This window comes from Nelumbo nucifera, chromosome 5 (genome assembly GCF_055504915.1).
Source record: "Nelumbo nucifera cultivar China Antique chromosome 5, China Antique-T2T, whole genome shotgun sequence".
Classification (NCBI taxonomy): Eukaryota; Viridiplantae; Streptophyta; class Magnoliopsida; order Proteales; family Nelumbonaceae; genus Nelumbo; species Nelumbo nucifera.
In genome coordinates this window covers 19,486,325-19,620,635 of record NC_142653.1, presented here as the reverse complement: position 1 = coordinate 19,620,635, position 134,311 = coordinate 19,486,325, and the positions used below count along the sequence as shown (strand labels likewise).

Genomic DNA, 134,311 nt, shown 5'->3' with positions numbered 1-134,311 from the left:
GGGTGGTTGCTCCTTAGACAATGCAAAAGCCAACTTTCTTTCTTGGGTGGGGCTGGGGGCGGGAGGGAGTGGTGAGTGGTCAATCTGGAAGGGAGGGAAGAAAAGACAAGCTAAAAGGTTCGTCACAGGGGAGATAGGTTGATTGGAAGGAGGTGTTTAGAATTTACATAATATCTAGTAAGTGTTGATAGTTGTTCTTGTCAGCTACATCAAATCCACTCGACATATGACATAGTGGAATGTTGACAAGTAATTGCTTTGTATTCACTCATATCTCATCCATAAAACAGATTCTTTGGGTGTCACCCAGATTCTTTGGAGGGGATATAGAAGCACTGTACATGCATCAACCTAATTAAATTTGAATCATGCATGTACATGCTCCTAAAGACTCCTCCAAAGAATCCGATTGACATCCAAACTTTGTATGAATGCTTCTTTCTAAGGGTGTCAATGGATCGGTTTCGGATTGAATCCATCCAAACCAAAATTAATTTGGATGAGTTGGACGGACCAACAAGACATTGAATTGGACCATTCCAGGTTTAATGGTCCAAAGCATTTATTGAATTAGATTGGACCTAGTCCATCCATAATAAATTTATATTGGACTGGGTTGGATTTAGATAATAACTAACATTGATAAAAGATAAGAATATAGGTGTCCATGGACGAGGTTTGGGTTTGAATTAATCTAAATTAAAACAAATTTAAAGTTTGAACAGTCCAAACATTGTATTAGACCGGTCCAAAATATTCATTGGATTGGATTGGACCCGGTCCATTTGTAATGGACTCACATTGGACTGGACTGGATTGGACCAAATCCAGTCCAATTGACACCCCTACTTCTAAGAGCACTTACGGCTTATGACAAGTATTTGTGCAGGATTTCTCTGAAGAAGATATCTCAATGTGCCCATGATTTCTATTTGGAAACCCCATTATTTTCAATTCTGATAACACCAAACCCTAATTTCAAGTGGATCAGATTGTTGAGAACTTTTTTTTCCAAAAATCCTTGGTTTGTTCAAGTGCCCCAAGGAACATTGAGCAATAATTTTTTGAAAAGAACAACCAAGGATTCATGATGCATAATTCACAAATTAGGCTTTTACAAGACCTAAATAAAATTATAGACTCAAATTCTATCACCATCATAATAAGATAATAACCCAAAAGAGATGGGCATTAGCGTTAAGACAAAACAAGCTCGGAAACTTCTTACTTCAACACTTCAAGCAATAATTAAAGTGGTGGCCCAAAATGAGCTAGCAACTTATTATATTTCATGGTAGCAAGTTTTTCTTGAGGTTCAGTTTGGAAAGAGTACAAATAAAAATATGTACAATGTAAATACATACAAAATATAAGGCTCCATTTGGAAGGAGTACAAATACAAATATATACTGTGCAAATACATACAAAATATAAGGTTTTGCGCTCTACATATTTGTATTTGTACTCCTTCCAAACTGAGCCTAAAGTTTTGCACTCTACAAATTTGTATTTGTAGGTTCATAGTCTCTGTTAGCTTGCAATGCAAATTTCATTTACATCGGTATGAATGGTTGAGTGTAAATGGGCCAAGTGAAAATTCTGGTTTACTATTGTTCCATCTTTCATTTGTTTATTTGACTCAATTTGGAAAGAATACAAATACAAATATGTACAGTAAAAATATATATAAAATAATACAAAATACAAGGTTTTACACTCTACATATTTGTATTTATACTCCTTCCAAACTGAGCCTTTAAGAGGAAAATTGGAAGCAAATTATGTGGTCCAAACTTCACTTTACATGAGAAAATAAAAGCAGAAAGGTGTTTGTTTGGAAGGGAAAAACGGTTCAATTTCTAGGTTGGATTTTAAAACACTGTTTCAAGTTATAATATAACCTATTAGCGTCGAGACCTCCTTGATTTGCTTTGAGAGAGAGTTTCAATCAGTGTAAAGAGAAGGCTTCCTGACTGTTCTCCTAGCTGTCAATAAGTATGTTTTATGCGGAATCAGGATTCAGGATGAATGATTTACCGTGTACACACGGGTCACCTGGTTGGTCTAACAAACGACATATTTTTGAATCTCCCAATTCCATCCTGGCTGGATACAGCAGGACTTAGGGCCTGTATGATTCATGGGAATAGAGGTCTGGAATCTGAATGGAATGACTCTTTGGTTGGGCAGAATTGGAATCCCATTCCCAATCCTGGTGGAATGGCATTCCCCATTTTAGGGAATGGCCATTCCCTCCCCCTCCCTTGGAAATGAAATCCCATTCCAGTTGATTCTAATTTCCATTTCTATTCCTGTCTGAACCAAACAGATTATGGGAATAAAGCATTCCGATTTCAATTACAAAGGATTTTGATTCCGATTCTGACTACGAACCAAATGGACCCTTATTTTATATCCACAGATATCAGATCTGAGACATAATGCTGCATTGGACAACATAAATGGTTGCAAAGAAAAGGATAAGGACCAAACATGTGATGCTATCATAATAAAAATAAAACAAAACATCTCTAGATCAATGCTGCCACTATTTCCAAATGATAACAGTTTTACCTGTAAGGTGTCTCTCCAACTTTTTTTGACCATATCCACCACCACAACCATGCTGCTGCTTCTGCTTGACAGGAAATTGGAAAACCAAGACCCTGTCCTTGTTTCTGAACTCAGAAAATTGTGCAAAGAGGATAGAAATCTATAATCAAGATCAATCTGGATACCTACATCCAAGAACCTGAGCTAAGTAATTTGATGAAACAAACAGCACGTTGGTACTGTTATATTAAATATATTGCTAAAAATAATGAGCAAGAGAGTGAGATACTAATATCAACCTTGAGGACTGCCAAGCATGAGAATGAGGGTTCAAGTCTCAGAGAGGCCACTCTGTGGAAAAAATGCCAAAGGTTAGGCCTGTATCCAGATCACCCTTCCCAAAACCCCTCATAGCTGGGACCAACATTGGGTAATGGCCTTTAAAACTAATCGGCACAGAGATGCCAAATTGGTAAACCACAAAAAGTATGGCAATCTGACATAAGATAAGATCATTGACATATAAATTCGGGTACATAGTTTTGTGACTTAAAAAGCATTGGATGAGACAAATTAGAGTGCAAAATAAAAATAAGATTAATTCATATTTTGAAAAAAGAAGAAAAATAATATAATAAAATGATAAGAACACATATCAACAGAGAAACCAACAACAAAATCCCAGGTAAAACGTATGAAATGATGGTCCTATTTCTCTTCAGTTTATTATTGGATTGCTGGGCAAAAGATTCCAGTTAAATACCATGCCATGCATTTGCTGTTTGTTGTTTTAAACTCTGCCCGTCTGCCATGAACCTAGATGGTCTGGCAGAAAAATGGACAATAACCACCTTTACTAAATTAGTTTTCAAAAAAAAAAAAGAAAAAGAAAAAGAAAAAGGTATATTTTTCACTTGAGTTATTGTTATACTTTCTTCCAACAATATTTCACACAGTGATCCTCCCAGTCTTTTTCAGTGATAATGCAAACTAGTTAGTAACCACAGAACAAGATAAACACGAAAACATTGTTGGAGAAGAAAAAAAATAAAATATGCAGCAGGTCATATAAAAGAAAAGAAAAATTATAGATTAGTAATGTTGAAACTTTCTCTTTCTGCTTTTGGCTATGACATCGTATATGTTTGTTGTATATCACAATTCACAAACTGTTTTATAGATGAAAGTTAATATTAAAGTATATCAAAATACACTAAAATGTTCACATTGAAAATAAAACTGTTGGTTGGACCAGCACTCACCCTTACAAACTCAATTTTCTTAAAATAAACCGAATGAAATTAAATAATTATTGATAATCGGGATGCTCAACGGAACCAATTAGAGGAGGTTCAGGCCCCCAGTCTGGAATCAGCTCGATTGTGACTACCTCGTGTGGTTTGGGTTTAGTGCAATGCTAAATGCATACATATCCCAGGAAGTGACCTGGAAAATTGGAAATAAAAAGGTGTTTTGGCACATCCTAAGGGAAGCATCAAAATCACCAAATTGAAAAAAAAAGACAAAAATGAAAATAAAATCCAGGTTTAGATCAAAATGATAATTAACAACTATGAAGAAGTTAAAGTTAGTATCTGAAGCACTTAAGCATTGCAATCATGCAGCAGAATGTTATTGACAAAGGTTGCAACGTTAAAGAACTAAAGTAAATGCACTTATCTTGACATCTTTTGTTTTGTAAGTAACGAGCTCAACTGTGCTCCAAATGACTAGAATGCAGAAGCAGGTGAAAGTAAACCAACACAGGAATGTAATAATAAACAGAAAACAATGCAACAAACTTATGTTATTTCTTCCTTGCAAGAATCAATAGATTTTTCTCTTTCTTTTGGCCATAATTGTTCAAGTGTTTTCTTCAGATCAAGTTCTTTCTCAATACAGAAAGTGCAGTACTACCCTATTCTTACCCAGTTAATTTGTCATGGCCAATCTACTATTGGAAATGCAATCAATAAACTCTGAATGTTGTTAAAAAAGTAAAGGGCCTTTATGTCGATGAAGCTCTCGTAACCTAATTTATAGAAGCTGGCATTACATTCTCAATGAGAGCTCGGACAGACAACACATAATAACTGAAGAATCTGAGATGAAAATACCAATATTAGTTCTCATTGTATTCTAGAGGATGCACTCATGAACTTCTTTATTTACTGTATCAATCAAATAGGAACAGCCAAACAGGGAGAGGCGCTTCAAGTATCAAATATACACCCAGAGTTCAAAAAACAACAAATGCGAAGATAAAACATCATCATATACATATCTTAATCGTTACCAACGCTAAACCCCAAAAGCTTTGCAATCTGGAATGCACACGGTCAGAAGAAATCCAAGGACATAGCACGGTAACATTGGACCATCAAGATCAACTAAACAAACATGATATTAAAATTTACATCAATCAAACCGCGAATCCATTCACAAGAAAATATCAATCAAACAGGGCGAGTTTATGTTTCGACCAATAAGATCAACTAAACAAACATGATACTAAAATTTACATCAATCAAACTACGAATCCGTTCACAAGAAACTATCGCTCAAACAGAGCGAGTTTAAGTTTCAATGGCGAGAAAGGGATCACAAGGAATGGAATTTTGACGAAATAAGAATTTTACAAACAGAGATCGCGGAAACAAACCTGACGAGATTAGATTGCTAAACCTCGAAGCGTCATTCGAAGAAGACTTCCGCCAACAGGATGACGAGATAGAAAACTAGGGCAAAAGCGGATGGAATCGTAACGCCTCGAATCGCCATATTTGGCGCCCTTGTCACTGGTAGTGATAGTGAATAGTGATACAGGTGATAACAATGCCGGCTAACAGTTTACATAGGCCGAGGCACGGTGGCAAGCAAAAGGAATGCCGAGTGCGATGGAGTCATGGAGATGCTAAACCGCACGTGAGTAATATATGCCATCCCAGGATCCAGACAGCCAGTTTGAGGCTTGTCAGTGGCTCGGGCCAACCTGACACCTCCATTCGAACCGACTCTTTATACCAGGGGCCGGAACTGCATCTTGAGGTCCGATATAAGGCCAACTAATAACTGGAAACTGGGTTACTTCCGCCTCAAACGATAGGGCCGCGTTCACTTTTGGGTAAGTCATTTGTTCGGAAGTGTTTTTTCGTAAAGATTTAGGTAAATGCATTTATTTATATATTTTTATTTTTTTATACAAATAAGGTAATGATCATTTTAATCATAAAAATTTGTTATTAAAATGATTATTTTTATTTCATTTAAGTATTACTAATTTTTTTTGTATGAGAAATTCATTTATCCACTTAGTAGATGAGAACTTTTCTCTCCCACGAAAATAAATTTTCCTTGATTCCCACATAAATATGAAAAAAGAACATAAGTTTTTTGGTAAATAAGAATCAAAATTTCCCTCTCAAAATCCGAAAAAAGAATGTGCCTAATTCTATATGGTATAGATTGGGACTTGAGTCCAACGTGTGTGTTAAATAATAAAAGTGTAAATTGCATATTAGTGCCTGTGATTTAGGGTTAATCTCATTTTAGTACCCAAAATTTAAAGTATATCATTGCTTTACTTGAATTCCCCAAAACTGTAAATTTAGTATTCACCATTATTTGGATCACATGAATGTACGACCCAAATTTTTTAAAAAATATCAAAGCAACCATTTTTAAGATTTTTTAGACCATTTTATTTTGATTGTCTTCCCTGACGACATCAAGAATTATTGTCTTCTCCAACAATAGCAGCGCTCTATACCCCCCTTTGTTATGGATTGAATAACCAAAAAGAGAATTACAACAATGGCAATCTAAATCCCTCTTCTATGGCAACAAAGTTGTCTTCTCCGAAGACATTTTTCCGTGTAGCTTCTCTAGCCGAAAGCATTGGTTCTTTCGATATAAGGGTTATGGCATAAAGTGAACAATTGTGCCAAATCACAATGAAAAGGGATTTAAGTATGTCTACTTTGGCCATTTCAAAATTATGCTTCTCCTACCTATTAAAAATCAAAGGGTATTGGTGTCTTTTCATAATCATCTAATGTCGATTAACGATTTTGAACTAAAATGGCAAATTCCAATAGTTCAAGTACTTTAGTGGCATGTTTTAAAGTTTAAGTACTAAAGAGAGACTAGCCCTAAGTACAAGATACTATCCCTCACCCAACCCGATTCTATATTGGGTTAGCATTTTCCTTCATTAACCCATTCTATTTGGGAAACCTAAGGTCATGTTTGGTTTAACTTTCATTCTTATTAATTCTTTCCAACAATAAAATTCTAGAACGAACAAAAATATGTAGAAATAAGTGATTTTTTTGTGGCACTAATGAGAATAAATTTTGACTCATTTAGTTGCAAATTTCATTTCTATGAAGGGCCCATTTGGTTCATGGGAATAGGTGTGGTCATTTCAATTTCAACTATTTGGTTGGGTAGAATCGGAATCCCATTGCCATTCTTGCTGGTATGACATTCACTAAAAAAACTTTTACATTTGGTTGCATAGAGAAAAAAATTTAAAGGAAGCAATTAGCATCTATTTGAAACTAATTAAAAGGGAACTAGTTTGTTGAATTGAATAGACAATTGTGAAAATAAAGAAAATAGCTTTGAACTTCAAAATAGAAATGGAATTTAAAATTTGTAAAATTAAAAATAAAATATAGACATCTTTTAGAGAAAAGATTGGTGCTTAGTCACATTTACAGAGAAGCTAATATGGTGGCGAAGCTTGGTCACTCAAGCAATAGAGTTGATTCAGTTAATCAAATTAGACATCTCTTAGAGAAGATTAATCTTGAGGATTTGTCGGGGTGCACCACCCCAAGGTGTTGTTACTTGTTAGTACTCAGACTATGTTTACAAAAAAATAAAAAATATAAAATATAAAATAATAGCATGAAAAAAATATAAAATATTTAACAATTTCATTAAATTGCCAATAGTATATTGATTACTGATAATATATTAAGAAAGTCATAAAATATAATAAAACATCATAAAATCATGTATCATATTGCCCATTTAAAATTTTCAAAGAAGCTTTGTGTCAGTGGCCATAAACTGTTAGCCTAGGTCTCAAAAACCGTAGGCGTAGATTTTTACCGATGGATGGCCGATGGATGATTAATATTCGTTGGTTTAAGTAGTTTTTGTAGACTTAGGCTAGTGGTTTAAGACTGCTAACTTAGAGCTTTTTAAAAGAATGGGAATGAGCAATATGAGACTATTATTTTTCATGCAACAAATTAGCTAAATTTTTATGCCATGGATTCATTTTTTTTTTTAAATGAATGAATCCATCACAAGAATTTTATAACCAAACATTTTCATGTAGTTCGTTCTTGTCCATAAGAAGTAAGAATTGAAAGAATAAAGCCCCAAACCAAACATGGTCTAATTTGCACTCCTAATCCAAGCACCAGTATAGAGTGTCAAAAAGTGATCCAAGTTTATTTATATACAAACTGAGATCATACTATATACTATCAAGTAGACCTGTTCATGGGCCGGGCCGGGCTTTTACTCTTCATGAATAGAAATTTGTTAGGTCCGAGCCCGAGCCCGGCCCGACCAACGGGCCTACAACTTGGGCCCGAGTCCGAAGCCCGACGATGACTGTGTTCGCTGGAGCTGAGTTTGTGGTGATTGTGAGCTGCGATTTTAATAGTGAAAAGTGTGTTAGTTCGCGTTTGAGAGAGAGAGAACTCATCACCACCGCTGGTGCCTATATTTGTCATCTTGCCGGTGTCTGAGATTTGAAAGATAAGTGAGAAGAAAAACGAGAGAGATCGAGAGAGAGAGAAGGAGAGAACTCACCGTCGGAGTTGTTGCGCCGATGAATGTTTGCCGCCTCGCCGATTGTGTGGCTGCCTGAGAGTGTGAGGGCTGAGGAGGATGTAAAGACTGAAGAGAAGAGAGGTTCTGCTTAGGGAGTTAGGGTTTTTTAAGTTCAATCTATAGGTCGGGCCGTCTATTTTGGCAAATCCTGAGCCCAGTTCGAATTTATTGCGGACCAAGCTTTTTGGCCTGGGGTTAAGCCCGTAGGCTCTTTTGCGTGTTCAAACCCATCCGGGGGCCAAGCCGGCCCATCGGACCACCCGACCCATGAACAGGTCTACTATCATGTAGGGTGGTCCTTTGGTGGGTTGGATTTGGGTTGAGCTTTAATCCATACATCAAATCAATAAATCCTTGAGAATCCTAGCCCACTCATTTCAACCCATTAAATTTGTTCTTTGCCAAGATTCACAGAGTTATAGCAGTCCAGATCAGATAGACATACACGGTAAGCATGCCAGCATGCCGAGTAAACACTCATGATTTATTTTTGTACCTGTCCCATAAAATACCCTAAGCCTATACTTGGAAGATTAAAAAAGGACAAATTTTTAAACACTTCAAAGGTTAAATTAATTGCTGAAACATCCCTTGAAGTTTTTGACCATTGCTTAAATCTTCTCTAAAGTTTGCTAATTGCAATCATCTTCCCTGAACTTTTTGACACAGTTGCAAATAGACCCCTTTGTTAGAATCCTTTAACATGAGGCATGAAAAGTGTTCAGAATACCCATGTGGTTACCATTAAGGTTGATTTCTACATAAAAAAAAAATTTTTTTGACCAACAAAACAAAGAGAGTTTAAAATTGCGACTTTACATTAAAGCGATTAGTATGAAGGGAAAATTTGGAAAAGAGATTGAAAGGGTTTGAGGTAACCATTGATATCAAAAAAAAAAATGAAAGATAAACATTTTAATAAAAAATTACAGTATGAGTATTTTAGTCAAGTTCATGCCTCTTATTAGAGAATTCCTACAAAAGAGTCTAATTGCAAATATGTCAAAAAGTTCAGAGGAAATAATTATAGTTACCAACCTTCAAGAAAAAATTCAGCAAGAAACTTCACCGTAAGATTCAACAATTTACCCAAATAATCATTAAGGTTATGTTTGATTTGAAGAAAAATGTAGGGATCCCTTGCTTTTCATACCTGTTACTTCAAGCCAAACATAGCCTAAATGTTCACCGAGTGTGCCTACTAGATCCGAACTCGGGCTATATATAGTAGACTGTTACGTGGGATCCACAACAAATTGTCTTAGGATATTATTTTATAAAATGAGTATTAATTGGCAAATGGGACCTATAAGAGGTTTAGGCACTTTGTTACGTCCCCACAAAATTTAGATTATAATTTTAGGATAAATTACTGATATATATATATATATATATATATATATATATATATATATATATATGGAAACTTCTAACTTTAGATTTACATTTGTGAATTTAAGGTAGCACCATTTTTCTTTTCATCTTTACAAATAATAGGAATTGAAATTGAAATGCAACGTTTTAAAAAAATGATCGGGAAATGGAATTGTTTTGATCACCGGTTTTTGGGTTAATTGTTCGATCATCTGGTTCGAACGAACGGTCTGTTCTAACAGTAAAATAAAAAAAAAATTAAAAAATTAAAAAATAGTAAAAAACTGTTGAACGGGTCGATGGTTTAATCGCCTGGGTCAACTGTTTGTTGACTTTTTCAACATTTTTTTACCAGATTCCGGGTTTGGGGCAAAACGGAACCGGTTGCCTAGACGGTTCCCGGGCCGAATGGTCCGACCGTCCGGGTCAACAGCAGTTCGAAAAACATTGTTGAAATGAAGCACTATCATCATACAAAGCCCAATTAACACTAAAGGTGTCAATGGACAGGTTTTGGGTTGGACCCCATCCAATTCAAAATCAACTTGGACAGATCAACAAGACATGTTGGGTCGGATCAACTCGTCTGTAACAAATTTATATTTGGATTGGGTTGGATTAAGCCAATATCTGATCAATTGATATAGGTTTGGATTGAAACCAATCTAAATCAAAATAAATTTGAACAAATTAAATGGTCCAGACATTGAATTGGACCGGTTCAAATTGGTCCAAAATAGTCATTAGATTGGATTGGACCTAGTCCATTTATAATGGACTCACATTGGACTGGATCATATTGGACCAAATCCAGTCCAATTGACACCCCTAATTTAACACAAATTAACTGATAGTCCCGATGCTCTGATTATTTGTAATGCAAATCTAAATTAGATATAAAATTTGCACCTTCTCTGCTTTGCATCCATTTGTTTGTATTTATTGACAATGCAAATTTTGTATTTTAAAAATTGATGTAAAATTTACACTTTCACCTACCTCAATTCTCTCTGATTTAAAGCGGGGATTATTTCATATAGCTTCTTGCCTCTCTCCCAAACAAATAATCTTTACATAAATATTTTTTCTTGAAACATTAATATTCTAGGATTTCTATGAATAACTTTTCCTTGAATATACGAATTACTAGATACAATAGTAAGAATTTTAGATTTATAAATAATTAAATGGCTTAAATATTGATTATTGAAATTATTTTGGGTTTCTAATTGGTTAAAGTTTCCATAAAAATTACCCTTTTACTTATTTTATGAAATTTTGTTGAAAAAATGTTTACAACTTTTCCTTTCCCACTTAATTTATGAGGAACCAAATACATCATTAACTACATTTTTCATTTCCTCAATATTATGGAATCCAGTTAACCAGAATTAATGTTAACCACTCGATCACGATAAATTTGAGTAGATATTACATTTCCTTTTCTTACCAGTAGTTCGATGAGCCATTGGTGCAATAAAAATATTATATTATAACATTACAAAAAATGAATATTTCATATATTTTCATGAAATGGAAACCAAATTTGAAACTCTTGGTCAAATAATAGGTCCTTTCAGTAAATAATCATCATGACATAAATAAATCATAATATTATTTATTGGAGGCTGATATTGCTACTAAGAAGAAGACTTTAAGCAAATCCACTAATTATTTTGTGTGAAGATTATACACAACTTCCTGTCCTTGCATAAGTTAGATTTATTTAATTTGTATTGTTATGACGAGGTTATTTATTGTATTTTTTTCTCCTTGGGTTGGTTTGAGATGGTGGGGTTGTGTACTATTTTGTAGAGTTTTAGGGTACATGATAGAATTCGGTGCTCACAATACCGTGATTAATATCTAATATTGTATTTATGGCCACTTGTAATTGCGCATTAGGAATATCTTTCTATAAATATAAAAATATGAGTTCACATCTCTGCCCCACAACACCCCACGGCACATCCCCGCCATGTCTTGGGAACATCTCCCGATGATAATATCAGAACTTATGATATCATCATCGGGAGATGTTCTCAATACATGTGCTGTGGTGCATTGTGGGGCGGAGATGTGAACTCTAAAAATATTACTTAGAATTAAAATATGGTAGCAGCAATTTTGACAAAATTCGGCAACCATTCCCATAGGTAGTTTGTAAAATTGTAGCTACCATCTTTTGATTCTAAGTAATATTTTTATATTTTAATTCACAAACAGAAATAGGTAGCTAGTTTTTTGGGTTTGGGATAGCGAGGTTTTGCTTCAAGTGCTTATTTTCATTTATCCCAATTTTTTTTTTTATTAGAATTGGAATTTTATGTTTTTGACAAACATAAACAGTTGAATTTTAATCATCATCGGTCGAATATTTGATTATTCACTCGAATTCAAATTCAGTTACTGATTTTAAATATTCAACGGATATTGAATTGAATTCGAATCCTTATTTGTGCAATTGAATTCAAATTCGGATATATCTTGATTCATTTCAAATTCGACCCATTTACACCCCTACTCAATATTTGTGACCTAAAACAGTTTTCAATTTGACCTTTGATATTTGAGTAAGAAGAAGAAAAGGGGACTTCAATAACATTAGCATATATATATGACAATGATAACATATGGTCCCTAATGAACACAAACCATACATATGAATGATTAATGGATCAAACTTGGTCTATCCTAATCTTACAAGATGACCAAGTTTGCTCCATTACAACATGATTGTTTCTTCACAGAGGTTTGACCATCATAGAGTGAGCTAAAGAGATGAAATTCCTAGTGGAACAATGCTAAGACCATGCAACATAAAAAAGTGCCTTATCTCCCTTATTTTGATATATATAAATGAGCTCTAAAAAATAAAATGTAGAAAACACATTTCTTTTCATGTGCCACCACCGAAGTTAGGAGGAGGTGGCCAAACACCACTTCCATCATTGGTAACATAGGAAGTGCACGAAAGGGGAACAAGGCAGAGCCCTCTGCTTCTGAGATCTCGCTTTGGTTCCTCGTTCCTTTCTCCATCACCTGAACCCTGTTGTTGTTAGCCCAAAAAAACAAAAGTGAATCATTAGAATTCAAAACTACTTTCGCAACCCTAATCATTTTTCATTCTCTCTCTGTAGAGTTTTGGGATGCCGATTAGACCAGCATTCAAAAGAAGCTAGCGTATATGGACCTTGAGTGGCATGGTCATCCACAAGCAACCTAAGAAACATCAATGGACAGTGGTTAATGGGTCATATTCATAATGGGCAAATATCATTATTGAATATTGACCCATTTAACTTGATTACCATATATAACTAAATTCGTTCTATTAATCTCCTAGCTATCTACTACTATCTATGATACTTACATTGCTCTAATCATGGTCATATGCTGGGGGATGGACATTTCCCCTACATGCTAAGGGTTTCTTGGCAAGAAGTATGTCAGCTCTGTTATACTTTAAGGTTGTGTTTGGATAAGTTTCAGAATAGTGCTTTTAAAACCCAAAATCACTATCTAATTCTATGTTTTGTGATTTTGGGTTTAAAAGTCTCTGAGTTAGTGGGTTTCGTGTTATTATGGGGGCGTTTTGCAATGTGAATGGTTTTTCTTATTGCTGATTCTGAAAGCAAGTCAAAACAAATCTTGTTTGAAAATAGATTGTTTCTTAAAACAAAAACACAAGAAACATGTTTTTGGTTGTACATGTGTTTTTTGTTTTCAAAACTAAAACTAAAATCATGTTCTTGGATCTAGTTTCAAAACCATGTTTTCATTTGATTGTTCAACATCATGTCCCATAAATCAAATAATTTCTATACTCGAAAATTTGTTTTTGTTTTAAATAACAATATTTTATTGGCTTATTAAAAACATGTATTGTTTTTTTGAAATAAAATCAACTTGTTTTTCCTTTGAAAACAAAAACAAAACAAATGTTTTTGTTTTTTATCTGATGTGATAGTTCCAAAAACAAATGAAAACAAAAACATTCATACTGCAAAAAAAAAAAGAGATTTGCTCCTCCTAGAGTGCGCCTCACAGGCATATCCCACCATCTATTGGGAACATATCCCATGAATAATAACACGTATGCATGAGAGATGTTCCTGATAAATGATTGAGATGTGTTATGAGGTTGGAATGAGGAGCAGATCTGGACTTAATGCCCCTATATTATCTAAATGAACCATTAGCAAATGGTCGCAAAACGCTTTTTGGTTCATTTTTTCTTTCTAACAGTCAAAGTTAAAAGCAAAAACTAATTCAAACATGGCCTTATTCTACACATAATGTTAAGTGATGTATAGTCCTCTTACCCCTTGCATTGTTCTACAAGTCTTGCTTCGGGATGACTTCATATAAGGCACACTTAGCGTCTGCAAACATTCATGTAAGAGTTAATATTCAAAAAGAATCAACACTTCATGGCATCAAAAGAAATAATTATAATAATAATAATAATAATAATAATAATCACAACTCAAAGCATATTAAGTGCCCGTTTGGGAGGGTTTTCATGCAATGACTTCTACCGTTACATGTACTGACAAACCTGAAACCTCCTGAAATGTATTTAGTTAAAATCCAAAAAGTCGAGAATAGGCTTATAGAGGCTGCAAAATTGACTTTATGTTAAAGCTATCTGAGATAGCTTCTTTGAAGTGGCTCGGTGAATACAGCTCAATCAACGCAAAATACTCCCAAACAGTCTCTTATATAGTGCAGATCCTTCTCTTTGCCACATTAAATGAAAAAAAAAAAACATTTTGCTCATTTCTCTACTTAGCCCTGTAAATGGAGATTCCGGATTAACTGAACACTTAAGCCATGCAGATGGCTGAACTAATAATATTGCTCCACACCAATGATAAAATACATAAAACCCCACATAAGAGGTTGAATGGTTCTGAGCCCCATGTATTTTACAGACTGATGTGGAGTATTAATATTGGTTCCATGCTCAACACTAATCCTATCTCTTAAATGGAAGTATTAACATTCTGATTCCCAGTTATAGAATCTCCATGGGCCATTTGCCAATTTTATTTTCAGACCATTTGTCCAATAAATGGAAAGAGAGCATAACGAATCAGATGGACAGATACTTTGTCAACCCATTGATTTGAAGATTCTCTTTCCTTTTTTTGCAGATCTGTTATGCGTTATAAGGTAGCCCATGGGAATCCAAAGGTTGATGCAAGGTTCATACTCGTGTCCAGCACGATTCAAGGGGACATGCTCAACCGTCCTTGTCTGGATGTGAGCATTTCGAGCTTGTCGATTCTCTGCAATATTGCAGTTATAATACTAATATATAAATATATATTTTTTTTCTTTTCCAAAGCAAGAAAACAAGAAAGAATGTCCCGAGGAAAGTACCTCAACCTGGTCTTGGAGAAATTTAATATACCCAATAGCCTCCATTAGTACCGACGCCGTGTCCGTCTGCAAGTTCCACATTCCCCAGTTTTGTTTTATATTAGCCAATAGCCACCCACCTCTCCAGATAGAAAAAAGAAAAGAAATAAAAAGGATGAAGAAATTTATTTTCAAAATTTTCATATCCTTCTCCTTGTCAACATAATAATAATAATAACAATTTTATAGCATAAAAGTATGTTTGGCTGTATAAATACCCCAAAAATCACTGTATGCTGTGATTGTCACACATTAAGACTGTAAATTTTAGTTTCACTTTCCAGATGGACTAATTAGTACAATAATATTGTAATTTAAATAATACCTTTCTTAAAATAAATTGTAACTTGAATTAAAAACGAATACTAATACACCGATCGATATAACATTATTTAACCAGTAGACGATGAAATATTAGCAGAAAATAGCAACAGTTTGGTAACGAAAGATGTTGTTATTTCTAATGACAGTTTATAAACTAAATGTAATTATCAGCAGCAGCAGCTAGCAGCTTCCATGGCTATGCTCAGCATTTGATCAAAGGATGCTGGGTGGGTACTGAAACATGTTGCTGCTAATAAAAATAGACCTTCTACCAAAAAGAAAAAAAAAGAGTAAAAATATACCTAGTTATCGTTAAAATATATTATTTATACATTTTTATAATTCTGTTATCATCTTTGTTATGTGGATGATTATGAGGAGAAAGAGTAGGAAGAAGAAGAAGAACCTTGCCGAAAGGTGACACCAACTGCTGGAGAGCTGCAATTCTATCCCCTAGTTTCTCCTTTCTAACCTGCAGGTTGAGTATCATATCAACACAAATAAACAACTATCAAACATCACGAAAGGATATTTATGTTTCCCCATTTTCACAACCCATTATCTTATGTGACTAATTTTTACTTAAATATTCGCACCTTGAAGGGGGGAAACGATGAGCGCGACTCAAACCGAGGTTTCTTGGTTGCTGCTTGAGATAGCTTCGCGTCTGCTAAACTGCTTTGCCTCTTTGTGTCTGTAACTCCATTTGAGAAGGATGATACCTTTGAAATGAAAAGAGAAAAGGTGAACTTGTTATGGATAAAGGTATAATGCCCATCGAACTCAATATCTAAAAGAAGATATATATATAGATAGATTTTCCAAAAGGAGTATGATAAATGCATAAATAAAGCTGTAGAAAGATATGTAATCCTTGTGCAGAAGTAGAACGAAAGCAAAATAGGATAAAAGAGGGGAAAAAAAGAAAAAAAGGAAGAAAAGAAAAGAAAAGGGTGCTTGCTTTACGGTGTAATAAGGTTGAAATTGCAATGCAGCAATACGATTTAAAATATCATACGCTGATATGTTTGCGTGTTTATCGCAAAATAAAACTTAACTTCGTTTTAGCATTTAAATAATATTAAGAACAACAACAGAAGAAGAAGAAGAAGAAGATACGCACTTTATTGGGACTATATGGTGACTTATGACTGGATTGCTGCAGCTGGTCAAGACCGAAAGAAAGACTGTCTCTAAGCATGCCGAGATTACCATGCGAGGGCTGGCTAAAACTTCCAGTATATCTTGTAGAAGTCAGGAGATCCAAAGCTTGCAAATTCATTCCAAAGGAACTCGAAAATGGAGAAGAAGATGAGTTCTTGTTCGAGATGTTAGTAGTCGGAAATATCCGGCTGAAGCTCGCTGCACTGGATGTAGGTATACCTCCCAAACTAGCACAACTCTGAGCATCAGAGTACAACTCTTCTTCTGAATGCTGGAGTGCGTTGATTCTACCAGAAGACAAGGTTCTGAGCAAGATCTTCTCACTCAGATCATGAAGATGTTGTTGTTGCTGCTCATTTTTAACGTAGCTCGTAGACGGTAAATGGAACTCGTCCAGATTTGTAACTGTTTCGCTAAATTTAGGAAAAGAATCCGATAATTCCTCCTTGATTTTTGCAAGGTGTAGTTGATTGGCTGAATTGTTGGTGAAACTCCCTGCATTACCAGTCCAGTGGAAACCCATGTCCTGGATCATGGAACTATTGAGAGGAGGAGAAATCAGAATGTCATTGTTTTGCCTTAGATCCCTTGAGTTTGAGAAAACCCCACTAACATTTTGATTGAAACTACCATCGTTCCTGCATATATAACCAAATCATCACATAAAATAATTGAATTCTAGGAAGAAAAATCTTAAAACACCATTAATTATAAAATAAAAAAATAAAACCCATGAAAAGCTTCAAGCCCTAATGAAATAGGAAAACAAGAAGCTTTTAAGTTTTAGCATTAAGTCCCTATATGAAATCGTTTATTTGTAAATCACCAATTAAATTAATAAGTTCTTCATCAGAGGAAAGTTTTGTTAGTGTGAATAATTATCCCGGCCGGACTCTACTCAAAACCCTAGGAAAATAAACCATGCGCAGCTTTTGACAAACTGATTGATGGTTTTGAATATGATCAAGTCAAAGTCCAAAGGGAAAAGAAAAGCAAGTGATTCCAAATTCAAAAGACTATTCCTAATGGCGTAATAAGTATATATAGAATTGATTGTTATTCTTATAACTTAAAGAAACGGAAGTAGAACCCAAATTGTAGGAATAAAGCATACTGTAGGTTGGCAGATATATACAGATAATGGATACAAAAATAATATAAAGCAAAAAAAAATGTATAGAGAGAAAGAGCTAGAAAGACTACTAGAATGACCTATAGAGAAGTTAGGAGGGAATATTGAACTTACAAAATGAGATTTGAGTTCCAAGAATGGTCGCTTCCGACTCCATAGAAGGAAGGTGTTGCTAAAGAAGTAGAACCAACCAGCTGTTCTTGGAGCTGATGCTGGTGATGGAGATTTGCAGACTCCATGATAATTTTTTAAGGGCTTGAAAATCCCAAGATGAGTAATTAAAATTTAACTAGCTAGCTCCAGGAATCTCTCACTCTATTCAAAAACCAGTTCAGTTGACACCCACAAACCTTCTTGCTTTTAGCTACTTTTCTACTCGTTTCCTCTTTACTCATTCATCTCTCAGTCTAAAGTAGTCCTGAAAAGAAAGGAAAAAAAAAATGACTGAATAAATCATCCCAGGAAACCCTCCTCCCCTCACCTCCCACCCACCACCCCCTTCTTCCCTCCCGATTTTCTTCTTTTTCTTTTTAGCCAAACTTTCTGCACCTCTGAAAATTAACGATAGAAAATCATCTTCATCTCTCTCTCTCCCCTCTGATCTTTTTCTTTTTGTTTGTTTTTTCAACCGAGGCTTTTTGCGCGCTCTGCAATTACAGGGAGATGATTATACTTCCTTCACGCCATTATTAAATCCCTGCCTTCGATCCCAAGGCTTTCTACAAAGGTCTGAAGAGAGAATGATAGCAGTCATGCTCTCTCTCTCTCTCTCTCTCCTCGTTCCGCCTCCTCCATGCCCACAAACTCAAAGTACTTATATTGAAAATCTAGGGGGTGACGAGGAGGTTTTGGTCGGGTCGGTTAAAAAGTGTCCAACTCTTGCCATCCGAAACTCAATGCCGCCGGTTTGTTGGGATTAGCCAACCCTAACATAATTAACCCAACTGGTCTTCATATACTTTCGGAAATAATAATAATAATAATAATAAAGAACACCCGACCAGGCGACCGTTTCTCTTCAAAACCCCTGGTAAGTGGTTAGTGGTTACCCGGGAAAGGGGTAGATTATTATTGGGTCCAAAATAGGTTTCCAACGGGTCGGATGCAGATAGATCTGGAACCGATCTGACAATAATTTATTAAAGATTCGGAATCGAATTGGATCCGATAGGTAAAATTTTATATCCAGAATCGAATCAATCAGTTTTCGTGACAATTAGATCTGATCTGATAATAATAAATCTATTGAAAATATTATACATATAATATAAATTATATAATATATATATATATATATATATATATATATATATATATATATATATATAACCGGGACAATATATAGAAACCTAAATCGATTCATCACTTTCAATTCCTATAAACCAAAACCAACCTAATTGGTTCGAATCCAACCTAATTCATAATTCATTGACAGCCCAAATCCAGATTGAACGTTGCAGGTATTGATCAATTATCTATACCATTTCACCCAAGTCCCAACATTCAGGGGGTCCATCTTCTCACCCAAGTCCCAACAATCAGGGGGTCCATCTCCTTGCAGTCAAGCTAATGAATCCACCACAGATGAAAAGTTGCATGGGCTCTACAATCTACACATGTTCAGAAACTCGTTTAATCTCTTTCTGTTTCGTATCCAATAATGTCTCTGTACCCAGAATATATGGATATTCAAAGGGTAATTGTAGTTAGGGTGGGTCCTCCCAGCATTCAAACACCTGGCGCCTCACAGGCACATTTTATCATACATTGAAAACATCTCCTATATTGTTTAGTTATTATTTACGAAAGATGTTCTCAACGCACGGTGAATGTGTCTATGAGACACCCATTTGTGAGGAATAAATCCCGTCACCCAGCTATCCATGTTTGAACGGCTGAGATTGATGGATATTTCCACGGTCGTAGATGGGCATGAAATGAAGCATATTTTATGATCGATGATTTACTATATCATCATATTTCATTGGAATTACTTAAATAGAAGAGACTACTCATTGTTCTTATAATCAAGTAAGTTGCAAGTTAAAACGAAAATAAAATATTTCCATGTTTACGTAGAAATCAAGGAAATGGTCACTCCCACATCATGATAGTAATGCAAACAATATTATCATCCTTTTTCTTTTGTTTCATGCCCTTATAATGAAAAAGTGATAATATTTTTTATGAATGAGTGGTATGGTAAGAGATTTTGTTACTTTACTATGTTCATTCGCCAACCCCTCATTATGATGGTTGGAGAAGGAACAGTTCTTAGCAATTTTCTCAATCACATCCCTTAGTGGCAAGCAAAGCAACCCTATTAACTGTAGCCACCTCTACATACAAATATATACATAACTACGACTCTCTCCCCAACTTTTTATTTCTTATTCAATCTCTATCTCTCTCGGCATCCATGTGTCTATGCATGATTTGTTATGGTGCAAAGTGGCGCAGCCCTTATCCACCCAAAGGCCCGTTTGGTTTAGTCTTGCCAAATACATTGGCTGTGGCTGAGTATTGGCCTGACGTATTGATGAAGTCGAATGGCTAGAAACGTCACTTTTTCATTATTTTTTATATATTTGTATTTATACTTTTCCAAACTGAGCTTATGGAACTTTTCCAAACCTTATATTATTTTTATATATACTTTTATATATTTTGTATTATTATCGAATGGTCAATAATCACCCATCAGGCGACTTCAACTTAAAATTTGCAAATATGCCACGTAAAAGTGCCAAGCTTCTATATATGCTTGACAAGTTTAAATATTATATATATCATGTATAATTAAGTATTACAGTTTTTAATAACTTTAGTTTTATTTTGTTTTCAATTCATTTTAGTTATGGGCCTCACAACATGGATTTTAAATATGGGTTTCTATGGTTCCTTTAGGCTTGGAAAGAGTGTAAATATATATACAAAATATAAGATTTTGTATTTATACTCTTTTTAAACTGAGCCTTATCAAAATATATCACGTAATTAAGATAAGAGGATCAGAGTTAATCATTCTTTTTTTAGTATGGGTACAATGCACCATTAATAACTTCTCTCTCACTCCTTATTCTCTAAAGTGATCAGGATATCTCGCATCAATCAAACCAATTAATACAAATATGTACAATATAAATATATAAAAAATAATATAAAATACAAAATTTTACACTCTACATATTTATATTTATTACGCGTTGGGACTAATGAGGGAAAAAACAGCTTAGGACAACATTGCAGGTGTGCGCCCCAAGGATTTGGAGGATGAGAAGTCCAAACGGTATGTTATCTCGTTGATTCTTTTTGTAGGCTTTCGCTCAGGTTGGATCTGTCAAACGGTGCGTGGCTCAAACCTTTTCTTCAACTTAAGATTTAGCTCTTCTGCTGCTGGAATCACTTGGGAGAATTCCTAATGCGTGGTGGACTAGAGTTGACGTGAATTGTGGAAGTGAATATACTCTCATATTGGAGCCTCCGGATGTCGACTCCATATATATCCCTTAAGTTTTATTTGTTTTTATATGGTTATTTAGTCTTTTTCATCCCAATATAAACAATGATAAACGCACTTCCATTAATAATTAAAAAAAAAAAAAACACCACTCCTTTCTTATCAGTAACCACTCAGGTTGCGTTTGGAATTTGGATTAGGGTGGATTTAGATTTGATGGCAGAAATGCAATTGTCAATTCTGCAAATCACCAGATTTAGTAGTTTGGGTGCATGCATTGGTGTCATGGAATTCCATAAAACAGGCAACTTTTACCTTGCTATAGCATAGTTCTCGAATTTAGGAGAAGCCGAAGTGACATGGGAGCAGAATTCATTTTCATTTTAGCATAATCCAAGGCAAGAGCAGAATTCAAATCTACCTCTGCTCCCACAATCCAAACACAGTCTCATCAATGTACTAATTTAAGGAAGTTTTCAGGGTCTGGTGTTGAACAAAGCCCGGCCTAATTGCAGTCTGGTACCCCACACCTTGTCACGTGTTGCATATTTAAATGATCGAAACTACCTCAGAGACGGTGCCCGTGCCACTTCACCACAGAGTGCGTATACTGAAAACCATCATAACCATATGACTTTTAACAATCTGCACTGTTCATATTTCCATTGTTTTCTGAGTTTTCAACAGTTGCAGCACAACTTTTCTCCTCAGTCCTCACCCAAATTAGATAAGACACTAAAATATACAGAGTTGCAGCATTTTTTCGAGCTGATTTTTGGGCTAAATATCTTCATTCTGGGATCATCAATTCAAATGTAATTCCCGATGATCTTATAAGTATAATTCATTAATGGCTTAGTCTTCAGCTTCAAACCATTAATTTCAGTAGTTCTCTGCAATCCTTCCATAGTCGACGAGCCAGCCAATTGACCTGGGGCTGAGCAAGACATAGCGATTCTGCTGATTGTCCTCTCTCCACTCCCCCAGAAAAACCGAACGCTAGCTAGGCTAGATGTAGGATGGAGCTCCTTCTGGCATCAAACCGTACGTGGGGGAGTACGTGTTCCTGAGTTCTCTACAGTTGGATGGCACTGGGACTTAGACCCCACGACTCCCAAGGATCATTCATTCATTTGTTCAGAGATTGGAGTGGGATCCCTCCGGATTCCGGGTAGCATAATAAAACCACCTCGAAATTCAGTCCCTGAATATGGGAATAATGATGTCAAACAATGAAATGATGGTTCCACTGATCAAAACATTCTCATCACTCACATAATTAGCAACTTAGGATCTCTGACGATCAATGAATATAGAGAAAATGATCGAGGTTGGGCACTTGGGCTTTGAAGAGGCGAGTAGGCAGGCTATGGCGGTTGTGAAGGTTGCCAAACAAATAACAAGGAAGAAAGGAATAATTAAGGGTTAAGCTGGCTTTCCTGAAAAGAAGGTCTATAATAATCTGATCAACCCCACAAAAGTTCACGTCAGAGCAAAAGTTGATGGGAGAATGTGAGAGATAAGAGAGTATGGGCAAGTCTGTCTTTGCCTTGGTCCTTCCCCCCTTTAGGCCTTTACTCTCATCGAGCGTGCCGACCTATCTACATCTGGTTTTATTTTATTCTATTTCACCCATTATTTTTGACAAAGTGTTTGATTTTTTTATTCAAAAGCCTCTCTTTCATCGCCTTCGACCTTTTTCATCCTATTCATTTCTGCTCTCCTTATCTCTCAACATTTATCTATGAAGTGCGGTTTTCTACATTACGATTAATTTTTAACAGAACTATCCCATCTTTCAATCCTTCTGTTTCATTGTTTGTGTTGGTGTTTTGTGCATTTTTATTATCGTTTTTGGGCGGCAACATTTGTTAAATGGAAAAACTGTGCCAACATCTATCTTCTTTTCAAGTTCCAACATTAATTTTAACAGTTTAATACTTTTCTTTAATAATTAATAACAGCAATAGCTTTCACTACCCTTCTAAACTGTCGGTAGAATGAATATGGAAATGTTGTTTTATCGAATTTTCATTTCTGTTTTATTTCTAACTTTTTTAATACATCATGATCCCCATCAGCATGATCATTACTGTTATTGGTAGTAGTGGTGGTGATGGTGTTATTATTATTACTAGCACCACCAAAAGTCCTATTCCCAGCTACTACATCATACGTGGCACGTGTCATTTGCCAAAGAGATTGATCCTTTTTTTTTATTTCTTTAGAAACAGTAAATAACAGACTAGGTTTTAGTGGTGAGAAAAAAACCGAAAAATTGAATCAATCAAAAGCAAATAAAAATATCGGTTAATCGAATCAATTGATTCGGTGTTTTTAAAAAATTGAAAATATTGGTTAACCAATATAAAAGATCAGCAATTAATCGAATCAACTGGTATACATATATTTTTATATATTTTATATATTTATACATATTATATAAATATATACTTATAATATATTATATATTATTTATTTTTTAAAATATCATATTTTATAATATATTTTTATAATATATATTATAAAAATTAAAAAACTGATGAATCGAACCGATCAACCAATTTATTTCGATCTGATTTTAATTATCAATTTTTCAAAAATGGGTAATACCGATTCAATTACGAAAAAAAAGTTCATTCGGTTAACCATACCGTGAGCACCCCTACCAGGTCTTAGAGGAATTACGATGAGAATGGTTACAATCTCCCCTTGATAGATTGAAGCTGTGTAACTCATTCTTTTATGAACATGGGATTATGGGAACGGTGGGTTAATTGGAAAAGACAGCCTTCCCCAAGGCGGAGAGTCATATATGGCAGATGATGCATGAACGAGTTTGGATGCCATGGATATATTAATTTATAAATCTAAGTCCATTCATTAATTTAAACATTTCATTAATGTTTTCAATTCGTCATTAACCCTAACAGTTAAACCCGTGACCTATGACCGAGAGATAAAAATAATTCAGCCTTTGAGTTGGTTTTCAAAATACTGCATCCGATTTTTTGTCAATTGGACCATCAAATGAGCTATTGGTTTTGATGCATGGCTGTCTCCAATATGAAATGCTTCACTAATCCCGTTCTAATGCATCAAAATGTGATAAGCCATGAGGATTTAACTATACAAAAACATTTCTTCCCACTTCACTAATTAATCCCGTTCAAGGAGTGATTATTTTGGCCATTGAGGATGCTCTTTCACAACCAAAATTATTGTTTAGTCCTGCTTTATTTTTTTTTTTCTTGTAGATGTATATATTGGTTGATACTTAATTAGTACCGATAATGTTTGGATAAGCTTTGGGTATTTATACTTTAAAGTCCAAAAGCAGAAAGCCCAAATTTTAGGCCTTGTGCTATGGAGCTTAAAGTGTTTTTGGCTTCATATATAGTGTTTTTAAAAGCAGTTTTTACCAAATGTTTAAAACACTTTTTGCCTCAAATTTGATTTTCACAGTCCAATGCCCAGAAGCCAAAGGCTATCCAAACACCACATAATTGTCCCAGAGTAACTGTTGGTGAAAGGAATTAGTAGACCTGTGGGAGGAAGTTTTCCAAAATAAAATTTTCATAAAGTATGGTGCTCTTATTTTATTATATGGTTAATGGGCACTTGGGAATAATTGGTTAATAATTAAATATGGATAATTGAATTTGGGATTTTTCTGAAGGTATAAGTTATAAAACTTTATATCAAAATTTAATCATCTTCTTATGTATTACATTAAATAGACGTTAAATGTCCAATTATATATAAAGACAAATATGTATATATGGGATTGCTAGGAAAGGGGCTAGAAAGCATAATGACGACATAGTCCCTACCCTAGACCTTGAAATGGTGTCCTTGTTGGATGCAATATTATGCATAAATAAACCTCATATATTAACAATCAATTAATATTCCACATTTAAACACAAACCCTTAAAAGAAATTCGCTATTATTGATGACTTTATAATTTGGGGTCCATCACCACATCGAAATCAAGCTTCCTTTTTGTAAGGCTTAGCCAGTCAACCCTCTTCTAGCTTCAAACACTCATTTGATTGAGTGCATTTACCATACAAAACACACCCTCTTTAAAAGATTAGTTTATTTATTTAGTCTAATTGATTTTATTTAAACCCAGACATAAACCCCATGTTTTCAATTGCAATTGGTTTTCTCTCCCTTTTTAGGAAGAGATTGAGAGGCCTCCGATGACTACCTAATTCCCCATTATTTTATCCAAGTCTTAGCTTATTTCTGTTAATAAAGAAGCTTGATCTCTCGGTTAACAAATCTCTTAACTTTAGTGATGATTATTTTTCCCATATGTTGATGCATAAAAAATAGAGGGAAAAAAAATAAAGTTATAGTCATGAAAGAGCCCTCAAAAGTAGGTCTAAAAGTTAGAGATTTTAAAAGTGTTTGAGAAGAAGACAAAGCATTGAAGCATGAGAATATATGCTTTCTTATGCTTAGGGTTTGAAATCCAACATTAGGGGGCCATATCCATCTTACTTTCTATGCCCACTTGAACCATAAATATTTCCTTTTCTTCTGAAGAATCTACAGGTCTGTACAGCAGCAGGATGTCACTCCAACATGCACATCCATTTCCAAGGTTCGATGGTTCAGAGCTTTCCACGTCTTCATGATAAATATGCATGTGCATTCCATGCTATTCCCTTCATGCATCATGTACATGTTCTAACATCCATGGGCATCTTCTATTCGTCCGTTGTTTAATTATATATATGGCGGAAACTCAAAGCATAAGCTCCATAAATTCTGCACATCAGATTCACAGGGAATTAATCTTGTAATGATATTTCATGAATCATCCTGTTGCTGCATGTAAATAGCATCCACATCCCATCATCTCATTAAGTTATCATGGGATATCATGCATGAACATTAACCCACTATGATGGGTGCTTGAAACTTAAAAGAGGATGATCATATGACAAGCTTGTACTCGTCTAGTACATTGAAATTCTGAACAAGTACCCAATCTTGCAAGAGCCACACAAACCGCGAAAAAGGAGGAGATACATACAATAATTATAAAGCTAAGCCCTCTCTCTCCCTCTCTTTCTCATTCTAACATCCACATAACCAGAATTTCTCTCTCTAGTAAGTATCTCTTTGGAATCAATCGAGTCATTCTGACCCGGCCCAAAATAGCGATGGAAGGTCCATGAGGCGCTACAATACGCTGTGAGAATATAGAGCACCCCACATCAGCTTGCCACGTAGGACTAAAGGATATGACACTTGTCGCATGCGTAGTCGTGTGAGGGGGGGCGGGATGGGGGGGTGGGTTCCACTTCCACTTGCACCCTTCAAAGTTCAAAGTTCATTTGTAACCTCAGGTCATTTCAGCTTTTTAACCATCGCTTTTGGAAAAGGCATTAATGGTCGATAAAAAAGTACTTTTTACGAGCCAAACAAGATGCCCCTTAAAATTTTGAGCACTGAAGAGCCATCGGATTCCCTCCCTCTCCCTCTCCCCGAAGGCAAGAACCAAACCCAAACCCAGATATTTCACGAAAAGCCCTAAATCTCGCTCTCTGTCCCAAAGCCAAAGCCTGTACTACCCCACATTTGACCGGGCCTACTTTGGAAGCACACGTGCAGCCACACGTTATATCCCACTATCAATTGTAGATTGAGTACTATTGGATAAGAACCCGACCCGCCCACAACACTCAACGACGCTGGCTCGTTGAGTGTTGACCAGATTTCGTGTTTTCTTTGGACTTGTGACGGTCTGCATGACATGAACCAGCCATGACCCCACACAATGCCGAATCTAATCTCAGCAAACCCTTTTCCTTTTTCTCTCTCTCCTTTTTTTTTTCTTTCTCTTCTATCTTTCCTTCAAATAAACCAACCAGGAGATGAGTCCAAACTCCAAAGTGAGTGAGTGGTCTTAATCTGTCTGTAAGCTTTTCAGAGATCAAGCTGATTCATGTTTTCTTTCATCACCTTGCTCTCACTCAAATACTTAGTTGCAACTGATCAACAGAATCAGACATGTTGATGTTGTCTGTGAGTTTGAGCTAACAAGATCTCCTCCTCAATGATCCAACAACTAGCTTGAGCCTTGATGGGGGTGAGATCGATCGAACTCCACTCATTGCAAACACAGTTGAAATATGAAAAGAAAGAAAGACGTGTCGCCCAAAACCAATCTCGACTTTGCTTCATGGAGTTTAGATCGCTTCTTCAGTCTTTTCAGTAAAGCCACATTATTAGGAACATTTCTCATCCAAGTTGCCCACCTTTTGTCTCCCTCATATAATTGAATTTTCCTTTTGACGAGTCAATTCAAAATAGAGGAGACAGAGAAGAGACGAGAGTCTCATTTGCATTAACTATCTATGATGTCTATAGAGTCGTATGGAACGTATGTATTACTTGAAAACGTTGGTTGTTCACTTGTTTGGATGGATGGATGATTGATTCCCAAGAAGATAATCCAAGACAAGCAAATTATGTCAAACAGATTCAGTGTTTCTAGAAATGGTTGATGGTGGTCTTTGATGAGTACTAGCTCGCTACAGATGAACTTCAGCTCATCAATCATGAATTTTAATTTTAATAATGCATCGATCAGAAAGAAAAAGTTGTTTTTCTTTGGCTGCAACTGCAAGTGCTCTTTGACTGTTGTTCATCAGTGGGAGTGTGCCTGGAAACTGGATTATAATTTATCAGAATTCAGAAAGCACACTGGCACAGAACCAGAGTACTCCGACACGCTCAAGGTTTTAAATTTGGAAACTTTCTGTCATTTCTGATCTTCGGTTCGTGATGAAGTGATTTTTTGGGGGCTAAATTTTAACTATTTTATTTGCATAAAAATACTATTTATGTAATATTCTTGTAACATTTCAAAATATGTATCTACCCAAATATCATGAAAGTGGTGTCTTCAGAGCAGAAAGCCAGAAACCGAAAATTGAAACCATGGCCCCCTAGGATCAACTACTCATTGGAAATCGCACCATGAAGATTGATTGGACTAAAAGAAAACATATTAAAATACCATACGAAAATCCTTTTCTTTTTTTTCTGCAGATGTTAGGCGCAGTACTGTGGAGAAACTTTCCTTCAGCAGCATTCACTGGAATTTCTGAAAAAAATAATGGTTGAAAATTGTCCCGCTCCATCGGGGAAAAAATTGGATAGTAGAACGGTACATGAAAGAATCCGACCCGAATTTATGTAAAACATATAGAGCTAGCTGTGGCTGCTGCTGGGATTCGAGCCCAGGTCTCCACGGCCACAACGTGGAATTCTAACCACTAAACAACAGCCACCATTTCTGTGGGAGTCACCACGGCCACAATGAGAAATTTATAATTTGTCGTTTTGAAAGCATCGCGAAACAAAGCAAGTAGCAACCCGGTGTAAAGTCACTCGTCCCTAGGGGTGTCCACGGTTCGGTTAATCGAACCATGGTACTTTTTTTTAAATCGAACCGGTACAACTGATTAATCTGTCTGTCGGTTTCGGTTTTCTATATTTATAATATATATTATACAAATATATGTATAATATTATATAATAAATAATAAGTGATATATAATATATTATAAATATTTGAAAAATATATAATATATTTATAAATATAATATAAGTATATACTTATATATATAATGAATATATATTAATATATAATACATAGAAAATATGTGACATATATTAAAAATATATATATACCGGTCGGTTCGGTTAACCGTCGGTTTTTTTGTAGGTTAACCGAAAACCAAACCGGTCCTTCAGTTTTTCAAAAATCCAGAACCGGTCCTTTAGTTTTTCAAAAATCCTAAACCAATCAGTTTGGTTAACCGTATTTTACGGTTCGGTTCGGTTCGCTTTTTTGGTTTTTTATGGACACCCCTACTCGCCCCCCTATGGCTGAAGGGTCAAGTGCCTCCATGTATCTGTACAGAGTTCCACTCCAGGCCTTGAAGTGGACATCTATATTAGGGATGCAAACCGATAGGATCAAATTGGAGTCAAGGTATATTTGAATACGATCCAATATTGTTTATATCGGATTCAATCTGACCCAAAAATCTGATCAGATCTGATAGGACTCGAATTACATTTAAATCATATCAGTAAGTCAGATCTTCGGATCTATTCCGATCTGACTTGTTTTATTTAAAATTAATAAATTATTAAAAAAAATAAAATATACTAATTCAAATTAAGTAAAAACAAAAATACAATTATTTTTTTAATTATTATCATCATATATATACACATGTTTTTTATAAAAAATAATATAACAAATAAATTTACTTAAAATAAATATATTTTTTATATATAATATATAATATATATTTAATATGAATACTATTTAATATATATAATCAGGGTTGGGCTGGATGGGGACCTCATTCTCCATCTTCAACCCCAGTTAAGGATCCCTATTAATCCCCATCCCCACCCCACCAAAGCAATCCCCATCACTGACCCGAAGGGATCAAGGAAGTTAGGTATCCGTTGAGGATGGGGAAAATTGCCATCTGTATGCCAGGCTCGAGTTGGTCAATCAGCCAATATTAAAATTCAACATTAACGTATATGTTTATGTATGTTGAATTTCATATCATGATTTGATCCAATCTGAAAATCTGATCCTATTTTGTTAGATTTGGATATCCCCCCCCCCACCTTCAGATTTTTGGATTGGACAATAGGATCCATTTGAAAATCGGATCAGATTTGGATCACCCCTCATATATAAATATGTTTATATTGAATTTTTGTATATACTTTTGTTTTTCTATATATAAATTGCTATATTTTCTTTTCCTTTTAATGATTTATTATTATTTTTTTAAATTAAATCGGATCATATCAAAATCTGATATACCCTTATTCGAATCCACTCCGATCCATTTGCATCCCTAAGCTTGAGGACCAAAAATTCAAGCCCAACACATGTAAAATTATGGGTTGGCTCAAGTTCAAGTTGAGTTTGCTCAAGTTGCACCCGTAATTTTTATGGAGTAATTAAAATATGATTTTTTTTTTCAACTCTTTTTAAAATTGTTAAAAATAATTGAAATATATTCTTAATCTGCATCTTTGTTTTGAGAAGTAAAAGTAGGTCCGTTTTATTAAAAAAATACAATGGGTAATTTACAAAGACTCCCCTCTACTATGGGGTTAGTGACAGTTGCCCCTTGATCATTCATTTGCGACAAAGACCCCTTAGAACTTTCACTTTGTAACAAATACCCTTAGCCATTAAAAGACAGTTGACAAAAGTAGTTGCACCCGTAATTTTTATGGAGTAATTAGAATATGATTTTTTTTTATTTTCATTTCTTTTTAAAATTGTTAAAAATAATTGAAATATATTCTTAATCTGTATCTTTGTTTTGAGAAGTAAAAGTAGGTCCGTTTTATTAAAAAATACACTGGGTAATTTACAAAGACTCCCCTCTACTATGGGGTTAGTGACAATTGCCCCTCGATCATTCATTTGCGACAAAGACCCCTTAGAACTTTCACTTTGTAACAAATACCCTTAGCCATTAAAAGACAGTTGACAAAAGTGACCTGCATTCTGTGGTTAGCAGATCCACGCTTTTTGGGGGAGGAGAGCCTGGATCTGTTGACACAAAACCGCTTGTACACAAAATCTAAAGCCACACATCTAGAACATCTCTTTACTACTTATGGGAAGATGTTCCCAATGTGGGCTGTGGTGTTATACGCACAAAATCAGGTCTTTGGACCCAGCCTTAGACTATAGCCCTTAGCATAGGTGCAAACCCAGTCAGAGCTTGGCCCATGATCACCCTTACTCAAGGTCAATGTATCAACGTTTCAACTTCAACCATCTATATCAACCGTCAACTCATGACATCATCACGACACTCTAAAACTAAAATACACAAATATTACAAAGCCAATGACCCACTGAAGCGGTCAAATGAATCAATGGTTCAATCATCAAAATTGATGGGTCATTAGATTGGTCATAAGGCTGTATTTGGATGCGGTGTAAATCAAGAACCGATGTAAAATTTACATCGGTTCGCTTTTGTACATATTTGGTAAAGGAGTGTAATTATTATCGACATAAAACTACACTCTGGTTCAATTTTGTGTGCGTTTGGATAGTGTAGTTTTACGTCAATGATAGATGTAAAACCTCATCACCTTTAAAGTTTTACATCGATAATCAATGTAAAAACTAAATCGATTTTATCAATGTAAAACTTAAACATCTTTTTACATCGATTTCAAAATACAATGGTCATATATACTTACGGTTCAGTGTAAAACGTCATCAGTATATTTGATGACATTTTACGCCTCTTCCAAACGCAGCCTAAGTTTTTCATCAATAAATAGATTAGAAGGTGAACCAAAGCGGAATCATGAGCTGATGGCAAATTAATCTGATCCACCTGGGCCAACTATTGGGATCCATCTAACTGAATCATCATCGAAACCCTATCCCAACTATATGGGGTCGGCCACTCGGATACTGTGGATCTGATTTTTAATACATGGGACAGTCAGATAGAGTGCAGTGGATTTTGGGTGAGGTTTGGGGAGAGGCTATCCGGTTGTGATAAATATAAATAAAAATAAATAAAAAAACAAATCACTGATGCTCAGTTTGATGAGATTTGTGCTATTAAATTTGGTCCACGATTGCAAATCACCCCTCAGATTTTAGATTTCTCGATCAATCTAACGCCTCGTTGGTCGTAAATCGTAAGTTTATTCTGAGATTGCTGATAGCAAAATTTCCTTCGTTAATGGTAAAGTGCTTTTGGTTAAAAGTTCTATCAGAAGTTTCGAGAATAATTTAAAATAACCTTAGAAATAGACCATAAATAATTACATTTAACAAAGCCAGGATGGTGGAAAAAGATTCGTCTAAGGATGTTGTAGACATATGCCAAATGCACCCATTGAAAATAAAACTAAATAAATCAAATTCAACTTGAGAAAAAGTGAAATATTATAATCACGTGACTAGCAAACCAGGCATCTGAAAGATCAAGAATTGTGTACGATAAGCTTGAACCTGAACCAAGTTAGCCACCAAATCAAGATAATGTGAGCTTAGGTAGATATTAAAAAATAAATAAAGCCAAGTTCAAAGTAAATGAAATTGGGAATAAGTACCATTTCAATAGCAATCTCAAGATTCAAACCCCTCGCATTTTCTTTGCTTCTCTTTCTTTTTCTTCTACTGGTATATGTTCGTTCTCCATGTGAAAAAAGCTGGTCCAAACCAAGCACGGACCAGGTTTTCTAATTTGACCATCCAGGCTCGTAAAGGAAGCTTGTAGCTTTTAGGTTCATAATTCTACAAACGAACAACGGAATTGAATCAAAATTCAGATTATTTTTCTACAAAACAAGACGTGTTTGTTCCTGATTGGGTTTCGTGGCTCATTATACACGCGCCTTGTTTGCAGCTGATCTCAGTGGCACATCGCGTGGTGACCGAGGGATTGTCTTGGGCAAGGAACCATGAATCCATTACCTACCTACCACGTTAATAGACCTTAGTAGGGGAGAATGGGATAAAGGCCCACCTCAGCCCATACTCTCCAAGCCCAACTCGGGCCAGGTTGCAGGTTGCCACGGATTTGCAGTTTTGTACAAATGAGCAGGGTGCACGCCAGGTCCACTGGCCATGCCACACGCCAGAGAGATTGCAGTTTTGCAGGATTGGTTCGACATCTCTTTCAGAGTGACATGAATTTTGTAATTTGTTTCGCCATTCTGTTCGGTTTAGTGTCAGAAAGAACGATTTTTTCTTTTGGGGGGTGTATATGTTGGTTCGGCAGTACATTCTTACATCAATGAATCTCCTCGTCTTGTATGATGTATTTTCCGAAAAAAAAATGAGAGAAAGAAAGAAAGAAAGAAAAGCTCACTGTTAGGCTTTACGCAGCCAATCTGGCTTTCAAGTCTAGGTTGATATTTTCAACCGGTACCGGACCTAAGGCTCAGTTTGGAAGGAGTACAAATACAAATATGTAGAGTGTAAACCCTTGTATCTTGTATTATTTTGTATGTATTTATACTCTTTCCAAACTGAGCCTAAAGACCAATTCAAGCAGTCTGATACGGACTAACCTAGATTGCACATTTGCACCATCTATTTATTTTATTAGTTTATTTATCTATGGACCATCTGCAAATCACATAGCTGTAACCATCTGAACATTGAATTTTAGGACTCAATTACTGATTCACTGAAATTATTTTGATTTTCAATCGCATCGAATTTCTTGAGAATGATATTGAGTTTTAATTACTATTATAATCGTTCAACTAAACAAAGAAAAAAAATCTGATCATCACAAGTACAGCCAACAATAAATAGCAACATAAAGAGAGCCCAAAGCAGAGGATCAAAGAAAGAGAGCTTACCATTAATTAAATCGAATGATGACCCGAACAATTACAAGAAAAAGTACCCTATCTGTTGGATACATTGAGGACCAAAGGCAAATTACAGAGCATTATAACCAACCTACACATATATAACAATTGAGACTAAATATGCAGTAACACCGATAAATTGCAAAATATAAATATGGTATAAGAGAAAATATAAGTATGAAGGAAAAGAGAAAAGGGAATCAGATATATAACAATTGAGACTAAATATGCAGTAACACCGATAAATTGCAAAATATAAATATGGTATAAGAGAAAATATAAGTATGAAGGAAAAGAGAAAAGGGAATCAGCTCCATTTCTGACCTCGATTATTTTATGAATCCAGATAAAGTTCATACTCATTGTCTTCCACGTGACGAAATTTGATAGTCACCCCAATCAGAAATGGGGGGGAAGGGAAATGGTGCAGACTCCAGCTCAAATTCAACCAATCCATCAGACATGCCTTTGTCTCTTCTCCACAGGTGCAGACTCCAGCTCTATTCCCATTTCCAGCTCTCTCACTATCCATGCATCATCATCTTTATCATCATACACAGCAACTGCAACCTTATTTGAAGCTCTATAAGACTTCCTCTTCTTCATTGCCTCTCTAATCCGATCCTTGTCAAGATCACTAAGGCCCCCACGAACTGAAACAATCTTACAACTTGAAATCTTATTGGATACTGTAGTTTTTGCCTGAACCTCACCCTCATCAGACATATTTCCATCCTCAACAACACTGTTCATGCTTCCACAATCACTTGTCCTACATTGTAATGGGTCTCCTTTCTCAGCAAGAAATGAGTTTTTCTTGCAGCCAACATTTGAATCTGCATCCTTTACAAACCTGTCATCTCCATCAGAACCATGGCTCAAAGCAGAACCTGACCCACTTAGACCACATGATTGTGGACTCTGGACTGCTTTTTCAACTACAACTGTAGCTTGGACTGCCTTCTCACAAAAAAAACGCATTACTGGTCTCTTGTTCTGCTCAAGCAGCACAAGCATCTGTTGAATAACCTCTGAGAGAACAAGAAAATCCATTAGGAAAATCAAATTACCAAATACTGCACACATCTAAATATGAGTATGGAAAATATTCACTTAACAATTTGGTACCAATTAAAAAGAATAAACTGAGAAGTCCAATAGATACATGTAAAAATGTATTAAATGTATACATATACACACATAAGTAATTTCTAATATAACAGAAATATATATTTAAAATGAAACATCCTATATCTTTTACCCTGTATTTTTGATAATCCCCCATCATATGTTTTGCCCAGAATAATTTGCATATTAAATGTTTGACTGGATTTTCAGTTGATGGACTGATCTGGGTATGTTAGTGTTAACAAGAACAGATTCAAGCCAAAATCAATTGGCAAAAATAGAGAAAACAAGAAGAAAATGCAAGACATAGCGACTCAAGAATGCACACAAAGATTTTTGTAGTTTTGCTTAGCCTACATCCATCAGCGAAGGAGGATCAGAAATTCACTTATAGAAAACAGCAATGGAGGATCAGAAATCCACATATGAATTGTTATATTTAAGAGCTTTCAGCTTTAATGATTTTTTATTACAAAAAGAAATTCATTCAAATAAAAAGAAGAATATACAGAACCTGGTTATAAGAAATCACCAGCAAAAGAGAACTTCAAAAAAGAAAAAGACCTACTATAAAATGATCACATTAAACAATTCTATACAATAACATATTCCAACCCAGTTTTTCACATCCATCCAAACATATCTACCACCCCAAGGACAAATTAAAAGCCATATCAAAACCCCCTCAGAACACTATCATTATCTCCTCTTACAAACTCTCTCCACATAATAAATCTTCAAAGCCATCCAATCTTGACACTATAGCAAATCACATCCATGCCTGAGCCTTGATACATGACACCAAATACAAACAACCCAACCTTTCTAGAAAACTATTCACTCCCTATAAAGATAAATTCCTAATTGATGTTTTGAACTTCTTTATCAATCACTCTTCTAATATTTGTCCTTAATCATTCTGAATAGATTTGGTCCATCAATATTTGTCCTTTATCTAATATTTGTCCTTAATCATTCTGAATAGATTTGGTCCATCAATATTTGTCCTTTATCTAATATTTGTCCTTAATCATTCTGAATAGATTTGGTCCTTAATCATTCCTAATTGATGTTTTGAACTTCTTTATCAACCTTTCGGGACTTGTCCTGTACTAAATTTTAATTTGACCAGGCAAGTATTTGGTCTAGAGATCCTTATATCTCAGCGCATTTCAAGGGCAACAGATGTACATCAATAGCATTGATTAACCATCATTATGATTTATCCTGAGCTAATTTATAAATAACAAGTTTGGTTATTTTAATCAAAAACTGATCAGAGATTTATTACTAAACAATCAAATAGAGCTACTCCCTTTGTTGCTCACCCCAAAATTATATTTAGTCCAAACCCTAAAATAACGTTTATCCTGGAGTGGTGTGACCACAAATACAAATCCTGCCTGCTTACACCTTCTATAGCAAGGGAATTTGCTAGGAAGTTTACGGACATTAGGACCCAAGAGAACAAGCACAAGTTGAAACTATTTTCACATTCACAACCAAATAGAATGTATCTAGGTAATTTAGAATGTTAAAAAAAGGGACTGCGAGGGAAAGAAAAACCTTCTAACTGTTTAGGTGAAACATCAAACTCCAGCCACCAAACTTTCCCCTTCTCTGTAGGCAGCTTCACTTCATTAAACTTAGCAGCAAGGAACATGGAACCAGCTGCAATATATTGGGCTTTGTACTGCAAACACAGTGTGGTCCAAAGCCTACATGTCCCAACCAAATGAGACTTTTGAGCTAAAAAAATGAGGAAAAAGACAAACTTAATTTACGGCTAAGCAAATAAAGAAAAGAACAAGAAAATCGATGGGCAAGGAAAAGAGGAGTCTTACCAGTCATTCACAAAATTCCATGCCACTTTTGCAAGATCATTGTGAACTATCTTCAATCTCTTTAGAGCTGAAACAAGTGGCTTGTAGGGAAGCGGGATATTGAGATCATATGCAATAGTAGCTAGTAAAAGTCTCTCTCCAATTAAGATCAGTTCTTTCTGCTTCTCGTAAACATCCTACATGAAAAGGGTAAGCAGTAAGCCAATTTCAAAACATCTAGCAATAAAGAAAATATTTGCATGTCATACTTTTTCTTTAATTCTGTGTGCAGCAGCAGGATCCCTTCTATACATTGTCTCATAAGCCACAATGACAACATCCTTTAGCAAACGTGGTGTTTCTTCCACTTTGCATGCAAGAAACATGCTCACTGTTGCAATTGTCTGCAAAAAGCATTCTGTTAACTCAGAAAGTATGGAATCCAGGCCATCCAATCCTGAGATCAAAATAAATAAACCACCAGCCTATGAATATGCTAAATATATGCCATCTTAGCTATTTCATTGTAGCAATGGTCAAAATAGTACATTAAGATCTTTCTCTGGATCTCCTAGCCTAATTTAAATTCTTACATTATCTCAAGAGTGAAGGAATAATATCAGTAAAGTGTATATTGCAAGTAAATGTTTACATTACATTGCTAGTACAACAGAGTTGCTACTCAATTCATTTTTTTCCACTCACTAAATTCTGCAGCAGTTCATCATTCAAGTGCTGGTTTGTGTATATTCGTTCTTCCAATTGCCACAGAAAATTGAACTAAAGAAGGGTAGAGAAGTATTCTCAATTCTAAAACCCTCTTAATCTGCAAAAGTTTTAGAAAGATATGCCATTCCTAGGCCAGACAAAAGTGAAGACCAAGAAGTTCTAACTAATTTAAAAGATCCCATCCTGAATTTGCATGGCACTACAACAGTACTGACATAATATTAGCTATGTGCTGCACGGGGCACTTTTGTCTTTTTTTCTTCTTTTTATTTTGTATGGTCACCATAATCTATAATACAAAGGCCTGGCGCTGCCAGCCTTCTCTTTTGGCTCTCTCAACTCATTCTTCTCTTCTCTCTTTTCTCTTCATGCTACTTGACTGAAATCATGGTATCAGAGCAGGACAGTGCTCTGTAAATCTTTTTCTTCCTGGTTGAAGCCCTCCTATCTGTTCTTCGGACTGAGAATGGAGGAGACAAGTATGACCTGCACCTGGACTCAGAAGCCGGCAGATGATTGATTGAAACTTTCTAACTGCTAAGAGGTCGGTGATTACTTTCTCATTCATTTCATTTTTTTCTTGGACTGGAAACTTCAGAATCCTCTCGGACCGAACAGGGACAAAAGCTAAACCCTTTTTTCCTGGTTCTTGATGTTGCTGCCAAGAACAGATTAAGGTTTGCCTTGATAAAATAGTACAAGGGGAGTTTAACCCCTCTTTGTGGGTCTGAAGATCCAAAAATCTGTGTGCATGCAGAACCTTTGTAGGTTATGAGTCACCTGGTTCAGCTGGCAGGGTACAGCAGTAGTGTGTTGATGGTATTTGTTGCTCATATTAGCCTTTTAGAGGTCTGTTAGACTTGCGAATGTGTGTGACAGCAGGTGTTTTGTTTTGTTTTAGCAGTGTTTTAAACACACAAAGTGAGGGCTGTGTAATCCTGTGTGTGTGTTGACTGAAGGAAAGGATTGTTGCCTTCTTAGAAGTGTTATTCATGAATTCTGAAGATTCTGCAACCTCAGGAACCACCACTAATCAGGGTGGGATGAACAGTGGTCATAATTCCTTGAGTTTTCCAAGGACTATTACCCCCTTGGATGGCAGAAATTACTTGGCATGGTCTAAGGAGATGCGGCTGTATATTACAGCCAAGGGTAAGGCAGGATATATCAATAGAAAAGTAAAGGAACCTAGGGCTGGTACTGCTGAATATGATAAGTGAGACCAAGAGAATTGCATGATTATTCTTGACACCTATGTTACCATCTATCAAGCAGAACTTCATGTGGGCCGAGACAAAAAAAAAAAAAAAAGAAATATGGGAACAAGCAAAGGCAACATATTTAGAACAAAGACATTATGCAAGAATTTATCAATTACAACCAGAATCTTCAACATGTAAGCAAGGGGAAAGGAGCTTATCAGCTTACTATTCTGCCCTCACTTCAATCTGGAAAGAGTTAGATTACTACTAAAGCATTGAATGGGAGAGTGAGAAAGATGCCAAAGCCTATAAACACTTGGTCTCTCAGCAAAGAGTGTTTGTTTTTCTTTTGAGTCTTAATCCCATGTATGAACCCATTCAACCCATTCAGGAATAGTTTTTTTTTTTTTTGATAAATTCAGGTATAGATTTTGATCAGCAAGGATCTTCCCTCTATCCAAGAGGTAATATGCACTACTTCAATCTAAGGAAAGTATAAGTTTGCTATGAATCCTTTTGAGGGGAGACCAAACTTTAGCTGTAAGAGGTAACACAGATTCAACAAAAAAGGGGGAAAGCCAGAAAAAAGGTAGATGATAAAGATAAATTGTGGTGCACTCACTGTAAAAAATGCAGATATACCTGTAAGACTTGTTGGGAATTGAATGGGAAACCAAAGTAGACACAAAAACTAAGCAAGAAATCAACACAAGAACAGAGCAAGATGTCAAATCAAAAGAAATTCACCTTGGCAAACTTAGCATCTCATGAGCATCAAAGTGGTTTCTCTACCATGAGTTCTTCTCAGGATTGCCCCCCTAATTCTAATCTCAAGGAGGATATATTTTTTACTATTAATAATCTCAAAGAGGATATTATCAACTCCTTCCATGACCATTTGGAGCAATATGGTAAGGCTCTCAAACAAGCAGATTTTGGATCCACACCTTCAACCTCTTTTGCTTCCTTCTCAAGTAACTCAAGCTTTGCTTTCCACGTATTTACTGATAACACGGAATCCCCATGGATTATTGATTCTTGTGCTTCAAACCATACGATTGGTAAGTCAACCTTTTTCCAATCATACACTCTTCTCTCTAGCAAAAATAAAATGAGGTTAGCTGATGGATCCTTCTCCTCCATTACTGGTCGATGATCTATATCTTTGCCTTTTGACCTTTTATTATCCAATATTTTGCATGTTCCAAAGTTGCCCATTAATTTATTGTCCATTAGAAGTGTTACACATGCCTTGGATTGTTCAGCAACCTTTCTTCCACATTCTTGTGTTTTTCAGGATTTGGCCTCTAGGAGGATGATTGGTAGAGGGAACATGGTTGATGGATTCTATGTGCTAAAGAATAAGGTTGGTCTTGCGGCCTCAGAGTCTTTGAGTTGGTCAAGTAAGAGGCAAGTTATTTTGTGACACCATCGTTTGGACTATACGTCTTTTGAGTCCTTTAAGTACTTGTTTCCAAATTTGTTTAAGTCTATGCTAGTGATTTTCAGTGTCAAGTGTGTCAACCAAGTAAGCATTGTATAATTTCATTTCCTTTACATAATAAAATATCAGATTTTTCTTTTTACATTGTGTATTCTAATGTTTGGAGACCTGTTAATATTCCAGCTAAGAATGGCTACAAATATTTCATCTCCTTTATTGATGACTTTTCTCAATACACTTGGGTTTATCCTATACACTCACGAGAAGAAGTCCTTAAACTTGTGAGATTTTCAACGTATGGTTTACACCCAATTTTAGACAAAGATTCAAGTTTTTCAATCAAACAATGCCAAGGAGTTTCACGGTGACCTCATAGATTTCTTTGCATCCTATGGCTCTCTTCACCGAAGCTCTTTTGGTAGAACCCTTTAACAGAATGGGATTGCAAAGAGGAAAAATCGCCACCTTCTAGAGGTTGCTCGGGGGTTGTTGTTATAGATGCATGTTCCAAAAAGATTCTGGGTGGATGTTGTTATGACTACTGCCTATGTTAACAACATGGCACCATCTCGGTTACTAGAATATAAGTCTCCTCATCAACTCCTCTTTCCTAAGGCCCCAATCTCCTACTCATGGTAAACTTGATCCCAAGGCTACTGTGTGTGTTCTCATTGGTTACCCTCTTTCTCAAAAAGGCTATCGTTGCTTTGACCCCATTTCAAAAAAAAAAAATATTTTGTCTCTATGGATGTCTCTTTCTTTGAAGATGTTCCCTACTTTCCTGTTTCCCTTCAGGGGGAGAGTCCAGATGAAGAGAAACAGAAACAAACACAAGTTTTATTGCCTTTTCCTAATCCTCCTCCATTTCGTGTCTTCTGAAGACAACGTTACAAAACCAAGGCCAGTAGAGTTCAATAACCACATAGCAGCTAGAAGCTATGCAACCAATGCCATTAGACTCTAAGGGGTTGGACCCCTCACCACACCCAGGTACCATTATTCTAGTTGATATCCCTGAACCTATTGATATTGACACTCTAAGCTCATAGTTGTCAAGTTTTGAATGCACATATGTATTATATCATTTTATTGGTTGGTTCTATTTTATTAGAATACACCCTGTTGTATGTTACCATTTTTTATTAAAGTAATTCTCTTTTATATTAAAGCTACAGAAGTTTCTTTGGGTTTGAGTTTTGAACCAAGAGCTAAGAAGAGAAACCAAGGACAGAGAAGTTTTCATTGTTTAGTCCAAGTCGTCCAAGACCTCGAGGTAAGTTTCTTCTTCTTTAAGAAATTTTTGGGATGAAACAAGGGCTTTGCCTCCTTCTTTCTAAAATCACATTGGCACTCCTTTATTTTACTTTCCTACTTAAAAAAAAAAAAAATTGGGAACGAAATAGGGGCTCTGCCCCTTCTACTTCTTCTTAAATAGGGGTTGTGCCCCAACTTTCTAAAACTTTCTTGTATTTTTTGCATTATTTTTTAATAATGCATTTTTTTAACGAAATAGGGGCTCTGTCCCTTTATTCTTCTCTCCGTTTTTGTGGCATTCTCCATTTTTTTAGCCTGAAACAAGGTCTCCACCCCCTTCAACAAAATCCAAGTCGTCCTCTTGGACAACTTATTTTGGGAATGAAACTAGCTTATTTTTCTCTCTTTTTGTAGTTGCACTCCCCCATTTTTGTTGGCCTGAAACAAGTATGATGTATATATGATGGCATTTTAAGAGGGGTAGGGATATTTATTTTATACTTTCAAATGACACCACCTAGGTGCCTAGGCGACTAAGTGCCCTATGCCTAAGCGCCTTGACAACCATGTTCAAGTTGTGATATGGACCTCCCTATTGCAAAAAGGAAGGGTGTAAGATCATGCACCACATGCCACCCCATGGATCATTTCATGTCCTATAAGAATATCGCATCTTCATTCCGTGCTTTTCTATCTGTCATTGATAGTGTTCCTCTCCCTAAGAGTGTTGCAGAGGCTTTATTAGTTCTTGAGTGGACAAATGCAATGAAGGAAGAAACCAATGCCCTACACAAAAATGGCACATGGGAATTGGAAGATCTTACTAAGGGAAAGGAGCCTATAGGGTGCAAATGGGTGTTCTTTGTGAAACATAAGGCAAATGGCACAATGGAGAGATACAAGGCTCAGTTGGTAGCAAAAGGTTTTGCACAGCTATATGGGGTTGATTATGCTAAGACTTTTCCAATGGAAAAAATGAATTCTATTCGGGTTCTTTTCTCTTTAGCAACAAAGCTTGATTGGGAACTTCATCAACTAGACATAAAAAAATGCCTTCTTGAATAGTGGTTTGGAGGAGGAAGTATACATGATTCAACCTCCTATTTTTGTGCTAAGGGAAATGAACAAAAAGTCTGCAAATTGAAGAAAACTTTATATGGCCTAAAATAGTCTCCAAGGGCTTGGTTTAGCATATTCCACCAGGTGGTGCAACAAATCGGTTTTAAGCAATGTCAAACTGATCACAAACCCTTTGTAAAGAAAGAACAAGGAAAACGGTAGCCTTGATTGTCTATGTGGATGACATTGTTATCACTAGTGATTGGGTCTTAAATTTACAAAGGTTAAAGAAGTTTTGGCTACATAATTTGAAGTGAATGATATATTGCCATTATGTTACTTCCTTGGGATTGAAGTTGCCCGCTCTCAACAAGGTATCTTCATTTCCTAAAGGAAGTACACCTTGGATCTTTTGAAAGATACAGGAAAGCTAGGAGCTAAACTAGCTAACACCCCTATTGATGTAAATCACAAACTTGAGGACTGTAATGATGAGTCCTTGAAAGATCCAAAGTAGTACCAAAGACTTGTGGGCAGGCTTCTCTATTTATCTATGACTAGGCCCAACATTGCATATGCCATGGAAGCCGTCAATCAATTCATGCATGCACCCAAGGTAGCACACCTAAAGGTAACATACAGGGTTCTCAAATGCCTAAAGAAATTCACAGGGACAAGCCTCCTCTTCAAGAAGCATGGACATATGAGAGTTGAGGTTTACATAGATGTTGATTGGGCCAGCTCAATAGATGACAGGAAATCCACTAGTGGCTACTGTACCTTTGTAGGAGGAAATCTTGTTACTTGGAGAAGTAAGAAACAAAGTGTGGTGGCCAGATCGAATGCAGAAGCAAAATACAGGACCATGTCACATGGAGTTGCTGAGCTACTATGGATCAAGAACCTGTTGGGTGAATTAGGTTTTTACTTTGATGATCCTATGTCACTATTGTGACAATAAAGCTGCTAGCAACATTGCAGCCAATCCAGTTCTCCATGATAGAACCAAGCACATTGAGGTAAACAAACATTTCATCAAGGAGAAACTTGAGAAGGGAGAAGTGTATACTCCATATATTAGCTCTGAAGAACAACTTGCAAATGCTTTTACTAAGGGATTAAACTCCTTGCGGCATTATGATCTTTGTGACAAATTGGGGATGATTAACATCTATGCCCCAACTTGAGGGGGAGTGATGTAATATTAGCTATGTACCACAAGGGGCACTTTTGTCTTTTTTCTTCTTTTTATTTTGTACGATTTCCCTAATCTATAAATACAAGGTCTGGTGCCACCACCCTTCTCTTTTGGCTCTCTCAACTCTTTCTTCTCTTCTTTTCTTCTTCTCTTCTTCTCTTCTCCCTCTTCTCTCTTCTATCTTCATGCCACTCAAGTGAAATCAAGTACAATTAACTTCTCGTACGGATAAAAAAAACATGGGGGCCTGAATACAACAGCCAGCAAATATAGCAAACACATGATCCATTGGTGCACTATTTAATTGACAAGATATCCAATCTACATGCAGCTATATGACAAGATATCCATTGGTGCACATTCTACATGCAGCTATTTAACCATTGGTACACAATTTGATAGGGTTGATCCAACCAGGCTAGACTACACCCTGACCCAAACCCACCCACCCTGGACAAGAAAAAATATAGAGAATTGTTCACACCATAACCCAAAACGAACAAGGGTTGACATTTCACAAGCTGAACTTGACTCTAACCTGATTACATGCATACCAAACCCTCCCAATAGAGGTGGGCGGCATAGGGTTACCCAATTAACCACCTCTTTGGCATTCCTAAACTTTGGTCATGAGGACTTCAAAAATTGAACCTGATGAAATGCATTTGAGTTAAACGAGAAAGACCACAGCCCCCATTTTCAAGATGTAGTTTTGAGTTTGACACTAGCAGTACATCCATAGCTAAATTATATGGTTCATCAGAACTATTTCATAACGCAATGAACAAACCTGCCATTCATTTTTTGCATGAGACTGACGTAGATAAAATCGATGGCATAACATCATAGCTGCTGCAATAGTTAACTGGGGCCTGCAAATATAAAGATTGATTAGTAGTTCCTTCTTTGAATTATACATAATGAATATTAGCTAAGAAATAAAAAATAAAGGGAAGGTTTATTTGAAAGAGCAAATTACATAAGAAACACAGTCAGATAGCAGTAGAGAGTACCCTAGACATTATCTATTTTTGGATATTTTATATAAATTATACCCAAGTCTTCAAAGCAGCCTGAATTGAAGAAGCCAATTCAAAACAGGCAAAATAATGTGGCACTGTATGAGGGACAATGTGTTATTGGCATTTGGGGTGAAAGAAATGATAGAACCTTTCATAATAAATCACGGCAGGTGCAAACATAATATGCCAAAATAAAAGTAAGGGTGGCTCACTGGATGATGATTAGGGAGGAAACCAAAGCACTACAAATGGATTCTTTTCAACGAGGGTGGGCCAGAGTAGCTGGATATGCCCAAAGAAGCAACCATTTAGTCCTGTACAAATCTTGTACTTGGTGTGTAGGATAGAGAGAAAAAGAGAGGGAAAAGAGAAGACTCCAGGCTGGAGAAAAAAGAACCTGGTGCTTGGAATGAAAAAATAATTCTCCCAATTGTCCAGGACTCCCAGTTTGCTATTTATATGCATAACTCAAAACAGAATGAAAGATTATACCTTTAACCCTGTTTAGTAATAAAACGGGATTTCCTAAACTAGCCTACTTAAGTGATAAACATAAAAAGACAATAGCATGATCTTTATCAATCATAAATAAGAAGTAATAATTAACAAGGCAGAAATATAACACAAATACTACTCTCTCAAGTCTCAACAAGTCCAAGACAGTTAGAGATTGTAGTGTATTAAGAAATGAAACAGGAGCCCATATTGATAAGCTATTCAGGTCCAATTGGATAGGGAAATTCTTTGAGAGCAGAAATGACTGCTTCCTTGCAAGGCCTTAGACTCGAAAATCCTACAATTACTCCAGTCTAATTATTGAAGGACAGAGCCATGTTGTAATTTCTTGACTCACAACAACAGTTTCTGATTCTTGGATCTTTAAACATCTGAATAGAGAGGCAAAGGCCTTGGCAACCAATATGAATTGCTCATTCAGTTGGACTCCTAGGTCAGACAACAGCATTGCTCTCTAGAAAGAACGGATATTGTAAGGATAAATTTGGTTTGGATGCCCCCAGGTAGGGGTGCAACTTGGGCAGGCTTGGGCTGGACTTTTGTCAAAATTTGGATGGGCCCAACCCGAAGGCCTGAGCCTGAGGCAGTGTAAAATGCTAATTCAGGCCAACCCAAGTTGCACCCCTACCCCCCAGGCCCAGGGATGGACTTGTAATGTAGGTGAATGAAATTACTCAAAAGAAGATATTGTCAGCCAAGGGCTGTCTTGTTTTGCTCATCATCCCCCTGCATGGGGTATGAAATTTTCAAAATTCATTCAAATCTCAAGCACTGTGGTTGGCAAGAGAGACCAAATTCAAAACAGGAAATTAAGATCTTGTACTTTTTTCACAACTTAAAAGGGAACTGTGAAGAAAACCTTCAAGCATATCAGAGAAACTCCTACTGGTACCATTCAACCAGGATACATACAGTATACAGATGGTCACAAAGGATTTGTTCAAATAAAACAAAACATAGGAAAGGGCTTACACTTTAAGCTTCTTCCCCAGATCCTGAATAAATGAACAGTATAATCTTCGTAGTTGTGCCTCTTTCTTAAAGTCAATTCCATCCTTCCTAGATGGGGAATTGTCTTCTATTTCTTTTCTGCTGAAGTACCATCTAGGCACACAAGATTCAGGCCCTTCAAATGTCTCCCCAGAAATCATATGAACTCTATCTCTTGCAATTCCACACTGGGAAGGATCCCCTGGCAGCTGTCCTGCCATGGTCACCTTCTGTTCTCAGTAGAAGATAGGAAAATGTGTATTTACAAAACCAAGCCTTCTTTTTAGGAAGCTGTTTGCTGGGGACCAGGGAACTTCCTACAGAAGAAAAACAGAAACATAACATATAAATGTTGTAACTTTCAGAGAGATATTTCAGTGAAATGCATGAGAGAGGCAACTTAAACAACAAATTATTTTTCAGAAGAAAGAGATAAGAATTAGCATAAAAAATAATATAAAGAATTGCAGTGTGTAAACGTACGTAGTAAATTGGTCTACCTTACCATGACACTCTCAGTATGTGAATGGTTTTTCTTTTTTTTGCCATGAATTTTTTCCAGTGTATTTTTGCATAATACAAACTACCAGGGAGATTTCCCTGGAATTACAGAACTTTCCTGCTCTAACAATAAGAAGAAGAACCATTGTCATCTCATGACGCCTCCTACATTACATGTATACTTCTAGAACAAAACTGAGTTTCAGAAGTTTGATTCTAACAGTAATATGCCAAACGCAACAGCAGCTCGAAAGTGTTCAGTAAAACACATATGATCCCTTATAATCCTCTCCATCAGAAAGAGGACTTATCCCATGCATAAAAAGGGCAGTTATTTACTTTTAGCATTGTTTACAATAGAAGAAGACCGTGCAGAGAAGTCAACTGATCGGGTTAAATCTATGCCAGAGTCAACGAAAACAGTTAATAGTAGCTTCGTTCTAATGGGGTTGCTCAGGTGACCATACAGACGGCACGTCCTGTAAGTAATAGTAAAAAGGTAGGCATTCGTAAAAAAATAATAATGATAGAAGGTAGGCTTCAGCTTTGACTGAAATCATCCCCAAAATCAACCAGATAGCTATAATGCTAACTCAGAGCACAAAAAATTCCAAGGACCTCAAAATATACACAAATAGATGGATCCCAATCAGCATTCAGACATAAAAATTAAGCAAAAAATAACTTAAACGGCTGTTCTAAGTGCTCTAATTTTCTTAAAATCGTACAAATAAATCAATCTAAAGTAGAATTACATGATCGAAAAACCAAATTTCAGCTGGTACAACTATACGAATCTTAAGAATATAACAAACATGAATTGTTAAACCGGAAATTGTGGAAAATATGAATGGTAAAGCAGAATTAAAGAACATAACAAGAATTCAAGTGTTAAACAAAACATTACCAAGGATTTAATGCTGAGAGGTATCGAGCTTCCTATTCTCGAATTTCCGGGGGTCTTCAAGTAGATTTTGTTGTAAAAAGGCGGGAAAGAAAACGATTCAGAGGACAAATACCTGGAATTATTCAGGATTGAGCGGTCAGTTGATAACCATCGGAAGCTTGTAAGATCAATTCCAAATAAATCCCAGAAAGGTACACCCAAGAACCCTAGATAACCCGTAGACTTTCTTTTTCCGGCTAGCAGGTCACCACGAAGACTTGAGCCTTCAAGTCACCCATAAAATAATAAAAAATCCACAACAATTCCTCGTGTTTGCTCGGAAACAACTGTTTCCTTTTTCTACCGAGTTGGGGGCCTTCGGCCTTGGGTCGAGTCCGGATTTCCTGCAAACGAAGGCTATTAGAAATAGCATCTAGCCGCACATTTGGAATTTCTTCCGCACATATATGTTAAAGTTAGTGAAAGATATTCCTAATGTGCGAATAGGCTACTGTGTGCAGAGTTTTTCTGAGATGCTGTCGCCCTTTGGGCCACGTTTAACGCGCATTTGCTTATTACAGTGTGACTCGTGCCATACACGGATTTGTATTATCCTTTTTCGGATGACGGATCAATGGTTAACCGTGCCGTGTAGGTGTTTGAAATTTATCAAAATTTATGGGAGGCTAGGGCTTTTGATTGATGAAAGCCCTTAGGTGTCGTGTCCATCACTCCTTCCAATATGACCCGTCAACCGCTAATCAGATTAGGCTTCTAGCAAAAAGATAAAGCAAAAAAACGGTTAATTAGCCTTAACTAACTGATAAGCCCGACCCATAACATAGCTAAAAGGGCAATGTAAATAGAACTCATATTTTGAACCTTAGACTTTTCTCACCGAGCCACCACTCATATCTCAGTATGAAGGTCTTCTTTTGTACCCTTAATTTCTTCTTATTGGATATCATTTGCTTACAAAAAAAAATTGATAATATCGCAACCGAGTATTCCAGATTTTTTTTCTCGTCCTTATATGGCAAATTTGCTATGTATTTGATTTGAGAATTTCGTATTTAAAAATTTTAAATAATGATGATAGTAATAATGTATCTAAATTTTTTTATAAAATTCATATATTTTTTGTTTTTTAATATTAATCGGATGTATATTGCAAAACCCGAATATGATGATGTAAGAATCTTATATCAAATTGCAAAGTTTTGGATATCATTGACAGTCAATCTACTTGGGTAGATTCTTATTTTTTTGTAATGTTTTATCCTCTTAGTGTTTTTTTTCTGTTTGTTTATCAAAAAAGTGTAACATTTAAAGAGAGGAAATTGAATGGGTGAAAATTGTAGTTCAAACTGCATTTTAAACATCGCAATTAAATAGGGATTAAATTCAAAAAATGGGTATTTTAATCAAATGAAAGTTTCACAATCTTATTCATGTTTTTAATAGTAGTGTAAATATGGAGTTATAGATGTGTTCAATTTTTTCTATAAGTTTTATATTTCTATGTGTGTAAAAATAATATTGTTATGTACACTTATTTTTATTTAATATGATAAATATGCGATATTATGCATGTGCCTAAATGGTTTTTTTGTAATGTATTTTTTCATTTTTTGTGTTTTTATATTTTATTAATTTTTATTAAAGATTGATATATTTGACCCAAAAGCTATTGATCTCCACTAAACAAGAAAATAGTTTCATTTTTTGTCAGTTTTAGATTATGTATTTTATTTTCATCATTAATAAAAATAATTCTTGTTTGCTACATTTGTTTTTTTTAACTTGATTAATAAAATATCATAAATGCGTTTATATTTTTCTACATTTTTGTAATTTTCTATATTATTTAAAAAATTTATCATCTAATTATGACTTCATGAGTTGACCAATTTGATTTGGATGGTTGAATTGCTTAGTCATCACTTGGGTAGAGAATGGTTTTGTTTTTTTATTAAGTTTTAACATATATTGGTTTATATTGTTAAAAGTATTTGGCATAGGTATAATTAGTAGCATTTATTAGTGAAAAAAAAAATAACTTAAATATAGAATTTAACAAGAAAGAATGAGAGTTAATACTTTAAATATAAGAGTTGAGAGGGGTTAAATGATGTGAAAAACATTAATTGAAATTACATTTTTCAACTTTCATAATTAGAGATAGACTAAATAACAATTGTAGACATTTTCATCAAGAAAAGTTTCACACCCTCATTCGTATTTTTTAAATAAGTATAGATTTAGTGTCATTTGGCAAGTCTTTTTTTGAAAGATCTGACAGCTAAATAAACGTCGTAGGTTTTTACATAAAAATCTTGGTAGCTCATAGACCATTTAGTTGGAGGCGCATCTTTCCACACAAAAAAGGGACAAAAAAAGTGAGAAGCTTCATTTTTAGCTTCCTGAAATAAGCTCGAATTGAATGTCTCACATCTTTTTGTGGTGGAGTCTTTTGGCGGCTAGGTCTTCCCTCAACCAAATGGGAAAATACAAGAATGCGAATTGCCAGGCTTCTAAACAGCCGACAATCCACGTGGAAAGACATGTCGAACATGGCCTTAATCTTTTTCCAATTAAGTCTCATGTTTTTGGGGGTAAATTGGTCAACCAGATAATTGATTAATTTACCAGCATTCTTGTGTTGCTATTATGGGTTTTATAGAAAACAATTTTTTTGGAGAATATTAGTTACCACCTCCCCTGGAGAGTGAGTAATTTGCTTACCCATTTGTCGAAAACATAATTCTCCCATATTGTAAGTTTTTTTAAAGACCCCAAAGTTTACTACTTCAAGTGGAGGGACGACCACCTACAAATTTTATTAATCATTATCAAAAGAAAAATTAAATATAATAGGAGAGGATATAGCATGCCTTACCCCAAACTTAGAACAAAAAGTTCTCACCTTAACAAGCTGAGAATAGTGGAAAATAGCTCTAGGTCAAAAGGATTTTCATTAATGGAAAACAGTCCTAACTAGATTTGGACATTCATGCAAAGTCTCGTAATACCTCTCTATCGTGTTCCATACATTCCACGGAGGATTGAGATACCTTGAAGTCCATCTATCACGACCCTCGAGTCCCCTTCGATGATGCTTCTTCTCCAACAAGATAGGCTTCGTGGGCTGTTAGTGCTTCAGCTTCATTTATGAAACAACAACCAACGCTCTTGCCTCTTTAATGTGATAAATAGTTAGTCTTGGATCAATTCCTAACATTTTGCTCATGGATAAGCTCAACAACTTCTTGGGCTTAATTCCCTTTAACACAGCCCTATGGAATACCCTCTTCGCAATAATAGGTTGTTTTGGCTCCTTTACCAGTTTGGCTGTATTAGGAAATGATGCAAATAAGTGTGAATGTAAATATGTAGAGTGTAAAATGGTTCATATAAATTATAAAGTTGGGTTAGTTTTGTATTAATAATTTTACCTTCTTACCAAACGGATTTTTAGTTATAATGGATGCAAACATGAATTCCAATAAAGCAAATGCCTTTTTATCAAAAACCCACTTGAATGCAAATTTACTTCTTTTTTATTGATGTACTTTTACATCTTTATTATCAATGTAAATATGCATTGGAAAATGTGTTTTCATTCATTTGTCAATGCATAAATGCAATGTTGCCAAACATAGTCAAAAGTGAACAAGAGTGCAAATTTACCCAGAACCAAGATTTACACTCCGTTTGCATCATTTCCAAATGCAGCCTTAGTTCTTCATGGGTCCTTGTCCTTTGTTACCTAATGCCTTTAAACACGGATTATGTGCATCTGTTGAAAAGGAAAATCTTATTACCTTGAGACAGAAGACATGATCAATAGTTACCATATCCCATGGGCAGCATAGAGAAAGAACTAAAAATGGACATAGGGTTTCAATGGGTGGGTTTTGGGTTGCATTTCGTCCAAATCAAAATCAATTTGGATGGATTGAACAGACCACTAAGACATATTGAATTGGACCAGTCCAGACTTGATGGTTCAAAGTATTTACTGGATTAGATTGGACTTAGTCCATCTATAATGAATTTATATTGGATTGGGCTGGATTGAGTCAATATCTAGTCCATTAAGAAAAGATAAGAATACAGATGTTATTGGACTAGGTTTGAGTTGGAACCGATACAGATTAAAACAAATTTGAACAGATTGGATGGTCCAAATATTGAATTGCATTGGATTAGACCAGGTCTATTTGTAATCGACTCACATTAGACAGGATCGAATTTGACCAAATCCAGTCCAATTGACACCCTTGAGACATCCGTTGTTCGTAGCAAATCATGTGGATGCCGCAAATCAATTCTTTGCAAGTGGGCCCAATTAATTTCAGCTCAAAGCTAGAATACCAATAGCAAGCATTTTTTAGAAAATGGAGAAGATTCTGGCCTTTAAACATATGAGTTATGATTGGGATCCTTCAATGACTGTTGGGGAATGGGGTCACTGTAACTTTGGAGGAGAAGATCTGAGGCGTGTCTGAAGACACTATCTTTAGAATGTTATTTGCCCCCACTCAATTTCACTGAGTTTGCTGTTGGGTTACAGGAAAATCCGTTCCCAGGATACAATAGAGCCTTGGGCGAGAATCTGCAACCAACAAAGTTGAAGAATCTCCAAAGAAACCTTTTGTGAGACTGTAGCAGATCGGACTGAGAGAGAGAGAGAGAGAGAGAAAGTGGATTTCGAAAATGTGTGTTTTGGAAGTTTGATTCATGCTCCTTAAATAGTTTATGAAGAGGTATGAAGAAAAAGTAGGTACTGGTTCAGAGAATGCACCTTGAACAGTTGTTTAAAAAGTAGTTAACAGTTAATGATTGTTAACTTTGAATTGTGTCTCTTGATTACACCCGATCGAATCGTGACTGTTGATCTCATCAACGGTGATCAACGGTCAGCATCGCACCAAAACCAAAGCTACCCTTCGCGAGCCACAGGGGGTGTGCGCGAAGTGCGAACAAAGTGTGCCTCTAAAGCACCTCATTGCACTGCACACACATGTGCGCACGCGTTGCGCGGTATCAAACCTCCATACTCTCCTTTACTATTTCTAAGAAGTGTAAATCAACTCCTATTAAAATACTGAAAACAAAGCTTATAATTTTTCAATGTGGAACAAGTTCAAAACTAGGTTTTGTAAGAGAAAAAGCTAATTTTCCAAAGAAGTGTGCAGGTGCAATTTCTCATGTAATTGACCAATCAAACCCATTGGATTTAATCTCTTATGAGATTAAAATCCAACATAGACTACAGTAGGTTCACGAATATGAAGTCATAGCATGTTTTTCTACTGGGTCTGGCCTCAAAGCAACCCAAGTCGGCCCACCTAATTGGCTGTACTCACAGCATTTACAAACCAGAGAACATGCATTTTGGAGTTTGGACTCCATATGTTCTTCTCTCATACTTTTTGCAAAGCATTGTTTAGGATGAAAGACTGGAAGTTATCTTTTCTCTCTTTACATCTAGGTCTTCACTTTTGGATAAGTTACTTACCCAAGTGTATTTACCCTTGTTCTTTTATTTCCTAGGCAAATAAGGTAATGACCATTTTAGTCATAAAAATCCATTATTAAAAGGGACAATTTTGTCCCATTCAAGTGTTAGCAACTTTCCCCCTGGGTGGGAAACTTATTTACCCACCTAGGACATGGATATCACTTATACCCAGGAAAATAAATTTTTCTCAATCCACACAAAAATCTGAAAATTGAACATGAGATTATTGATCAATAGGAACCAAAATCCCATTGACCAGAAATATCTTGGGCTTTTCTACAGCACGTATATGACTAAATGTAACCACATGTTTTTCAATGGACCCAAGCCTTAACTGAGTCCAATGTAATTGAATTTCAAGTCAAGAAAGCCGACTTATAGGCCACCATGTTTTATATTTTTCATGTACCAGAAGTTCTACTTCCTTTGCTTTGTTGCCTCTACCTCCTGTCCTCCTCCTGTATGCATGTTCACTCTGTTGATATAATAAGTACTTTTATCATTTAGGCTCAGTTTGGGAGGAGTACAAAGCAATATGAAATTCATGTCTAATATCATATTGATTTTGAAAACCACCAACAAGTTGTCGGTTCTCTCTGCTTCCTTTCTAGTTTCTCCTCTCTATCTATGCATCTAATCTGATATTCATGTGTGATAGATTTGGAGGGTTCTATTTCCAACATTTCCTTTTTCCCATTTTCTTCTTTATTATACTTCCTACTAATTACTTTATCAGGTTCTTGATACTAAATAAAAGCCTTTATGCTTTTTAGTCCGGCTCAGTTCTTCGTTATTGAATATTAGGTTATTCCTATATTTCCGTAATTCTTACAGTTACAGTACAAAACTCATTTTTTAGGCCACTTTTTTCTGTCTTTTTTTTTCCCTTTAATTTGTTCATATCATTTAACATTGATGTCACATTTTTTCCATGTTTCAAGCCCCTAATGTTTACGAGCAAATTCGGTTTTGGTAGGTTGCTCCTTACAAATAGATGTCAAGAGTCCTCAATTTCCTTTTCAATGATTTACGGTTTGGTTAATGTTTAGTCCTCTTGAATCTTGATCATATGTATGCCTTTGTGGATATCTTGTTTAAGTATAAGCTATAAAAATTAATTGAATTTTGGGTATTTGTTGAAGTATAAATACAAATACGTAGAGTGTAAACTATGTATTTTGTATTATTTAGTTTGTATTTATACTGTATATATTTGGTATTTGTACTCCTTTCAAACTGAGCCTAAGCTTTTATCATTTCCTCATTTTCATGGTATCCTAATCTACGAGTGGTTTTAGATAATTTTTTATTGAGCCATGGTTAGGTTGCAGTGCAAATTTAATTTGCACTAGTGTAAAATGCATAGGAGTGCAAACGGATCAAATGCAAATAGGAAGTAAAATGGCATCATCCCCAATTTATATGAAAGAGAAATGAGGTGAAGGAAGGTTACTTATTTGGACTATAGTTGGCTCCTATTGTGGTCGGACGAAAAAGCACCTCTTGGCTTTTAAATCTACACCCTTAAACCTAAACCCTAAAATCCTAAAATTTAACACTAAACCCTTAAACCCCTAAGCCATTAAGTTAGAATATAAAATGGTGTTGGTCAGATGCATGTCTTTCAACTGAGTAGGAGCTAAGTATTTTCCTATTTATTTAAGGGGAACAAGGTTAGAAACAAATTGATGTAGTCCCAACTTTATATGAGAGGAAATCAACGTAGGAGGAAGTGGTGCAATTTGCACAAATAATGAATGAAAATGAGACAAAAAGTGCAAATCTTGCATCAGGTAAGAATGCAAATCATTGCCACGAACAAATGGATGCAAAATTAAACAGGTGCATGCAGAATTTGCATCCAGATCAGATATGTATTACAAACAAACACGGCCTAAAATTTTGCTTGCATTTAGATCATACCATTATTCTGTTGTTGTCCCAGTCAAATGGTAATGATTTTAATTGTTTTTACCACACTATGAAGCTATATCTGTAATTCCATTTCTTGCATTTTATTATTAAATTAATTACTTCTAAATCCATGTTTAATTTCCCTTTGCTTCGGACTTGTATTTCTGTATACAATGGTGTCTCCATCTCCTATTCATCAACCTAGAAAAAAACAGAGTCCAGATCTATTAATCACAACACACCAGCCACAAGAACTTGTGGCTTTACATTTGAAACATTTCATGTACTTTTTGTTGTCATTCATGGATAGATGTGAGCAGATTATCATATTCACGAGGGTTTGAAAAAAATTGTAGAGCTGACTGTCAACCTGATGCAACCCTTTATTATTTGGAATTATATATATATATATATATATATATATAAATATTATTGCTCATATTAAAGCTTGTTGGATCAATTCTCTATTTCTCACATCTTATTTCTCCTCTTTCTCCTAGAGATACCATTTTTCAGGGGACCCATGCAAGTGATGTAACTATGGGTCCTTATCCTCAATAAATACAAGTTTGGGACAAAGACCTAGTTATATTACCAGCACATCTTTTTTTTCTTATTTTTATTATTATTAAATGATACATGTTAAAGGGGAATCGAGGATGGGGACACCCAAGGGTGCACATAAGACCCACTGACCATACGGAGCCTACAGTTAGGCCATGTTTGGGAGTGCTTAAAAATAAGTGATTATTGGAAATAAGTGCTTATTTGGGATATTAAGCACTTATTGGTATTTGAGATATAAGCCCGAATTAAGTGCTGGTTTTAAAAATAAGGGCTTATTTTTTAAGCCCAAACTTTCAGTTTTTTTTAAGTACTTATTCAATTTTTTTTCTTCCAAAATAATCCCTAGTTGAATTTTAAAATACCATTTATAAAATTATGCCTAGTTGAATTTTAAACAAGTACTTTCGTAAAAGTGTTTTCATAAAAGTATTTCTATAAAAATACTTTCATAAAAGTGTTTTTATAAAAATACTTTCACAAAAATGTTTTTATAAAAATAATTTAATAAAAGTACTTTCATAAAGGTATATTTTGAAAATTTGAAAAAATAAAATGGATGACAAAATAGTCACAAAAGTACTTATTGAAAAAATAGATTACCAAACGTGTCAAATTCAAACAAGTGCTTATTCGAATAAGCACTTATTCAATAAACACGTATTTTTAACTTCAGTACTCCCAAACATGACCTTAAACTGGTTTGGTTTTATAGCTTCTATTATGGAGGGGTGCTAAATGACCATCTCAACAGCTGGGTTTTCAGCCATATTATCCACAGACCCTGATCTGGTTGGTCAGACCTGTGATCCAGTGACCTGGTTACAATACTGGTTGGAACCATCTTCTTATCCATTATATTATAAACACCTGTAGACTTGATCAAATGATCTCCATCAATCCATGTGGTTGACTCTTGACTCGTCTAATCCGTGCATTTAGCGGGCTACCAGTTTTTTCTTTTTTCTTTTTCAAAACTTTTGTGTTAGCAACATCGTAGGTTGATCCATTGTATCAAAACACTGTATTACTATCAATGTAGGTATTTATTTTAATTTTCACACTATAATTCCAATCAACATTTTACATGAGAATTCTCTCATTTTAAAAAAAGGGTAAATTATAAAGACCCCCTATACTATGAGGTCTGTGATAAAGACATCCCTTGACTTTGTTTTGCAATAAAGACCCCTTGTACAGGCTGTACTATGATCATGAGACAAAGACCCCTTATATTAGCCTTCCATTGAAGTCCGCTGTTATAATATTTTTTAATCTCTGTATTATAATAATTATTTGAACAATTGGAAGAAAAGTATTGTTCATCTTCCCCGACCTCATGATACACGAACAGTAGTGGCAACAAACTTCCGTTGAAGTCCTCCCTCTCTCCCTTTCTCCCCCCATCTCTCTTCTTCCCCTTCCCCTTTCTCTCCTCCCCTTTCTTCTTTGAAATTTCCTTTGCTTTCTGTTCCTTGCAAATGGAGAAAAATTGGACTAGGCACACCAAAACAAAATTTCTAGGTGAACATCGATGCCGGAAGTAGCTTGAGTTGGGTCTGATGCCAACCCTGTACTAACTGCTCCAAAATTATAGTTCATTTGATGATTATATAGAGTTACAACAACAACAACCATGATTTGAGTTCATTATGATACTAACCCATCTCTGATTTGTGGCTGTGAGAGGAGGAGCCAAACATTCACAAATTTATAAAAGGTTTTGGTTGATTGGCTCATGGCTGTGACTCCAAGCGCTGAGTGGTAGTTGGATTGTTGGAAAGATTCTCTAGCTCTCGTCTTCTCCTTACCAGTCACCCCTTTACACACTCCATGATTACTATGTCTATGTAAGTGAAAAAAGTCACGAGAGAGAGAGAGAATATATATATATATATATATATATATATATATATATGTACTGCCTGAACATGACAACTGATCCATCCATTCAATTTTCAAGCGGCCTTTAAAAACTTTACCTCCATTAATACCCATCTCTCGATCCAGCTATCCTCCGCACCTTGCTTTATTCTTCCCTCCCAAAGTCTCAACATAGCCAAATAACCATGCTAGCGAAAGAAACTGGATTCTTGTAACTAATCTGTCATCGTCGTTGTTTGGTATAGACTGAGCTTGATTGAAACTAGGGGTGGATTTGAGCCGAGCCAAGCCGAATAGTATTAGGCTCGAGACTATTCTACAAGGCTCGAGCTCAGTTCAAGCCAAAACCTAGAGCTCGAGCTCGACTCGAGTCAAGAGTTCATAAGTTCGAGCTTGGCTCGTTTTATATTTTATAAAAATAAAAATTATATGTAATTTTTTTATTTTATATTTAAAAAAATAAGAATTATAATAATTAATAATTATAATAATTCTATTATATATATTAATATATATATATTCAAGCCGGCTCGCGAGCCTCACAAGCCGAGCTCTACTAGGCTCGAGCTCGGCTCGTTTAACAATCGGCTACTGAATTGGGCTTGGGCTCGAGCTCAAGCTCAACTAAAACTGAGCTGGCCGAGCTTTTCATGAACTGAACTCGAGCAACTCGTGAAAAGCTCGGCTCGTTGCCACCCCTAATTGGAACAATACTAGACGAACGAACATGGCTAGTGTAGAAGGATGGAGCAGAGAGGAGGAGAAGGCGTTCAAGACTGCAATTGCAATGCACCGGGCTGCTGACGACTCAAAAGATCGATGGGAGAAGATTGCTTCCATGGTTCCAAGTAAGACTGTAGCTTAATAGAAGAAACACTACAAGGTTTTGGTCGAGGATGTAGATGCAAATGAGTCGGGCCAAATCCCGATTCCCACTTACGTCAAGGAGGAGGCTGCCAGCAGCAAAGGTTAGCACCTCTTTCCTGTTTTTTCTTCTGGGGCTGCTGATAAGAAGTTGAACTATAATTTTGGAACTGGGCTTTCTAGGTTGGGCACTGATTCAGACGGGTTGGCATCAGACTCAACTCAGGCCGAATTAAATAAGTTTTAAGAGAAAAAGAAGGCAAAAAAAGAAAATAGAAAAAGTTTAATAGGGTATTTTTGTAATTTAATACATTTTATCATCTAACTTAACGGTCAAGGGTATATTACAGAGGGTCTTTGTCGGAAAACAAAGTACAAGGGGTTTTATCATAGACCCCATAATACAAGGGGGTCTTTGTAATTTAACCAAAAGAAAAAAAAAAAAAATTAGAGCGAAGGCCTTTTTTTCTTTCTTGGTTGATGTTTGTACCGGTGTACTACTACATGTACAGCCTAATCTTTTATTTTCTGGGCTTTCCTGTGATGAATCAACATCCATTGTATTATATATATTAGAAAAACTGAAAAAGGATCTGTGATGATTTCAATACCAACTATCAAAAGGAGGTGGATATTCTTGAATATTCTGACCTTGCAAGTAGCAAGTGGCGAACCCATCTCCAGCCACAGTATTTATATATCTGCCTTTAATAGATGGGTAGACCGGCACAGCAACACGGGACTGATAGTGACCACCTCCTTAAAGAGACCAAGTTTTACACGCATTGAGACCGGCATATGTCAGCTTGATTAATTCACAGGTTGGTTTAGTGCTGGAGTGGAGGTTATGAGTTATATGATTGAAAAGAGGAGACTGATTGAGTAACCTCGGTGAGATCATCAGAATTCAGACCCTACACAAACTGAGTCCAACCTCTTTATTTTATTTATTAACATCTTAATGTTGAAACTTGACATAGGCGCTTGTGGCAAGGCCTAGGATGGCGTTACGTGGCATTGGCCGGACACAATCTTAGCCACTTATGGCCAACCACCTCCAACTACAAGATCAAGTATAAATAGGGGTGCCCCTTCTTTAAGTAAATCATTTTGCTCATTTATGCTCTTTAGTTATCTTATTCTTGAGTGGCCTTGTTTGAAAACTCACCTCAGACCTTATCCAACCCCTTATACACGCTTGACTAATTTGATTGTCGGAGACTCTGCCCCTAAGATAACACCCGGGACCACTGACTTACTTTCTTATTCTAGCGTCAATCTCAACTAAGAGAGCAGATTTACTTTATTGCCCTCGGCCTATCCTTGGCAGAAACAAAATTAGATTCTCGTAAAGAGGAAAACTAGATTTATTTGGCAACCTTAACTTGGGTTACTTTAACCAATTGAGGAATGGCTTTTGTTCCAATATTAATATTCTCGCAACCATTGATTTGGAAAAAGAAGGGAGAGTATTACTGGTACATAGGAGCCCAGATTTTCTACTCACTTTTCCTACCTGCAGTGAATTGAAGCCACACATCTCTCAATTCATAATAGATATGTAGCTCTAATTCACGGCTGATAGAGAATGGGTAGGAAAAATGAGCAGGAAATCCCGAGTGAGTACATAGCACCAAATACAATGTTGATGTTGTTCTTGAAAAAGGCCATTATTCAATGTTGGTCCCAATTATACGGGATCGGAAGAGGAGGACTAGACTAGACTGGATAAGTCCTAACCTCAACAAAACGGCTGCCTGGATATGTTGAGAGGCAAACAAGACACTGTCCATATTTCTTTCTTTTTCTTTTTCTCTTGATGGACTGAATTTGGTCCAATCAGATCTGATCCAATCCAATATGTGTCCATTACAGATGGGTCAGGTCCATTCAATTCAAATTGTTTCCAACCCAAACCTGGTCCATTGACACCTGTATTCTTATCTTCTATCAATTGATTGGATATTGATTCAATCCGACCCAACCACAATATTAGTCCATTATGGATGAAACAGGTCTAACCCGACCCAATAAATACCATGGTTTTAAAAAACAACTTGAAAATGGAACCGTTTTAGCCACCGGTTTCCAAGTCGACAGTTCGATCGTCTGATTCGAATGGATGACCCATTTTGACAAAATAATTAAAAATAAAAAACAGCTAAAACCATTGAATGGATCAACAGTTCGACCGGCTGAATCAACGGATTATTAACTGGTTCAACAGTTTTTTGCTAGAGACCAGATTTAGGGTAAAATAAAACTTATTGCCCGAACGATTTCCAGGCCGAGCGGTCCGACCGTCTAGATCAACGGCTGTTCAAAAACCATGATAAATATTTTGGATCGGGTCCGATACAATATGCCTTTTTCGTCTGCCCAATTTGTTTAAATTGATTTTGATTTATGCAAGTATAACCCAAAACTTGTCCATTGGCACGCCTAACAGAAGATGTGTCTTATTTTGATTGAGCTGTGAAGCTAATGGGCTACGCCAAAGCTACAGCCAGAGTTGACTGAATTCACTAATGGCTACACCCACCAATTAAACAGAGCACGGTTGTTCTCTGTTCGCTGAGTTTTCTAATGTTGACACAGTTTCACAATGTTCAAAAAGAATTTATTGAGACTTCACAAAATTGTGAAAGGGGCAGACAAGGTATAGTGGGCTGTTTTTCATTGGTGGACGTAGCGTTAAAGTGAATTCAATTCAAAGAAGACATGATAAGCTCAACTAAGGAAATTATTGGGGGCCCGTTGGGCCGGGAGAAACCAGAAAGCTTGGTGTAATCATTGTTAAAGGGATCATCATTATCACATCATAAAGCCACCCTTTAATAGTTGAAAAGATTAAGGGAGAATAGCAGATAAAGATAAAGGCAACTTTTTGCCTTTAATATCAATAAAGAAATAATATTTTTATATATTAATTAAAATGAGACATTTTTTTTTTGAAAAAATATCAAAAAAGCCAGTGGTGTTCGTCTTCCTCCTCTGCCTCTCTATTCACCCGAGTCGTCTTTTAATACAATCGAATATCGGTTGTTCTTTAACATTAGATGAGATCGTCAACCACGGGCAATCACTTATGGGTGGTTGTCGGTGGCCGAGAAGTTCATACAGCCAGTATATAGGAAGCTAGATACATGGTGTTTTTTTTTAATACACGCGACAATCGTTGCTAGAGAAGACATCGGTTTGACTGAGAATACTGGGTCCCACTACTTCTTTTGTACATTAATTAATAATCAATATTTATAAATAGTAATTAATAATACTAATAATAATCATTAGTGATTTCTCAAAAATGCAAAATAATAATTATACTCCATTGGAAATCAATTTGCTTTACAATAATAATCACTATTAATTAGAACAATAATAAAAATCACTAATTAAATATAATAGTTTTCTTTAAATAATCAATTAAGTCAATGTTTTAAAAGGAATAATCTTAAATAAATATTTCATTGATTACTAAAATAGTTAATAATATTATTAAATAACAAAAAGATTAATTAATTAATTACTAAAATATATTAAAATTCACAAATGTGCTTAAACTATTAAAAATTTATTAAATAATGAATTAGCTTGAAATGATTAAAAATTAATAAATGAATTATGAATGAAAACAATAAAAATGACTAAACAATTAATACAAATATTGGAAATCAAACTTGAATGAATTTTCCGATACTTAGTATGGGGCCATTCAGTAGATAAATCTTTGTAATTCAAGTTCTTAATTCAAATATAAATATACTTATTAAATAAATAATGAAACACAAATAAAATAATATTACTATAATAAACAAAAAATGTAAAAACCAAAATAATACATACATATGACTATCCTGTAACAAAGTTAAACGTTAGATAAAATATGTCTTACATCAAATATAAAGCTATCAAAGAATCAAATGAAAAACTTACCCTAAAATTTTTTAATATAAATAATTTAAAATAGTTCATGTTAATGGCCCCGTACTAAGTACGGAGTCATCATGGCAGAGATAATAAAAGGGGCCAAATATACATGTAGGGGCTGCATACATCCATCCCTCTCCTTATCCCACATTGGCGGGAGCCTCGAGCACTGGACTGCCTTTTTTATATACCAAAGATGAGATCAAACAATATTCGGTGGAAACGAAGACATCAAATCAAGTAAAATCAAACAATTCCTAGGACCTTTTCTTGTGAAAATGATGGGTCTGAATTGATGAATATTTTGAACCTATTGTGCCATCTAATCAACATATAAAATACCATCATATATGGTTGGAGTGATGACGTCTCTCACCAATTTATTATTATTCAAAAATCTAATCATTAAAATTTGAACATGAATATATGAAGCAAAGCGTTGAGAATAAGCACAGGAGTACAAGAGTATTGTCTTAATTTGATCCCTCATTTCTCTGGTTTTTCTTCTATTGTTTTCTTTACCAAAATTTGGGTATGCGATTATTGGTTTCGACCAGTTAGTGATTCTAGATGGTTTCGAAACGCTTTTGGGCAATTAAGGAAATAGATATTGATTGCATGCATGGGATGGGATCGGCTAGTGTGCTTTCCTTGGTGAGACAAGTAGCTTCTCATCACCTTGCTTAAGTGGATTTTGGTAAAATTGAACTCTTTTCTACGTAAATCAAAATAGATCTCAATCTGATTTTAGACTTTAGATAGTCAAAATATACTCTTCTACCACTGTTTGAAATTGAAGGATATGGTGGAAACCATATAGCATAATGAAAAAAATGGAAGGGTTTTGGTTTTTGAATTAGAAAATAAAGTAATGACAGCTAGGATAGATTTTGGGAGATGGATTATTTAAAATGTTTGTCAGCACATTTAGACAAAAATAACCTTCTTAGCTGTTAAGAAGCAATTCAACAATTAAAGTGAAGTGGGTCTGGATTGGGACGGGTAGAACCAGAACCAATCCGATAAGAAATATGTATGTTCTAGAACTGAATCAGACTCTATAACGTCTGAAATTTTAGACCCAGAACTGAACCAATTGGTTTTTGGGACAATTGGGTTTGACCTGAAGCACCCAATTATATGAATCAATTTAGGACTGGGTAGAATCCGTCTCAAATTAGAAACCAGAACTGAATCATTGGTGTGGATTCTGGAACCATAACTGGCCCAATTAATTCAAATCCATTGGACCAGACTTGACCCATTGACAACCCCAGTTCTCTCACAATGGTCAGATCAACATTCAGCAGCTTAGAAATTTGCTTTTTGAGTATAAGCATATGACTGTGTTTAGTTGCAATGCAAATAAATTTGCACTGATGTAAAATTATGGCAGTGCAAATGATTTGAGTGTAAATTTTCGCTTATTTTTGTTTCAAATTTTAGTTTGTTTTGTTTGATTGCTGTACAAATGACTTAGATTAACACGTAAAACAGGATAAAGTAAAACCCGCAATAAAATTAAACAAGAATTTACATTTTTTTTCATATATATATATATATATATATATACATATAGTCCAAGAAGTTACTTCTTGTCATGAGACGTGCACTCATAGATCACGTATATATATCACTGCGTGCTGAAAAACAGACAGTCTGATAATTGAAGCACTAGTCCTGACGTAGAGCCACACACAGGTGCACATCCACCGTGCATTAGGAACATCTCCCCTGAAAAATAACTTACAAGCATGAGAGATGTTCCTAATGTATGGTAGGATGTACATGTGAGGCGCCCTAATCAATCCACTACTGATTATAGCACAAACATTGTATTAAAAGAATGGCGTCGTTCTTAGGTTAGCAGCAGCAACAGCAGCAGCAGAGAGGCTGACTTCCTTGGACCAATACCTTTCGATCACCGGGATTGATCTTGATCTCTGATCTCACTCGTTCTCTCTTTCTATGTATATATATTTCAAACTCCCAATTGATTATATCTTTAACCCTGGAAGGAGAAACTTCTGTCCACCCAAGGACAATTGGACTCTGGAGGACGCTACTGCTACTGGTCCTGTTATTTGGATAGCTTATTAATTTGTTCTCATAATAATAAGTTCCCGGCCCACGGCCATAATGGGGTCTAAGTCTTTTTTCCACGCTTACCCGGTCTCATCTCATCATTTGTCAACTTTCAACAGTGTTATAAGATTCAGACCAGACTGCATCTGCATGATTGAATCAGTGACGGTGACCCTGCAATCTTTCTGGGTCTAATAAGTTAATTGATAATGGTTTTTACGGTTTCAAACAGTCTTAACCGTTTGGTTAATTGGTAAAAGTAAAACCCTACCTGACCCAGTGGACTACATTCCGGTTTCATGTTGGGTTTTATGTTCGATCCGAATGTTACATCATTGCTGAATATAAAAAGGGTTTCCAGGTGAATCATATATCCTATTTATCTTCCTATAGGATTAAATATTTAAGGTACCTTGTTGAAGCAATACACCACCCGCCACCGGAGCCGATGAGAGGAGCAGCCAAAGGACGCCACAGCAGTGGCAGTTGTGCCTTGTCGTCCCTCTCCCTTTAGGCCCTCCCCTCAACTCCACATGCGACGCCATTCTCTGTGTCGGCTTCATCAGATTTCCACGGAGTTGGACCTTATCTCGTACAGGAATACAATTTCGACAAAAATCGATCATAAGAGGGCAATTTTTAAATTATATAAATTACATGCGACTGGATTGTAACGGCATGTTAACAATGGGGAAAGGATTTTGTTCATAAGGCTCAATTTGAAAAAAGTACAAATACAAATACAAAATACAAGGTTTTGCCATTACTCTTTCCGAATAGAGCCTAATTGTCAAAATACTCACCGATAATTTTTTCAAACAGTAGAATAAGTTGTTGTCCATTTGCTAAACCCTATGAACATTTTATATATATAGACAGGTGCCAGCTATCTGAATTTTAAGAGGGATAGACACAGGGTACGGTCCTTGGTCCTGACCTTTGAGGAAATTATCAGTGAGACATAGGTTGTAGGTTGATTCAGCTGTGTATTGGCGTGTTAACTCTTGAGTGGTTCCGTAGGCCATATTTATAGCTCATTCTCAATCCTCTTTGTTTAACAGTGAATGAATATTGAAGGCCACACCTTTGCTTATAGCTACTTTGAATTCGAGGAAGTAGGGGTACGTAATTCCGATTTTTAACAGTGAATGAAGGCCCTCATCCCGTCCTCTGAAAACTTAGAACAATGCTAGGGGGGACAGGCAGAAAACAACCACTCTGAGCATCTTCCCCCAGCCACTAATACACAAACCATCAACCGCAGACATCTAAACAAAGGGAAAAAGGGGAAAAGAAAGAAAGTAGCACTGTTTGTTTTGGATGGTTTAGATGGTGGTGACCAGCTAAATTAAGTATAGAACAAGTGCCCATTAACAAAGAAGAAGAGGGTGGCAACTGCACATTAAGCACCATCTCCAATCCCACTACACGATTACCTTCACACAAGGTCTCTCTGATAAAAGTTTGCATGAATATCTAAACAATTCCTTAGAACAAATCCTATAGCTGCTGTACATTACTTCTTTTTTTTTTAGTCTGTGTTCAATCTCTGATTTCTATTAGTTTTCCAACCTCTTTTTTTTTTTCCTCTGCTTGTTGAGATTGGTGAAATAACAGCATACTAGTGAGTAGTGATAACCACCATGGCTACTAGAAAAGAATTCCAGAAAGCAAATATAGAATAGACAATTGGTAATATATAAAACAAATAAAAGAATGGATTGTAGCTAAGTGTCAGCCATCATAGCAAGATATTTGGGTCCTATAATTTGATAATAGAGCACTTTGTTGTTTCCATGTGAGCCTACTTATAAAAAGTAGTGTTGTAGTGGGAGGGTTAAAATAGTATACAATGAATAAAAACATAACGCATCTAAAGGAGCACTGCAAAATATATATGCTCCACCTTTCACACATCCCCCTAGTACTTGGCGCATAAATTGATTATTCTTGATTACAAGTTCTCACAGACAACAAGTATATTCAACTCTTTATTTAATTCCTCCTTACAGACAAGATGGAACCCATGAAAAATCAACTCCAATTTAGTCATATACCATGTCTTTTCAAGCTCCGCCGTGTTTATTGATCAAGGAATTCAAGAGTTGCACAGTTTCTTTTCTTTTCTTTTCTTTTTCTCTTTCTTTCTTTCATTATTTATTGATACATTATATATTTATATCATTTATTTTTAAGCTTTTACATAAAAAATAAAAAAAAAATGCAACAAAAAATATAAAAAAAGGTTGAGATCCAATATTGAACCACAGGAGTAGGTAGTGGCCCCGGGACCAATATTCCAGCACTTCTCTCTGCATTCTTAATTATTATTTTAAAGGTTTTATATAAAAATAAAAAATGAGTTTGGGAGAAAATTATATAAGAAGTTGATATCCAACAGTGAAGCACAGGAGTAGATAGTGGCCCTGGGACCGTCTCAGCACTTGTCTCTACATTCTGAATTCTTTAGTCTCTGGACATTTTATCAGCAATTTCTCATCTCATGCATCATTCTTCTCACTATTATGGCGAACACATAATGGACACTCAAAGTATAGAGCAAAAAGAGAAGGATTTTGTTTTCCATTAGCATAAGCATATAAATACGGCTTGAAATATAAAGTTTTAAACCCACAACGATAATTGGGGGTGTTCCGGTTCGTGGTAGGCCAGTTATTTTGACCACATTTACGCCTCAGTGTGTGTCTCTCGACGTGACACCGTGGTCTTTGGATCACCTTGAGAATAGTAGTATACTAGTACACATGAGCCAATTCGATTAGAAAATAAATGTCTCTTGAATAACATTAGGCCATGGGAGTGCTTATATTAAAAATTAATAAGTGTTTATTAAATCAGTGTTTAAAAGTGTTTATTTGAATAAGTATTTATTTGTATTTGGCACTCAATTTTTTTAAGTGTTTATTCGTAAAAGCATTTATTTGTATTTGACATCCAATTTTTACAAGTGCTTATTTGAATAAGCACTTATTTTATATTGGACATTTGGTAGTCTTTTTCTTCAATAAGCACTTAAAAAGCATTTGTGATTATTTTGTCCATCATTTTCTTTCAAATTTTTAAAATATACCCTTATGAAAGTACTTTTCTTAAATTACTATTATAAAAACACTTTTACAGAAGTACTTTTATGAAAACACTTTTACAAAAATCCTGTATCAAAATTCTCTTTTGAAAGCATTTTTATAAAAGTACTTTTATAAAATTCAAGTAGAGATGATTTTATAAGTGGTACTTTCAAATTCAACTAGGGATAATTTTGGAAGAAAATTGAATAAGTGCATAAGCACTTAAAAAAGATAGAAATTTGGGCTTAAAAAATAAGCATTTATTTCGGGCTTATTTCACAAACACCAATAAGTGCTCAATGGTGTAGCCCCGGCCCAAATAAGCACTTATTTTTAAGCACTCCTAAACATGGCCTTAGATTTATAAATTACAATCCTCCTAAGATACAACACTACAATGTGAAACCTACCTTAGATAACAAGGGGTGGCATTAAAAATAGATAGACAACTTATCAAATTTACGAGCAACCCACATTTGCTATGACAATATTGTAGCCCTGCGCTCAAACGAGTAAATTAAAGCCTTTGATTTTTTGCCATGGCCCCACCTTGAATTAGATGAAGTGGCTTCCTGGTGGGGCTACTACAGTTAAATTGTTAGATGTGTCAATTGGACTGGATTTGGTCCAACACGATCCAATCCAATGTGAGTCCACTTACAAATGGACTAGACCCAATCCAGGCCAAATCCAATCCAATCCATTAAAATGTAAATGGACTGGATTGGATCCAATCATCCAATCCAAACCGAATGAAATATAAAAAACTGAACATATAAAAAATTACAAAAATATATTAAAATGAAGAAAATCTAAAAATTACAAAAAATATACCCTTTTGAGTTTTGGCATTGAAAAAGAAATTTTGTAAAAGTGATTTCATAAAATTCATAAAAGTACTTTGATAAATGTAGTTTCGTAAAAGTGTTTTCGTGTAAAAGTACTCTTATAAAAGTGTTTTCACAAAAGTACTTTTGTAAAAGTGATTTTATTAATGTAATTTCATAAAAATGCTTTCATAAAGTATTTTTGTAAAAGTGAGTACTTTTCATAAATGTGTTTTTGTAAAAATACTTTCGTAAAGGTGATTTTATGTCAGATTCAGTTTTGATCGGTTTTAAATTGGACAAGGGTTTAGCCTCATAATCGAATTATTGAAAATTTGGTTTAGGCCCAATTCAGACTAATAAGAATATGGACTAATTTATTTTGGATTGGTCCAATCTAATAATTATAATGAATCATCCAAATCCAATTTGATAAGAGTTAAATAAGATTAGATCCAATCCAAAACCGATCAATTGACACCCCTAACTACAATAGATCCGAGGCCATGATTTTCTTCTTTAGCCCAGTGCAAAGACAGTGTAGTAGCAAAAATGAATTCATTTGCGGGAGGATTGATCAATTTATAGGGGTGTGTGTGAATATATGGAGTAAACTTTATGTTGTAGCAGATGTACCATAGCATTTGCCAAGATTTAAATGAACTAATTAATAACTAGTCTCCCCTAAGTGTGTCAAGCTTGTGGGGAGGCAGAGGTTGGTTGGATTTCTAAGATTTGCTTTTGCATATGGAGCCACATTCTTATCACAACAAAGTGGGGCAAATATATATTTTAACTAGTGGAGAAGAAAAAGAAATTGAGTGGCTCCTTGACTGCTTTGCTAATTGGATACTAATCAACATCCTAATGACGTTGGAGAGAGGAAGCAAATCGTAAAGCTGAGCTCTCACAAATAATAATAAGGGAATTCGTTAGTAAGATCGGAAGTGGAAGAAACATTCCAATTGAAAGCTCAGTCCATTTGCGCGAGCAAAAACTTTCTTTCTCAGGATTAGTTGGAGTTAGATCTCACCTTTCTTGCCTACTGCTCTTTACTCACACTCAACCCGCCTTGAATTGCAGCCATACATCGCCATCTTGTATTGTGAGATGTGTGGCTGCAATGTAATGTGGGTAGGGTGCAGGTAGAGAAAGTGAGTAAGAAATCTGTCCACATTGTAATTATCAAATAGGAATGACCCTGTACTAAGTGCCGGACCATTAATCTGAATGATTTCAATTTTTTTTTTAAATTATTTATATTAGACATTTAGGTTAGCATTTTGTTTGATTTAAGAGACTTTCCATGTTTTATCTAGAGGATGACCCCATACTAAGGGGCAATTACAGTATCATTTAATTTGAAATTTACTATTTAAGTATAAAAAATTAAATTAGAAAAATTAACATGGTCTTACATCTTTGTAATTGACAATGTATTCTAACCTACTTTGTTTGAAAATCACTATTAATTTATATTGTTTTTAATATGAACAATTCATGCATTTCCTGATGGAAGGCTAACGGAGAAAAGGCTTTTTTAATACATGGGGGGGTTCTGGAAGTTCAAAAGAAATAGATGGGAGAACCTAACTAGCCCAATAATTCGAACATAGGACGCAGTTACATTCTATTAAATATTTAGATATCCATTATTTGAAAAATGACTCCATTAATTTATTGTCCTATTATTTTCTATAACTATTCTCATGTATCCATGTTAGCATCTAATTTACATAATGTTACAGATGGATATGAAAAGAATAAAATAATTAATTGTAGAATTGCAAAATGGAGCAGAGATTAGGCACATCTCTTCTGTGTTCATTGTTTTCATTTATGCATTACGGAGAAGTACGCATACACTCAATGCACAAATCCAATTTTCACTGTACAGCTATAAATATTCAAAACATCCAAAAATCATATTTTATGTATCTATACCCATTTATAAATTGGCATCAATTTCCAACTAACACTTACCCCAAATATATTTTAAACTTACTAATTCGGACACTACGGATATCCGATCATTCTCCCTAAAATATATAATACGCCTTATTACCTAATACAACGCCATCATTTGCCATACATAACTTCTTTCTCTCTGGAATGAACATAATTTATTACATTGTTTTGGTCCTCTTTATCTTATGCATTTTAAGATTTTCTATAATTATTAAAATATTATATTATATTATTTAATTAAAAGAATCTTCCTTCCTACTTTCCGGGTGGAAAGGGCTGATATGACTCTCGATGCTGGTCCTGTTTTCTTTTGCTTTCGAGCTTATTAATAGTTAGCTAATCACATTGGTGGAAAACCAGAAAGAGGTTGATTGAAATCTCCATATTAATTTCTCAAGTACAGTTCTTGTGCCAAGTGGCTGGGGCTACCCTCTACTTTATACCAAATTAAGTTTTTATAATAAATTGTTAGAAAATTATAAAACTGAACAAATTATTAATTATAAAATAATTCTTTAAAAAACAGAAAAACTAAAAAAATTTTGCTTTTGATGGTGGATACGTGTAACGTGTAGTCCATTTTCAAAAGAATTAGTCTCAAATTTTAAAAGAAAAATAATAATAATAATAATAACAACTTGTTAATATTATGAAAATGTTAATTAAATATAGTACGTACGTACTCTCCATTAATTAAAGAGATCAGATGTGAATGGTTCGATCCGGACTGGAATAGAATCGGGTGGACCGGTAGACCAATACAGGATTTAGGAAATTGGAGTCGGAACACCAACAACACCACCTTACTGCTACTGCGACGTCAACCTCAGCCTCTCACGGGTTTTTTCTAGTCGATAAGGGCAACTTTTTACTCTTAATATCAATAAAAATAATATTTTTTATATAATAACTAAAATGAGATGCCTTTTTCGAAAAAATTAGGGCATTGGATACTGTTTACTCGTCTTCCTCCCCTCTGTATTCATGCGAACGTCTTCCTCCTCTCTGTATTGCAACGAGCTGCCGGAAAAATGATTATTTTCTGCGACCATTAAACTGAACCGGAAAAATGAGTGGGTAACTGAATGATTCCTTTTGCATATAACTATTTTAGCCATTAAAGAAAGCGGTAACTCATTCAGTTTCAGGTTCAGCCTCTTCACTTCAGATTCAGTCCACCCCTTTTTCTAGCAGGTCCGGACTGTGGTAATATCAAAACAAATTAGCTAGAAGGCCATAACCCCATCAACTGTCAAGAAGAAAAATAAATAAATAAATAAGAAAGCAAAACTTGTCAGCGTCTCTGGTAAATCTGGGTGTCTCTTGATATTATCAGTTAAATCTTAGCTTGAAGGACAGTAGATAAGAAAGCAAAACTTGTCATCTCCGGTAAGACTGACCAGCATCTCCGGTAATATCAAGAGATTCGTTTATTTATTTTTGGAGGTCACAGACTCACAGAGGACGAGGCTCAGTGACTCGTTGAACTTCCATTTTGAAGAGAAGAAAGCAAAACTTGTTGATTGAAAAGTAGAGGAACCCTCCTCGCGAGTGGGGTGGGGTTAGGCTGTGAGCTGTTTGAGGCGGCATCAATAACTGTTTTGGCCTATCCGAACGCTCTCTCTTGCGTGGCTGCCGACATATCGGCCGATTTCAGCCGTATATTTAGTTCCAGCGATCGCTGCCTCTGGACGCATACGGTAGAGTACTTCCTCATGTTTTTTCTTTCCATCTTCAATTTTTATGTTCTGCAGCAATTTTCTCCAAGAGAGAGAAGTCGGTAGCTGATTCTAGAAGTTGGTTTCTATGAACTTTCCGTCTTCGATTTTCGGTCTCTTTGCAAAAGCTCGTTTCTGGTGAAAGTTACGTTCGAATGAGGAAGACGAGCAATACTACCCAATGCCATTATTTGAAATTTTTTTGAAAAAGCTATCTTATTTTAATTATTATATGGAAAATATTATTTTTATGGATATTAAGGATAAAAAGATGCCCTTATCGGTTAGAATCCCTAGTTTTTATCAGTAACCACTCCATTATCGAAGTAAGTTGTAACAACCCTCCCAAACGGGCCAGACCCATCGAGTGACGTGATTTGATTTGATTAATCAAAAGTCTTCCCTTGTAATTGCCGAGGATTTGAACGATCTTCTCTTTTACAGGGAACGGAGAAACAAACAAGAACAAAAAGTTACAATCTACGTACAAAGCTCTCAACTCAACTCAAGCTTCAACCAAAACTCTCACTTCTTCTCCGATGTTCTCCTTGCCTTCTTCCTTCACTAGTTGTCTCTCTGATAGATCCTTCATGTGGTACTCAAACTTGTCTACAATACTCTCCGGCACCGACACAAGAACCCTCACACTGTTTATATCGCCGACAACGGGCAGAAACAAACAGTAAATTTCACTTGCCAGAGGGCCCATGTGGAGTGGCTTCCCTTCTCCAAAATCCAAGTCTTCTAGCCCTAATCTAGACCAGGGAGAGATGACCAAGCTGGCGGACAGATCGGGTTTCAATCGCCGTTCCTCTAAGAGATCGATCATAGACCTAACGTACTCGTCGGTGAGAGCTGCCTTAGCCTGTTGCACCAGTTTCACCCCGTGGTGTAAGTTAGCACCCAGCAGCTCCTTAACAGTGGTCTCGGCGCATGCTAGCACGAATCCGTTGCCGTAGTACCCTTGCGGCAATTGCGGGTTGTTCAATGTTTTCCTGACGTTCATGGAGAAGAGGAGCTTGATGTTGAGAGATGAAGGAGGATTTAGAGATTTCACCCAGGAGCGCCACGTGTGAGAGGCAAGGGCTTCAAAGGAGGTGCATTTTAGAGAGGGGATGCAGAGGCGCTTGAGGTGAAGGATATGAGATGGAGTGAAGGTGAAGGAAGTAGGTACGAGGGGTTGGGATTGGAGAATCTGCATGAGGTCCACGTCCCTCTCCCTGGTGGCACTATTGGTAAATTCCGGGTGAGTGAATGTCATTTTCGGAGGGATTCGGGGTTTTAATAAGTAGCGACCGTGAAACGGGGAGACGGGAAGATCGCTATTGGGCTTGGTGGTGAGGTGGGCCCAGGCGTGCAAGAATTGAGAAGTGCCGATACCATCGCACAGACAGTGATTGATCCCCGTGCACAATATCATCCCTCCACAGCGAAAGCTTGTTACCTGTTGAAGGGTAAAAGTGGGAGAAAAAGTAAAAAAGGGGTTAGTTTCATTCACCCTTCACGGGAGTCAGGGCACTAAGGAATAAATAAAAGGAAGCGAGGTCATTTTTGTCATTTAAGAAACTAGGGAACACCACCAAACTGCTCCCATTAAAAAGAGCAAGAGAGACAAACAAGGGACTGTTTTCGTATGTTCATATTTATGGACTCTGGGCCTGGGGCTATCTTCTTTTATCATCTCCCGGGTTCCTTGTCCCGGCTTTTGAAAGCAACAATAACATTTTAAGTTTTATTTTTCTTTCAATTAAATATTGGAAGAAATACTCATTTTCTTATAATAATGACAAAATTTTGGAAATTTAGAACCCGAGTTAAATAAAATAAAAATAAATTTCCTGCCCAATGCTGTGATAATGGATCGGGTCATTTAGCAACTGACCAATTCTAAAGTTTCTAGCTTGAACAATGCCCAATGGGATTGTTGGTGGGTCGGGTCATGCTCGGGCCCCCAATCATAATGACAGAAATAGGAAGGTAAAGATATACGAAAGATTGGCATATTTTTATCTATTTCTGGAAAGCTCGTTGGATTCAGAAAGCAACTCCATTGAATCAGGGATGGGTGACAGAGTGAGTGTTAAGTAACCAAAATCGAGATTTGTATTGGAGGAGCTACTCTATACTATTGATATGTGATCCACATTTACACGATAGAGTTCCCCGCACGGTGTTGAAAATTTTAAATAATTTCTTACGTTTATATCCTACTTATGTTTGCATCAGAACATTCCTCTTTGCATGAAAAGGTCCAAAGGGACCCCCAGACATGACCGCACTGGTCTTGCTGTGAGTTCAATTTTTATTCTTCACATTTCTTTTGTCAAACCGAAGAATTTTTTAACTAAAATAGAAAAAAAAACATCAGATCTCAGAATTCAGTGTTGTTGCAGAGCCAAAAGAAAAAGAAAGAAAAGAATCAGAGTAACAAAAATCTGACTAAAAAAAATAAAAGTATGAACCATGAACAGAGCAGAGGAACTAAGACTAACTGCATATACGTAAGCAGATGTATAAATTTCAAATCATATAAAAAGCTTAGAAATTCAAACGAATTGGAAAAATATACGAAGAAAAGAAAGAAATATTGCAGAGATGGGAATATCAGAGCAAAATTAAAGAAAGTTGAGAGAGAACAAGGACAAATAAGTATGGAAGAAAAGCTGACCTGAATTACAAGAGGAGGGATATCCAAGAAGCTTTGGGCATCCACCCTGTACAATAGCTTTCTCCAAGACCTATTGGGTCGTCTTGAAGCTTCAAGAAACTCCTCCACTGTGAAATCCATGAAAGCTTCTGCAAACAAAGCACCTTCTCCATTGCAATCAATCTCAAGCTTGTCTTGATTTTCGGAGCTCAGTCTCAACCTCCCTGCCAATGGGTAGTAATCCACAAGAACCCTTGAGAGTGATGATTTCAAGCTCTCTGAGCTTACAGCTTTCTTATAAACATAGACATATTTAATTGAGAATCTCAGAAACTTTTGGTCGTCGAGGTTAGAGAGGTAGAGTGAATGTTTTGGGGTCGGGCTCTCTGGGCAGATTAAAATGGGCTTGTTTTGATAATAACAATCTGGGAGTTCTGAAGATCTGAACATGTTGAATTGTTGTTGTCGTCGTTGCGATGAAACTGAGTGACAGAGAGAGAAAGAAGGGGAGAGGGAAGGAGAAAGCAAAGCAAAGCGAATGAAAGTTTAAGGCGAGTGTTGAGGGCAATTTGTAGATGCAGAGAAATAACGTGTCAGGATCAGATCTACAGTTGGATTTGGCACGTACGATTAGATTCCTGTTCTATTGATGGGTTTTTCGTATTTTACAGGAAAAACAAAAAGATCTATAAACAATATGAAAGAATGAAACAATTAGTTGCGGTTCGGATTTTCTCGGGAATTTCTCGGGATTGAGAAATTGAGAGAAACAATAGTTTTCTAAAGCCCTTGCAATAAAAATAAAAATGCTGAATAGGTCGGCCCTAAGCTATAAAAATTTTTGCATATCGTGATCCGACGGTTACTATTAGTGATGGGACCCGCAATATGAAGATAAAGTGTGGAGATGGTGATCTTTCGGCCATCAGATCATGGAGAGATGATGATGACTGTTGAATGTAAAAGTTTGCCATTAAGATACTGGATACCGTGTGCTCACATGTTGGTCACGTGCGAGTGACAAGTGAGTGAGACTCGCCTACTCGGGCATCAATCCTATATCTATCATGGGAATCTTTTACAATTGACTAAACGTTTCTTCTATCAAAATTTAAGATGAAGACACGTTAATTGAGCGATTAACAACCGTCAGATTATCTCAGATTGATGTAAAGAGGTCATAGAGCCAGTTATTTTCAGTCTGATGTACGTAAGATAAGCAATTCTCTCGTGAGAGTGACTCTCTTCTCTAACAGTTTCTTCATTTTAGTCATAAAAAAAAACCCTAAATAAGTAAATAGTTGATTTTCTTTATAATTTTGGACAGTTGGGACCTTTGGGGGATCGTCTCTGTCCTTCCCAAAGGCACTACTCCATAGAATACTCCACCATCGGATGTTCCTCGGCCTCCTACAAAATACAGAATCAAACATAGATTTTGAGATCAATCAGGATGAGCGACGTGGCAATACTTCATCCATCCGTGCTTAAACGGTCGTTCCGTAGTCCACCTTATGGTATATTATAATGGCGACTCCCTGAAAAAAAGTGTCCCCTACGCTCCTATCTTAATTCATAGTGTTTCTTTAACATCTCTCGCATCATCACTCTATTCCTAGGAACTTTTAAACTGGTTGGACCACAGTCCACAGAATGATGGAATTTGAGAGCTTACATTACAATGTTCTAATCCAACTTCCCATACAGTCCCAGGCTCCATCCAAATCCAAGCAGGGAAGCCCAAAAACCAAGGAGCGAGTCCCAATCCTCTAAAGTTCTACTCGTAATACTAGTATTAGTTAGGGTCTATTTGTTTGACGTGAAATCTGATGTCCTAATGATTATATTAAGAGTTTTATTAGTATTGATGAATTTTTTTTAACTCGGATATAAAATGTAGATAAGTGATAAAAGAAAACGAACAATTATAATTCCAATAGTAAAACACAGCGTCACATGTCCCACGGTCATGCTGACGTGCTGTATCATGATTGGGTAGGAGAGGATTCAACGAGGACATATGGTCATCTGCATATACAGAGATCAGATAAGTGATTGAGCGAGTCCTGAGTCCTCACTCAACTCCTCAGCTGCTGGCATAAATTCCGTATTTTCGCGTAAAAGCAACCACTTGTGTGTCAGCTCATAAACTCGAATTTTATAAATCAGTGTGGGCCAGACTGTTGGGGCCAAGTTATTAATGGGCCCTCCCTAATAAGATCACACGTGATGCGCGTCCTTTTAACTAGACCAAAGACTGCCCACGGGCACCAGTGAGGCAGTGACCGCCCAAACTGTACTGGTGTTATATTGCTCGCAAGTTGATTCAAGACTCGAGAGAACCTAGCTGTGGTCCTGAGGCTGGCCTCAGCCTGTCTTCTCAACTCTCGATCCTCCCAAACCAATTATTGTTTCCTAAGCAACCCAGCTAACCCCCAAACATCATAAGGGATTGAGTAAAGCAAGAGAAGCAGGACTCGGACTAGGAATGCCAACGGGGTGGGGCGGGGACGGGGAGTCTCTCCCATCCCTGCTAACAGGAACAACATTAACCCATCCCATCTTTATGGGGATTCCTATTTTCACGAGGATTTTCATTTCTTATGATTCTTTATGATGTTAATCATTTTGTTTTTATTTAATAAAATAATTAACATTACGATCGTATTAAAAAATATTTAAATACATTTGACCATATTTTTTAAAATATTAATACATAGATATATACTTACGTATTTACATATATAACGTATGCATACATTTATACAAATATATTAGTGGGGATTCCATGAAGCGAGAATTGGGGTCCCCATGGGGTGGAGAGTGCTCTCCCCATTTCTTAAAAAAATAAGAAAATTTGTCATCCCTACTCTAAATGCACGTTTAACAAGTTTTAATGTGACATGCTACTCCATCAGTCGGGTGATCCGGAATTGGAACCATCGATATGATGGGCCAGAACTTAAATCTTAACAAGCGTTTATAATAAGCATTTTGATCTTGCTCCATGGCGGAAGCTTGCAAATAGTGCATCATGTATTGACTGGTATACAATACGATAGTATGTTTGAGAATTGAGGCATAACTACAGTAAAGCAAATATTTGTGTACGAATGAATAATAGGGATAAGGCAACAATAACAACAATAATGCCGATACTTGCCTTAAGTTCACGTCAAAGACAATTATATTCTCTCACTCTATATGGTTCATTTAAGATTTAACTAATTTTCCAAAAGTACGAATGAATATCTAAGGGTTTGGACGAAAGAATCTTTTTTTTTTATCAAGAACTTTCTTTTCCGCCACACCTACTAAGGGGATCACATTGATGATCAGAACCCATTTGGAGAATCCACAGAAAAGAATGAGTTAAATCAAGATTGTTTCACTTTGAAAAACAAGAAAAAGAACTCTAAATCCAAGAAAGCCCAAGAGACGATTGATCAATTAGAAGTTTGTAGGTCGTCTAGAATAAACAAAGTTTTTCACTCTTAATATTCAGATATTCTTTTTAAATTTATTTTTATTTTCTGGTTTTGATTATTTTCTTTGTTTAGAGCTTCAGCTCCCATGTTGTTTCAAGGGTAAGGTTTCATGCCCCTTTTTTTTTCTAATCATTAATAAACTCCCCTTTCTTCTTCCATAAAATAAAACAAAACAAAACGAAAAACACAAGTTTATTTACCATAAACTATGCACAATATTCATGTGCTGAGTAATGCAGTGTTTTGTTCTCTCTCTGTGATTTTGTTTTCTACACTGCTACACTTATAGTTTCGTAAGACTTCCATGTAATAATTTGCAAGCATAAGTGCATAACAAAGTTAATGTTAAACTATAATGTTTTCATCCACATTCATTTAATTATCTTTGCTTTTCTTTTTGCTTAAGGCTCAGATTGGAAAGAGTACAAATGCAAATATGTACAATGCAAATAGATACAAAATAATACAAAGCATAAGGTTTTGCACTCTACATATTTGCATTTGTATTCCTTCCAAACTGAGCCTAAGTTTAATTCGAACATTTAACAAGGAATATCATTTTCTCTTGTTTTTAATTACTTTGTATTTTCTCCTTTTACTTTTTTATTTGTATTGGTTGGGACATTGGGCCAATATGACCCTTTCAATTGGCTTACATTTTTTTTCCTCTTAGGCTGTGTTTGGTTGCAATGCAAATAAATTTGTACTGAAGCAAAACTATGGCAGTGAAAATGATTTGAATGTAAATTCTGACATATTTTTGTTTCAAATTTTAGCTTATTTTTATTTGATTGAAGTACAAATGATGTAAATTAAGACATGAAGCAGAATAAAGTAAACCCAAAACAAAATTAAACAAGAATTTGCATTTTTTTCATTTGCACTCCCATGTATTTTTACTAGTGCAAATAAAAATGCACTGCAACCAAACGCAGCCTTAAGAAATTGAATTCCGGTTATCCCATTTGGATGAATTATTTGTGTACATGGTTCTTTTTTCTTATTTTATTTCTGTTCATTGGTTTGAAGGAAAATGTAGGGAAAGGAAGGGAAACCTATACAAGGTTTGTAAAGGTTTCCCTACCTATCCATACTTTTTCCTTCAAACCAAACACAGCCTAAAGGTATGACTACAATACCGGAAAGACATGATATCCAAAATTTTTGTGACCAATTAATAGGTATATAAATATGTTAACCAATCAAGTGGAATTCATCAAAATTCATAGATGGGTTTTAATTGGTCAAAACTCTTCTAGTATCATGTCTATCTGGCATCATAGATTTTTCCTTTTTTAATTATATTTCATTCTTGTTTTTATGAGCATTTCATCTATTATTATTGTAAAATAATGGTCTAATTCAAGCAAAACACTTCATGGGCAAATGTTATTTCAAGATATAGTAACATCTAAGAGTCCCTTTGGTTCATAGTTGGAATCAGCTGAAATGGGGTTTCATTCCCATGGGAGGGGGAGGGAGGTAATTGCCATTCTCTCAAATGGGAGAATGCCATTCTACTAGGAATGAAAATGAGATTTCAATTCTGTCCAACCAAATAGTTGGGGCCCATATATTCTTATTCCAATTCCAGATCCTATTCCTACGAACTAAACGTGTCGCCAATTATCATTCTTTGTCCATAACCCTCTGACAAATTCTAATGATATTAATACAAAATCTTACAAAAATATACACGAAGCAATTGTGGAACAGTTCTTGGTGCCCTATATATCTAGCATTGTAGGATGTGGCTCCTTTTTTCTTTGATAGAAAAGAGCTGGATCTGGCTCCTTTATCATGGAAGAAATGAGGACCCAAACACATGACTAGAACGCTGTTATAAAGAGGTCTAACTGAGATGTAATTTAAATTTTCTCTTTCCCAACTAGCAAGTAAACCATGCATTGGTAATTAAAATAGAAATTTGGTTGGGTTTGAGTTCAGGTTTGTAAGTCAAGGTTATCTGATTCGAAAATTTTCAACCACATCAGGCTTAGATTAGGGTTCAGATTTATTGAAAATTTGTCGAACTCCACAAGTCAGCCCAAGTTGCAGTCAAATTTGGGGTTTAACATAAGTTTAGGTCCAGCATAGGGTTTATATTTAGGATTGATATTGGTTTGGCTCTTAACCTAATCCAACCTATTAAATGTGTATCCTTACTTTACTAAAATGGGGCCAAAGGGATTAATAAAAAAAGATGAATTTAATAGGGTAGTAGAAATTTTATAAACATTAATTATTTACCTGTATTCTTTTGATTCCTAAGTAACTTACACAATCATTTTTTTTATTCATAAAGTCATTGTTAGAATGAATAAATTTGTCCCATTATGTTTTATAAATATTTCCCTAAGTGCAAAAATTATTAGGGGTGTAAGTCAGGCAGGTTGGGTCGTGTTTATGGTTAACATAGGCCTGACCCTAAAACTTGGGCTTAAGGCCCTAACCCAAACTGATCTCAAGGTCAATCTTGACTTTCCCAACTCGAGCCTATATATATATATAAGTATATTTATGTATGTATGTAACATTTGCATATATATTTATGCAAATATATATATATATAAGTATATTTATGTATGTATGTAACATTTGCACACACACACACACACACACACACATATATATATATATATATAAATGTATATAGTTCGGTTGGGTTCGAACTACCTAAGGGTTAGGTCCAAGCCTATCTCGAAAAATAAAAAAATCCAACTTCTTAGATCAGAGCCCAGCCCGAGAATCGAAAACCTTAACCCAATCCCTATAAAATTCCAAACTGGACCCGTCCAAATTGTACCCTTAAAAATTATTTATCCACGTGAGAGATGAATACGATTTTTTTAAATAAAGTGCTACTCACTCAAGGAAAATAACTATACATAGGTTCCAAACTTAAAAAAAAAAGAATACTGTAGAATCGGTCAATTAACTATTTTCCAATGACCAACTTTCCCTCCTATTTTTCTGAAAAATAAGCATGCCCACATTATATAGGGAGTTCAAGGGGTGGAAACTAAGGACAGAGAGGGTGCACATGGGATACTTTAACCTTGCCATGAAGTGCCTGAAGCTACACAAGTTTGTTCCCACGCCTCTCTAATAGGAGCGATACAGAGTAACCAAACTCAGCTATGAGGTCACGTGATTTCAATACGTGACTGAGTGACTCTACATTTTTCTTTTACAAATAAACAATAAATAAATAAGAAGGGCACAATGAATACAAAGCTATGGTCCCATAATTCTCGGAAAAAACTAAAAATGTATGCTAGCTACCTACATTCATCCATTTGGAGATGTAATCCTTTTGGGGGCATTTGAATGAATTTTCCATGATTTTTAAAACTGACCCAGTGACCGGACTGATCAGGGGTCTGGTTATTGGGGCAAACAGTTCAATCATTCGAACCGAATTTTCGGCCTATTCTGATAAAAAAATAAAAAAACAGTTAAAACCATTTAAACAGTTAATCATTTGGTTCAGTGGTTTATTGATCAAAATCAACAGTTTTTGAGGAAAATCTGATTTTTGGAGAAAACAAAACCGATCAGCTAATCGATTCCCGGTTTTTCAGTCCAATCCGATTTTGAAAACTATAGAATTTTCAGCCTTTTGGCTTTAAAATAAAAAATAAAATGCACGCTAGATTGCTAGAGCTACATTCATCCATTAATTGAACTGTATATACAAACGCGGAATTGTTTATGTAAAATTACACCCTGGCATGGGGAGTAGGCCTCACATGTCACATGATATTCATCATCCGGTATTCGTTCAAATAATCAAGTTCACCTGGGTTTTTGAATGGATAGTCTTTCAGGTACTACAAGTTGGTATCGCATGCACTACAAGTTGTTTTTTTGGTAAAACTATTGATTTGAAAATACGGGAAGGTTTTCGAGTTGATGATGGGTTCACTCTTGCTCATTTGATGTTTGACAGTGCGACAAACGCCACCGATTATTTAATTCATTTATATTATTATTATTATTATTATTCTTAAAAAGAAAATGAATTTGCAGAACCATCTGAGGAAATTACAATGGAGGGAATTCCTCAATTAGAGGGTGTCGGTACTCGGTAGTCACGTCCAAGAAAAATTACGAAGACATGCACCCCCTGTTTTACGCGGGTTCTCTGGATGCAAGGAAAGTTTGTCTACCACACACACATGGACCCATAGCTTAGCTTAGTCGTTTTCTCTTTTTCTCAAACCATACCCTCCTCTCTCTCTCTCTCATTCATGAAATAGAATCAGCCCCCCTTAAGTCATAATTGGCGGCAAAGGGGATTGGCTTCCCACACCAGATGCAACAAAAGAATCAACTATCTACTATCCACAAGTTGTACTCTCAAAGCAACTAGTGTATTACACTTGGAGAGGGGAATTACTAATTAATCAGGAATTAATAAAATTATAAGAATCCTTTGTTTAATTGATTAATTACGATATGTGAAAAGCAATTTATCATGAGAAGAATTTTGGGTTTTTTTTTAATTTTTTGGTGGGTGGGGATCTGTGTGTGTGTGTCCTGGAGGGGAGGGATGGGTTGAGGGAATAAATAAAGGGTTTCTACTTGTTTCCATTGTTTTGGAGAATTTCATGAACCTAGACTATTTAATTTATTCTCAATTCTTTTTTTTTTTTTACCCAATTCTTGGAATCCACTTTGTCAAGTGCAATGGACTTCTTGATGAGGCCGTCTTTTCCTATTCTTACCATCTTTATATTTTATCTTTGTTTGTATTAACTTAATCAGCATGGAACCCAATTCTTCTAGTCAAACTCAACCCAAATTTTGCAAGCATATACCTCCTCTGTTTCTTCAAAAAACGTCTAGAAAATAAAGAAGTTGTAGTTGACATTGAAAAAGTTGTGCTTTTTGATGATTGATACATCGCACTGATGAATGAATGCATTTGAAAGGTAAGAGCAAAAAAAATGTCAAGGAGAACGATCTCCTTTTCCTTTTATTGATTGATAAGCTTGTATATTTGCTACTTGTGGAAAGCAAATTCTACAAGTAAGTTAATTCTGCTGTGGAAGCTAAGGCAGTAAGGTAAGAATATCATGAAAAGAGGAAAATGCCCTTTCAAAGGAAGCAATGCTTATTCCAAACCTTCCTTAGCCAAGCGATGAATATTTGATATCATGCATGGATTTTACTTTATTCTGTGCCCAATTAAAAGCTATCCAGCAACCAAGGATATCTTAAAGACTTAGGCTTTAAGGTGGAGGCATTTGGGGACCATGAAGAAGGGGCCTCAGGCTCAAGGTCATAGCGTGGCTACTTGGCTTTGCAATTACTCTTACAATGACAGTTTCACGATTTTTCATCATTTTATATGCAACTTGCACCCTTTAATGCCTTCTCCTATAAAGCCACAGTTGCAAGGTAAAGCTGTAAAAGCTGGAAAGTTCTTTTTTTTTTCTGATGGGTTAGAGCTAGCTTTTGAATAATTGGATTTTCTTAAGACAACTGGAAATTGGCCCACCCGAGAGCTGCCCTATCTTTCTTTCTTTCTTTCTTTATTTTGGGGTGGGGTGGGGGGACTGATTTGGGCCAATTTGAGAAGTCAATCATTCAAATGTTGCTTAATATGCATCTAGTTTCAGATTTGTAACCTTTTTTCGGTACCCATCAGGCCATCACTAGTGATTGAGGTAACATATGGGCTTAAGGTCTGACGTAAGGGCCTTAAAAGAAGTATGCCCACTCCAGCTCAAACCAAGGCCCAAATTTGCCAGCTTTTAGGGTCATATGCTGGCCTATAATTGAGTTCTGGTTGTTGCAAGATCATATGGCACTTTTTTTAGTATATAGTCATCTCGATTTATTGCTTTTTCTTTTAGTTTAAGGTCGTGAGCTCCTTTGATAACTATGAAATATTTATCGAGTACTAAAAGCCTAGAATAAATGACAAAGCAGTAAGTCATTTCTGTTCGGCCACTTGTTTTTTGGTCAGTCTGTTCAGATACCTCGGCCGTAATAAACAAACAGTCCTTCAATATATAGCTTATACCAACTTGACTTCCCATCTTTATATCAAATTTCTGCTTTAACTGATTTTGCTTTTTCACCGTTGAAATCAGCCTGGCCAAGCCAATTTATTAGCTTAATGCATCTTCCTCTGTGCGTAATATTTGTTTCCAGATGCTCCTCACAAGGCTTCTGTTAATGCAATGCGTTTTTAGAGTACAAATACAAAATATATACAGTGTAAAACCTCTAAACCTTGTATTTGCTCTGTACATATTTATCTTTGTACTTCTCTCTTCCCAAACTCAGCCTTATTTACATACATCATTATACAATTTTGCATGTATACATGAATAATGGACTGAGGTCACACCTGTGCTCCAAAAACGCTCCCACAGCATATCCCAACCGTGAATCAGGAACATCTTCTGAAGCGGGCAGGAGATGTTCCCAATATACGGTTGGGATATGCTGTGGGGCGCAGATGTGAATTCAGAAGTAAGAACAAGTAACATAGCCCAAAATTAGGTGACAGATTTCTAGGCCCAGAAGGGGCCCATAGGTCTTCGGGGCCAATCTCAAAATTATCATCCCTAAACGCAATAAATCACAGCTATAAGAACTCGTGTTGATTAACTAGCGACGATTTTTTCCAATGGCAGGTTAAGGGTTCTCAGGCTCCCTGATGGGGATTCCTCTTGTGTATGTCCTCAACCAAAATATCCACCACAGATTTCTCCATTTCTAATAGTCGTAGTCTAAGCTAAAAGATCTCTGTCTTTTTTCCCCGCTGACACTTGAAAGATCGATGTATGTCATACACGAACATTTGATGACTAGTTATATATTACATTACACTTTGACAACAACAAGTTGAAAAGATTACAAGGATTAGGAGTAGACCAAAAAGAATATTAGTCAAAATAGTAAGAAATGATTATTTGAACACATAATTTAATAAAAGATACAGCCTTAAATAGAACGGAATATTAACAAAATATATTCATGTAGCCAACCCCATATAGTTATAATAGGTTTAGATGATGACGATAATATTCCATAGCAGGAGTAGTAGCTCACCTAAGAGGTCCCTCCTGGTTTAACTTATACTCATTGGTTATGCTATAGCTTTAACATCACTATAAGATTTTAATAGTACTTTATTATTAGTCATATTTTCTTTATAATACTTTATACTTAAGTCATCCATGTTGTTAAATAACACACTTTTTCTGAACAAGAGAAGATCTTATGACTCAACCAAGGGACTTACCCACAGATCAACATGCCACGATCCAAAACCCACTATCAACTGATATTTTGAGAGATATTAATTTGTTAATGTTTGTTTGGCTGTTTGAGGACAAATCTGTACTGAAATTTGTGCAAAATGACTTGTAACCTTTTTAAAAGATAAGCCATTTTGCATATTAAAATTTATTTGGAGTCTAAAATGAGATAGTGGGTTTTACTTTTTGGAACCCTAGTGGATAACCTATCTGATATCTCTTTAACTTTAAACTTTCAAAAGTAATGACACAAGCAAGATTTGATTTTAAAGAATTTTCCCATCTCCACGTAAGCCTAAAATTCATTAATCCGGCATGTCACTCTGATTTTTAAGGTTATTTTTTTAAAACGAAATATTACAAAATAATAAAAGTATAATTTGTCAAATATAATTCCTTTTTCTCTATAAATGTTTTGAACGTTAAAATATGGGTTAATTACTTAAATATATCCTGTGATTTGACCAAAATACTTAAATATACCTTATAGTCTGCAAAACCATTTGAATATACCTTATAAAATAACAGAAATAGGCTATCTATCTGTTAAAGGAGCAGTTTTGTATGCCCACTAAATATTTTCATAATCTCAATTTTATCCCTCTATACTGTTCTATTTTTTTTCTTTTTGTCCTTATGACTCACTCCAGTTTCTTGTTCGTATGAACAGAACAGAGAAAATCCACTATAGTCTCCAAACCTATATAAGATTTGTAAAGGTTTTCCTACGTTTTTCTTCTTTTCTTTGCATTTTCCTTTAAACCAAACATAACTTAAGATGGCAATCAGCTCAACTTCCTCTACTACGCCCTGGGAATTGAAGGAACCTCCTGCTGAACCTACATAAGATCCACATCCAGTAGTACAAATAAACCCAAGGGTACTTAAAGAATTAATTATGCCTCCATCACAGAATATTACGTATTGGGTTCCTCATGGCCGGGATACATAATATTGGTCTCTCACTACTAAGGCTGCAACTTGGGCCGGGTTGGCCTGAACCCAACCCGAAAAAGTTGGGTCGGGTCGGGTTGATGTTCGGATTAAGGTTGAAATTCATGAACCCGACTTTACTTTGAATTGGGTTAGGGTTAACCCTTTAGCCAACCCAAGCCAACCCGAACCCAACTCTATAGTACATGTCATATAAATATATGCTATATGTAATATATAACATACATTGATTGGTTTAGATGCATGATATTTTTATAGCCCCCACCACATAGTATCATATATTTTTTTAAGATAATCTCTTCACTTAATCCTAATCAAAAAGACTAAAACCTTAATAATAATATTATTTTTTTTTTTGAAAATTTTATTTGTCATCTCCACTATGTTGTTTTCCGCCCAAAAAAGATCTATCATAAGCCATAACTCATAATAAACTATAGTCATTTCTAACACTTGTTTCTCTGAATTTTGTATTAAAAGAACAAAAAAAAAGTCAACAAACAAATACTAATGAAACATAGGATTAATATATGTAGTGAAAATTGAGTTAAGATATAAAATCAAAAAATTCTATGAGGTTTTAAGGGATGGGAAGAAGGTTGGGTTGGACCCAGCCTGAGCCCAACCCAACCCAAAATTGACTTCGGGTTGGGTTGGATTGGGTTAAGGTTGAAGGAATTTAGTTAAGATAGGGTTAGCGTTGGGTTGATCGGATTGAAGGTCGGGTTGGGTTAGGGTTAGGGTTGAACTAGGATTGGCCTCAACCCGACCTAACCCGGCCCGACTTGAAGCCCTAATCACTACTTGATTCATGAGAGACCTCCCCCAACTAGGAGCCAGCCAAGTGGTTAACGGTTGAATTAATTTTGTTCAGCAGCCAAATCACTCCAATACTTTTTCCATTGAATAACAACTCATTTCGCACAAATAAAAAATAGGAAATGCCAATAGTGATCCAGGATAGCATTTCTACAATCAATTGTTTGTTTGGAGCACCCCTGATAATCTAGAAAACCCAGTCCATGACAGAGAGATGAGAGGACTGAAGCCTATTAAGCAATCAGGGGGACCAAACCAAATAGCCTTATCTAAGGGGCACTGACAAAAAAGATGGTCATTCAACTCAGGATCAACCTGACAGAGGGCACAAAGCCTTTCTTCTCCCATTAACCCTAATTTAACATTGACAGGAAACAGGTCTGCCGAGCTCGCCACAGGGCCATCTTGAACCAACCATCTACCTTTAACTTCTGCACCCATTTCAAACAGGTTTATGGGCAGGTTGGGATAAGTTCTCGGTAAGGGGTTCTCCAAATTTATTTGCACTGATGCAAAACCATAAAGATGCAAATGATTCCAATATAAATTATGATTTATTTTTATTTTAAGTTTTATCTTATTTTGTTTTGATTGCAGTACAAATAAAGTAAAGTTAAACTTAAAACAGAATAAGTAAAACCCAAAACAAAATTAAATCAGAATTTATATTCTTTTCATTTACACTCATAAATAAAATTGCACTGCAACCAAAAACAGCTTTTAATCCAAATCCACGGGGGATCTTGCCCTAATGGCCGGATGCGGCAGCCTCACAAATTTGATCGACTGCTTCCTCCTGAAGAAACCTCGACAACTGAGGTCTATCACAAGAACCATCCTCCCTAATCAAATCAGAAATCTTCAAATTTTGGAACTCCCTGTTCAAAGGTTAGGAAATTCCCGGAACAACCTTCTTTGTCCCTTTTCATCTCAACATTCATCCTTGTTGTAAGATTGGTGTAAAGATAAAATTTGAATTCCCCAATTCTATCCAAGTATACATGTTTAAAAAGAAAAAAAAAAAAAGGAAACTTCCTTAAACCTCTCCTGAGGTTTCATATAAACACTAAAACATCCCCTTCTCTTTTTGAAATAAGACTCACATCACCTATTGACTAACATGTCTGGACACTAGCAACATCACATTGATGTTTTGCTAAAATTCCAATAATGGGTTCCTATTTAACTTGAATCTAATTCAAACAGAACAAAATGTCCTTTGTGCTATACTTTCAATATATATTAATGTTCACTAAAAGTTCTACAACAAACAAATAAACAAAAAGTGAACTCGTCTTGCTAATACTTTACCCATTTATTAATTTAGAAGATCAATCAACAAAATCCCTATATAAATTGATCCTGTTATCCACAAACCATTCAACAATTTCTGCCAATCCGAATTTTGCACAAGTACATATCAAACTTTGGATTACATCATTTACATGCCAACTTTTGATTGGGCCCAAATTTTACAGGTGGTATAAATTTAGAGGATGAGCTTCAGTATAGATGGTTTTCATATGCTATGAAGCTATTAATTTGGCCACATAAGAAATCAGGTGATTCTTCCACAAGTAGGATATTTTTGGTATAGATCTCAAAATCCTATAGGGATTTTTTCTTTTTAATTTTCTCTCATTCTTTCGGAATTAATTATAGTCATTCAATAAGAGATAAAGATTAAAAAAACTGCCAGGAGGTTTTATCGTAATATCATTTCTTAAAAACCTCAAGGGAGTTTCAAGGAATTTTACCTTTAAAAGGCCCTTTTTCCATGGTGTGTATTCCATGCCAGATGGCTTCACCTTTTTTCGTTTAAAAAAAAAAGGAAATTCCCTATCAGTACCTTGTACTTTGTTTCGAGTGAAAATTTGGTCCCTGAAATTTAAAATATGACAATTCAGTGTCAGAACTTTTAGAACACAATAATCTAATACTTATCATTAACCAGTCGTTAAGTGGCATGTAAAAAGACACAAATGCCTGTCCACAGTGGCGTTCTTGTTATTTCATTAAATCCCAGTCCTAAATATTTTAATAACTCAATCCAACAAGAGAAATTACTCTGCACTGAGGTTGGGGACCTTTATTCTATTCTCCATTATCAGATAGACCATTGTCATCACAGCCAATTTCAAAGCAGATCTATGGAATCAGCGACCAGAGAGAAGCGAGGGAGAAGAGTCCTAGGCCTAGACTTCTGAGATCGAGAATTTCCTTTGGGTATTTTGTTTTTTGGTTGTATCTTGAGATGAAGAGAGAAGTTGCCACCTGCGAAGATCCAATGGTTGATGACTAGAAAAGGAGGAAGAAAAAAAGGAGTGAAGAAGAAGAGGAAGAGAGTAGTCAAGAGACTATGTTTGTGCTTCTCGATGAGGATCTGCTCTTCGAGGTGCTGACGCACTTGGACACGGTCGCTTGCAATCACGTCTTGCGTTAAAAAATAGTGGCATGGGATGGCAGTTGTGGGAGTTGGCACTCGACATTGGATGAACATTGGCTGCGAAAGTCAACAGCTCTGTTCTATGGTTCTTGCTCTCGGAGGTTTTGGTCGCCTCCATTCTCCATCCCTTTGACCCCTCTTAAAACCACCTCCGTCACTGTCGCCGTCTCCGTGGGCCATATCATCGTCATCCTCTACTCCCTCTCTCTCGTCTCTATTTCCGGCTCCAGTAATTCCATAAAAAATACTGGTTCATTGGGGAAAAGGCGAGGTTCAACTATCCTTGTCTCTCCTCTTCATTTGCTATTTCTTGAAATGACTGTTAACAATAAAGGCAGATGATTTCTGCTCTGCTCATCACCTTAACTTTTCTTTTTTTTTTAAACTCATATTATTATTGATAAATTTTCTTGGGTTTTTTTCTTTTTATTATTAACTTCCAAAGATATAAGAAACGATGGTGTTTGTGAAATGAAAATTAATTTTTGGGGTGTTTATGCGTAGATGAACATAAGAATTTGTAGGTTGCTGGTTTGTGATAGAGAGCTTGGACTTTATTTCATCTCCTTGAGGAAGAAGATAATGAACAGTGTCTTTTATTTTTAAGAGTAATTTTGATATTTTCAAAAGTATTAAATCGCACATGAGGTCATGTGTTATGCATAACTGAGGTCCATTAATGGTAGGTACTACACATTGTAGTGTTTCAAAAGTTTGGGTTCTGGATTGTTGCATTTTAAAGTTTGGGGACCAAATTGTCACTCGAGCCAAAGTATAGGGTAATGATCGAAATTTTCCAAAAAAAAAGGTAAATTACAAATTACCATCATGGACCTTGGATAGTGGCAATTCTTCCGAAATTTTCATTTACAACAAAGACGCCCTTAAACTTTTAGATTCTGACAAAGACCCCTCTCCATTAAGTTGAGTGACGAAAAAGTTAATTTACCAAAACACCCACTTGACAAACTTCTATAAAATGGAAATTATAATAGAAAACAAGAAACTTCTATATAAAAAAAAAACTCAAATTATATTGCAATAAACATAGCATGTAATTAATATCAATTAAACCAGTAACACATGAAAATTGAAGAAAAATATTAAAAAATTGTTGAAAAAAGGGTAGTTGAGATATTTAGAAAAGTTTAAACATTTAAATAAAAATCTTTTTCAAAGTTAACTGATAGAATGTTAAAGAAAGGGAGACTTTGTTAGAATCTGAAAGTTCAAAAGGATTTTGTTGTAAGTAAAGGTCAAGAAGGTAATTGCCACGAGTTCAAGTCATAAACTATTTAAGGAGTGTGAATCAAGCATTTGCACACACAATTTTTGAAAATCAGTTTGTCTCTCTCTCAGTCCAATCTACTACTGTCTCATAGAAAATTTCTTTAGAGACTCTTCAACTTTGCTGGTTGCAAATTCTCGCCCATGGCCTTGTTGTATCCTAAGAATGGATTTGCTTGTAACCCAACAGTAAACTCAGTGAAACTGAGTGGGGGGGGGAATAATGTTCTAAACGTGCCTCAGAGCTTTTCCTCCAAGTTTCAGTGACTCTGATTCCCAACAATGGTGTTCAGGCAAGGATATATATGGCATATCGCATCCTCACTCGTGGCAAGCTATTTCTCTCATTTCAACAATGGTCACCAGCTCTTGTATTGGGATCTTCTGCCAATAAAACAGGTTTCGAGTTCCAATCCTCTACCAATTTGATTTAACACTGTACATCTCACTGGAACTCAGCATAAATGTGGGACCCTTTATGTATAAAATGTACAATAAGATCATGTTGATAGGGAAAAACTTTAGCTGTTGGGGCCCAACAGCCTCTGCTGCTGACAGAATTTGTAGGAATACCACGTTATTCTGAGAATGGGTAAATTATAAGTTAATTTATTTTTACTAAATACCAAAGCATGGGCATGAATTGGTGAACTGCCTAGAATGTGCCCAATCCAAAAACTGTCTCAACAGCCTCCAACAACCAAAGTTAACTCTGTTGATAGATCGGTAGGCCGGTCTAGCGATCGATTCATTAGCACTCCAAAGATCTCGGACTAATAACGTATCTATGAGACAAGTCAGCGGATTCACCTTACAGGTCACCACAGGTTCTTACAACTCGACCAGTTCTTGAGGTAGGTCACCATATGGTGGGAGACCTGTTAGCCCGGCCCGGCCGAGGTAGTAGGGGTCGGCCTGGTCGAGGTGTTTTAGGCTGACTTGCCGAGCTGATTCACTTACTCAGCGCCAAGGTATCGCTTAAAGACCACATGTCGTGATGTAATTTAAAAGATCAAATTACCGCTCATCAGCTTTTATAAAGAATCTCTTTTTAGCTCTTGCAAATTTGTACTAGGTGGTAGGGGAGAGAGCTTCTACTAATTTCTACATTTAAACTACACTTTTAGGTTAGGGGGAGGGAGGGAGGGAGGGGGGCACTCATAACAGGCTAATATTTGTCTTTGTGTTTTTTTGACGTGCTTCTACAATTGTAGTGGGAGGGAGGTGGAGAGACTTCTAAGCAGGTTTTGTATGTGTTTTCTTGGTATTCTTCTACGGTTGTAGATTGGCTCATATTATCATGCCTGGGATATGGTTTAAATGTTGCAAAATTAGGATATTACTGACATATTCTTGCTTCTGTTTATTCATAGCTCACATGCATGCGTTGCTACCCTTGGAATTTATAATTTTTTAGAAAAAATCAAAAGAATCCAAAAAGGTTTAAAAGGAATGTAGGGATTTCACGAGGGATGGGAGATTTTACAATTTATAAACATTATCTGTTGAAGAGAATGATAGATGGAGGGGAAAGAGGACGGGAGATTTAGGAATGATCTCATTAGAAAAAGTAGTGATGATTTTATTAGACAAAACTGATGGCTAAGAGGGAGACAGTGGAGCTGTGGGTGGGAGGAGGGAGATGGGGGGATTTAGGAATGGTCTTTATTAAAAAAGAGTGCGGACACAGATCATGTAGGACATTTTTTTTTTAATTTTTTTTGTTGGGAGTAGATCATTATAATTCATTGTAATATGTGTATCATTATAATTCTAGGGATCACCCCAGATCCAGGTAATTATGTGCATCATTGTAATTAATTCAAAGTGAAATTATTCTCTCAAGCAAGTAATGCCTTGCAATATGAAACTGTTTTGGTTAATTCTTACGGTTTAATGGAAGAAAACATATGTATTTTATATGGTCTTCTAGTTGCTTAAACATCCCTCTAGGGCTTGAACACCCCAATGAGAGAAATAATACTCCACCTAATAATAATGCCCATTTCCGTTATTTTGCAATCTTATTCTCTCGATTAATCAAATCAGCAATGAATATTTTGGTAAAATTACCTTCACCATAGGTGCTGTTAAAGGACTTTGACTCAAGTGTTGGAATTTAGGAGCATATGGTAACTTTCAATCATAAGTGAAAGTGCGAGCCTTTAAGGCCTTGTTCGTTTTTTGGTAAGTTATTTATTCAAGTAAATGCAATTATTTGGATAAGTTTTTTCTCAGAAACACTTATCTAGGTAAATGCATTTATCCATATTCTTTTATTTCCCAAGTAAATAAGGTAATGACCATTTTAGCCACAAAAATTTATAATTAAAAGGGGTATTTTTGTCTCATTCAAGTGATACCAACATTCCCCTAGGTGGAAAATTTATTTACCCATCTAGGAGATGGGTATCACTTACCTACCTAAGAAAATAAACTTTCCCAGGTCTTCACATAAATCTGAAAAATGAACATGCAATTTTTGGTCAATGGGAACCAAAATCCTATTGATCAGCTTTCCTCTCTCTCAAAATCCAAAAAAAAAAAAAAAATGCCCCCTAAGTGTCACTACCTTCAAAGTACAAGGTAGTTCCTTGTAATTTTACAAAGAAAAAAAGGATTGGTTCTAATACCTATTCAATTTGAAGAACTTACATTGTAACAGGATTAAGATAACAATTTAACCCTTTCCTGTGGGGCCCCGCCCAGCCCCTACCTCGACTGGAGTGGGTTTTTTGACCACTATTCGGGGTTCAGGGCGAGTTCTAAGAAACCCAAAACTCTGGGGATTGAAGATGGGGTGGGGCCCCAGCTATATTATGTGGCATAATTTATATACATATATACATAACACTATTAATATATGCTATATTATATTACATAATATAAAATAGTTCTATGTAGATTTAAAAAAATAAAATATATATATATATATAAGTATACAAGTAGGAATGACCGAGGCAGGGTAGGACAAGGCAAATTCGAGGGATCTCCATTCTTTGCGGGGATGGAGATGAATTAGGATTTCTAGCCTTGCTAGGGATCGGGATGGGGCATTTGAGTTCAGAGTTGGAGATGGAGTAATCAAAACTCGGTCCTACCCTCCACTATTGCCATTCCTATATCAATACCATTGAGGCCTGAACCAATGATGCGAGGTAGGGAGGCCCTTCAAATTATGATAAATGCTTAACCTGAGCTCGTACAATTTGCACCCTTACTGCTTGAAGACTGACATCTTAATTTGTGTATCACTTATAATAGATTTGGCTTGCTTTTTTTAAAAAAAAAATCTTCTAATTTCATGCATTAAAATGTAATGAAAATAATTCTTTCTATTTCTTGAGACATCATTTTTTCTAAGCATCTCTGCACATTGGAGTCCCCTTGCTATTTTTCAATATATAGGTTTGAAGCTAAAGCAGAAAAATCGATTAGCTATTCTTATTTGTTTTTTGTATATATTTCTTTAGGTTTGTTTTCTTGATAGACAAATGGGCTATACAATAGGATCGGGGTTGGTTAACCTTCCCCCCAAAAGGCCAAAGCCCCTAAGCCCTCTCAAACCTGTCTGGTGAAGTGGAATTCAATCCCAAGTTTCCCCTACAATCAATTAGAGAATTTGCTGACAGGCTAATTTTGAATGGGTTGATATTCTTTAACACGCCCCCTCTCACACGAAACCTCACTGGGCCTGAAATATGAACAAGCACAGACCCATCCATACTTTGTATTGAAACTTAATTAATTATAACGGGGGCAATGAAGATCGAACAATAGATCATTTGGTCAAAGTGGCTCTAATATCATCTCAAAAAACCATTTAACCTAAAAACTTAAGCTTTCAGGTGGGATTCTTGAATAGGTTGATATTCTCTAACAAATTCAACCACACTTTATCTTTAATCCTTTTAAAGTTTTTTTTTTTTTGATAAATTTTTTTAAAGATCATGACTTAGATGGTTCAATAGTTAGCTCACCACTTGAATGAAAAGAAAAAAAAAAATGATTCTATAATATGTTTTGAAAACAATGGTTTCGGGTTTTTCATTGCGACAATTAACCTAATTTTTGGTGTTGTCCGGATTTTCATGAATTTTCTCCCTGAATCAGGCTATTCGTTTCCTCTGATTCCAAACATTATATCATTCCACACAATCATTTTCGTTATTTATAAGCCAGTGCTAGGGTTAATGATCATTTATGAGTTACGGACTTTGTATCGGGAAACTAGCATAGGTACTAGGGAAACATTATCCATGACAAATCGTTTTCAAGTCGGATAAAAACTAGAAAGTATTTTATGAGCCCACGATCAAATTAATAAAACAATAAATGGGCCTCTGATTTTTTTGTTTTTTTTTTTCTTTCTCTACTAATAGGCCTCTGATTTGATGGAATCATAAAAGAGCATATTCCCTTATTTAAAAGTCGAAAACGCCCCTATTTTGACTTTTATAATGCACCACATTCACAATTTCACATTTTCAGATAATAAAAAAGCTGAGAGCCGAGCTAGAACCTAGAAGCCAAGAAGCTGGCAAGCGAAATATTAAATGCCAAGGCAGACGATGCTTACTTGCTTCGCCTCTAACCGATTGTCTTTTTTTATAGCGTTGTTTTTGGTAAATTAATTCTGAAAAGGGATGAAAGGTGTGAGTGAGACATTCCGTAATCCAAAGTAGCCATCTTTCCCTCTTAAAGCAAAGTTGCTCTCTCCACGTGCCACCTACTGATGATGGGCCGACTCACCCAAATCCCCATTATATGGGTCCCATTCCCTCTCCAGCCCTTTCCAATTTCATCAAAATACTAGCGGACGAATATTATCTAAGTTGAATTAATAATATATGTATTATTATTATAAAAGGATATAAATAAAGTATGCAATGTTATAAATGTATAAATCATATATATTTTACAGTTAATTATTAATGTTTCCATCTAACTGAGTTATGTTCAATAATATTTTACAGTTTTTATTAAGGAAAAGTAGGCAGATTTCTGAATTGGGTTGCCACCTATAAGAAACACTCGAAAACTACCGCTAATGGAAACCTCCCGGAGACGACGGAGAGTGTTCAGTTTTTTATATTGCCCAAAAAAGAGGCAAAGTGCAGACAATCCTCACCGAAAGCATGTAGTAGCGCCATTGCCGACGAAGAAATCAAGGCGAAAAATAACACTGGTAGAGAAATTAAAACCACTACACAGAAGTTTGCTATTGGTTATGTTTCCTTAGACATGTGCCGCACTTGAAAATTTATTTAATTAAAATGAAAAGAAAAAAAAATTAAAATCAAAGTAAAATCCCAACTGAGGGGGAGTCATGTCTATGGATATCAACTTTTCCCATCCCCAATGGGGACCTGATTTCCCCGACCCAATGGGGTCAGGGATGGGGATAGTTTTGGCGGGACGAGGGCGGGGACGAGGATTAATAGGAATCCCTAGTCGAAGTCAGGGTCGGGGATGGGGGGATTGAGGTCCTTGCCCCACCCCGACCCTGATTATATATATATCAAAGCATATTTAAAACATTATTTATAATATATAATTTTTATTTTATTTAAAAAATACTATTACCTAAAGGCATTTTTGGGATTTGGATCCCCACGGGAAACCGATCCCCGTCGGAGATCAGGGATGGGGGTTAATTTCAGAATCGGAGTTGGAGACGGAAAATATGATTACCACCCTAAACCCGTCCCGTTGCCATCCCTAGTCATGTCATGCTTTCTTCCTCTATCAACATTCATTCATATGCAAGGCATCCATGAGGAAATTAATGGTGGTGTCTTCATATATTCTTAGTTTATTTATGATTTTTTCTAGCTTTATTTTTTGTAAATTTTATTTATTTATTTATTAATAATTTAAGGAATTATCGCCTAACTTATTAGTTACATGGGAATTTGAGAACTAGGGATTTGATGAGCACAAGTTATCTGCTGCGTTGTTGCTTTAGTTTTTTGTTCATTCAAGTGTGGGAAATTAGGTATCAACAGATTAAGAACTAGGGTTTTAGATACTCAATGAAGAAGAGGGTAAAACGGTCTTAAAAAGCATGCAAAGAATAATTTTGAAATGTTTAAATATACACAGACAATACTTGTGAATGTTTTTACTAATTATTTGACATAGAACATGAGGAGTTGAGTTTTAGAATCTAAAAGTAGAAGGTCGTTCCATGTCATAAGTTTAAGTTCAGCCCCAAGTGCCATTACCCCCAAATTAAGGGCAGTTTCCTATAATTTTTTAAATTTTCTTCTTTTTTTTTTTACTTGGCAAATTTTAATATGTAGATTTTTTTTATGAAACAAAAAGCATATATTCAACGAAGAAAAGTCTTTTACAAGTCAAAAAAAAAAAAAAAACTGGTTTAGAAAACCATGTACAAATGCTTTGTATAGAGAAAACATACTTGACGATGGTATGGGCAATCCTATTAAAATCTCTTGATCTCTTGTAACATGGCAGAGGGAACAAACCGCAAAGAAAGTAAGCTTCTACAATCTTTAACGATGTCGGCAATGTCCCAAGGCGGTGAAGAAAATCACTTTCCACTTATATTATTGACAACCCAAGATCCTGAGAAAAGAGTAAAGTATAGAATAATAAATCAAAAGCTTAAGTTTCGTCAACATGAGAATGTAATTACTCAGCCATAAATAAATAGGGAGAATGAAGGTTCAGTCTAGGGTCAGAAATTTTAGGCCTAAAATATAGTTGGGCTGGGTGTCAGCTTAGAATTGATGTCAATTTACAGGTATGTATTAACTTTGGTCAAAAAGTTAATTATCAAAAGAAAATAAAATTGTATCCAAAAAAATAGGTATAGTAATGCTTTCTTTTCAGAGTATAAAAGTGTCAAAAAAAAATACATTTTTGCTCTCATAATCATTACTTTTTTACATTTCAAATAAACGCTCGCAAATGCGAACCGGGGTACATAAATACCCTAGTTTGGTGTTTGTATCACAAACAAACGAAGCCTAAAGGGAGAACATGAATGAAACAAAATTACCCTTTTTTAATAATGAATTTTTATTGCTAAAATTGTCATTTTTCTTGTTTACCTATAAAATAAAAAACATGGGTAAATAACTTCCCAAAAAGCGAACCGGGGCTTAATTAGAAACTCCAGCTTGGGGGTGCCAACCAGCCAACCTACTTCATGTGGTGTACGGTTTACCAAGGAAGAGGTTGAACAGAAGGGAGAAAAACAAAAAAGAAAAAATACGGACAGGCCTAACATTCAAAATGTCAAATACCCATATTTTATGCATTAATGCTTGCCTGTAAATTGGCATCAATTCCAAATTAACACCTATTCCAACAATACTTTGGACCTACAAATTCTGACCCTGGGCTGAACAGTCATTCTCCCAAAAAATATTCAAGGACTCGTAATAAAATCCAACGGTGAAAAATCATTCCCATCAAACACCTTCCTACAGCGCTACATCCAATTCCAAGCATGCCAAAAAAAAGTAATGCACACTTACGAAGATCCTTAATATCACTCCTCTGTACGGAGTGAGTGCAAATCACACTACAATAAACAAAGCGATGATCAATGAATGTAGCAGTGTTGGGTAGAATGTTCCGTTGCACACCCATAATGTAGCAGTGTAGGGTACAATACAAGATGAAGGGCTGTCCCATCAGATACAATTTCTGACAAAAACACTTATTATAATTTCATGGAATCTCTCTCTAGCAAGACAGTCGACGTAATTATGCCTCTTCTTGTTCCAAATTCTTTTTCTAATTTTTTGTTTTTTTTTGAATTTTTATTTTTTTAATTATACATAATTATTGATTAAACCAATAAGAAAATAATATACATTAATTATATCTAACAACCATAAAGAAAGAGGGATTTTCTTTTCTAATGTTTAATCAAGTGGCACCATTGTCTCTGATTCCTATATATCTCCTAAATTATCTCTAACTCACATTTATCCCTTAAATTATCTCTAATTTAGTAGAGAAATTCCCTCATAAACTATCTCTAACTCCTATTTATCCTTTCCCCCACTTTTGATTAGTCAAAATTCTATCCATACCATATCTTTTCTGCATCATAAATTTTCCCATCTAAAGAAAGTGTCAATTAAAAAATTTTAGAATTATCTAAATATTATAACAAAATAATGTACTAACTTTAAAATATTTATTCAAAACACAAAAATTAATTATAATAGATTTAATAATATTCATATTATTAATAATTTTATTTTTTTATAAAATTCATCATGAAATTATGTAGTAACAATATAAATTATAATTTTATGAATTATTCAATTCAAATAATAAAAATTTAATATTAAAAAACAAAACATTATTTAAATATTTCAATAACTAAATATCTTAAATAACAAAAAAATAAAAACTGAAAAACAATTATATAACAAAATGTTTAATATTACGAAATAATATTAAAATAAATAAAAATAAAAATAATGAAAATTTTTAAATATTTTACATATTATTTAAATATTTAAATAATAAAATATTTTACATGACTAAATTTTAAATTATTAAAATAAAAAAAATTATGTAATAAATTTAAAAAATAATTCTTAAAAATAGAAAATAATCATAATAGATTTCATAATATTCATAATAATACTAATTATAATTTTATGGAGTATTAAATTCAATAAATAATTAATACTTTAACATTTAAATAAAATTATTATTTAAATAACTAAATAATATTGTAAATAAATAATTTCACTTATATCAATTAATAATTATAGAAAATAACTTTCAAAAATTAATACTTATTAGTAATAATTTTACAATAATAGAGTATATTCATTATATATTTATATATACTACAATTAATATTTATTTTATTTTCACTAATTATTTAATGTATTTTTGATAAATATGTTTTCAATAATTATTTAAAAATCAATTTTTGTTTTGTAATTTAATAGTAAATTGTCAATAATCATTGGAGATTAAAAAACCATTATTTAACTTTTGAAATTTAATATATCATATTTATTGTATTTTTGTTATAAATTTATTTGTAATTATGTATTTTTATAACATTGATTAATATTTATTAGAGATTAAACTATTATTTGAGATGACACTATTTATTGACTACCTTAATATATTTTCAGTATTTATTTTATTTTGTAATTATTATATTTTTATTAGATATCTATTTTATTTCATTATAAATTTATTTTCAATGATTGTGTATTTTTGCTATAAATTTTCAGTAATTATTGGAGATTAAACTATTGTTATTTATTAGAGATTTGCCTATTATTTTACTTGAAATTAAGAGTGTTCAAGGATTGGTTCAGTTTCGTTGCAGGTTGTTTCACCAACCAAATCAACTTGTTTAGCTTTGAAGTTTGTCACCCAAAACCGATTGACCATTAGTGAAAACCCGCCAACTTGGGTTGTATTAGTTTGGGTCTACTTTCAATTTGGTTTGCTTGTTCAAAATATTTAAAATTAAAAATTAAATTTAAATTTAATAAATTATAGTGTTATTATTAAAAAATAAATTAAAAAATTAAATTTATGATATAAAATATTTTAGACTAAGAAATATGTGAACTCTTCCACTTTCTCGTATTAAAAAAATTATATTTAAAATATAAAATATTAATATAAATCTATGGTTGAGTTGGTTCAGTTTTGGTCGTTTTATAAATGGCCAAATCGAAACTGACCCAACTTGGTCGAATTGGAAAATTGCTAAACCAAAGCCGATCAAAATACTAGAAAATCGACTAACTCGGTTTGAGTTCAATTGTATTGGTTATCAAAAAGTTAAAATATAAAAAATTTATATACTCCTATGTATTTCTGTTGTTTAACTTCCACTTAACAAATTATGTGCATAACACGAGTCCCTGCCAGTATACATATATATATATAAACACATACACACACACAAGTTCTCCTCTTCCCCTTAATTAACTCAATATATGTTTTATCCTCTCCTTTACTTTTATCTCTAATTGCCCTATATTCTCTCCACTTTCTCATAAAAATAGGGCCATAATTTTTTTTAAGATTTGGTTTTCCAAATCAAACAATATTTATATCTATAGACGTGATTTAAATCAAATTAAAGAGAGGGGAATAAGGGTAATTCAATGTTTCCTATATATTCATGGTATCTTCCATTATAATTATTAAATAACCTTTTGTTAAATCATCCATTAGTTACTAAATTATTAAAAATTTATGGAAAATGTTCTACAAAAATTTATGAAATAATTATTTAAGAAATAATCCATTATTTAATAGATATTAAATAATTTAATAATTTACCAAAAATTAATAAACAATTCATTGTTTTACGATTTTTGGTTATTAATAAATGTTCAGAATTTCAACGTTTAGTATAATTTACATTAATAATTGTAATTGTAAAAATTTTCATTAAATTTTTACAATAACAATTATTTGATAAAAGATATTACTAATTAGCATAATTTACTAATTTATATAAAATCAATAATTATAGTTAACAACTATCAAATAATTTAGGGAAACTCTTTAACTAATAATCTATAATTATTTTTTAAATAAGTAATTAAAAAATTAAGAAATTAATCAACGAAATAAATATTATCCAAAGCTATTTAAATAATAATCTATTATTATTATTCAACTAAATAATTATTAAATTTTAGGAAATTAATCTGTCAGAAATTGTTTCATAATTATTTAAATAACAATCTATTAGTATTATTTTAACAAATAATTATGACATAGTTTATGAAAATTATTAAGTCTATCCACACTGATGTAGACCACTTGGATGACTTCGATCATATATGGTTTTACATTAATTAACAACAAATGGTTGACTTTTAATTAAAAATAATGTAGTTTACCATAATTACATTATTTTACTATAATTACATTAATTTACCATACATTACTACTAATCAACAGAAATTCCAATAATTTTTTGAAAATTATCATAAAATATTGTAATTTATTGTTATTTAATTAGTTATAGAAATTTACTAGAATTGTAAGGATGGCAGTTTTCCCTGTAAACTAGGGCCCTACTCTGCTCCGCCCAAAATGGGGCAAGTTTTCTCAAATCTTAAATGGGGATGGGGTAGAGATGGGGTGTGGACAGGGAAAATATTTTTGCCCCAAATTAGAGATGGGGATTGCATATAATTCCCCAAACCCAATGGTAAATTAGTAAAATATTAATAAATTTAATATTGATTTTTAAAATATCTCTAAGTTTTTCTCATATTCTTATAATCCTAGGATCGCATAATTTCATTTATAAAATCCCCCAAATTGTCATAATCCCATTCCTAAAATACCCCTAAATTCCCATTATCCTTTTTGCAAAATATCCATAAATTAGATTTTTTTTTATGTGGTTGCCTTAGGGTGGAGAAAATTTGGGGATTCCCCTTCCCCGACGGGGAATGGGTCTCACCCCAAACCCACCCCACCACTAGGGTTGGGGTGAGGATGGAGTTGAGTGTCTTGACATACGGGGGCAAGGAACAAGGAGGGGTGCCCCAACCCGTGCATCACACAGGCCCTCGCTAGTTTATATATAACTGAGGTGAATTCCTTTTAGGCACACAAAATTTATCTATCCAAAAATTTCACACCACATGAGATCCTCGGTACCTATCCCCCCCCCCCCCCTCTTGTATTGATATGATATGAGATATTTTAAAACTTTAGGCAGCGTTTGGAAACGATGCAAATCGAGTGTAAATCTTGGTTCAAGGTAAATTTGCACTTTGGTTAACTTTTGCCTGTGTTTGTCAACATTACATTTATGCATTGATAAATGATAGATTAATGTATATTTACATTGATAATAAGATGTAAAATACATCAATAAAAAATAAGTAAATTTGCATTCAAATGGGCTTTCGATAAAAAAAAGCACATGCTTTATTGAAATTCATGTTTGCATCTATTACAGCTAAAAGTCTGTTTGATAAGAAGGTAAATTTGTCGGTGCAAAACTAATCCAATTTTGCAATTTATATGAACCGTTTTATACTTTACATTATTTGCATCATTTTCAAACGCAACCTTATATGCAAAAACAAAAACATGGATGTGGAAGTAAACCTATACTAAAAATTCTGAGAATCAATCTGAAATCTTATTCGATTATTTTGAATTTGGATAATGTATTTATGTAATTGCATCAGATTTGTATGCAAATTTTCCATAATCAGATTAGAGTTGAATTTTGATAAATTTAAATACAACCCTACCTGGGGAAAAATAATTATAATTAATGTTCATTTTAATTAGAAAGGCGAAGAAAGACTGTGTGGTGATGTGTCTTATGCAGGAGGAAACCCCAAACAGCATAGTCGCAACAAAAGTTTTTCCACGTGGACAATCTAATCACCGATGATTAAACCGTTAAAACCGTGACCCAACGAGTCTTGCCTTTGTCCAATCCAAGGCCTACAACTAGGGGTGATCATTTCACCCCGGCCCGGCCTGGCCCGCACAAGCCCAGCCTCGAAATTCTGGGCTTGGGCCTGAGTTTTATGTTCAGGCCTGGGCCCACATTAGGCCCATAAATTTTAGGGTCAGGCTTGGGCTTAATACTTAAAACCCGGCCCGGCCCGGCTCGCATATTTTTAAACGTACGCATTTTGTATATAATGTATATATATGTATACATGTTATTTTACATTATATTATATGTTTTATACATAAATATTATGACATGACATGTATAATTTATATTATATAATATATAAAATAAAAAGTTTATATGCATGTTATGTCATTTAATATAAAATATTATAGATATGTAATTGATGATGCACAATCTGGCTGGTCTTAGCTGTCGATGATCTTGCCTCTGAACTGAGTAACAAGAACCTGAAACGGAAGGAGAAGAGAAACTCCGGGGAGAACCCGGCGTAAGGGCTCCGAAGCTCAAGTTAGAATCATTCAAAGGCAAGAATAACCAGATAGCGCGAAAGTTAGCATACCTCGTCCTTGGGGGGGTAGAAGCCTTTTATAACCACCTCGCGCACTCACTTCCAGGCCTCCGTCAGGTCGGGCATGATTACTTCTGAACTCCTGCCAGTTCGGGTGTCATTTCCTCTGGTCGGACAGAACCGCCACTGTTCCTTTTGTCGGAGCCGTCTCTGCGGCTAGTGACGATGGTTGCAGGTGGCGGTGGCAGGAAGCCGTTTGAAATGCGGCTGTCAGGCGTCAGATCCCAAATCAGTCAGGTACGTCGCCCTTGGATAAAGACGTCCTTGGTGTCAAGTACGTTTGGCTGGCCTGGTGCTTTGGAAGTGAAGTGTTGGAGTGGCGAGCGAGGTGCCTTGAGTTCGGTTTGGAGTGTTCCGAGCTGCCACGGGTCAACTCGGGTCAGCTTTGTGAGGCTTGGGGCCCAGTATAGTTCGTGCTCCTTGCAGGGAGCTCGGGTTCTCAGTAGGGAGCTCGCTCTTAATAGCGAGCTCGGACTCCCAGTAGGGAGTTTGTTCTTAATAGGGAGCTCGGTTTTTAGGGAGCTCGGGCTCTTACTTGGGGAGCTCGGACCCTTAACAGGGAGCTCGCTCTTAATAGGGAGCTCGGGCTCCGATTAGGGAGCTCGGATTTAGGGAGCTCGGGTTCTTAGGGAGCTCGGGCTCCTAGTACCAAGCTCGGACTTGGGGAGCTCGGACCTTTGACAGGGAGCTCGCTCTTAATCAAGGAGCTCGGGCTCCTAGTAGGGAGCTCGGATTTAGGGAGCTCGGGTTCTTAGGAAGCTCGGGCTCCTAGTACCGAGCTCGGATTTAGGGAGCTCGGGTTTTTAGGGAGCTCGGACCTTTGACAGGGAGCTCGCTCTTAACAAGGAGCTCGGACTAAGTACGGCGGTCTGGAGTTCGGGCTCGGTAGTGAGTTTGGACTTGCTTCCGATGTTCGCTTTGGGTGCTCTACTGTCCCGAGCTGCTTGCCTTTGCCACGTGTCGGGCGACCGCGAGGTCGGGCCAAATTTCCCTTCATCAATTGCCCCCCACTCCCTGCGACAACGGTTCCGTCTTGGTGTGGGGAGTTTGCAAGGTAGCAGGAGGGTTTTGGTCCGTGCTGAGCGCGCTTGCTCTAATTTGATTTTCAAAAAAGGGCGCGCGTTTGGGAGTCGTGACGGCAGTTGTTCGGGAGTTGCGCTGCAGACGCTTTTATTGCGAGGAGACGTGCGCCGTTACCCCGTCAGTTTCGGGAAGACGCGTGCCGACACCTGTCCTCTGACAAGACGTGCGCGACGTTCCGTCAGTTTCGGAAAGACGTGCGCCGATTGGTCTTGGAAGACGTGCGGCTTAGCGCGGTTGTGGGCCGTTGTATTGGCTTCGATCTGGGCCGTCGCTTTCCGTACGCTGTGGATATAAATAGTGCGCGGGGGGGGGGGGGGGGACCCGTCCTTGCTACTGTTGTACATCTTGAGCTCGCGCCTTAAGTTTCAGCTCGCGTCCCAGGTCTTCTTGCTTGTTCGAGTTCTCGCGGTCTGCTTCAGTCTTCTTCCCGGGTGAGTGTTTTTGGAATCCCGTTCCGTTTCACGATGTCTGGTTTGGAGGGTTTAGACTGTTCAAGTGGGTCTGATGTGGGTTCAATGAACCAGCTTGCGTCCCACGGTAGTTCAAGTGAGCCCGATGTAGGTCCTAAGGAAGGGGTCGAGCCTACCACCCGAGGTGCTTCGGGTAGGTCGGCATCCACCTCCCGTCGTGGCCGGGTTGTAGATCAGTTCGGCCCTTCGACTATGACGCTTGAGGAACTTCAAACCCTCGTAGACTACTATAATTTGCCCAGTGAGTACGGTTACTTTATCCCTACGGGGAGCTTTCCTTGGGAACACGGTCCTGATGAGATGGTGATTTTCCGGGAACAGCTCGCCGCGGGGCTGCGATTGCCCTTCCACCCTCTTCTTGTCGAGGTCCTAAACCACTTCGGTGTGACGGTTGGCCAGCTTCACCCGAACTCTATTAGGAACTTAGTGGGAACGATCTCTTTATTTTGCGACGAGAACTTCCCTCTGGATCTGGAGATTTTTTCTTCTATCTTAATGTTGAAAAAGCAAGTGGGTCCCTTTCCTGGGCGTAGGCGGGCATACTACCTGTCCCCTCGCCCGGGCTTCAAGCTCTTACACGGACTCCCCAATAAGGTCCCGGCGTGGAAGCGGGACTATTTCGGGGTGCGAAGTGCGATGGGGTGGCCGTTTCAGACCGGCTGGGGGGTGGCCGCTCCTAATTCCGGCATCACACTTGATGAGGAGACGGCGAAGGGCCTCCAGCAATGGGCGCGACTTGGGCTGGATTGCCAATGGTATCTGACGGAGGCCAAGCTTATTGCTGCGGGCCTGAGTTCGGGTAGGTTCTTTCCCTAGTGATCTTGTCTTGCTCTTCTTTTACGTCTTACTGATGCCGAACTCCTTTTCGCAGGTACAATGGATTCTCGAGTGACCCGAGGTGGGCACTTGTTCGAGGGCATGAAGAGGAGAAAGCGGGTGGCCAAGCGAGCTCGCGTCGAGCCATCCCGAGCTGCGGAGCCCGAGGTGCCGGATTATCCGGCAGAGGATCCCGAGATGGTTCCTCCTATGCAGGGGCCGGCGGGGGCTCCTTATGCCGAAACCACACACACGGGGGCTCCCGCCTATTCCGAGTCCGCTCATATGCGAGCTGGGCCGTCGGGCTCGGAGGCCCCGGGGGACTTCAGGAGCGTGTTGTCGCCTGTTCATGCTCTTCAATGGAGTAAGGAGGCGATGTTTCCTGAGGAAGTTGCGGCGTGGACCGAGCTCCCTCTGCACCAAGTGGCCTGTCGTGCCGTTACTCATGCCATGGTGGTAAGTGATCCCTTCTTTAGAGCTCGGCTTCTATTCTTTTATTCGTTTCTCTGATCTCGTTTTCCTTTGATAGGTGAACTCCTCCATTCACGCCTTGGCGAACCAGGTGGAGAAATGCTCGCGGCAGGCGCGAGCTGCCGAGGAGAATGCTCGTGCTGCTGATGCTGCTGCTCGCCGTGCGCGGTCTAGGCAGGCGAGGTCTCAGAGGGATGCCGAGGCCATGGGAGTGGTGGTGCAGCGCATGGCGGAAATGAAGCTGGACTTGGAGCACCAGGTCGAGTATCTTCAGGAGGATATCAGGGAGAGGACTCAGATCTTCTCTCAAGGCATCGAAGACGCGAAGAAGAAGGCTGTCAGCGATTACATTGCTTCGCCGGATTTCGATGACCTGATGGTAGACTCCTACAGGAGGGGTTTCAAGCTAAGTCGGTGGATGATCCGGAATACGTACCCCGACCTCGATACCAACACCATATCCACTTCGCGCATCACTCCGGAGATGGCTAATGCTGCGGATGCCGAACCAGACTCTGAGGGGGAGGCAGGTCCTTCGGGCGTTGTCGGAGAGGCTTCCGATAACGATGAAGTAGCCCCGGGCTTGTGAAATGAAATGAAATGAAATGTCTCCTTTTTTTTTATATGTACACATCTGTTTTGAAATGAAATGTCTTTTTGTTCATGTACTGGTGTCTTCGAGCTATATTTTTTGCCGAACTGACCATTTCGGTCCTTCAGTTCGTTTTATGAAATGACTTCGGCGTACTTGCCTTGGTGGCCTATAGATAGTACCTTCTCAAGTTGACAACGTTCCATGCCCGGGGTACTTGTTTCCCTTCTAGGGTTCCGAGCTCGTACGCTCCCCCACCGAGTGTTTTCATTACTCTATAGGGTCCTTCCCAGTTTGGTCCAAGTTTCCCTACGCCGGGTTCAGGCACCATGACCTTACGGAGAACCAGGTCGCCGACGCGGAAGTTCCTCTTTTTTACTTGCGCGTTGTAGTACCGAGCTACCTTTTGTTGGTAAGCCGCAGTTCGGATGTGCGCGAGGTCTCTCACTTCGTCCAGTAGGTCGAGGTTGGTGCGTAACTCGTCCTCGTTTGTCCGTTCGTCGTACGCTTCTAGTCGCAACGTACGCACTTCGATTTCCACTGAGATCACTGCTTCGATGCCATAGGTGAGGTTAAAGGGGGTCTCACCCGTGGCGGTCTTTTCCGTGGTTCGGTGTGCCCATAAAACACTTGGTAGTTCGTCTGCCCACAAACCTTTGGCTCGGTCCAATCGCGCTTTCAGTCCGCGGAGGATGGCTCTATTCATTACTTCTGTTTGGCCATTTGCCTGCGGGTGTGCGATCGATGTGAAGTTCTGACTAATTCCCATACTTTGGCACCATTCATGGAACTTGATGTCTTCGAGCTGTTTGCCATTGTCGGAGATCAGTACCCGAGGTAGCCCGAAGCGACATACGATGTTCTTCCAAAAGAAGTTTTGTATGTTTCGGGCTGTAACTATTGCCAGGGGTTCGGCTTCTATCCATTTTGTGAAATAATCTACTGCCACCACTAGGAATTTTCTCCCGCCTGTCGCTGGTGGGAATGGCCCCAGGAGGTCGATGCCCCATTGGGCGAAGGGCCATGGACTGGTGAGGTATTTGAGGTCGGTAGCGGGCTGATGGTGGATGCTGGCATGCTTCTGACACTTGCCGCATTTTCTGACGAGCTCGATTGCCTTTGTCTTCATCGTTGGCCAGTAGTATCCTTGTCGAAGTGCCTTTTGGGCGAGGGCTCTGCCCCCCAGGTGTCCGCCACACAAGCCTTCATGGATGTCGCGGAGTACCAGCTCGGCTTCGGCTGGGCGCAAGCATCGCAGATAGGGGAGCGTGTAGGATCGTCGGTACAACCGTTCGTCTATCATGACGTATTTGGCTGCCTGGCGCTGCACCCTCTTGGCTGTGTTGCGGTCCGCGGGAAGGGTTCCGTCTAACAAGAAGCTCGCGAGTGGGTCGATCCAGCTCGGTTCCGCTTCGGTGACGGGAGAGACCTCTTCTGCCCCACCGAGAATGCTGGGCCGAGGCAAGTCCTCTACGTACACGGTTCTCCTGGTGTTGTGGCCCGTGCTAGCCAGTCGGGATAGGGCGTCGGCCTCAGCGTTCTCTAACCTCGGGATTTGCTTGATGAAGTGTGATTGGAAGTCGAGCAGAGCTTCCTTTACTTTTGCTAAGTACGCAATCATAGTGAGTTCGCGTGCTTCGTACTCGCCTGTAACTTGGTTGACCACGAGCTGGGAATCACTGCAGATAACCATGTGCTTTGCTCTGACCTTGCGCGCTAGGTTTAGCCCGGCTATCAGTGCCTCGTACTCCGCCTCGTTGTTGGATGCCGCGAACTCAAAGTGTAGTGTGTATTCCAGTTTTGTTCCGCCCGGGCCGCATAGCACTATTCCAGCACCGCTGCCTTGTTGGTTCGAGGAGCCATCTACGTGAAGGATCCAGGGATCCTCATCCCAGTTCACACTTGGTCTAACCAGGAGGGAAGCCACGCTGGCTGCTACTTCACGGGGTTCGGACTCGTTTGGCTTGGGAGCTCTGAGTTCGCCCGAACTGGGGACCTCGGGCTCGACCAGCTCAGGGGCTTTGGGGTTGAACGTGCACTCTGTGATAAAATCTGCCAAGGCTTGGGCCTTAATGGCAGTTCTTGGCTTGTACTGGAGATCGTACTCACTGAGTTCGATGGACCACTTCGTCAGCCGACCGGAAACCTCGGGTTCGAGTAACACTTGCCTCAGAGGTTTGTCGGTCAGGACGATGACGGTGTGGGCCTGGAAGTACGGGCGGAGTTTCCGTGCTGCTACCACCAGGGCATACGCTAGCTTTTCTATCTGCGGGTACCTTGTCTCTGCTCCCTGCAAGATTTTACTAACATAATATATGGGTCGTTGGACCCGGTCTGCCTCCTTTACTAGTACCGAACTCACCACCTCGTCGCTAGCCGAGAGGTACAGCTCTAAGACTTCGCCTTCCTCGGGCCGAGCTAAGGTTGGCACACTGGCGAGGTAGCCTTTTAGCTCGTCAAACGCGAGCTGACAGTCTTGGGTCCATTCGAACCCTTTGCCTTTGATTGCTTTGAAGAAGGGTAGGCAGCGATCTGCCGACTTGGACATGAAGTGGCTTAGGGCGGCTATGCGGCCGTTTAGCCTTTGGACTTCTTTTATTTTCCGAGGTGGTCTCATATCTAGGATGGCTTGTATTTTGTCTGGGTTGGCCTCGATGCCACGTCGATTGACAACGTAGCCCAGGAACTTGCCCGAGGTGACACCAAAGACACATTTGTTGGGGTTTAATTTCATGTTATACTGACGCAGGATTTGGAAGACAGAATATAAGTCTTGTATTAATTCTTGCGAAGACTGTTTTTTGACGACCATGTCGTCTACATAGCACTCTATCTTTGTGCCGATCAGGGGCCGAAACAGCCTAGTTACAAGTCTTTGGAAGGTCGCCCCGGCGTTTTTTAACCCGAAGGGCATGACCTTGTAACAGTATAGACCGAACTCGGTTATGAAGCTGGTTTTTTCCTCGTCGGACTGGTCCATCCGGATTTGGTTGTAGCCTGAGTAGGCATCCAAGAAGCTTAGCAATTCATGTCCCGAGGTCGCATCCACTAGGCGGTCGATCCTAGGAAGGGGGCGTGTAGTCGAGTAATGGACTTCCCTTTTTCACCAGCACATGCGGTCGATCCGAGGTCGCGTCCACTCTATCTTAGCAATTCGGTGTAGTCGACGCACATGCGCCACTTGCCGTTCGCCTTTTTCACCAGCACAGGGTTGGCCACTCAGCTCGGGTAATGGACTTCCCTTATGAAGTCTGCCGCGAGGAGCTTTTCGACTTCCTCGTCGACCGCTTTCCAGCGCTCCGGGGCTAAGTTCCGTTTCTTCTGTCTAACGGGTCTGACTATAGGGTCAGTGTTAAGTTTGTGAGTTATAAGACTAGGGTCAATACCAGGCATATCGGCCGCAGACCATGCAAAAGTATCTAAATTTTGGAGTAAAAAACTTACCAGTTCGGTCCGTAGGGGTTCCTTGACAGAAGCACCAATCTGGAGTGCGCGAGCTGGGTCCGTAGGTGAGGTCGGGATCGTGATTGTTTCTTTTGTTGGCGAGGCTTGTTCTTCACCTTGCTCCGTAGGCCGCTCCAGATCGAGGTCGCCGGCCGGCTTGGACTTGCCCTTTAGGGCGGCGACGTAGCACTTGCGGGACTCGAGCTGGTCGCCCCGCACTATCCTCACACCGAAGTCCGTAGGGAACTTCATTGCCAAATAGTAGGTAGAGACCACCGCCCGCAGGATATGCGTGATTGGTCGTCCTATTATGGCGTTGTATGGGGAGGGGGTCGCGACCACCAGAAAATCGTGGTTGAGTCTGACCGCACAAGGCCACGTGCCGACTTCCACGGGCACCGTTATCTTTCCAAGGGGCCTGACTTCCTCCCCGCTGAAGCCCACCAGGGGAGTGCTTGCAGGTTTTAGTTCGCTCCTCGGCAGCTGTAGCCGATCAAATGCCGACTTGAATAGGATGTCCGCCGAGTTGCCTGAATCTACGAGCACGCGCCTAACTTCGAAGTCGCTGATCCTGAGTTTAATGACAAGTGCGTCGTCGTGAGGGTAGCGAACTCCCCGCGCGTCGTCTTCTGTGAAGAGGATCGGCTCCTCGGTCTTCGGCCTCTTCGGGGGGTTCCGCTCCTCGAGGACCGCTTCGCGAACTGAGGTCCGTGCTGCCGCTGATGTGCACCCCGCCACCACTGAACCTCCCACAATTACATGGATGGTTCCCCGAACTGACCTTTCTGCCGGAGGCTGTCGCTGCATCGGTTCGGCAGGCCTGCTGCTAGTCTCCGGGGCGTCTTTTAAGTGTTCGCCCGGCTGATCCGCTCTATTGCTATTATTGTTGTGCTGTACAAAGTTTCTTAAGTATCCGCGACGGATGAGCCCCTCTATCTCGTCTCGGAGGTTATTACATTGCTCGGTACTATGACCGTGGTCCCTATGGAAACTACAATACAAATTTTTGTTTCTTTCGTTCGGATTTCCCTTTAGGCGAGGTGGCCATTTCACGAAGGGGGCGTCCTTGATCGTCATTAGGATCTCGGTCCGTCTCGTGTTCAGGGGCGTGTAATCCGTCCGAACTGGCAGGGGAGCTCGGAACGATTGGTTTGGTTTTGGGTCCCGGGCCGGGTTTTTTCGGTCGGTCGAGCTAGAGGGCTCATCGTCCCTCTTTCTTTTCTCGTTTCCGCCCTCGGTTCTTTGGTTGATTTCCTCCTCCGTCCTCATGAACTTGTCCGCGAGCTTGAGGAACTCGGCCACGGTCGCGGGCTGGTTAGCTACCATGTGCCACTTGAATTCCTTGTGCGTCACCCCTCTTTTTGCTGCGGCGAGCTGCACCGCGGGGAGCTCGGACCTTTGACAGGGAGCTCGCTCTTAATCAGGGAGCTCGGGCTCCTAGTAGGGAGCTCGGATTTAGGGAGCTCGGGTTCTTAGGGAGCTCGGGCTCCTAGTACCGAGCTCGGATTTAGGGAGCTCGGGTTTTTAGGGAGCTCGAACCTTTGACAGGGAGCTCGCTCTTAACAAGGAGCTCGAACTAAGTACAGCGGTCTGGAGTTCGGGCTCGGTAGTGAGTTTGGACTTGCTTCTGATGTTCGCTTTGGGTGCTCTACTGTCCCGAGCTGCTTGCCTTTGCCACGTGTCGGGCGATCGCGAGGTCGGGCCAAATTTCCCTTCATCAGTAATGTTTTATATATGAAAGATATTGGCCCGAAATCAAGCCCTGCCCGGCCCAGGCCCAGGCCCATGTAGACCTGGGCTAGGGCTTATGTTATAGTCCCGGAACCCCAGGCCGGGCGAGCCTGGACCTAAGTTATAGCCCTTATCATAGGTGCAAAGCCTGGCCCAACCCGACCCATGATCACCCTTACCTACAACTAGGGGTGATCATGGGCTGGGCCTAAGACAGGCTTTGCACTTATGAAGTTATGATATGGGTTATAGTTTAGGTTCGGGCCTGGCCCGGCCTAGAGTTCCGAGCCTAAAACATAAGCCCTAGCCCAGGTCTATATGGGCCTAGACTGGGCCTGATTTCGGGCCAATGTCACTTATATATAAAACATTACATATCTATAATTTTTATATTAAATAGCATCACATATAAATTTATTTTATATATTATATAATATAAAATATTATATATAATATAAATTATACATGTCATGTTATAATATTTATATATAATATATAATATAATGTAAAATAACATGTATATATATTTATATATTATACACAAAATGTATAAGTTTAAATATATGCAGCTGGATCGGGCTCCAAGTATTAAACCCATGCCCGGCCCTAAAATTTACGGGCCTAATATAAGCCCATGCCTAAACCAGACCTGAACACAAAACCGAGGCCCACGCCCGAAATTTTCGGGCCGGACCGAAATGATCACCCCTACTACAACATTGATCAGAATTCTATCGGTCTGTGTTACCGCCTTACCGGCATGCACGCAGACGCAATTCACCCGGCTTTCCCGGAACGTAGGACTCACGTTTGTAAGTTGGGTCGAGTCGAGCCGCTCTAAAAACTAAAATGAGCCGCTCTAAAAACTCATGTTAGTTTTTACTTTTTAGTAAAAAAAGAGATAGAGAGAGAAATGGGTAGAAGAGGATAGTTTCCACACAAAGGAATCCAAGAAACTGATGGAGTGATAGCTGTCGTTGGCGGAGACAGAATCGGGGGTGTTTCTGTTACTGTTACGCGCCACGCCAAATTATCCCCTCATTTTGCTTTTTTTCGCTTAATCTCTTTCGCCCTTCTAACGCGACTAGAAGATATGTCCAAGGATCGAATTCCTTCAAAGAGATCTTCACAACTCTGTCTCGAATTTTTCATACAAGAAGATATGTTCAAGGATCGAATTCCTTCGGATCTGTGATTATTCTGGCGGGAAAAAATGAAGAAAGGAGGTTGTCGGGCTTGGGATAATTAGGGTTTAATTTCCGAGAGTAGGAGGTTTTACGTGGGAGATTTGGGAATTGTTCAAAATTTGAGTGTTTAAAGTGGGGAATTCGAGGGGGGAAAAAGGGTTCCTGCGAGTTGTTTGGCGGATGAGAGGTTTTGAAGGTTTGAATGGGGGTTCCAGAAGGAGTGAGGTTTTCACTTTGATTTGGAGAAATTTGGAAATTTTTCCTTGAGAATCTCCATAACGGGGAGAGCAGTGGAGCTCGATTTCGAGGAACGAGGGAGGATCTCAGTTTCAGAGCATGTAGGACAGTCAAGTGCAGCATTATTTTCTGCAACGAGGATTTTTTTTTTTTTCTGAAGATTTTAATAGATTCTAAACTCGCATAAGGAAAGAAGAGGAAACAGAATAACGGCAGAAAGAGAGAGCAACTGAATTACAGAAGATCAAAGCGGGAACTGCTAAAAGCGAAGAACAACAAGCCTCTTTTTGAAAATCTCTCGAGCTTTTTTTCGTAACAAGTAAGGATTCGTTATGTTTTCACACATTAACCATCAGTTTCTTCCTTACTTTTCCTACTTTTTGCTTTATTCCATTATTTCCTTTATTTGCTTTCATTAAATGGAGTTTCTTTACCCATGCGGCTGCTTGTTTTGAAATGGCCCACGTTTCCAAAGAAAGAAAGCTTCTTTGTTTTGTTGTAAAATTAAATGTGCATGGTGGTTTACTGGTTTTGGTGATCTTTTTAGGAATTTAGAAGACGAAAAAAAAAACGATTCTTATAGTTATGTAGTCGTAGATTAGCTAAATCGTACCATAATATCAGTGTCTTATAGTACAATTTTTTTGATGTTTAATGTGATTATGGTGATTTACAGGGAGATGGCAACTTTGGTGGAACCCCCGAATGGGGTCGGATCCCGAGGGAAGCATTACTACACCATGTGGCAAACCCTGTTTGAGATTGATACCAAGTATGTGCCGATCAAGCCCATTGGTAGAGGAGCCTATGGTATTGTGTGCTCTTCTGTAAACAAGGAAACAAATGAGAAAGTTGCAATTAAGAAGATCCATAATGCCTTTGAGAATCGTGTTGATGCACTGAGAACTCTGCGGGAGCTGAAGCTTCTCCGGCACCTTCGACATGAAAATGTGATTGCTCTGAAGGATGTTATGATGCCCATCCACAGGAAAAGTTTCAAGGATGTTTACCTGGTCTACGAGCTCATGGATACGGATCTTCACCAGATTATCAAGTCCTCCCAGGCACTTTCCAATGACCACTGTCAGTATTTTCTCTTCCAGGTATGCTATTTTCTGGGTCATAGTTTACTTGAACTATCCTGTAAAGTGTTAATGATTTGGCTTAAAGTCTAGCCATGCAGTGATACAATGATAACTTTTAACCATGTTAGAGAACTTCATCCCATGAGCTAACGTTTAGAATCATTTATTTATATCCATCAATCCACTAATTACAAATAGTACTTTCAAAAATCTGATCTGTTGTCTCATACAATTGATAGTCATTTGCTTCAACGTGATTTCACTTTTAGAATTCATCATCTTATTATACCATTACACCACAAGATATGCAAAAAATAAACAATTATTTAATTTCTTGTGGAATTTGCCTTCACCCTCAGTTATTGCATAACACAATTTAAGACTTGGTAGCAGAAGCATCGCAAGATGGTTTCTTTCTTTCTTTCTTTGTTTCTTTCTTTTTGTGTGTGTGTGTGGGGGGGGGGGGATTCTTCCCTGGCTCCTCCTCTGCTTGGTAGCCATGGAGATTTCAAAGAATTGGTCTCAATTGATATATATATATATATATTTATATAAATTGAGAAAAGAATAAGAGTATGGCTATTTGTCTGGCACTAAAACAGTAGGTTATTGAGGATTTCTATACAGTAAGCTCTTCACAATTGCTCAGTCTATGCAATGTTTTAGACAGTGTGCCTAAGCTCATAGGATAGGAAGGCTCATTTAGTGGTGTGTTTGTGTCTTTCTTAATCCTACACCTGGCTTGTTACTTTGTTTTGATGGATTAACCTTGAATTTGACATTGAAGAACATATTTACCATATTTATAAGCTATATCTATGATACTTATAGAGTTTAAACAGTTTACCCTATGTAGGACTTGAAAGCACAGGGCTACAACCTTTGTATTAATAACACAACATGCTAACAAATTGAGTTAATTAGGGGTCATTGCTTGGTGTAATTGTAAAATAGAAGCAGATAAAAAACATGGGCTTGGATATGGAAACCAGGGATACAACTTTCTGGTAGACAGACATTTGTATTAATAACACGACATGCTAACAAGTTGAGTTAATTAGGGGTCATTGCTTGGTGCAATTGTAAAACAGAAACAGATAAAGACATGGGCTTGGATATGGAAAACAGGGACACAACTCTCCCGAATATCCTAATTTCTATGTTACTTATACCTTGCATTTATATTTGGTTTTCGTGCTAAATGTCATTTCTCAAGACTTATTTCTTAAATTTCTAACATGTACAGATTTTTATAGTATAATTCTTTTTTTTTTTGATGAATGAAAGTAGTTTTATTAAATCAGATATCAATAGTACAATCAGCTTAGGAGGAGGCATGAGATGTTACCCCCCCTAGGACTGAACCATATACACCAAAACTGCCCAGGCCTGAGACACAATTACAAAGTAGCCCAAAATATATCTCCCCTTGACACCCCTTGCTTGGCCAAAGAATCAGCCATTGCATTTGCTGATCTTCTGACCTACTGAAACCTGACAGTCATATTCCTTGTCATCCATTTAACTTTCTTTAACAGATCCTTGTAGCCTCAACAGGCTGTTTCTGGGTTGATTAGCCAGCCTACTACTACCTTGGAATCCCCTTCTACTAGCAGATTGGTCACTCCAATTTGACTAGCCATCTGTATACCTTGTACCGCTGCTAGTAGCTCTACCCTTACTGAATCGCTTTCACCCACTGGTCCTGAAAATAGAGACAACATATTGCTGTCTTTGTCTCTCAGAATCCCACCTATTCCCGATGGTCCTGAATTACCTTGGCAGCTACCATCAAAATTCAATTTTACCACACCATCCGGGGGGCGGGGGAATCCATTCAACTTGTGATTTGATCTTGATGGAGACTGTAGCAGCCACTGCAGCCCAATCTCTCCTGAAGTCATCAAAGGAGTAATCTGCCAACAAGTGTGAAAATTTTAACCATGAGATAGTCCTTGTCAATATGAATTCCTTGATTTCAGCAAGACTTCTTCCCTGTTCTTGAAATATTTTTGCATTTCTCTCCTCCCATACAATCCACAACATGGCGGCTCTGACACATTTCCACATTAGCTTCCCTCTTTTTGTCAATCTCCCTAAGGTAACTGGAGTGAACAACAACTTTGCTTCAAAGGGAAAATTCCACCTGCACCCAAATAAAGAAGCAACCCGGTTCCAAATATTGGTAGCGAAAGAGCATGATATCAAGAAATGGTTACAATCCTCACCCCACTTTACACAAAGAGCACCAATTAGGGGACAAGCACATAAAAGGTTTCTTCTTTTGCAAGTTTTCACAGTATTAATCTTACCATAATAGGCTTTCCAACAGAACACAGCTATTTTGGGGGGAATTGGTTGTGACCATACCTCTTTAACGGGAAAGACCTAAGAGGAGGGGTTGGAGCTAGACCTGTTCATGGGCCGGGCCGGGCTTTTATTGTGTATTAACAAATTTTTTTAAGGCCCGAGCCCGAGCCCAGCCCGACCATCGGGCCTACAATTTGGGCCCGAGCCCGGTCCTCATAAAAAGCCCGAAGCCTGAGCCTGGGCCCGGGCCCGAAATTTAGCCTATATTATTATTATTAATGTTGAAGCAGTTGAATAAAGAGAGAGATAGATTGAAATTATAAAGAAAAGAATAATATATATTAAATTATAAATATATATTTTAATAAATATTATATTATTTATATATTTTATAAAATATATAATACTGAGTCGGGCCGGGCCGGGCTCGGGCCGGGCTTTTTTGACAAATCCCGAGCTCGGCCCGGCCCGAAACACAGTCGGGCTTACTGTGTTAAGCCCGAGGTCAGGCCCGCGGGCCTAATTATATGACCAAGCCCGGCCGGGCCGGGTCGTCGGGCTACCCGGCCCGTGAACAGGTCTAGTTGGAGCAAAGGGCTTTAAAGAAAGAAGCACAAGTGAATGAGCCAACTGTGGTTAAGGACCAGGCTCTTTTATTTCGGTTAGGGGGGTCCAAACACACCGAATCTAGAAGCAACAGTAGCTCTGAAACGCAAAGAGATTCTTCATTCCTTAACCCTCTTCGAAACCCAAAATCCCAATTTAAGGCCAAAGGGCAAACCGGGGGGGGGGGGGAGGAACCAAGAAATGGGTTTCTTTTTAAAAAGGGAGATGGAATAGAGAGAAGGGAAATGGCCTTTTAGGGGTTGAGATCTCACCGAAGTATCTTCCCAAAAAAGAATGGAGTTTCCGAAGCAAGCATCGTACCTTACACAATTGATGAACTTAGGGAGAATGCCAGAGATAGCCTTCCAATGTGTTGTGAGCAAAGCCCTTCGGGATACTCCTGCATCCCAACCTGATTCAGAACAACCATGCTTTTCACTACTTCATGCCACAACCTCTCCCTCTCCAGGGGCCACCTCCAAAGCCACTTACCTAAAAGAGCCTCATTCTTGCTCACCACGTTCCCTAATCCTAGACCTCGTTCTTCCTTACTCCGACACACCACCTCCCACCTAATAAAGTGATCTTTTTTCTCTTCACCAGGTTCCCATAAGAAATCCCTCATTAGTTTTTCCAACCCCTTTGCCTCCCTTTTAGAAATTCTAAAGACTGATAGGAAGTATAAAGGCAAGTTGGCTAAAGTTGCTTTAATCAAAGTAACTCTACCCCCCTTCGGCAAGCTCACTTTGCTCGCTTGCCTCCGCTTTGACAAGACCCCCCCTTTCAACTAATGTTATGCATCTTCATTCTTTTTAATATAAAAGATTTTTATCAAAAATAAAGAAAAAATGAGATCCCCCCTTCCTCTTCATCCTCCTCCTAACCCCCCTCCTCTTAAGGAGGCTTACGCCTCCTTGTGTTCGGGAGGCTTATGCCTCTTACGTTCTGAACTACGCCTTGTGTCACGCCTCCGCGTTTTAAAACATTGGTTTAGTGTTAGCAAGGGTCATGGGACAGAAAATAGAGGGATGGTAGTTAAGTGTTTGTACTCATTCAGTTAGAGTCCACGTAATGCGTCCAAGATAAGTCAGTCCATGTTGGTTTGTTATGAAGAAAGTGGTTGCATTGAGTTGAGACACATTGCTTATGGCGGGGCCAAATCTTTAGGAGTTAATTGTAATTGTGGGTCAGTAAGAGTATTCAAGTTGTAACACTTCTTAATCAAATTATTATGAGAATTATCCCTTTGTTAATTGAGAGTTATCTCTTTGGAGGTCTTCATTTCCCTCGAAGTAGACAAATTACAGTTACATCCTACCTGGGATTGTAACATTCTCACTTACAAAAACTGAGTCTCTGTAGAAATAAAAAACTTGTGCATCAAACCATCTAATTTATGGGTTCATTCTGTAGTGATCCCCTAACCAAAGAGCAATATGGACAAAGTAGGGATTTAAAAATCAGTCTGACTTTTGAGCTAGGATTATCTGTGTCAATGAAGAGCTCATCGACTTTAATGGACCGGTTGGGCTGAAGATTTGTAACCATCTCAAAATCTCCAAACAAAGTGAGTCAAGTTATTATTTTCAAAGATAAATGTAGCTATTATTTTCAAAGATATTTTTATTTTTTTTATGTCACGCATTTGTTCCTTATTAGTGATCTAAATATGCTATTAATTTTACCCCCTATCATCCACGCTAGTAATTAAGGTTACTGCTGCTCAATAGTTGATGGTTATGTTGGCCATTCTGGTGTAAAACTACAAGCTTGCCATTGGTGTGACCATGGTTCAAAGTATTGATACTCTTTATATGCAAATTTTGCAAATGGAGAGTTTCATCTAACTAAAATCATTACTTTTTTTAATATTTTTCTCTAACAGTTTGAAGGAGAGTTGTCTAATCATACATTAGAATATTAAAAAGTTAAAATCTCAAAACTCTTTATATTTCCAATATTGGTAACCCAAAGATACGATACCATATGTCCAATATGGGATGTATCGCATTGATACTTTGAAACTTGGGTATGAGTATAACTGCTACTGGAAAAGGGTGTTAGGTGTCACCCCATGCTTAAATTTGGCCTCCACACTGTCAGACTCACAATATACTAACATAAGAGGCTGATCAACATTTCTGTTGATTTTTTTTTTTTTTTTCCATATGAATGTCATGCCATCCAACTGAATACAACTATTTAAAACTTAAGAATTCATTTGAAATGCAGTTGCTTCGTGGACTGAAGTACCTCCACTCAGCAAACATTCTCCATCGGGACCTGAAGCCCGGAAATCTCCTTGTTAATGCAAATTGTGATTTGAAGATCTGTGACTTTGGTCTGGCACGCACCAGCAGTGGGAAGGACCAATTCATGACTGAGTATGTTGTGACCCGCTGGTACCGAGCCCCAGAGCTCCTCCTATGCTGTGAAAACTATGGGACTTCTATTGATGTCTGGTCTGTTGGTTGCATCTTTGCTGAGCTTCTTGGCCGCAAGCCTATTTTCCCTGGCACAGAATGCCTCAATCAACTTAAATTGATCATTAATGTCCTTGGCAGCCAGCGTGAGGTTGATCTTGAATTCATTGATAACCCAAAGGCTAGAAGATACATCAAATCACTCCCATATTCCCAAGGGAAGCCCTTCTCCCAATTGTATCCTAATGCCAATCCTTTGGCAATTGACTTACTGAGCAGGATGCTTGTCTTTGATCCAACAAAGAGAATCAGTGTTACTGAAGCTCTCCAACATCCATACATGTCTCCTTTGTATGACCCAAATTGCAATCCTCCTGCTGAGGTCCCAATCGATCTTGACATAGACGAGGATCTAGGGGAAGATATGATTAGGGAGATGATGTGGAAGGAAATACTTCATTACCATCCGGAAGCTTCTTCAACCAATGCATAGCTCATGGAAGAATGTTTTGTTTGGTAGGAGAGGCTATTGCTGTGAAACCAGTATTCTCTTTTTCCTTTTTATTTGACCTTTTCTTAATTTGAAGCACGCATATTAGGCTTGTAACAGTAATGTACAAGACTCGAGATTTTGTTTTAAGAGTTGTTTTATGAGTTTGAGCTTCCTCTGCATGATAGGTGGCCATAAATTGTATATAGGTGTGGTGTTGTATGTGGTATTGAAGACTTATCTCCCTTTGTACATCCATGGTGAAATTATGACTGTATTATGAGCATATGACTAATAAACTCTGATTATCTCTTTATATATCTTTTCCTTTTGGAATGTGTTCCATTCAACATTATACACAGACACGTATATGTATGATCGTTTCATCATCTTTCTCTTTCGGAATTTCCATCGTACGTTTTACATGCATACATCTATGAAGTTCCTAAAAGGACATAGAATCTCTCTAGCAAATTATGCTGCTACCAATTTAGGCAGTTCTTCCCTTCGGTTCACATAAAATGTTGCAACTTGTTGACTGTGAATCAACTGAATAGCAAAATGGGTAATTGTGGGAGCTGACTGTCAAGATGTGTTCGGGGGAGCAATGTAATTTTGAACTCGCAGTCTCTTTCATACAGCTATATTATAGGTTTTGTTCACTTTAGATGCCAGTGATGGTCTATTACACTAATCTCTTTGAACAAGGCGAAAAATTTGTGGGGTGTTCTTCAAATTGCTTTTTTTTTTTTTTGTTGCGAGTTCTAAAAACAAATCAAAACCACATCTGGGTTTTAAAAAAAAATCTGTTCTTAAAACAAAAACACAAAAAGCATGCTCTTGGTCCTACATGTGTCTTTTGTTTCTAAAACTGAAAGCAACACTTTCTTGAATTTCGGATTTGAGGAGTACAGATACAAATATGTACAGTACAAATATACAAAATAATATAAAATACAAGGTTTTTCACTCTACATATTTGTATTTGTACTCTTTTCAAATGGAGCCTAAGGCTGTGTTTTGTTGCAATGAAAATAAATTTATACTGATGCAAAATTATGACAGTACAAATGATTTGAGTGTAAATTTTGACCTATTTTTGTTTTAAATTGTAACTTATGTTGTTTGATTACAGTACAAATGAATTAATTAAGGCATGAAGCAGAATAAAATAAAATCCAAAATAAAATTAAACAAAAAAATTGCATTTTTTACATTTGCACTCTCATGCATTTGTATTAGTGCAAATAGCATTTTTTACATTTGCACTCTCATACATTTGTATTAGTGCAAATAAATTTGCACTGCAACCAAACACAGCCTAAACCACATCAACATGTTTTTTCATCCAGTGGTTTGATATGATGTTTCATAAATCATAATACCTATACTGAAGTTTTTTTTTTTTTAAACAATAGTTTCAGACCTGAATTGTTTTTTTACCAAATAACCAAGTTGCTTTTGGTTCTCAAGTAATGACACGGTTCAAGATTTTTATTTATTTTTTCTTTTCTAAAATTTAAAAATAAAAGAAAACAGAAACATTCATGTTAGATTACCCCCTTAACCGATTATTTCCAAGTCAGAGGTACAGGACAGTTAAATAGGCATTTTTTTTTCGTCTCCTTTTTTTTTTTCTGGTGGGACTTGGTCGGTAAATTAGATATTACAAACAGATAGTCATTCTACAAAAGGAATTTCCTATTTTGATGGGCGCACATATAATATGCTTACTTACATGAGTATGAATGTATGATAATGTGTTTTGTGCATGTGTGTTATAAATTCGGTAGGTTAGGTTCCAACTAGAGCCCAACTTAGCCGAATATGGTTGGGTTATTAAAAAAAAAAAACAAACACACACAAATATGATTCGGTTGGGTTAGGATTTGAGTTGAGGTTTCAACACATTGAATTGGAGTAGGTTGACCTCAACCCAAGCCTACCCGGGCCCCAGTTAGACGGGTCATGGTTTGAAAAATCTTGGTTCAAATTGTAAGTGCTGGGCCATACTTAAGATATTTTTATGTGGGTTTTGACGAGACTGGGGATTTGAGGCCAGCATAATTTTAACCGGTCAAGGTGCTTCACTAATTAATTTTTAAGTTTCTGTTGGAATGTCATCTAGATATCGTAATCTGTACGTTGGCCTTGGCCCTTTAATTGTGGTGGTCCAAACCCTAAAAGATGGTTAAAATTAGGCTTAGGTTTCTATCATTTTCCTCCGTCTGCCCCTTTTTGAACAGAGGCAGAGGGCCTGTACATCATTGATGGGCTACTGTTAAGCCCATTCTATGTAAATTATACATGGGCCATCCTAAATCATGGTTCAAAGTATCGGTATGATATATGCCTGATATCGGGTGTATCGTATTGTATCTTTTAAAAAAGATAGGCGTTTTGGACCCTTAATTTTTTTTAATAATAAAAAATATCTTATAAGCTTTTCAAAAAACTAAAAAAAAGTATGTACCGACCGTTTCTAAGTATCGATACAATACGACTGAAACTCGTATCGTATCGACACTTTGAACCTTGTACTAAATAGGCCGTAAGTAGAGTCGTAATTGGATGGCCATGTGGAACGACAATCAAGAAGAGTAATGGGCCTCCATTAGACATAAGATCTTAGATAGCCTGCTATAGATATCAGAACGCCATTAGACAGGTCCCAATTTATAAATGAGTCGGTTTCGGAATGAATCTACCTTGATTTGGATGTGACCCTACTAATGTTTGAATTCGAATCGGATTTTATCCGTCGTTCCCTAATGATGATAACCATTAACCACTAGAGGAGATGTTGGTGTTCAAAAGAAGGTTGAGACTTGAGAGTTGAGACATGATATGGAGATAGGGAGACTGGAGAGCTATTAATGAGTCTGAGATCCAAAATAGTGGACAAGAACTGCAGTGATGTGGTTGCACTTAAAATAAACTTCTGGCACTAGACTAAGAAGGCCTGTCTTGGAGTTACTAGTGGCAACACGGTGAAAGGATGCCAAACTCGGTTGGGTGGTTCAGTGGTTGTAACGCCTACTTCACTGGTCCAACCAAGGTCTCCAGTTCACAGCAGCTCGGTTCTCAGGCCGGATTGGTCCAGTTGGAATGACTTGGCATGGGTTACACAACTCTCCAACATGTTATTTTATTTTCTTGTTTTTAAACTATTATATATATATATATATATATATATATATATATATATTGTATAGGAATCCGAATTTGTTCCTCACAAAGCACACCTCACAGCCCCACCCCACTATGTATCGGGAATATCTCCTATGAATTACAATATAAAGTACGGGAGATGTTCTCAATATATGGTGGGATGGGGCTTTGAGGTTGGTGTGAGGTGCGCTTTGACAGTTTGACACCTTTCTGGTTTCAGTTTCAGAAACAAAAAACACTATCCAAGCAAGACTACGTTGTCTATTCTTTCCTCTAATGCTTTTTCAAAGCAAGTGTTGTACTTGTGTTTCGGAACTACATGGGAGAGCACTTCCAAAGCTGGGAAAAAAATAAATGTACAGAAGAATATAACCATGTGATATATTGAATTTAATTAGTTACCCAATAAGTCGTTTTACAAAGTGAGAAACTTAAATAATAGTGTCAACCGAATGGCTCGGTTAAACGAGATGCGGTTTCGAACCTCACTACTACCCACTCTAAATATACCTTTTGAGAAGAATATAATGTTGCTAAGTAGGGTATTATACCATGGAAATTAAATTGAATTACGGCTGCCGGATAGTGGGATAAGGAGGATGCACGCCAGACCCACTAACTTACAGAACACAGAGTGTCTGCTTTTTTAAGCCCATAACCTCTCTTCAATGGGAAAGATCACTGATGTCAAACTGGCCTCTTCAATCTCGATGGTGACTGGTGACCTTTCTCTACATGGTCATTGGTGAGTTTCGCCTTTTTACCCTAAAACTTTGGCCAAAATCCTCTGCAACTGATCTGCCTAAAAAATCCTTTATCCACTTGCCCACCCCCCAACAAGGGGGGGGGGGAAGTAAAATGAAAGGACAAATCAGTTGGCTGAAAAAAAAAAAGAAAAGGAAAAAGAAATGCCCCAAAAAGTGGTCCCTGCAGTGGCAACAGTGTGACCCGGGTCCATTCTGGAACCAGCCTTTATTTAATTCTGCCAAAGTAAGCTGAAATTGGGAGTCATGTCTTAGATCACAGACTAATAATAACAGCTGTTTTGTGCCGTCGTACTTTGATCTGGTTATCCTGGACAGATTTTGGGAAGTTTGGATTAGCTGGCAAGGCCTAGCCTCGTGACATGCGGTCCAAATGTGGTCCAGATTGGTCCAGCTTTTCCCTCTCCCATGTTCTCACATTCTGTGCAACTTTGTTATTACCAGAAGGATGGAAATCTCCCACCCCAGATTGGTACTCTTCTTATCTGTAGGTGGGTCAGGTTGTCTCAGCCAGTCTTTTACAAAAACTATCTTTTTATTTTTCTCAGACTCCGGTGCTCCAATTTGCTATCAGCATATACCCAACTCTGTAGGAATCTGAGGACTTTGGTGGGTTAATTACCATTGGCTGTTTGGTTGCAGAGATGTTTTGACAAGGTTTGTCAATTACTTAAAACTTCTCTGTTTGGTTTTTGCAATCTAATTTTATTGTATCTCACCTTTTATGTAATTACTTTACCAAGGAAAAGTGGAGGAAAGAACAGTCTTTTGGTAAGATGGAATCTCATCTCATTCTCTTTGAGTCTTGACCACAAAATTCCATGAGGCAGTTGCTAGTCATTCTAATCTTTAATATTTTGTGGGCCGACATTTTTATTTTTTAAACTACTCGCCTACCAAGAGACTGACTAATCAAGAATAAACTATAATCAATTGAAGACACTCACTTGAATTAGTCATGCATAATACCAAAAAAATAAAAATAAAAGTTAGTCAGTACCCTAAGTATCTCAGGAGGTCTTCGTCTTGTAGTATAATTAAAGGTGTTGAAAAGGTAATTAAATAAACATGGTTAGACCTTCTTTTCATCTCATTGGCAGTGATTGTTTGGTGAGGTCTAATAAAGCTTTTAGTTGATGCAAAAATTGAAGGTTAAGAATTCAGGAATCAGAAGTGGAAATTGACAAGTAACATGTGATGTGGGTTTAATAAATTCAAGGAGGAGAAAGAAAAAAGACAACATGTGTAATGTAGCTTGATTTTGAGGCAGCCCATAGAATTATTAAAGCAAAACGTGTTAATATGGCTCCTCCATCCTTAACCAGATCAGATTGACAGATTAGCCAAGCTTTTAGTGCTTCTGCAGCTTTCCTGGTTTCCCAAGTTGAGTTGAGTTGAGGTGTATTTGCCGTTGATTTTTGACATTCTGTCGGTTAAGCCATCAACCAATCAACCATAAGGTTCTGAATGTATTCGAACCCTGATTTATCGATTTGTATTTTGTAGGGTCACAATTAATCAAGCCAAAGTTATCTTGGTACTGACATATTGTTAAAACTTGAATGTGTTATTCCCCAGTCCCCACAGGTAGAGACTCGACTTTTTTTGGTCTTCAATACACCAAGAATATGATTCTCATTCAACAGACAAAAAATGGCTACTTGGGAATTAGGATGAGAAGGAATGAACTAAGTATATAATAGAGAGAGAGAGAGGTTTTCAAATTTAAACTGCATGATCATCAAAGATTAGGATTAGAGTTACCCAGTTCTATCTAATTCCAGCCTACGGCCAAGACCAAACTTGTTATTTGTTGGTGCTAAGCCTGAAGGAATGTTTTCGAACTAAACAGTTGGACCTTTTGGCCTGGAAATCATTTAGGCAATCGATTCTGTTTTATCCTAAACCTGAGTTTTACTACTTTAAATTTTTATTTTTTTGTCAAAATGGGCCATAATGATCAAACCATCAATCTAAGAACTCATCGCCGTAACGGTTCAACTTCATGATCGATTTTTAAAACATTGGCCTGAAGCTACTCTATTAGTGGAACCTGGTGCTGTAGTAAGCATAAATTATATGTACAGATAGCACTACTGATTAATGAGATGACAGTTTTTTTTACTGATTCCTCACTTTTTATGTAATAACATTATACTCTTTTCAAAGATGTATTTGAAACTGTTAATAGCGGGGCTGAAAACCGCATCTCGTTTGGTACTTAGCCAACTACGTGACAACCGAGCCACCACTCGGTTGGTGTTAATGAGATAACAGTCGACACATGTAGTTTGGCCTTTCTGATCAGGCCTCTGGTTTCTGGAGTGGAGTGGAGTGGAGCCTCATCAACTCAACATTCGATACACATGCATACACCATATGCAGCTGGTGGAGAGGCATAGTTCAATCCGCTTCCTCACTTTAAAGTACAATTATACGGAAAGGAAGCAGCAGCACATAATCCTACTCCATACCTCAAACCTCATACATCAGATCAGACCTTTATTTATTTTCCATTTCCAACACATCCCGCCCACGGTTTCCTTGGGATCCAAGGCAAATCCCCATGCTCCAACAAATTAAAAAGACAATAGAGCTTTTGAGGAAACACTGAGAGCTTTCAGCTTTTGAGAGATGAATCTCTACGATCTAAACTCTGGATTCTCTCCGTCTTGGTGGACTAAGCCCTAGGGAAAAAAGTAGGGACTACCATTAAATTAGGCACCCAAGAGGCCATGACCCACCAAATCTTCAGGGACTATTTAACAAAGCATATATACGATATACGAAGATGAGATGACTGATAAACACTAAAAGCAATATATTCCAGACTGGTCATATAAAAAGAACCCTCCAATTCAGGGAGGATTTTTCTTTTCTATTACATGGTTGGAAATTGGAATAATATTCATGAACCTCAAGCATCCATGTCCATACTCTAGAGAGTGGTGTGTGCGTCCGAAACGAGTTGGACTCCCTGCATATAATATCCCAACAACCCATTGAACTTGTATGTAGGAAGTAGGAAATCATCAAATGGAGGGTCAAGTAACTAGCTTCCAACAAATTTTGGGTTCCACAGTAAGCTGGGTTTTATATATTATCTATCTGCATTGTATTCTGATGAACATCAAACCTGTTCAACTGGTTCTCTTGGCTCAATCCCATCAATTCCTCTTGGTTGTTGGGTTGGCTCCGGGCTCCCCTCTAGTCTTCAGTCCGATTATCAATTTTATCACCGTGAGAGAGAAAGAAAAAGAATGGAGAAAGAGAAAGTTTAGAGATCCAGTGAGGTGAGATTAAAGAAGTAACAAGTGGTGAGCATGGGTCTGTGTCCTCTTTACAAATTAGAATTATGTCACGTGTGTGGATGCTAGTTGCTGTCTAGATGCATGAAATATGAATCCCCCCTTTGTCCCATACCCCCTTCCCTTACCTTTTCGTCTATAGAAAAGTACACAAATTTGAATTGATGAATTATCAAAATACCCATCATTTTCCATCTATATACCCTGTAAAATCACATATTACCAGGGCTGAAGGAGAAAAAAGAAAATATCTTAGGACGAGGACGAGGACGAGGGTGTGAAGTGTGAACCGGAAAAAAAGGGGCAACACAATCACAATACAGGAAAAGAAGAATAGAGACCCACACCCCAAGCTGTTTCTCTGAACCCTCCAAATGGAGCCCACAACATACTTGAGAGCACGTGGGACTCGCAAACACTCCAAGCTACACGAGCCACTAACGTGACATCGCCAAAAGCTGGAACTGACCGAGACTCTGCTTGTCTGTCCCCACCACAAACCGACCATCAGAACCCTTTTGCCGTTGAATGACGACTCTTTACTCTTTATTTCCTTGTTGGGTTGTTGCCTACTTGCCCATAGCCCATAGCATCTGCTGCCCAACATCAATCGACTGAGCTGACTGTGTTTGGAACGTCGTAAGCCATTATTAGGTCGCTATAGCCTAGGTATACGATCAAATCAATTCAACATGACCCGAACCAAAACCATACAAACAAAGTGGCAACCAGCTATTCTTTTGTCTTTGTGCTACGTAGTACAGTACGTACCCATGTTGATGTTGCATTCTTTTCAAAGTTAAAATACAAAAACAAATTACTCCGGATTCAGTCTTTACTACTACAGAAGGCCCAGAAGGACATAGTACAGACGAACCACTAAAACCGGTTGACAATGAACCGGCCTGCTCATGTTTGTGCTGTGTATATATAACTGTAACAGGATGTGGTTCAAACCGGTTTGTTCTAGCATCCATGGTATCGAATTATGTTTATATGTTGGTTCCTTGAGATGGAAAAGCGATCATGAGTTGAACGAAAATAAAGGAAAAAAAGGGGTTGTTGAGAAGAAGAAAAAAAAGGAGAAACAACAAAACTAGAATCATCAAGGAATATTAATGGGTCCCCTTGTGAATCCTTAGCTTTCTTTATGGTTGATCGAGTTTGCTTGGTGTTTTGTCTCGAAAGAGGGTCTGAAGTAACGGGTGACATGTAACGTCCGGAAGCACCAAGGTAGAAAAAGAAGAATATTCCTTTGTGACCACTAGATCTTTGCCACGTGTCATTTTGAGTAGCCTTTGTTACCGGGGTCGTGGTCCATGAACAAACATGGACAAGGACATAAATTAATGTCATGACGGGAATATGTTTTGTTTTCTTGTTCAATTCAAAAGACCTCCATGTTTCAGATAAAGGGTTAAATGGAGTGCTTCAAAGTGAATCCATTGCACCTTCTCTCATTTTCATCACTTTATTATTTCACAGTTATTGGAAATATTCTCAATCCCATCCTTTTTATTATTATTAGTAGACATTAGGCAATCCCATCTACCACAAAGATAAAATTTCACCAATTTTAAGGAATTTCTCCTGCATGCAACAACTAGACCAGGGTTAAAGCTTTAACCCTGGTCTAGTTGATAGAGAAAGAGCATCAATGTTCAAAGTTGTTTTTGTTTCTTCGTAAAAGGGCAAATAAGGAGGTGTTTGATAAGTCTTCCTGTGTGGTTTTTTTGGGCTTTTTAAAACTTAAAAATTCAAAATTTTTGTTTTTATTTTGTTTTTCTATTTGGCACTGAAAGCCAGAAATATATATGCCTTAAGGGTCTCTTTGATTGCTGAGAAAATTGGACTAAGAAATGATAGGATGAGAAATGTTGGGATGAGAAAAGGAAAATTTATTTTCTCAGTTAGTTATAATGTGTTTGTTTGCTGAAAAAAAAAATTGTGAGAAAATCCACTTGCTAGTGTTTGTTTTGCAAGAAATTTTTTTTGAGCTGATTGTCACCAGCAATCAGAGACAGAACTTCGGATCCTCGCCAGCAAGATTGGATCCAGAAATCCGAAATTGCTAGAGATTTCAACTGTCCTGAGATAGCCGACAACCATTGAGACACGAAATTAACCGTCGTGAGGTAGAGATCGTCGGATTCGTCGTCGGCATCGGGTATCCCCCGAAATGGTTTTTCAACGCCAATAGAGCCACCGAGTTCTCTAGACTCAACACGAGGATCGCAGTCTGCTTCATTATGATCTTTGGCGTGTTCAACTGTTCCATGCTGGGATGGCGCATCTTCAGAATTCCTGGCGATGGTTGGCTAGGATTGGGGCTCAGAAGCGAGACAGAGCTTTCTCTCATTTTGTTTGGAACAACCACTATCTCCAACGCCTTCCTCTTGTTTGAAATCAAGGTTAGGGTTAGGATTTGAGCTAGTGGGGGCGGTGGTGCTGGAGATGCGAGACAGAGCTTTCTCCCGTTTGCGGAGGAGAATCCTGAAATCTTTGAGGGAAATGCGAGGGATTGGCATGAGCCATCGCCGAGGGACGTCGGGCACCCTGTGCAGGTTCCCTCTGTACAGTGAGATCGCCACCATCTCGTTACTCGAATATCGATTGATCAAAAACGACGACGACCGCCCTTCTGTTCTGTTTCCTGTCGCTTCCTTCTATTCGGAATTTGGACTCTCGAGTTCCGATCTCGGATTTCGCCCATTTTCCTTCTCTTTTGATGTTTCTCGACCGCCTGAAGGCGAAGGGTGCCACCTTCGTGAGGGAATGCCTTTTTTCTTCGTCCGATTGGAATCTATTTTACACCGCATCCCACCTTGTATTAGATTGCTCAACTTGCATTTTCTTAGTGTTTTCTTTTCTCATCGGGGTTGCACTGTTTTGGTGCGACCCCGCTCACTTAATTTTGGGATCCCGTGTCCCTCTTATTTCTCATCCCAAAACACTGTTTACTAGTAAACAAATATAAGAAAGGAAGAATAATTCGAGAATATTCCCTTTTCTCATTCCTTTCTCAGCCATCAATACAGACCCTAAAAGCTTATAGAAGCCAAAAATGGCAAAAATTCGGAAGTTTTGTTGTCTTTCTGCACCTAAAATCTTACATTTAACAGCCTTATAGATCATGGCAGACTAAGATAGTAAGATACTTACCAAATAGCTTAGATCGTTCTTTTAAAGATGTGACCCAAAAAACTCATTAATTACATCTTTTGGGCATCTAGGTTATTGAAAGATCATTTTAAAAAGATTTATCAAACGGCACTTAAATATATTGGACTAAAATATTTCAGCTAACATATTTATCCTTTTCACAGCAGATTTACAGAAGAAATTTTATTTGCCAACCCTTTCAATTTGTTTTGATGCAAATGAAAAGGAAAATAAAGCATTAATGGTAAAAGGAATAAAAGTATAATTCAAATATTTCAGCCTGGAAAATTTTCTGGCAATTTCCCCCCAAATGAGGATCAATCTATCAAATTCAAATTCATTTCAATTATATTAACTTTTAGCCTGGTAGCTTTGAGCAACAAGTAACAACTGCAGTGATTTCTTGATCACTAAGCATAAATCCAGCAAAATCCAAAACTAGCATTGTGCTTTATTAGTTTAAAGTTCATTTGCTGTTATTGGTGGGACTAGGGGCTTGCCGGCTTGTCATCTAAAGTGGTTTCACTAGTTTGGGACTAGGTGGTATCTTATTTTCTTTTACTCCACTCCTTTTTCTGTTTTTCTTTCTCGTTCATATTAAATTATTAATAGCATATTATGGCTGTATTTGGTATGATAAAAAATAAGAGAGAAATACAAAATTGAGGAAAAGTTTTCAATAAATTTTATGAACTAAAAGGAAAAAGTAGAAAAAGTATAAGAAAGGTAAGGAAACCTTTACAAACCTTGTATAGGTTTTGATACCTTTTCCTTCATTTCCCTACCTTTTTCTTCAAATCAAACATAACCTAAAGTTTCTAACAATTTTTCTCAACTCTCTCTCTCTCTCAAAACAAAACAAAACAAAAATAGCCTATAGTATAATAGAAAAACAGAGGTTGGGACGCCTGACAATACATCCTCTGCTAAGGAAAGTTGTTGATTGACCATATTTTTATGATTTTGTTCCTTTAAGAATGTGAAAGAGGGCACAAATTCAAAAAATTTAAGGAAAAAGGAAAGAAAGAATCAGTAGATCTGATTCAAGTCAATTTTTTTTTGTTACTTATTGAGGGTCTTTTTGTTACTTTAATGAGTTGATTTATTTTCTTTTGCGTTTTTTCTGTAGTTTCATACTTTCATATGATTTTTGTACATTTGTCTATACTTCGAAGTAATTTTCGAGTGTGGCAATAGTAAGAAGATTACATATAATCATAAGTAAAAAAAGTGTCAAGTTTTAGTTCCTTATCCAATACCCTGGATAGCCGGGAACCATTTTAGGTTGAATTGTAAAAAGCAATTCTGTGTTAGTTTCAAGTGTTGTTCTTGAATGCTTTCTGGTTCTTAATGAATCTTTTTCTATCAAAAACAAAACAAAACAAAAAGAAAGAAAGAAATCAAATATGGGTTTTTACTAAACCCGGGCTCACTTGGAAATTTTTACAAACATGTAGTTTGCGAATAGTTGTTACTTGCTACAGCCTAGAAAAAAAGGGTGAACCCACTGTTCCCTTAAAAGGGTCCTGCTATAAACAAACAGCTTACTCTGGAGTGGTCTGTGTTGGGATATAAACGGCTCGGAATTAACACTCATGTTCCATTGTTTGGCCACTTTCATTCCCCCTACCCAACACACAAAAAAGGGGAGAAGCCTCCACTAAAATCGAAAAGTTTCAAATTGAGTGCTACTTTAAATTATTTTGGCTCAGTTTAAAAAAAGTATTAATACAAATATATAGAGTACAAATAGATATAAAATAATATAAAATACAAAGTTTTGCATTCTACGTTTATATTCCTTCCAAACTGAATTTTTAATATAAAAAATAATCTTAATTTATATAAACTTTTAGACATTCTAAAATTGTCTGTGCAATGAATCTAAAAAGGTTCAGCGACAGAACATGATTTCAGCAAATTACAGTCGACGTATGAGCCAATGAAAGAAGTGATCAAGCAACCTAACAACTCAGTGCTTAAAATATAGCCATAAGAATATTAATACAAGCACTATTTTCTTTTTGATTGTTCATTGTTGGGTTCTTTTAAGAATCTTTTGGATGCCTTAATTGGCATTTATGAAGACAACTTTTTGTCTATTAACTTCTAGTGGGTAAAGATTTGTGGACAAAAAATCCAGACTGGAGTGATATAGCTTCCATGAGGAGAGAGTTCTGTCCTTCATTCCTTCATTCCTTCTAGTGGGTAAAGATTTGGTTGGTTGGTCAACCAACCAAAACTTGACCTAAATTTGAATGAATTGATATCAGCAAATCCATAAAAAATGGTGAATTTGAAAATTTTGGCTATTTTCCTCTCTAGAACATTATTAGCTCACTCTCAATCATGCAAACCCTTCTGATGTAATCGTTTTGGCTATTTTCCTCTCTAGAACATTATTTTCCTCTCTAGAACATTTTTTGGCTAAGTACCTCGTTATTTGACCCGGTGGTGATGTGCCTTGGTGATGAGCTACTTGGTGGCGAACTGCTCGGCGGCGAGCTCCCTGATGGAGAGCTACTTGGTGACGAACTGCCTAGTGGCGAGCTACCTGGTGGTGAACTGCCTGGTGGCAAACTCCTGGTGGCGAACTGCCTGGTGGCGAGTTGCCTGGTGGCGAACTGCCTGGTGGCGAGCTGCCTGGTGGCGAACTGCCTGGTGGTGAACTCCCTGGTGGACTCGTCATTTGACTTGCTCCTAGGCGGCCTGCAACTCAGAGGATGGTGGAGCTCCCTAGTGCAGCACAACCCGACTACCCTCCGCGTGAGGTGATTTTCTCTCCTTTGTAGGCGGCGGGAGCTGAGGGACCTACGAGAACTGAATCAGAGGACCCGGGGGTATTTTCCCGGCAGGGACTCTCCGATGCCTAAGTTAGCATTCTGATTACAGAGAGCTTGGAGAGAAATGAGAGAGCTAGAGAGCAGGGGTTACCATCCTTTTTCTCCCTCCTTTGGCTTTGGGGGTCGAAGTCCTTATATAGTGGTGTCATCGCGGGTTAGGTGGGTGAAAAGCCCTCAAACGGTAAGACTCATCATGTCCCATCAGAACCGGGGTACGGTGATGAACTCCTCGAGGTTGTCAGGCTGGCGCTTGTGTTAGGCGGCCAGGTTGTCAGATCGGCGCCTATGTCAGTCGGCGGATCGGTGTCTGGGCCAGGTTGTCAGGTCGGCGCCTGTGTTCGG

At 37.1% G+C, this 134,311-nt stretch overlaps 4 protein-coding genes, 1 long non-coding RNA gene and 1 pseudogene across 8 annotated transcripts; 2 read left to right on the top strand and 4 right to left on the bottom strand.

Moving 5' to 3' along the window:
• Nucleotides 1–1,488: 1,488 nt before the first annotated feature.
• LOC104595629 (uncharacterized) lies at nucleotides 1,489–5,611 on the bottom strand. Its single transcript, XR_734920.2, has 3 exons — nucleotides 5,216–5,611; nucleotides 2,853–2,904; nucleotides 1,489–2,738 (listed from the first exon to the last, which is right to left on the bottom strand). It is a non-coding gene; the product is annotated as an uncharacterized LOC104595629 (long non-coding RNA).
• A 6,761-nt stretch (nucleotides 5,612–12,372) lies between these two features.
• LOC104595628 (basic helix-loop-helix (bHLH) DNA-binding superfamily protein) lies at nucleotides 12,373–18,626 on the bottom strand. 2 transcript variants are annotated; one of them, XM_010256432.3, is made up of 7 exons: nucleotides 17,945–18,626; nucleotides 16,658–17,336; nucleotides 16,131–16,256; nucleotides 15,941–16,006; nucleotides 15,172–15,237; nucleotides 14,109–14,168; nucleotides 12,373–12,832 (listed from the first exon to the last, which is right to left on the bottom strand). In XM_010256432.3, exons 1-7 carry the CDS (start codon nucleotides 18,067–18,069, stop codon nucleotides 12,683–12,685), a joined length of 1,272 nt encoding a protein of 423 aa, XP_010254734.1. In that variant the 5' UTR covers nucleotides 18,070–18,626; the 3' UTR covers nucleotides 12,373–12,682. The 2 variants fall into 2 exon arrangements, with proteins under 2 accessions (XP_010254734.1, XP_010254736.1); XM_010256434.3 differs by lacking the exon at nucleotides 15,172–15,237 and having other exon boundaries at nucleotides 12,535–12,832; nucleotides 17,945–18,611.
• Nucleotides 18,627–32,124: 13,498 nt separating this feature from the next.
• Nucleotides 32,125–47,809, bottom strand: LOC104595627 (cyclin-T1-3-like). 3 transcript variants are annotated; one of them, XR_734917.3, is made up of 10 exons: nucleotides 47,500–47,809; nucleotides 46,074–46,408; nucleotides 44,354–44,435; nucleotides 36,947–37,081; nucleotides 36,699–36,874; nucleotides 36,421–36,572; nucleotides 34,051–34,757; nucleotides 33,715–33,817; nucleotides 32,455–32,638; nucleotides 32,125–32,353 (listed from the first exon to the last, which is right to left on the bottom strand). XR_734917.3 is itself a non-coding variant. In XM_010256431.3 (7 exons), the coding sequence occupies exons 2-7, from the start codon at nucleotides 46,310–46,312 to the stop codon at nucleotides 34,183–34,185; spliced, it is 1,359 nt and encodes a 452-aa protein (XP_010254733.1). In that variant the 5' UTR covers nucleotides 46,313–46,408; nucleotides 47,500–47,809; the 3' UTR covers nucleotides 33,899–34,182. The 3 variants fall into 3 exon arrangements, 1 of the variants encoding a protein (XP_010254733.1); XR_734919.3 differs by lacking the exons at nucleotides 32,125–32,353; nucleotides 32,455–32,638 and having other exon boundaries at nucleotides 33,693–33,817; nucleotides 47,612–47,809; XM_010256431.3 differs by lacking the exons at nucleotides 32,125–32,353; nucleotides 32,455–32,638; nucleotides 33,715–33,817 and having other exon boundaries at nucleotides 33,899–34,757.
• Nucleotides 47,810–72,229: 24,420 nt separating this feature from the next.
• Nucleotides 72,230–75,048, bottom strand: LOC104595626 (alcohol acyltransferase 9-like). Its single transcript, XM_010256430.3, has 2 exons — nucleotides 74,517–75,048; nucleotides 72,230–73,292 (listed from the first exon to the last, which is right to left on the bottom strand). Exons 1-2 carry the CDS (start codon nucleotides 74,943–74,945, stop codon nucleotides 72,354–72,356), a joined length of 1,368 nt encoding a protein of 455 aa, XP_010254732.1. The 5' UTR covers nucleotides 74,946–75,048; the 3' UTR covers nucleotides 72,230–72,353.
• Nucleotides 75,049–89,183: 14,135 nt separating this feature from the next.
• On the top strand, nucleotides 89,184–89,824 carry LOC148791273 (F-box protein GID2-like; annotated as a pseudogene).
• Nucleotides 89,825–113,319: 23,495 nt separating this feature from the next.
• Nucleotides 113,320–121,041, top strand: LOC104595625 (mitogen-activated protein kinase homolog NTF3). The gene is made up of 3 exons (XM_010256429.3): nucleotides 113,320–114,126; nucleotides 114,484–114,910; nucleotides 120,041–121,041. The coding sequence occupies exons 2-3, from the start codon at nucleotides 114,488–114,490 to the stop codon at nucleotides 120,722–120,724; spliced, it is 1,107 nt and encodes a 368-aa protein (XP_010254731.1). The 5' UTR covers nucleotides 113,320–114,126; nucleotides 114,484–114,487; the 3' UTR covers nucleotides 120,725–121,041.
• The last annotated feature ends 13,270 nt before the right edge of the window (nucleotides 121,042–134,311 follow it).

Bases quoted from the DNA above. Each gene is read 5' to 3' on its own strand.
- LOC104595628 (XM_010256432.3), bottom strand. From the start codon at position 18,069: ATGGAGTCTGCAAATCTCCATCACCAGCATCAGCTCCAAGAACAGCTG. The intron at 16,257-16,657 runs GTGCGTATCTTC...TTCATTTCAAAG, and splicing joins CACCATATAGTCCCAATAAA to GTATCATCCTTCTCAAATGG. The intron at 12,833-14,108 runs GTAAGAGGACTA...TAACAACAACAG, and splicing joins CTTGTAGAACAATGCAAGGG to GGTTCAGGTGATGGAGAAAG.
- LOC104595627 (XM_010256431.3), bottom strand. From the start codon at position 46,312: ATGGCAGGACAGCTGCCAGGGGATCCTTCCCAGTGTGGAATTGCAAGA. The intron at 37,082-44,353 runs GTTTGTTCATTG...TGCTTTTTGCAG, and splicing joins ATGCAAAAAATGAATGGCAG to ACAATTGCAACAGTGAGCAT. The intron at 36,573-36,698 runs GTAAGACTCCTC...TGGGACATGTAG, and splicing joins TGGAATTTTGTGAATGACTG to GCTTTGGACCACACTGTGTT.
- LOC104595626 (XM_010256430.3), bottom strand. From the start codon at position 74,945: ATGTTCAGATCTTCAGAACTCCCAGATTGTTATTATCAAAACAAGCCC. The intron at 73,293-74,516 runs GTCAGCTTTTCT...ACCCTTCAACAG, and splicing joins TCCCTCCTCTTGTAATTCAG to GTAACAAGCTTTCGCTGTGG.
- LOC104595625 (XM_010256429.3), top strand. From the start codon at position 114,488: ATGGCAACTTTGGTGGAACCCCCGAATGGGGTCGGATCCCGAGGGAAG. The intron at 114,911-120,040 runs GTATGCTATTTT...TTTGAAATGCAG, and splicing joins GTCAGTATTTTCTCTTCCAG to TTGCTTCGTGGACTGAAGTA.